General features: G+C 39.0%; 2 protein-coding genes across 10 annotated transcripts in view; both read left to right on the top strand.

The window, feature by feature from the left end:
* The first annotated feature begins 6,642 nt into the window (after positions 1-6,642).
* Positions 6,643-119,697, top strand: ARHGEF10 (Rho guanine nucleotide exchange factor 10). 4 transcript variants are annotated; one of them, XM_027690275.1, is made up of 29 exons: positions 6,643-6,703; positions 20,018-20,093; positions 36,267-36,437; positions 37,751-38,041; positions 38,985-39,045; positions 40,056-40,135; positions 41,237-41,293; positions 43,900-44,063; positions 47,076-47,192; positions 48,430-48,544; positions 50,946-51,058; positions 54,759-54,836; positions 55,057-55,236; positions 56,247-56,363; positions 58,299-58,391; positions 59,763-59,933; positions 61,739-61,884; positions 65,091-65,266; positions 81,064-81,179; positions 82,812-82,939; positions 83,379-83,479; positions 84,833-84,954; positions 88,117-88,203; positions 89,552-89,775; positions 90,999-91,156; positions 100,725-100,867; positions 106,938-107,112; positions 113,755-113,877; positions 115,775-119,697. In XM_027690275.1, exons 2-29 carry the CDS (start codon positions 20,057-20,059, stop codon positions 116,287-116,289), a joined length of 4,059 nt encoding a protein of 1,352 aa, XP_027546076.1. In that variant the 5' UTR covers positions 6,643-6,703; positions 20,018-20,056; the 3' UTR covers positions 116,290-119,697. The 4 variants fall into 4 exon arrangements, with proteins under 4 accessions (XP_027546076.1, XP_027546078.1, XP_027546079.1 ...); XM_027690277.1 differs by having other exon boundaries at positions 58,302-58,391; XM_027690276.1 differs by lacking the exon at positions 6,643-6,703 and adding an exon at positions 15,135-15,197.
* A 6,974-nt stretch (positions 119,698-126,671) lies between these two features.
* KBTBD11 (kelch repeat and BTB domain containing 11) overlaps positions 126,672-144,179 on the top strand; it is a 23,054-nt gene continuing 5,546 nt past the window's right edge. Inside the window, exons 1-3 of one of the 6 annotated variants that reach the window (XM_027690264.1) lie at positions 126,672-127,208; positions 142,909-143,040; positions 143,483-144,179. The exon at positions 143,483-144,179 is cut by the window's right edge and continues 5,546 nt beyond it. In XM_027690264.1, coding sequence (XP_027546065.1) covers positions 143,558-144,179 — 622 coding nt within the window. In that variant the 5' untranslated portion in view covers positions 126,672-127,208; positions 142,909-143,040; positions 143,483-143,557. The other 5 variants (XM_027690265.1, XM_027690262.1, XM_027690261.1 and 2 more) reach the window with 5 other exon arrangements.

The raw sequence follows: 144,179 nt of genomic DNA on the forward strand, positions 1-144,179 counted from the left end.
TCATTTACTGATTAAAAAATGCCTATTATGTTTTACTTGCTATTTGTAGCTTAAACAGTTTTTGCAATGCATGCATTAAAGAAAAATGATTTGTTTGTTTTGAAGTGTTCTGTTAAAGTTGACAAAGGTATATCATACTTTTCAAATACCATATCTGTGGAAATAGCTATAAAACCTAGTAAACTAATGTTCCTTCACCAGCAGTTAACATATTATTCCCATGAGCTTGTTCAGAACACTAGAAGCTGTGGTATATATAAGTATGTATTAAAAAGAGTTAAAAAAACATCCCTTCTGGCTTGTGTATCTGAAGTGTGTGGTCCATTTTTGTATTAGGCTCTAACTGTGAAGACACTTCATTTGGTACCACATGACACACCATGATTTAGTATGAACTACCAACAACAAAAACAACATAAACACAAACAAACACCAAAAACTTGTCTCATTGCGAAAAAATACAATTCTAAGCATTAAAAGTGTGTGTCTTGCATGGTGCTTTGCAGGAATTCCTGATGCTTTTTCAGCATTGGTGAGTTAAAGGAACACAGCATCATTACTGGCATTTTAATTATTCTTATAAGAATGCACTGCGCAAGCAACTGGCTGGCTGCCTCTGCACTGAAGTCCCCCAGATTATTTGAAGCAGAAGCAAGACATTCATGTGTACAGCTCCACTAACTAGAGTGTGTGTGGGTACAGTCTGGGATGAGAAGAACAATGTGTAATAGTGTTTGTATGACTAAAGTCCTTTTTTTTTGGTAAATAATCTGTAAAATGCATTTAAATGTTATTGATGTTTTGCTATTCAGGAGTTTTCAATTAAAAGGTGAAATTTTACTTAGTAGTTGTTACTATATTTCCCAAAAAGTATTGGAGTACACTTAAGCTGACAGTGTTATTCAGCAATTATAATCTTCTGATCTTGTGTCATGGTACTGGTGCTTACGTTGGAACAAAAAAATACAAGCAGTGGTCATTAATTAAGTAAATTATGCCTGTTGCTGTAGTTTTCAGCCCCCAGATGGGTTTCCAGTGTTGGAAGAGATGCTTCATGCTCTGGATCTGATTGACTAATTAGTGTGTTCTGGTAGTGCCACAGAGCAGGAACAAGTGTTTTTTCAGCACATTGTGCCTTCCTGTTTTCCCCAAGCTGAGCAGTTGATGAATGAGGTGGAATGACAAAGATAGAGCAAACCTGCAAGAACATAGCTGTCCTTGTTTATAGCTCAAGATGGCAAACAGGCCAAGCTTGAAAGGAGTGGTGCCTGCTCATGTGTCCACAAATAAGAAGAAAGCATGGAAATTGGCTGTACCATTGCTTACTGCTATTGTGTGTATGTTCTCATGAGTCAGCTAGGGTCACTGCTGAGTCCTTAGGGATATGACCTGAGCAGAGAGTGGAAATTTAATACTAGCTTTATCAGATGCATTACTTCTGGTCTGATATATTTATTTCCTCACATGATTCCAGCTGCCTCTGCTTCCTTGACTGCTTGGCTCACATGAGTATGCTGTAAAAGCTGACAGTGTTTTCACCAATATGTCGCCTGATACTTACTATAAAGACTTGTGAGGTTTTAGTACTGGTAATTGATTGTGGCAGCTCCAGGTACTCACTTGGCCTGACTTCTGTATTGCTCTAGAGATCTGCAACTTCTCTCTCCTGCTTTGCTGCTTTTGCTGCCAAAAGCAGTTTACCATGTGAACACTGCATTTTGTCACCAAAGCTGTGTTCACTGAAATTTAAGCATGGGAATTGGACAAAGCAGGCTACAAAATATACCTGAGAAAGGACTAATTTTGTACAAGGTAGAGGGTTGACTTTCCTACATTTCTGGACCTTGCAGTTCTGTCAGGATCTTCTAAGCATAAATCAAAATTATAACTGCGATACCTTATAAAACAAAGCCATGCAGGCAAACTGTAAAAGTACATAGAGTGCTTTTGCATGGAGGTTTGCATAGAGTAGGCATAGAGCATCTAACGAGTTTGCTTATCTTGTTTTGTGGGTCATATTTACAGGAAGAAAGTGTATCCTGGAAAGCAGCAGTAGCCTTGCTTAGGAGTCATAAGAATTAAATGCAAAAAAATAACCTAGGAGGCTTTGGGATGAGGTAGCTGGGACTGGTTGTTATGTTGTCCAACCAAGTTTCAGTTGGACATTGAATATGTAGTTTGTCCGATGCTTTAACTCTTCCTTTTTTTTTCTCAGGACCATATTGTTTTAAAGTATCGTTGTGACACTGGTTGAGGCTAAGGTTAAGGAATTTGTTTTAGGACATCAAAATTCCCAAGCAATATATTGCCCAAGGCTGAAAGAACCTAAAGTCTGTTCTAATTTAAAGTAATTTATTCTTGTATTATCACTGCCTTTTTATCTTACGTAATTATTTTTTACCCCTGGAGACTCATTTGCATATTAATAATAATAATTATGGCCCATCTTCGCGAACGAAGATTTGGGGAAAGGTCTTTTTACCTTTCCAGCCTGCGCAATGGATTTTTTAGGTGAGACACAGCCTGCGCTGAACTGAGCCCACCCTTTAATCCATATTAATGAGTACAAATCAATCTGCTCTTTTATTTTCCTAGACATCCTAATACTCTTTGCTTGTCATTTTTTCCTCCTTGAATTCCTTTTTATTATATGTTGGCAGCTTAGAGTTGTCCATAGCATTTGATATAAAGTCTCAGTATCTTATATTACACTAGTACCTCCTTTCCACCCCTGGGAACAGCTCTGCTTTGGCCAAAGGCTGCATTTGTCTTTCAGGGTTGCATGACATCAGGGCTTTGTGATTCTCTGGTGAGAGGAAATTCACTTAAGTTTTTCCCTTCCTCAGCTTCAGAATGAAACAGAACCATCAGAGCACAGTGAAATAACTGAAAGTAGGAATTTTGTGTTATAGAAACAACTTGTGCATATGATTGTATGGTGCCCGTGTGTGGGCAGTGGGGGCTGCAGGGGGCTCTATGAGGGGAGGCTGGGGCTGCCCCATGCGGGACACAGATGGTTCCAGCCAGCTCTGACCTACCACAGCTGAGGAGGGACACCCTGGAGGAAACATATGTAAGAAAGGACAAAAATGCTGCACAAAAGTGAAGAGTGAGGGGAAAAAAGTGAGAGAAACAGCCCTGTGAGCACCCAGGTCAGTGAAGAAGGAAGGGGAGAAGCTGCTCCAGGCACCAGAGCAGAGATTCCCCTGCAGCCTGTGGAGAAGCCCTCGAAGGAGCAGGTTTGTCCTGAAGGACTGCAGCCTGTGGGAAGGACCCACAGTGAAGCAGCTGAAAAATGTAAGGAGGAGGAAGAAGTACAGGGAGGAGCTGTTATGGACTGACCCCAGTTCCCATCCCACTATGCCCCTCAGGGTGGTAGGGGCCAAGGACTTGGGAATGAAGGAATGATGTTGAGCCTGGCAAGAAGATGGAGTGGAGGGGGGTGTGTTTTTACTTTTGTCTTTGCTACTCGCTATCCCACTCTAATTTTAATTGGTAATAAATGAAATTTCCCCGAGTTGAGTCTGTTTGGCCCATAACAGTAGTTGCTAAGGAATCATTCTGACCCACACGGTTTCCATCTTATTTTCTCCCCTCATCCTGTTGACAGAGGGGAGTGAGAGAGTGTCTGGGTTGGGGTCTTTCTGCTGGCCAAGGTCAACCCATCACAAGAAGTTAACCTGTACTGGTATGCTCAGAATTGACAAACTGTCTCCCAGTAGTAGAGCTGGTGCTTCAGGGAGACCTGGAAGACAAGTCAGCAGTAGACAGCATATCAGAATGTGAATAAGCAGTGCTTTTATAAAACCAAATGTTATTTTTGATGTAATAGTCTGAATTTAAGAAAATTGTGTGGCTTGCCTTTTAAAAAGTATTGTCACTCGTCTGGTTTGGTAAGGGGAAGTAAAGGGCACCTGTAACTTTACAGGACTCCAGCATGAATTCTGCAGATGCTCAAGTTAAGCAAGGTTGTTGGATGTCCTGGCTTTGAGTGGTTTCTGAGGGATTACAGTAAGCAGATGACATACTGTCTTAATGGGGGACTCCTGAGAACAATAGGAGAAACAATTTCTGAATTTCCAGTGGATAAATACTCCCTAGGAAAAAGTGCCAGCTGCATCAGCTGTTAAACAGAAGGAAGAACCTGAAAAGGTCTGGCTTTGCTGGAGAACGATAACCTAAGTTTTAGTTTCCTTATTCAGATTTCATGCAATGTTTTGGAAAGCAAGCCATAGGAATGATATCATATATCCGTAGGTGTCATAAATTTAGGTTTACATTAAACCGTGCCAATTTCCATGGAGAGAGACAAAAGAGGCCCCATCTTCACAACACTGGGTCACGTGGGGCCAGGACTCTGTCCAGTGTTGATGGTGTCCCTAAGATGCCCAGTACATGTACTGGAGTAGATGTATGGTATAGATGTATGGGGTAGCTGACCTATGTATAGTATCTTGGAGGCTAGAGGTATCTTTGCTGAAGCCCCAGTAATCAGCAACAAGAGTAACTAAATTCTGGTGAGGCCTTGTGCAAGGATCACCAGGAAAACCAATTTAAATATCAGCTTCTTAGAATCTGGTTATAAAAAGCTTCATGTTAACAGTGGAGACAGACATTATCTGCATTCTAATTATCAACAATTAATTATGGGTGAATAAAAATTTAATTTGTGATTGCAATTATTAGGGTGCTAATTATTACTGCTAATAGGATGTTGCCTTAGAAAATAGTAGGAAAGTGCAAGGTATTTTGGAAGTTAGTTGTTTTTTTTTACAAGTTGATCTGCTATTGTTGGATTTGTCGAACAAGGTTTCCACAGTGACCTTTTATTTGAATTAGAGAAGGATATTTACATATGGTCACCAAAATCAAAGAAGTGGTTGTCAAAGATCAAAAAGGTTCATAAAAGAACTCTAGGAAGGATTTGAATTTTGTCTCTCTAACAGTGAAAAGTAATTATGAAAGGGAGAATTTAGTGCACGTAGTGAGCTGGCTGCCAAAAGGAGAAGGATATTGCTTGTGAATGGTGTTTTTAATTACAGAATCAAGCTAGTGGTACTTGGTCTGGATATGTGTCTGTTCTTTAACATGGCCTCTAATGATAAGGACTTATTTAACAGTGTGCTAAAGACTGATTCCCTGTCATTTCAGCTCCTGAAATTATAGCTGGCTGTGAATGAAGTGCAACACATTTAAAAAATTACAGAAACAACAGGATAGAGTGGTGTCTCTACTGGAAGCTGAACTGAATGCCATAATGGTATTCCTGTCCTTAATCTTTACATATGGCTCCATTTTTTTGTTTTCTTTCTTGCATAGAACCTATAGAGCTATGTGAGAACTATTTGGAGTTCATACTGTGATGAACTGCACTAAAAAGAAATAACTTTGTGAAAATGGAAACATTTTTTGAAAGTAATACTTTTAAATACTTAATTTGTAATTCAGATTGAATGAAGCCATACAAACACAAGGATAATTGTGAATGTGTGCTGTTAAACTATAGACAAAGGAAAAATGTAGGAAAAAGGTGGATTCATCAAATGTTGGATGCCATCATTTACTACTAACGTTTTCATATGATGATAATGAATTTACATATTTGGGCGTATTTTAGTACTGGCTGTAGCATTGGTGCACTGAAATAGGCAGGGATCACTGTTGGATGATGTATGGCTCTTTGAACAGCATTTAGCTCAAAGTTTTCATTCTTAAAAGTAGTCCAAAGATTTCAAAGAATATTTAACAATATTAAATAGTTGTAATGACTTATAATGTATTTAAGAATTTATAATGTACTTAAAAGCATTTATTTTCTTCAGTGTGTGGCAGATGTGTAAATGGATACATTTTCAAAATAATTGCATCTTCTAAAGTTTTCTTTTTTATTTTAAGGAAGGGGCACGTTGTCCTGAATGTACAAGTCGTTGGTGTTACTTCCAGGATAAGCATTCCATACTTGTACGGCACACGTGCATTCCATGCGTGGGTGGCTGTGTGGTTGGCTTGGTCAGTGGTCTGCAGCGATGCTCCCTGGGAGGACCATCACACAACGAGGATGGGGAAAGAGCAAAAAGACTCGGTGTGAGGTGCCAGCGCCTCTAGACAGCCTTTAATTCTGAAAACAGAGTTTCAAGTGATAAAGGAGATTAAATTCCAGTACAGCGCTGTGGCCCAGTGTGCACCCTTGCGTGCTCAGGGGTTATTCGTGAGCGTGAGGCTGAGGGAAAAAGCAGTCCCGTCGCTCGTATACCCAGTTCTTCATCTCCGCAGAGCTCTGCTCTCCCCCCGTTACACCTACGCCCCCCCTGCAGCAGGGCCCCGGGATGTGCTCCCGCCCCGGGCGGTGTCACGTGCGGCGGCAGGAATGCGGCGGGGTCCGGGGGGAACACGCTCTGCCCGGCCCGCCCCGCCCCGGCCCGCCCGGCTGCGCCAACCGGGAGCCGGCGGGCCCTGGCGAAGGCGGCGGCCGGGAACGGCGGCGGCCCCGGGCGGGCGGTGACGGCAGCGGAGCCGCGGCGAGGCGGGGCCGGGCGGCTCCCGCCGGGGCTCAGGAGCTCCCCTCGGCGGCCACTGCGAGCTCCGCGGCGGGCGAGTGACGTGTCCGGGCAGCGGGGCAGCTGCCGGAGCTGAGCGGGCCGGGCCGGGCCGGGCGGCGGCCGCCTCCGAGCGCCTGGCGGCGGCTCCGGCTGCGGCGGAGGAGGTGGGTGTTTGCTCCGGGCCGGGGTTAGTCACGGAAAGTTTGGTCCTCGGAGGGTGGGCTCGGTGTTGGGTGCGGAGACGCCCCTCGGGGGGCCGGGGCAGCCTCGCTGGGGCTGCGGGGGGCCCGTGGCGGCGGCTGGGCACGGCCCGGGGGAGGAGAGGGAAACCCGGGGGGTGAGATCTGTCATTAAAGAGGTTTTGCTCGTGCAAGGCGGGTTGCTGAAGCGAGGGGTCCCTAAAACGCATCCGCGCTTTGACCAAACTTCTCGCTCTTGAACTGGGGAAGTTTTTTCCACCAGGTTTTCGCGAGGGGTTTCTCGCGTGTGCGCCGCCGGCTCCAGCTTCCCTCCCCTCTCCATCAGGTACGGACAAGGCTATGAAAAATCCAGCTCCCATGGGGGCTGGAGTTTTTTCTTCCCCGTTTTTCAAAGCCGGTGTCGACCACAGGTTTTTAGTTGGCATGTGCAATTGAATTGGCTGTCTTAAAACAGAGGAAAATGTACTTCACAGTAACAACTGCCCTTTAATGTATTTTTTTTTCCGCGGTTTTAAAATTGTCTTTGGTTTCTTTGTAATTCACGGTGCAACTGTTGAGAGGAGAAGTTATATAGGTGTTTGTGGTGATCCCAGACCCTATAGTTGCATTTGCAAGATGCCCTGTGCTTACAGGGTAAGGCAAGAACAGCTTTCAGAGATTGTCTAGTCATTCACCTGAGCAAGTGAGTGAGCAGGCTGTGTCAGTAGGCAGTACCAGGTGCTTGGAAAAGCAGCTATTAATAATTTGTCCACGGCAAAGGCTTATTTTAAAGACCTTTAGGACGTGCATGTATTTTTGACCAAAACAATTTTATCCATTCTGAATTCTGCCCTCTTTCATTTACATATTTGATCCTTTTTTTTCACTTCTTTCTTTCCCAAAGCTACTAAGATCATGGTTTTTACCTTGTGCTGGGAGGTTTGAAATTGTTCAATTGCAATGTAAAGTGCATCTTTTTTTTCAGTTGTGCAATTTAACTGTTAGTATAAGGTGTAGTTTTTTTTTTCTTGCGTGGGTCAAGAAATAAAAAAAGATTGGTTAAGAACTGTTCATGATAAATAACTACAGTAAGATTATACCACCATGTGTGACTTTGTGGCTATTTTTCTTGTAAAGAAAATAATTGTTTTCCCAAAGCCTTCACTCCACTTGGTGAAGTCCAGTTAGCAATTTGTTCTGCAATAGAAATTAAGTATTACATTTTTAAAAATTTTCTGTTGGTGCTCAGGAGACGCAGATGTATTGCCTGAACATAGGACACGTTGGGTGCCTACAAGTTCAAGCTTATTATTCAGGCAGGGGTTCTGGCTTTTCAAATGTTTTCTTCAATGGGCACTTCATTCTTTTCACTTGGATGATCTGTTTGATCTTGGTAATCTGTCTGACTTGCTTTGTTTAATCCATCTTGTCTTTTTTCTTTCACCCTCTGGCGCAGTAGTCCATGAACTAGTTACATGTGTTTATGTGGTTATGAACAGTAGTTCTTTAGATGTTACCTTGAAATCTGATACCTCTGAAGACTTTACAGTGAGGTTTCAAGGTTTTTATAATATATTCAGTGGATTTCATAGCTTACCTGTGGCACTGTGCATGAGACATGACCTACTGTGTGGGTGACGACAGGTATCTTGTGATGACACTGGGTGTTCAGTGCGTGGGACTTCCGTGGCTGATATGCGCAGATGGATGTGGTGGGAGAAAAGACCATGGAAGCAGACAAATGCTTGAGCAATGTGCTGTCCATCATCTCCTGGATGAGGGCCTGGAACCAGCAGGATCCTATGTATTGGACACTGCAGGATATGGAGAGCAGCCCCAGTGCTGCATGACAGGTGTGCATGCTGGCATCGCAGCTCTGAGACATGGAGGCCAAACGTGCAAGTCTTGTGCTATTGGCTCTGACGGGCCAGTGGTGAGCACACCACAACACTGAAAAGGGGGTTGGCTCCCTCTCTCTGTGCCCAGGAGTTCTCTCTGACCCCGAGCTATGCTTATGCTCAGCAGATAGGCTGTGGTTTCACTCATCAGTAGATTGCAAAAATCCTTTCCCAGCATAGAATACTGTGAAAATGTCTCTGACTCATGCATGGCAGGGGGGTTGGAACTAGATGATCTTTAAGGTCCCTTCCAACCCAAACCATTCTATGATTCTATGAAGAAATCTCAACACCAGAGGAGTTCTTCAGTTGATTCTGAGCTGTTTAGGAGTCCTTGCATAGTTTATAAGCATTTGAAGGAAAATAAACTGGTCTAAAACCTGACAGGCTATTGTCAAACTTCATAATTGTTAATGGAATTTAATGCAACTGGGAATAGCACGTTACTCATTTGTAAAACAGGAAGTCTATTAACTGCTTCTATATAATGTAGAAATTATTTTTAGAATCTGTTGTTGAAAATTTATAAACTTCAGTCTATTTCTGAAGAAGCCAGGAAGCAAAATCTGCAGTCCAGGAGAAGGAAGAGCAGTTTTGATTCAGACTTTCAGATTGAACTTTGTGTACTGTGCAGAGCTGTACCCAGTTTATCTCTAGTACTGCAACTGTGGTACTACACTGCTCTCACTCAAGGATGAAGGACCACCGCCTCCCTAAGATCTTGCTTTATGGTGAACTTGCCACTGGCTGCCGCAAGAGAGAATGCCCGAAGAAAAGATACAAGGACTCCCTGAAACAACATCTCAGCCTTGGCCATATTGATCAGCATAACTGGTGTACTCTGGCCTCCAATCAGGAGGTCTGGAGACACACTATAATGCTGCTGCTTCCTTTGAGAACATACGCAGGATCACTCTTGAGGAGAAAAGACAACACAGAAAGAATTTTGTCTCACAGAATTTACCACCTAAGGAGTCCTTCTGCTGTGCCTTTTGCAGTCAGACTTGTCTATCTTGCATTGGCCTCTTTAGCCACCAACACGCTTGTAACAAACGTGGGTAGAGCCCTCCCCAAGTCTTCGTTCGTGAAGCCTAGCCATGACACTGCTCTCAATTTTGTATGGGATGGAGAAATGAGCAGTGTGTAGTACTTATTTTCTTTGTATTTTCTAGTAATTTTCTTTACGCTTATGTAAAGTGACTTTTCTTTAATTAGATATTTCCATTTTACAATTTTAGTTTAGAATTGGAGAAGGAATCTCATGTGGAGCTGTCTTATGGCCTCTAAATTTAAAGGTATATCTTTAAACAGTCTTTCTGTAAGTTCAGCTTTCTGATGTTTTTTTTAACTGCAAGTGCATTTACGGACTGTCCTTGGATGCTTCTTGTGCGATATCTATTGCAGCAGTTGTACCTCAGAGAAACTTCTTTGGAGTTACAGTGTTAAACACTGTGAATGCAATTGTTGAGTGAGTCCTACTTTTTGAACACTTTGTATCTTATAATGAGGTAATAAACGAGGCTGCACTGATAGTGGTATGAATTAGTTTTTCATTTTGTATATATTCTACAAGGTGTGAGGGAGGCATTTTTTGTATCCAAGACCGTATCTTGTTAAAATCAGCTTTCATGGCAGATATTTTTTCCCACTCCCATTCCTATTCATACAAAGTCATTCTTGTTATTGCATCTGTTAGTGGAAAAATAATATTGGTAAATTAATTTCTGAATCTGGAAGTAGTTTGAACAAATAGAAAAGCTGCAAGCCTGGATGCTTGGAAATTATCAGGAATTCATAAACTGAACCTTGAGAATTACTTAGGGAGACTGCAGGTATGTTAGGCCGGGGTGGTGCTCTTTATAGTAAGGAGAGGAAGCACATGAGCAAGGTAAATGAGAATTTTCATTATGGACCTATACAAGTATTTCTTAATATTCTTTCTGGGTTTTTTTGTTTCAAATCTTTGTCAGTAATGTCATTGTGTGTTTGCGTGTGTGGTTTGCGGAGAGCAGAATCTTGGTGACTCAAGTTCTGTCAAATATGTGTGGAAGGAAACTGCTGCATTATTACCATCTTTTGAGATTTAAATCAGGTGGGCATTTTCTTACAGTACTGAGTTTTACTTGCACCAAAATATTTTGGATTATTTTGAAACCAGGAAGATGTAAAAGTACAACTTGTTTTTAAAGGAGTGATGACAAGTAATGCTAAACAAGATTTGAAAAATATGTTTTCAAACTTGTGTTTTTAGATCAAAAACTTGATTCATGTTTTATTCTGAAATGCCTGAATCAGCAAGGCTGTGGGAAGTGATGCATAACTGCACAACATCGATTCATGTCCTACATGTTCACTGCTCAGTCAGGAAGCCTGAAGCTTAATGTCAAATGCGTGGGTGAAGCAGTTAAGCAGAGCAAAATAAATTGTTCTACTTACGTGCTGCTGAATGGGGGCATTATCTTGGGAAAATCTGTTTCAGTGACTTACTGTACTGTACAATACTTGTTACTTGGGACTGAACCATGAATGTGAACTATTAGGATCCAAGCTCAAGGTCAAACATTCACTCTTGTTTTCATTCTGCAATCTTTTTTTTCCTTGAAATGCATTTAAAAAATTGCAGAAATCATATGAATATTTTTGTCCTTATTGATACAGAAACTTCAAGAAAGAGGGTAAACATTATTTCCTCATCTCTAAACTGGGATGGTAAGTTGTTGGAAAGTAGATGGCAATATTTAGATATCCTGCTAGGATCACTGTGAGTCTTGAGCTTATGTCTCTTGTCTTTATATTTTTCACCTTTTTAAGGCGCTCACTGATTCATCCTCAGTTTTCTTTTAGAATTTTATACATAATATTTAATATTGTCGCAAACCGTGGACTCACTTTTGAACTGTAGAAGGTTGAGAAGAAAAAGGTCCAATAGATCATTTCCAAATCAAGGAAAGAGTGAAGACTGCTGATGTTAGGACTAGATGCAGAACTTACACTTCCATGGGTAACCACATTCTGTTATATATTTTTTGAAGAGAAGGGCTGTTCTTTGCAGGTGCTATTACTATTTTTCTTTCTTACTGTAATTGATTATTTAAAAACTTCATTACCTGATTTCTGATTCATTTGAATAAAATTTTGGTGTTATAAAAAGAAAATCAAAGAAAATTTTGTTCTTTTTCTAGAGCATGCATTATGACTTTATTATTATTAGATATGTATTTCCATATTTTACTCCAAATATTTTTGAAACTCAGAAATAAGACTGTACTTATATTCTTAATAACTTTATTTATCAGGTGAAATAATTGGTTCATTTTGATGCTTTTGTAATGATCAGATGTAATGTGTTGTCCTTGATGAGAAACAGCATAGTTGCTTTTCCAAGGACAGTAATACCCAAAGAGCTGAAAATGTTTAGTAGAAGTGTCTCTGTCAGGACTTAGTTTGCAGGCAGCGTTAGTAACTGAATATTCATTTCAGGGTATCCTTTCACTTGTATCATTGGAAAGACCTTGGTGGAAATTTTCATCAGTTTTCATTAGTATCTTGAAAGGCAACCTACACCTTGTAAAACTAGAATGCAAGTTGGAACAGGACTTTCTGCTTTTTTGGTGAATGTGTGACTGAAGTGCAGTTGGAGGGGAAAAAAATACTTATTGACTGTATCCATAAACAAATAACATTTTCCCCCCTTTTGGTTTACATCACAATTGCAACATGTGAGGATCTTCTCTGACTAAAAAATACAAACACTGCTGAGGATATTTCCAATTAAAGTAATACTTGATATCCAGTATACAAAGGGACTAATCTGAATTAAGTTTAAAAAAGGAAGTTACAGAAGTAAAATTACTTTTCCAGATGAAGTTACTTGATTGCAATCAAATTATAGAGCAAATTAAGAAAAATGCTCTTAGTATTCATACATTTTTATTTTGCTTCCATGTGCGAGACGGAAGATCATTGTCTTGACCCAGTAACGCAGTTCTCTAGTTTGTGTGACACGGAACAAAACAAATCAAATCAGTCTTGACTTAAAGCATATCATGCCATTGTTCGCTTTTAATTCTTCAGATTCTTGCATTTTGTTATGGTGCTCTTAGCCTCCAGGATGGCCTTCAAAACCTGGGGTGATGCCCATCTTCTTCCTTTGGGAATTCCAACAGTTACTAGGACAAAAGATGGGAGCAAGGCTCATTCATTAAAAGTTAGGTGCCCTACATGCATCTGCAGGAACGTCTTCCCTTCCCTGGGGGGAATAAATTTCTATCCGTACTCCTCTCATTCCTTAAAATTTGTAGGCCATGGCTTTCCTATTTGTAAAGTAAGTATATTGCTACCGAGCTTAATAAAACTATATGCTCGTGTTGGGCTCAGCAAGGTCTTTTGCAGAATGTCATTCTAATCTGGGTGGGTGTTCTGATAGATGGGTGGAAACCTGGTGGGATGGTTAGTTTTAGAGATGACTAGTTGGTTATAACTTGAGGCTGGTAACCAGTGGAGTACCCCAGCTGTCTGCCATAGAATGTGTCCTGTTTAATATTATGCATGATGTGGAAGTGAACCAGCCCTTGCTCATGAAGTTTGCAAGTGACACCAAACAGGGAAAAAGAGGTAGTTGGTAGATGTGCTTGAGATCTGGATTGTCATTCAGAAGGACCTGAGCAGGCTGAGGAGCTGGCTGGAAGGAACTCTGTGGAATTCAATGATGATGAGGGCAAGGTTGCGCACCTGGGAAGGAATGTCTTCTCTGAGGGAAGGGTTCCTCTTCACTCAGCACTTGTCAGCCCACACCTTGAGTGTTGCTTCCAGTTTTGTGTCCACACCCCATCCCGCCCAAGTACAAGAGATGTGGATAAAACTGAACAAGTTCAGCGCAAGGCTGCCAAAATGTCAGGGAGTGGTAGCACTGCGCTGGAGGAGAGTCTGACGGAGCTGGAGTTGTTTGGCCTGGATAAGAGATACCTCATGGGGGCCTGATGGCAGTGTGCTCTTGCTTGCTGGCAGGCTGTCAAGGTGACAGGACAGCAGGCTATGCTCCTAACTGAAGTAAGGGTGGTTCTAACTACATATAAGGGCAATTTTTTTTTCTAGGAGGACAACAAAGCAAGGAAACAGGATGCCTGGCAAGGTCATGCAGTCTGTCTTTAGAGATTTTCAGTATCTCAGTAGATAAAGCAGCCTGGTCTCATCTGGTAGCTGACCTGGCTTTGAGTAGCAGGTTGAACTACATGACCTCCTGCCAACCTGAATGAGTCTATCAAGCAGTGATTCTCTATTTTACCTTGCAATAACAACTGTAGAGGGGAAGAACGTAAATATTAAAAATTTAACAGTGCTTTCTGGTTGCACTGTGGTCAGGATCCCTTGGACAAATTTACAGATGCAATCTGTGCTTTCTTCCTCTTTTCCCCTCCTCTAGATGATGCACTGAGCAGGAATACACTCTAGGTGAAGAAATGTTGTAAATAATAGCCTTTAGAAAGAAAGACTAGAAAACCAATCTTCAGCCATGTTTTTAGGGTGTCTCTGTAGATTGCTTCTTTTTCAGGGCTTACGGCTGCTGTGTTGTTCTCTGACTTTGAGCAGGATGCTGCTTGGTGTGAGAAAAAAACCAACTAGCTTTTGGGGAAGTAGATTCTCTATGCATTCTGAAAAACGTGCATCCCTGCGGATCTGACCTTGTTTGGATTGCTGCGGGTAATAGAATTTCCCCCAACTTTAATTGAGCCAGGAACTGGGCTTCATATTCATTTTCTGACTAAACCTCTGTACTTCCTTTATTATTCTATGGCACGTGATTTAGGTAATTTTCTGCGATAAATTTAAGAATAAAATTTGTATAGAACAGGACTGTTAGCTGTTAATAAAACCAAATATACATTAAAAGAAATAATGATCGAGTTTTGATATAGACTTCTTGCATGGCTTACAGCATGTGATGGGAAGCTCTCATAATATGAATGCCTGCTTCATTCATACCCACTGTAGACGCCTCTTAAAAAAAATCTACAGTCTGTGTTTCATAGGCATAACTTGTATGGAAAACAAATTTTACTATATTTTTTTTTTGTTGTTTTTTTTTTCTGTGTAACGGAGCCTTCTTTATATACAGGAGAAAAAAAAGGAAATTAACCTTCTGCATTCTTTTATCTTGTCTTTTCTCTGCACACCTGGAAGAGTCTTTATATCAAATTTCAGCAAGATTTATTTCCCAGTGGGAATTCTGTAATTATAGGTGGAAGAAGACCCAATTGGGTGTTACACAGCAATATTCACTAAGTGATGTGGACACAAGAGCTTTTTAGACGTTCATGGGCTTTGCTTTCACAGTTTTTCTTGTTTTGGTGTTGGTTTTTTTAGTTTAATTTTCAGACTTCAAGGCTTTCTCAGAGACATTGCTGCTTGGACTAAGCTTTCTCCATGAGTCACAGTTCCTTGGAAATCAGTCTCCTTGATTCAGCTTTTGTTTCCTATGATTGTTCAATGATGAGTTCATTGGCTCATTCTCTCTCCAGTGTTAAGAATGAAGAATCCTGATGTTGCTGCAGTTATAGTGCACACACATACCTAAGGAGAAGGTATGTCAATCAGCTTTACAGTTCTTAGGGTGGTGGAGCTGAAAAAACTTGGCAGCCCGTGCTGCCTTGGGAGCTCAGTGTATGGATACTGTGCCCCCAGATCTGAATGCTGCACTGCCCCGTAGTTTTGGCAGAGTTTGTGTCGGTCCCATTTCTGTTACCTACTGACCTCTGCACAAGTAGTGACTTTTGGAAAATAGTTTTATTGAAGTGGAAATGCAGATGTTGATCAGTATTTGTAGTCCTGTAGCTGAGAACTGATGGTCTTTGTTTGTCCCACAATTAGAGGAAATCATTGAATGAACTGTGATGTGCAGATGTGGCTGAGAAGCCTAGTCCTGGAGGCAGAAGGACTTACCAGAGGTTAGGAGAAGGGAAACTGAGTCGCAGAGAGGAATGCTGACGTTCTTCTGTAGTCTTTGGATAAGTATAAAGGTGCCTTTGTTTCCTTTGCTGAAACTGCCATTTGCTGTGGAATCAGAATTTCAGTCTCACAGATTATGCAGATGTTAGCCCTCTGAGGTTGTGAGGTCTGCTGTGGAACATCACAGACTCCCAATTTCCTTCAGTACCAGCTTTCAAAGGTGCCTTCAGTACCATGGTCAAAGGTGAGTGTTCTTGGTGGAAAATTTGAAGTTAGTTGGGGGCTGTCCTTGGGGTTAATTTCACATTTGAACAACTGGCTTCTGGTGTGAGTGCCACTGGAAATTTGACTGCTTTGACTGTGTGGGACTTCTCTGCATCAGAAACACCTGATTTTAAGGTGGTATTTTAATTCCTTTTTTTTCTTATATAGCAATTTAAAATTTAGAAAGTTAATGAGGAACTGAATATATTGCAGTATAATGAGGGATTTGATTTTCTTTTTTGTTCAAAATTCATGCATTTAATATGATTATTCCTGATTTTTAATGCCAAACTTAGGAAGTTACTAGCTAAACACCTGGAATAAAAACATGCTACTGTGCTACAAGTAGGGGTTTTTTAACAGTAGTAGTGGTCTCTTTAGGCTTGGAATAGTTGGGGTTTGCCTAGATTAATTGGTTCGGTTATAACTGGGCAGGTAAACTGGGAACTTAAAAAATTGGTAAACTATCTTTCTTCTTTCAGTCTGTAAATATGAGTAAGGATTACCTGTTCCTACTAACAGTTTGAGAGGAAAGGATCAGATGAAAACATCAGGAAGCAGACATGGGAAGTGTGGGCCAATGTTTTGACCAGAGTGGGTCAGCTGCCTTTAATAAGAGATCCAGGAGATCCTTGGCCTCTCTCCTGCATCTGCTGTACATTCGGCCCACAGGGGAAATGTGGGAGAAGGAAGGGAAAGGAGGCAACCTGTAGATCACCACTGTGGTCCACACCAGTCACTGCTACCTCTACCTGCATCTGAAGCACAGATGAGCACTGAGTCAGCTGAATTGGTCACGCATCTGGATGTCAATGGGAAATCTTAAACTTTGGGTTAGATAGCTTCAAGAGCTTCTTCCTGTCCCAGTGTTTCTTTGACTGCTGTGGAAGGAGCCTGGAAGGGTGTGGTTTGAGTCATTACATAGAGGTTATACCATGTTTGAGAAATCAATTTTGTACGGGGAAAAAAGCTCCATATTTTTATAACCTCTGTGTCATGTCCAGTAGGTCAGGGCAGTTGTTCAGTTACTCAGATTCATAATTTTATAATGGAATACACATGAATGTAATAGCACATGTGTTTCATATTTAGTAGGGAATTTTTTCTATTTACTGTTTTTAAATACCCTTGGAACAAAATTTTAATATTCTGTGTCTTAAAAGCATTTAGCTGTTAAAAATTTCATATAATTTTATGCTAAACCAGGTAACATCTACTCAGTGGTCTTGATGTTGCATCTGGAATTTAGCATTCAGCGTGGGGCCCCAGTACAAGTGAGGGACTGACAAACTGCAGTGAGTCCAGTTAAGGCCACTGATATGGTTAGGGATGGGAACAGGTCAGAAGAGGCTGAGGGAAATGGGTTTGTGTCTTTTTGAGAAAAAAGGACTGAGGGGTATTGAATTGCAGTCTTCTGCTTCCCAAGGTTGGAAATAAGATGGAGCCAGGCTTTTTTCAGAGGTGTGCAGCAGGAGAATGAGAGGCAATGGCTGCAAGCTGCTGCAAGGGTAATTCCAGTTGGGCATACGGGAAAAACTCTTCCTGGAGTGGCTCGTTAAGCACGGGAGCAGGATGCTCTGGGAGGTGGTGAAACCTCCACCTTCATGGGGTTTCAGAACTTGGAGGGACAAAGGCCCTGAGCAATCTCATTTAATTTTGAAAACACCTGTATTTAGTGTATGAGAGAACATTCAGAAGTCCCTTTCAGGTTAATTTGAGCTGTTATTTCCATGATTATTGTCTGAATGCACCTGTACAGCTGTGTGCTGTGTAACTCTGTTAGCAGCAGAATCAGTGGGGAAAACCACATGAGCTATGAATGCCAATGTACCATATGCTGCTAGTCAAATCATCTGCCTTAATCTTGATTTAAACATCTTTAACTTGAGTTAGTTCCCCTGCATCTCGATAGAAGAGTGAAAATCTTCTCTTTGAAATATGGTGCTATTAGAGATTCTTCATAAATGTGCTGTCTGCTACATAACATGACAATTATTTTATTTTTGTGGAGGGTATTAATGGAATGTATAATACACAAGCGTTCTTTGCTGCTGCAGGGCTTTTCATAGCAGCTAAAAAGTAGAGAAAAATATGTGGAACTTCAAGATGAATTAATGCAATGTATAAATCAACCCCTGAGGCATTCTTAAGTGAGACAGTGTATCTTTCTTCTTGTGAATAACTGCACTGTTTAGATAGGAGCAAGCAGGTCAGTGGCTAGGACTCTAACACTGGGTCTGTGTCCTTCCTTGACACAATTCTTGTGTAATTCGAAGCATGTAACTGTGAGCTAGATCAAAATGGAAATAAAGCTCTATAGCTCAGCTCTGTCTTGTTAATATTTACTTGTGAGGAAGAAATTGATTTAAAAAATCATTGTTGAAGTTAACTTTCATAGACGCTTGAAAACTTGTATCATATATTTAAATAAAAAAAAAATACATCCTCAAAGCCTTTTAGTTACTCTCTTAAAGATGCATTTGGAAAAGGTGCTGAGACTCACTTTCAGAGATTTGCTGGTTATTATATGTTTCACACTTGGAAATCTATGCTCTAGTCATGATGCAGCTTTAAGAGAATAAAGGAAAAGCCTTTTCTTTAAACCATAACTATTGCTCATTTTGGCTGACAGTTTTGGTGTGGCAAGATGCATTCCAGACATTTGTAAGCAGGAACACGCCTTGGAGCTCTGCAAATAGAAATTATAGAGAGGCTTTAGAAGGGACACTGTATAGCGAAAGCATGTAATGTAATTTTTTCTGTGTTGTAGATAGATGTTGCATATGTGGGTGAATCCTTTTGGAGCCTTAGCTCTGAAGCTACTTGGTTTTATCGAGGACTGGATTAAGAATTACCAAATCTTAAGACAGTTTAAAAGGCAATTTTGTATGCTTAGTAAATACAAGTTGTTATGAATTGTCTCATAACAATAGGATCTTGCTCTACCAGAGTTGTTACCCTTCCTCATACATCTGTCCTGATGATTTGCCCTTGCATACCTAATGTTAGGGAGGTAAACTTTGTGGTACCTCCTAGGGCTGGGTCCTTTTTTTGAAGCATTTTCTTCCATTCACTGCCACTTCTTCTGTAAGTGACAATTCCTTTGACCTCTGTATCCTGATCCATTTAGTCTATTATTCTTCCACTGTACCTTGAATTTTACTGTCTCCTTCAACTTACTCTTTTAATACTTGGGCTGTGGAGACTTTGCGAGGGCTTAAGCTGTTTTGTGTGCCATAGCCAGCAGAAGTGTTAGCTTCTTCAGGTTAACATCTATGGGCTACTCAAGAGTAGGACATAAAATTCAGCATTAGCTCTTCTACTGTCCTGTGGGGCTTTTTGAAACTTACTTTTCCTCCTCAGCCTTGTTCTGAAATCTGTCTTTTTGACATGTCTTTTGAGTGAAAATGGTTTTGGGGCAGAGTATATGCATTGCTTAGCACAAGAGGTTTTCCTTCTAGATGATACTAGAATGTCACTATTAAGTAGTGTTATGGGGAGGGAATGAAAATGTCTCTCATGGGTTCTGGGCTTTGCTCTCTCCCAGTGTGTATTCAGGACCAAAGTATGGGAACGCTTTGTGAGGTTATTCTTTTCCTTAGAACATGAGATCGATGGCATTTGAGAAGAGAGGAGGAAAGAGAAGGTGCTCAGGAATCTGCTTGCTGGTACTTCATTCTTCTCAGGAAAGGTGAAAGTAAAGGGCCTCAAGCAGAATTTTTTAAGATTGGAAAAAAAAAGAGGAAGGAAGTGGTGTACAAAGTGCATAATTAAAACTTATTTGTGATTGCCAGGTGGAGAAAAGCAACATCAAAACTGAGGAGCTTTCTAGAATTTTTATCCTTGTCCCCTTCATGAAGATTTTGAAACAGAATATGTGCTCCAAACATAGAAATAACATGTTTTAGTAATCTCCTTGTGATTGTCACAATGGGAGCTGCAGAGTACCAAATAGTTTAAAAACTTCATCTTTCTTCAGCTGGCTTACTGAGGTCATTAAAGGAATTGGCTCCAATACTGAGGGCTGTATACATAAAAGTTTGGACTGGATTCATATTGAAGAAGCCAGGCACATTTCCTCTCTTCCATAATGGTATTAGCTAATAGATATGAGCTTAGCCAAATTGAAAAGGAGTGTCTCAGTATTTGGAAATTATGTTCATCTACAAAACATGTTCCTTCATTTTTGCAGGGTTTTACAGTCTGCTGAAGTTGCGGCGGATACATTAGGATGGACACAGAGGATTTCCCTCCCCCACCACCAGAAGGTAATGGAAATAGTTTGGAGTTTAAATCCAATTTTGTTGTAACAATTTCATTATCTTTCCAAAACTGTTCTTCCTTCTCCAACACTCCCTTTCCCCATATCACCCTAAGGCTTGGTCCCAGTGCTATTCCACTGAAATACGAACTCCTGTCATCTACCCAGTCTTGTTCTTGAACTTTGCTTGCTGGTGTAGTTAGAGCACGATGGGAAGAAAGCTGGGAAGCAATTGGTTCTTGCATTCCAAATCTGCAAATATGTGTTTTCTAAAACAAATCTGTGTAGTCAGAGCACAGAGGGTTATGGAAGAGTATTATGGATGCTGGACTATGGGGCTCATTGTGTAAAGTTAACACTCAGTGCCTGTATGCTGGTAGCTGGATGGCCACTGCTGTAGCCCAGGTTTTTGAGGGCACAAAGGTAGGGTCTACAAAGACACCATGTCATTGCCTTCTGTGTTTATGCTCTAAGAGAACATTGCATGTAGCTATTTTTTTCTCCTGTTTGATTTCCTGTAAGCACACCATTGTATAGTGCTTGTTATTATGTATTTTAATTCGTAATAGGATTTGGCTTTTGGTAGTTGGATGCTTCATAAAAGTATCGTGTGTTTGTTCTGATCATCCCAAAGCACCAGTTTATGGCAACGTGGGCTATGGAGACCTGTGGTTGAACACGGTACAGCTGCTCTTATTTTAGTAAAGTTGCAAGTATAGTTTGTATAGATAGTGATTTTTCCATAAAGTTTTCATCTGTTCCTTATATAGGACAATATTACTTACGGACTTGTACTCTATTATATACACTGATATATGTATATGTTAATATATGTATAAATAATATACATTATTGCTTATAGGACATTTCAGTTATTGTTCACACAGAACTTAGATGAAGCCATTTAAGTGTGAAAGAGGATTTAATCTTAGTTTTGTTCAGCTGTAACTCTTTAGGAATTTGGGAATTGCCGTCCTAGATCTTTTGCTTTCTCTCCATCTTAGGCACTGCCACAGATAGAGGTCTGTTACTAGATACTAACTAGGGAATTGGGAATGTGAAAGAAGCAGAAACTTGTGAAATCAGCTTCTAATGGGTTAGACTACTGGTCAGCATTATGGGCAGTTTCATTAATGCTCCGAGATGTTACTGAGGTTATTGTTGGCAAAACCACTTTTGGCTGTCCTTGTCCTAATCCATGTGAATTTAGCTCAATTTTGTTTAGTGGTAGTTACTGTGAAACTGTCTTTACTGGATAATCCATCTCTAAAGCAATGCAGTGCTATGAGGGAAGAGTTATCCCTAAGGAATCAATATTCCCACTTGAGCAGGGGCTGCTGTTTTTCGAAGACAGCCAGTAATTGGGGTAACAGCTCCAACTTTGTGCAGCATGTCAGCTTGTGGGATACTCTGACAAGATTTCAGGGTAATGTAGTTCAGTATGATTCCAGAATTCAGAATTTAATATAAATTTAGGTTCTACTCTACCTGAATTTGTGTCAATTGATGCTTTTTTTTTTCCTTTTTTTTCTTTTTTTTTTTTGGCAACAAACTCCCCAGGGGGCAGCATCGGACCTGACAGAGTTCAGGAAGTGTTTGGTCAACATTCTCAGGCACGTGGTGTGATTCTTGGTGCTGTCCTGTGCAGGGCCATGGGTCGAACTTTGATGGTCCTTGTGGGTCCCTTCCAAAGCAGAATATTCTGTGATATTCCTCTCCTCTCAAAAATCTTGATTGGAAACTAATGGAACTTGTATATTCTTTTAATTTACCATTGCTGATTCTCTTAAAAAAGCATATTTAAGGATTATCAGTGAAGATAAATTTTAATTACACTAAAATACACTTTAGTTCACTTTCTAGATAATTCTCATGACGCATTTTGCAAGTGGAACACAAGTGAGGATTTTAGGGTCAAGTACAAATACAAATACATATAACAACCAGAGGAAAGAAACATACAGTATTTTTTGTAATAATTGAGGGGTTGTTTTGGATGCATATACACTGGCCCACTCATGGCCTGTTCAGGAGGGATGAGCAGCACCTGTCACTGGCTTCAGACAGTGGGCACATGGGTGGGTTATTGTAACTTGTAGTGAGGATGAGGCTGGGTGCAGAACCCTTCGCTACATCATAAAAAAAATATTTTTAGCATGTGCATAATGGTTACAAAATCCTACACTGGGGCCACAGATGAAATCAATTGCTTTTATTTTTTAAAAAAAAGTTCTTATGACATTATGGGAATTTTTTCCTTTACCTATTTGTTGTCCTAACAAAGATAGCTGTAGTGCTGAAAGTCACGTGGGTGCCTTTCTATTTACAAGTGTATACCATGCACTACAAATCTCAATTTTATTCTTGTCAAGTAGGTTTTCTATGGTTTTGACAAGTAAATTCCACAAGTTTATTTGTATCAATCCTAATGTATACGAAGGGGAAAAATAATAGTGAACTTTTATCTTTTTCATAGGGATGTTGTGAGAATGTATATGAAAGCAACGTGATTATTTAAAATTAAATTAATGTCTTTTTGTTAGCCACAGCCATCTGAATCTATACTTTGTTTAAGGTAAGATACAGCTAAGGTCAGTAGTGGAGCTGTGTCTGCCCCTACTTGATAAGGAAAAACTACATGCTATAAAAGAATGGAATATAATATATTTATTTAGTTTATTATGCTTATGTAACGTATCTGTTCATTGGTGTTTGGACATTCCATTCATGCATTGCTAATTAGGCAGTGGCAAGTCTGTGCTAGTTAATTTCCCTACTTCCGAGCAAATTCAAGTACTGAATAACTTGGAAAAATTACTGCCTGTGTTTCTGTTCTCTAGACTGCTTTAAAAAGAGTTTCTTCTTCTAGCCGTTATTAAAAATTTCCCAGTATTTTTCTCTGTATAGGTTGAGTGAATGTATTTGTTAGCAACCAGGGAGCAGTTGGAGTGGGCTAGATGCAAAGGCTTCTTTGGGTAAGAGCAAAATCCAAAAAAATACTTCCAAAATGGACACTTGAGATAATAGGGCTAGCTTGTGTTCCCTTCTTTAGTGTCTCTGCATATGAATTTATGTGTGAAGTGTGAGTATTTAAGATTTCATACATGAAAGATTTCCATGGGTATTTTGTGAGATAAAATAGAGGATGATTCTTGTTCTGTCAAAAAAAAAATCCTTTTTTAAAAAGCTAAATGGAAAAGGCAAATTTTATCATGGCTGTAAGTTATAATTATGCTTTTAATTGGTTGCTGTAATGGAGTGTCCTTAACCAAGCCCATTTAGACAAGAAAAGGGTATACTGCAGACTGTGTGGGAAGGAATTACAAAGCTGGTAGTTCCGAGAATCGGGAATCACATCGTGTCTTTCTTGTAGAGGACTTAACTTCACGCTGACCAGGTAGGACTGGAGATTGGATGTTTAATGCTAGGGTGGTGTTCATGTGCGATAGCCTGTGCTTGTGCTATTACTACTTTATTAGGAGATGTCGTCTCTGGCTGTTTTTCATTCCTCTGCTTGGAAAACATCTGGTGTTCTTTCAAAGTGGAAGTCCTTCTCTTTAAATGAGGACTTGAGGGGTGTTTATCAGGGCCTGTTTTCAAAGGAAAGCCAGCTTTGTTTGCTTGGCAGGATGGATATCTGACAAACAGCTTCTTGCCCAAGGGAAGCTGGGGGCAGGGAGCAGGGTGTACTTTGTTAAGTAGGCTTAGTTTTGCATCTCTGAATATGTCTGTCTCTCACTGTTTCTGGTACATGGCACTATGCCTCATATGATTTCTCTGTGAAAACTATTAGAAAGCATTGGGTGTATTTCCTCATACTTGCCAACAATTCATCCCAGTTGTCGTATATTGAGTTGCCTTTTACAACAGTTGTAAGACCTAAAATAAGTTTTAAGCTCTTTTCCATAATTAGTTGAGTCTATCAAGGTAGGTTAATATATAGTGATGAGATTTGAAGTGTGGCTGCATTGCAGTACAGTTCTTGAATCATGAACAGTGGTGTATTTTTTTTCATATTTACGGAAAATTAACATGATTTATGTTAAAATTTTTAAGTGAAATACTGAAATTTCAGTGTCTGTACAAGGACATTATGAGAATTAGTTTGAATGCATAGTCTTCATATTACTGCCAAATACACTCTTTACCTGAGAGAGAATCAATTTTAACTCTTTATTTTAGAAGGGTGAGGTGCCCTTGAAGACAAAGTGTAGTGGAGAGCTGGATGTTCAGTCACATACACCACTGTCCCCAGTACCTTGGGTAAAGCTAGATGAGAAACCTTGTTATGCCCAAGTTTGGGATTTAAGATGTTCTGCGATGAAATTAAGTTTGTTTTTTTTTAAACTGAAAATAGAATGAGGATATCTCCTAGACACCGAATGTAAAAGCATTTTTTTACACATTTTTATACAATCAGCTCTCTGGAGCTGGGATATTTTTTTGTTCCTGATATGGAAATGCAGAGCAAAGAGGCCAAGGACTTAAATCTGGATATCCTGTATGCAATTGCATGCTGTGATTGTGTCTTTCCGTGGTTATTTTTTGTCATTTGGCTGCCAGTGCTGAAACACTGAAATAGTCCTAGTTCCTCTGTCCATGAGAAGGAAGTCTGGCCTGAGTCTGCAGGTAAGAGTGAAGTAGAAACAACTGTACTCTCATAAAAGTTTCCATTGAGATGACTTCACAAGAAAAAAACCTTATAAAAATTTTTTTATTAACTCTAGTAAGGAGCTGCTGAACTGGTGCTGTGTTTTGCTGTAGAGATGACTGTGTTTCTCTGCTTTGAGAGCTGCTTTTTATTCTGCATTCTATATGTATTTCTTTCAGATGGTTTAGTTAACTTTTGTGCTATTTTTCGAATAATTTTGGAGTTTATTTAAGTTTAAACCGTTTTAAAAAGCTAATTTTGTGACTGAGACAAGTGGTGATTAAATTTGGGCTTTTATAATATTGACAAGATGTTTTATGATTTAATTGATGAAAGTAGAGAACAGCAATGGCCTTATAGTTGTATTTCCTTACTCTAATTGGGGGATTGAAATAAGAACATTGCTTAAATTAAACTGTAGCTATAAAGGGAGTTGGTCTTGTGCTAAACAACATTGTTAGGTATCTATTTTCACCATACAGACAGTTACAAATGATGCTAAAAGGGGAGCCAAGATTTCAGAAGAATGAGAACAGAATATGAATTGTAGTTATGAATGGTTCCTTGTTTTTGAAGCTGGCAATAGCTTGCTGGTGTCCGCCATCCCATCCGTAAAAGAACAATTTATTTATTTCTAAAGGTCACATTTCTCTCAGTAAATGCAGGAAAATGCATTGTTTAAGGTGAGGATCAATTATTCTTTGTGACAGTTCAGACAAGTTGTGTAACAAAGAGTAACAAGAAAATTCCCATTGCAAAAAAAAAGTTATAGTGTCACATGTCACTCCTAATTATGTGTTTTTTTTTCTAGCCAAGTATATTTGAGTGTTAGGAAAAACAAAAAAATATTATTTTGAAGAAAAACAGTAAAAAACTTTGCTAGATGTTTATAATGTATAAAATGATCAAATGTGATTTACCATTATGGGTTTTTTGGAGATTGACTTAATTATTTTATATTATTTGGCATTTTCTTTCTGAATAAGAAGTTATAGTTTGGGGTTTTTTTTCTGTTTACTCAATTGCTCTGTAAGGTGACTTTACTGCTGGCCTCAACTTGCTGACTGTGTGCAGGGACAAGGCCCAGACATGTTGATCAGAAAGAGTAGCTGATGATGAGATAAAGGCCTTTTGAAGGATTGGAGAAGACTTGATCATTGGTCTGGGGTAACTAGTATTGATTGCTTAAAAAACAAAAAAAAAATTGTAAAGAAATTTGTACTGATTTTTGGGTATTTTTTCTATGAATAGTTGTGTAAACTAAGCTCCAAAATTTTAAATTCAAACAGTGAGCCAAGATACAGGGAGAAGGGTGAGATATTTTTGTCTTTGCTTCTTTTGCCTATTTAGGACTTGTAACTATCATTAACTGGCTGGGATAAATTGCTGGCAAAGAACTGAAGGATTTGTTGATTTTTTTTTTAGTTTTTTAATTCTGTTTCACTGATCCCAATAAATATTCACTAACCATGCCTCAAGCCTCTGTAATGATTCTACTCTATAGTTTCCAGAAAGAAAACCTTTTTTTATACATTGTTATAATTCTCTTATCTTGTGCATGAGCATGGATAAAAGCTTGTTTGCATTATGATTAATTAAATAAAGTGTCTGAATTATTGAATGAAACATTTATTAGGTGCTGCTTGCTTTTGCTGCAGAGAGGAAACTATGTCTAGCAATCTGAGGAAAAGATACTTGATAAACATTTTTGGGAGAACTTCTCCCACTCTGTATATAGATTTTCTTTTTTCTTCCTCATTGAAATAATCTTTCCAGGAAATGTGACCTTGTCATAGTTTTGTTAAAATGGATACAGAAGATGACTTAGTCTGACAAAGAAGGATGGTTGTAGGAATATGTGTCATTGTTAAATAGTCTGTTGTTGAGCTCAGTAATGTGGTTTAGGTGAAAGAGTGATAGATTCTGAATAATCTTCTGTTACACAGGTACAAGTTTCTCCAGGGGCAGTGTGGGGAACAAGGCAGAGCTTCCTTCACACTCCATGGCTAAAGTGGAAGGAGGCAGTGAGAAGGGCTCTGGGGCTCATGGACTGAAAGGTCCCAAGCAAACACCATTGTTGCGCAGCTCAAGCCGGTATCCACTGAGAGGAAAGAATTTCCGGTAGAATCTGTGCTGAAAGGGTAAAACAGGATTTTGGAGAGTTCAGTCATATAAGAATTACTGTTTTCACAAGTTTGTTTGAATTCCAGGCATCTTTTTTTGAACCGTAAGAGGATCTTAGTATGTTAGGGCAAAGAAGAGCAAGATGTATTCAAACAATAATTAAAAAAAATACTAAAAAAGTGGATGCTATTAAACTCCTTCCCCATTAGTTGCTGGGATAATGGATTTGTAAAATTTTGCATATATTACACTTTGTTTACAAATCAATGTATCTGAATAGTTCTCCTTAGGCTAGGTGAAGTGGTAACAATAGAAAGGAGTAGGTGAGTAGCCAGCTGAAATCCAAAATATTTCCGGTATTGTCCTGGATTTACTAAAGAAAACCATTCTGTTCTAGTATATACATTTTTGTATAGTAAAAGATACAGTAAGTTTCTGTAAAATTTAATTTCTAACTTGTTTCCTTGTCCAGGATACATCAAGGAGAAAACACAAATAGTTGAATCTAAGTTATTTTTAAGCATGTGAACAGGTTGCATGTGGTGCTTTGGGTGTTAAATGGAGTTATTGTTGGGGGAAAAAGGAATTTTGCCAGTGTGTCCAAAGAGAGAAATGGATTCCCGAAGCCACGTGCATCTTGTGGGCCCCGCCTGGGCCGCTGCTGCAGAAGGAGGCTGAACGTATGAACAGTCCATGTCAGCATCTGTTGGAAATGAAATGCTTTCAGGTGTTCCAAGTTCTGATTTTGGGGAGTACCAGCAAGTGTTTCAGTTCTGACATTGCTAGATAAAGGGTTGTTCAGCCTGGGCCAATGACCCAGAATTTAGGCATCCCTTTGCCTAAATCATCTGAAAGTTGAATCTAGGAAGTATGTACAGTTGCTGTTAAGGTAGAGGAAGAAATGTGATCCAAAAATTAAGTCAAATCCCTTGCTACTTCAGCAAGGTCACAATTTTGTTAGAATTAATACAGAGGATGACTTGGTCTGACAAAGAAGGATTGTTGCAGGAATACGTCTCGTTATATAGTTTGTTGTTGAGCTTAGGTCTTGGATCATGTCTAGTTGCATCTTTCTACCAGGCAGACACCCTGGAGACCTGAAACCGGGAACTACTTCATATCCAGAATGTGTCAGCCTGGTTGGGTTTCAGCTTTTTTTTTTTTTAGTATGATGATCAGTTTGTGTACCTGAACTGTATGTTTTCTTTCTGTAGAAATGGGATCTCCTGCTCCCTGTTTCAGGTCTCTCTGCTTCTTTCTGCTTCATGGGACTCCAAATTACGCTTGAAGAGCTTTGAGACCAAGGTATTATCAGCTGATACAGCAGTTTTATATTGCTAATTAGAATTAATCAGACTGTATTAGAGAAATGTATATGCCTCAAACCATTAAACGGTAATTGCTTCAAAGTAAAAGTAACTATTTGGAAAAGTAGATATTAGTAGATGATATCTGATAGGAAAAAAAGTGCAGAAATAAATAATAAGACAGGCTGCTCTCACTAGTGGAAATTTCCTAAAATTAGTTACTTTTTCACAAATATATCAACTATGTGGTCAAAACTACATTTCCTAGAAAATTTTTCTTTTTTTTCCCTCACATGGTATTTGTATCCTGTGCTTAGCCAACATGCTCTGGCCTTTCACTGCCAGAGCTGGATACTTCATTTTCTCAATGACTTTGTAGTCTTCTGCTGTTTGATTTCTGTTTTATTAAAGCTCTCTGGTTTTCCTGTTCCCTGTGTGGATTGTCCGTTTGGACAGCATGTTATAGGCGAGCTGAGTGGTTCATGTTCACAGGAGCTTAGGCTGAGCTCGGCTGTGCACCCATCATCAGTACCAACCTCACCAACAGACATGTCAGGTGGCAACATGGCTTTTGTGATGTGACTGCTGTGCCTCATGTCAGGTGCCTGGTGGCATTTATAGCAATTCAGGCTTCAGTATTGTTAAGTGTATTAGTATTTCTTTAATACTGATGGGGGACCCCTGGTGGCCTAGTGGTTAGCATGCAGGACTCTCACTGCTGCGACCACGGGTTCGAATCCCAAGTCCCCCGGGCAGATGGTAGCTCGTTAGCCCTGTGAGGCCATCCATCTATGAGAAGGTCACTCTAAACAAACCTACGTCCTGAGGACCTCACTGCCATTGTCCAAGCTTGCTTGGCCCCGGCAGATGAACCTTAGGATTAAAGGGTGGGCTCAGTTCAGCGCAGGCTGTGTCTCACCTAAAAAATCCATTGTGCAGGCTGGAAAGGTAAAAGACCTTTCCCCAAATCTTCGTTCGCGAAGACTGGCCATTATTATAAAACTGATGGAAATCAGTACTTTAATATGGATACTTTAATATGGATAGATGCCTTTCAGCACAGAGACAGGTCTCCCATGTATTCATGCAGATTTCCAAATAGCTTCTGTACATGCTTTCTGTACAGAAGCAGCAAAATTTCATGGTGAAATTTGAATATCAGAATCTACTAATAAGGTGCTGAGGTGGAAGATACCTGCTCGGGATCAGGCTCAGTCTATGGTTCTGACTGTGGCAGACAATACCAGTGTCACCAGTGTACCGAGTGTAGAGGCAGTTAAAGTAAATGGGCAGAAAATGCTGACTTTACATAGTGGCCTTTCTGGTTATAGCATAGACAGCACTGAAAAACATCTTAAGGAGTTATAAAGGAGTACAGGTCTGCTGGTGTTGCTGCCACTACTTTCTGGACAATCTGGTTCATGTCTAGTGTTTTAATTTTAGACTTTTGATTTTTTGCAACTTGGTTCTTTTAAATTTTAGCTAACTAAAGCTTAAATTTTTAACGTGCGAGTAGTTTATAAATTTCAGGGGTTTTTACTATTTATAAATCTTTCCTAACATCCAGAGATCTGGGCTATATTTCAAGGAATGCAATTTTTTAGCATTAGGCATGCTGTTGTGAGCAGTCTCTCTGAAACTTGAGCAGGCAGATTCATTGCTCTTTTGGCTCTGGTTTTGAGTTACTTTCTCCAGAAGAATAATATCTGTTGTGCATGCTTGACAACATAATTAGTATGTAATGTGTGTATTTGCAAAATACTAAAGAGGCACTTTATTTATTTCTTTGTAGTGTATTTGCAGGGAAAGCCTGTTAATTCATGTGGTTTTCTTCTGTTTCCATCACTGGAAACACTTTTTGCATGAATGTGTACTGTTTAATTTGGTTTGGAGTTTTTTTGTAACTCTTTTCCTCAGAGATTTGTAATGCTGACGTTGTGGTCATGCTTTGGATGTGTGTGTGAACTGTGTGTAATTAGCAGCGTGCCTGCACTGCAGGGACCTGGGTTTCCTGCAACAGCAGCTTAGCACAACTGCAAATGAAAGGGGAAAGAAAGTCCTTGGCTCTGATCTGCTTCCCATAGGAAGGAGTGCTCGCTCATGTGTTTTTGCATACACAGTTTTGTTTTAGATATTTCTTTTCCCCCAGCAAAACAGACACTTTCCACCTGCATGGCTGTGTGAGAAGCTGAGTTATGGGTGCCAGTAGTGTGCTTGTGGATGTCACACTTGACTTGGAAGTGTCAGTGAAGGGCAGCGTTTGCAGAAGCACTTGCTCCTAAAAGCCAGCCTTCCTCCTTTGAGGTCTCTCTTGCCCTGCAACTCACCCTTCTCCCTTCCCAGGTGTCAGTAGAGGTGTCCTTTTGGGAAGGGCAGAAGAGCGAAGTGTCAACTGGGTACCAGAGTGAAGGAATATTTAACTTTAGTTTTCTCTCCTGATCCTGAAGAACTAGTGGTCACAAGTGGGAAATGAGAGCAGGTTCAAAATAGCCGTAGGAATGCAGCCTAATCAGTGCTTACAAGCTGGGAGAAACCAGAGGCTGTCCAGTGGTGACTGAAATTCTTAAAATCTGTCTGCAAGTTCCTGCTGAATATGAAGCAACTTTCATTTTCCAAAGGTTTACAAGTTGGCCAAATTGGGAACTGCTGTAGGCATGAGTGTTTCCTAGCACAAGCTTCACCTTCCTGACAAATGCCAAACCTCTGCTACGAAACTTGACCTGAAATAAAAAGTGAACAGTTTGAGATCCTGTTCATCCTGGAGGACAGTCAACATGGTGTATTTGGGCCCAAATGGTTAGTTGTACAAAAGTAACGATAACTTTAAAAATTCAGTCATTTCCTGGTATCTGCATGCTTCCAATTCTTTTTTCTGTCTAGTGCCTTGTACACTTACATAAGAAGCTGGGCAGATTTTAGTTGTCTAGAAATATGGGTAAAGGAAAGTGTATCTCATCAGAGAAATCTCTGGAATGTATCAAGGTTAAATAATAAGTACTCAGATTGCTATACCTGGTAGTTTGTTTTGACTTGATAACTTACACAGGTTACAAATTTTATAATATCAAAAAATATTCTGAGATAACGAACTTTTAAAATATTTTTTTTAACTGAAAAGTTTTGTGTATTTCTAGATGCCCAAGTATTTGTAGGAAGTTGAAACATTTGGGGAATTCAGTTTGAAGGAAGGTGTGTCTTTGCAGTCCTAAGTGTCTTGTTGCAATCCAAAATAACACAAGTAAAAAAGATAAATGTTTTAAAACTGCACATTGGAATAAGAGCGAGCAGCTCTTGCCAGCCTGCTTTAGGTCCATTTGTATTCATATTTTTTCACTAAATAATAGCTAGATATGTTCCATTTGAAGCTTTGTATGCTTATTTCATTCATTGGTCTGTATAAGGTGGTCATATGGTAGAAGTGACTAAAAATGTTTATTGAGTCTTTTAAATATAATGGATGCATTTAATCTTTGTTCCATAGTTCCCTGCTTACTTTAATTAAAAAAAAGAGTACAGCTGATTGTAAGGATGGCATTCCTGATTATACGGAAACCTTACATCTATTTCTAAAAATATTTTTCAAACCTTAAAACATAGGCTAAAGTATTCATATTTCTTGATGGCAGTGTGCCTGTCTATGTCCAGTGTTCCAGGTCTATTGTTACTGGGCTCCAGAATGCTAAACTGTTCATGCTTGGGTTTCTATTTCTTCCTTTGTCATGGTTTTCCATTGAAGTAATCAGTTGACTTCTTCAGGGTCATCTCTGATTTATGCAATTGCAAGGGGGGATAGAGATTTGGGGTGCCTTTTTTTTTCCCCTGTGTGTTCTCATTGTCTTGAAAGTGCACTTGATAGTAAGCGCAGAGCTTTTGTTTTAATTCTGTGTCTCTAAAATAAACCACTTAAGAAAATTGTTAATGAAGCTTCACTAGCTTAGTCTGGGCTTTAAAATTAATGTCACTCTTTTAACTCCTTAGCTATATTACATTGAACTATAAATAATCTAAGGATAATGAATGGGAAAGAAGATGATGCCAAGAATGCTTTGCAATTGGCAGAGTGACCAAAATTTGTTTAAATTTGCTTATGCCCCGGCAGATCTCTGTAAACACAGTCTAAGTGAGCTTGTTTTTGAAGTGACCTTAAGAAAAGTCATTTCACTGAATAACATACCTCAGAAAAAAGTCATAAATCTGTGTGTTGTGCTAACAATTATGAGAGTATATATTCCTTTTTCTAATTTTAAATTAGCCCTTTCGCACTTAATTTAACTTGAAGACAGTTTTTCCATTATGTCAGATTTATTTTTTTCATGCTTTAAAACTCCAAATAGAAATTTTTAGAAATGCAAGAATTTCCCTGAAGCATTTGGAGAGCTTCAGAGTGGTATTGACATAAGATGAAAAATATTAATCAATTATTGTATTCTCATTGCTCTGGTTGGCACGCATAAAATTATGGATGTGAGTAGTGGTGAAAGGGCAAATAAGATTTTTAGTAACTAATTTAATTATTTGAAGTAATTCCAGGCAGACTCCATCACGCTAAGCAGTCTGTGATTATTTCTTTGGGGGGAAAAAAAAAAGCATTTAAAAATTATGTTAAAAAAAAGAAAAGAGAAAAGAAGTAGTTGTCCTCTGTGTTTTTTAGAGGGGAGGGTGCCTTTGAAAATTCCACCCTCACACATCCCCACCCCCACTTTTTTTCTACCACCACCATTGCCTGGAAATGCACTTATTGGCTTGATCCTTTTGACTTGCAGGGTAGGAGGAACTGGGGCTTTCTTCATAAGCATGAATTTGGCAAGATTTGTGGTGGTTTTTAGTAGTCAGGTTCAGCCCGAGTCTAACTCTGCTATGTCTTCCTAATTGTAGGATTTCACAAGTGCTTTTGTCTGTGTGTTGTTGTGACATAACACAAAGAACTGTGGAAAAAGTATATATGTTCAAAAGAGGAGTTTGTCATTTTTTGTATGACATAATCTGTATTTATCTGCAGTGCTGAGCAGCTCTTAAATTGAAGCAAAAAGCCCCCACCCTCTTTTTGTTTTTGTTAAAATACTTTTTCCATCAAATGAAATAGTATACCCTGGAGATGAAAAGCTTAAAGGAGAATATTTTTATTAAGTGTGAGGTGGAAGGGATCTGTAAATTTAGAAGGTTAAAGTTTGTACCTGCAGAATTAAGTAAAAGCAGAAGAGATGTAAAGCTAAAATAAAATTTTAAAACTTTCTGAAGTGAGGATATTTGTCTCAGTCTGCCCTTTCTAAAGGGCATGTAATCTGAGAGTTTCTCTCTTTTTTTCTTTTTTGTCTGTTTTGTAAACTTTAACTGCTGTCCCATCAGTGATGCAATTAGGGGACCTTTCCAGGTGCAGTGCTCAATTGTGGCATTCTGTGCCTTGTTTATTTATGATGCAAAGTAAGTGTTTTGAAATTAACGAAACGGGGCAGTGTTAACAGCCATAACAGAAAAAGATTAGGTGGCACCTCCAATTTTTTTTTTACTCCAGTTGAGAAAATCAATTCCTATGTCAGATTTCTTCCCACTATTATAAATTATGGGTTGGTTGCTTTTTTTAGAGGAAATAGGGGGGCACATTGAAGGGAAATTATGCATCGGTTGAGCAGGTTTTGCTCCTGGGTCCTGAGTCATTCCTTTTGCTTGCAGTGTCTCAAATTACCTTTTTTTGCTAGTGGCAGGTCTTTCTATCTGACAAATGGCACTGCACTGGACTTGGGTGCTTGGGGAATTGCAACAGAGTGAAAGTGTTGGAATAGAGAGTTACCAGGCACCTGATACGTAAGTTACCTGTATGTGCCCAGTGCAAGTATTAGCATCCAGAAGCTCCCTAACCTCACAGCTGCGAAAGTCAGAGGTGCCTGCTGCTCCCGCGGTGTTTCCCTGCATGGTTTGGATGTTTTGTCAGCATACACACTTTTTCTTTTGCCCATGTCTAGAATTCACCTCCACTGAGCAGGTGTGTTCATGTTTCTCAGCTGAGCCTTTCTCCAACAGTGCCCCAGTTTTCTGAGTGGCCTAATCCTGCAGATATGATCAACTCATTCCAGTAACCTCATCTTCCCCCTCCTCCCACCATACAAAGCATAGACAGAGCTACCTTGTATGCTGGAAGTGGTTGTTGCTGTGGTTCACTTACACAGTACAGTGAGAGGAGTGGCAGACAGCAGCATGTGTACCTCTGGAAGGGTTGTCAAGCACTGGAACAGGCTGCTTACGGAAGCGGTTGAATTGCCATCCCTAGAGGTATTTAGTAGGTGTGTAGATGTGGTGCTTAGGGACATGGTTTAGTAGTGGACTTCATAGCGTTAGGTTAATGTTTGGATATGATCTTAAGGGTCTTTTCCAACCTAAATGATTCTATGAAAAACTGTGGTTTTGTGGCTCTTACATGCTTGTATCTGCCATCTGCTTGTTTATGTGCATAGCCTGAGTGAGTAACCAACACTTCACATGCTGGTAATGCCAGAAACCACTCTACTTGGTATTTCACGTGTTTGTGTTTCCCAAATTTGAAGTATGCAGGCATACTGAAAACATAAAAAACTGAAAAAAACCCGCTGGAGATAAAACAATATCTGCCCTCTTTTCTTTCTTTTCTCCATTACAATCAAGTAACAAGTAGTACAATCTAGTCAAATGGATGCTGAATCAGGAAGAATGCTGTGTTTGTCTTTAATCACTTGGAAGAGCTCTGCAGGATTTCTTGCATCTTTCAGGGTAAAATAGAATTGCTAATGAACAAAAGCAAAAAATGAGAACCCTTAATCCAAAGGCTGAGTTCATCCAGAAGGATTTTTAAAAGGCATCAAAATGAAATTAAATGTCTTGCTGCCTCATCCATAAACTGTGACAATAAATGCAGGATAACCCCTTTTTTTGTTCCTTACTATTTTTGCAATTAGTTCACTTTTTCTCCTGCAGAGAGGCTGCATGAAAGATCTTGTTATTTGTGGCTCTGGTAAAATATGCTGGCTCAGCCTGCCTGAAGAAACAGAAGCCTTGGCAGGAATGCTGATTACCATGACAATCGAAGCAGTCTAGAGCTTAGGTGTGTGGGGGTTTTATCATAAAGACAAAAAATGTTTTCTGGATGGTAGAAGAGCTGATAATATCATCATGACTCAGGAGATTCAATTGCCCTTGCAAAACTTTATTTTTCATTTTGTGTGACCTGAAAGAGGAGGCAGGGGGAACCTTATCGACTTCAAGTATATTTTTATAAAATATTGGTGTGTTTACATCTTTGTCTATTTTAGTATATAGTTTTATGCTATAGATACATGAGGAGGCTTAAATCCTTGTGGGTTTTCCACAATGGCATGGAGGGAAACTGCTCTCCACTTTCACCAGTTCCTGCTCCCCAGCCCCATGTGCAGTGCCAAATCTGTGCTACAGTGTCTTCACAAGCAAACACAAAAAAACCCCACATTCACACTTCCTATCCATATTAGGGTGTAATTATTTCAGCCATTACTTCTTGAAAGGTAAGAACTGAAAAGTCAACCCTCCCCACCTCCACCAGAGTGCACCTTGTGTGTGGTAGTAGGGCTAATGATATGTTGCATAAATTTGTTGGTTTAAAACTATCACAGATTGGAGTAGTAAATCCAATCGGCTTCATCTCATTAAATGTGGGAAGAAAGTTACCATGACTGGCATTTGGACACTGTTAAAGAATAGATTTAGGAGTTTGAGTTAGAAAGAAAAAATGAGTTGAAGTTATAAAGTCCCAAAGTCCCTGTACAAATAAATTGACCTGTGAACTTTTCTCATTTAAAGAACTGGCTGTTAAAGGATTTTTCTAAAAATGTTTTGGGTCGTTATGACAAAACCAAAGGTATTTGCATTATCATGTCTTAATTGCTTTCCAGGTAATTTCCTTGTTTACGCTGAAGGATTTATTGAAAACTGCATGGGGTTATCACCATGTCAAGGAGCTTTTGTTCTGTTCCAGTAACCCTAAAATCTAAGGGTTCATTGTATAAGCTTCATTTGTAATGTGGAACACTCACTGGTCCCATGAAATCATTACTTGTTTAATCATAAACAACCAAAGGCATGTCTTTCTGCACAGTTCTAGAGCACGAACCGAAAGCCACGGGTACGAATGATGAGGAAGAGGACGAGGGAGAACAGTTTGACTTTGATAGTGGAGATGAGATACCAGAAGCAGACAGGCAAGCCATTGTGCCACCTCCTGCTGATCCTGGAAATAACATAGAGCACCAAGAGGCTGATGCCACAGGTAAGTCAGCCTGTCGGTCTGTGCCTCCACTAGGCTAAATAATCAAGACTGATCGTAGGATGGCTTTTTTTGACAGTGCAATAAAAATACTGTAAAAAGAGGTTTCCATGGAAATACCATTAAAATGTTCTGGATATTCCTGCCAATTACAGTCATGGTAGATTTGACAAGGCAAATGGCCATCACATGTAATTCCTGTGAGGTTTCCCATCCAAGTGTGACATTCGAACCAATGGATTGGGCACGGTCACAGTGTCATGCTACAGGTAAACATTGTCCTTGCAGATCTTATGGCATGTGAATAGCTTGAGATAAGCTGTCTTGCAGCTGAGCTTGCTGGTTGCTGGTCTTAAGATATGCATAAAACTAAGTGGAGTTTGAATTTATGAATTTTGTTCATAAACAGAAGTCTTACTAAACATTAAAGATTTGTTATAATATTTGTAGATATTCCCAGTGCTGAGGTATAGTCTGGAAATTGCTGTATTCTGCTCAAATTGCTAACAGCTGATTTTGTTTACTTTGATCCAGTTTCCTTTTGTAAGCAGAGTTGTTGTGCTCATGGCAATTAAAGCTAATTAACTTTTCAGATGACTATGCAGTTTGACAACCTGAAACTTAAACACCATCTTTCCCTGAAAATTTGTTGCTTGCTAATCCATCTGTGAAGTTGTGCTTATAGCTCAGAACTATTTGATTGCTTGGGATGCAGTTCTGCAGGTCACTTCAGAGGGACCTTTGGTTCTGCTGTGTCTCAGCTTGTCTCAAAAAATACTGGGAACTTTACACAAATGAAAACAATAAATTTTCAAAGAGAAAAACTTGGAAAGTTATTTTTCCTTTCCTTAACGGAGTGTTTTCAGGACTGTTTGAGGAATGTCCTCCAGTGAACTTTTTCTGTCCTCATGCCTATTCCTAAAATGTTGCTTATATTTGTGTTTATAAGATCCAGATAATCTATAATCCAGATTTTAACCTTCAGGGTTTGAGAGTGTTTTGAGCCATGTACTTATGAGAAGAAAAAGAGGAGCCTAGCTACTTGTCAGATACCCTCCTATTCAAGCTTTGCAACCCAGTTACTGTTTTTCCATAGGCATCCTTGTAACTTGTTTTGCTACTGTTGCATTACTCATCTGTAAAATAGGGAAGATGGCATTACTGTTTGGGAATTTTGAGTCACAGATTGTAACTGTACAACTTTACTATAGAACTTGTATAGTAAGTTTAGGATGCTTGCAAAGAGTGATATTAGAGCAGCTTGAAGAGGTATGAAAAATAAAACATTATATTTTTGTTTAATTTTTCAACTAAAGGAACTGATAATTTGGAAAACAGTGAGAAACTGCAAACATCAGAACCTGCTGTGGAAGGTGCTCCAGCCAAAGTAAATCCCTACTCAGTCATAGATATTTCACCAATCCAAGACAAGGATCCATCCTCATCACCAGAACCAAGTCCTCAAGATGAATGTGCAAGTCCAAACTTGTCTGGTGGATATTCTGTTCCTGTCCCTTGTGGATATGCTGTGCCATCTAACTTACCTTTGATACTGCCAGCATACTCCAGCCCTGTCATAATTCGCAGTGTTTCTGTAGACGAAGAAGGTACTGTATCTATGCACCTTGCTTTTTTTTAGGGGGGATCGTTGTTTAATTTCAGGTGCCTGTGTTCTTTTTTTAATGTCTGTATAGCACTCAGCCTGGACAAGTGTGGGAATGATTAATGCTAATTCCTTTTTAATGTCATGAGATAATTTCCAGAGCCATAGTTCAGTGTCCAAGCCAAATGGCTTCTTCTCATACCTTATATTGCTTTCTCTAGGTTCTGGCAAAGTTCTCTCCCTTTTAACTTTTCTGTGTGCACTTCTCCTTGTTTATTTTCCAATCCTTGTGGATTTAGAGTTGCTGTGGGATTTTCTCCCATGATGATTTGATGAATTCTGTTTGTCTTTTAGTACAATTTTAAGACAGAAGAGGAAACTAGAAAGGGAAATACCTATGAATTATTATAGAAACAGGAGGTCCCCCATTTTGTAGCCAGAGTTGGCCAAGCTGACAGTTTAATGTCGAGAGAGTACTAGGAAGAGAAAACTCCCCATATATTCCTGCCTTTTCCTTTTTCTTGTATTTCGAGTATGTTTTCTCTAGCTAGGCAGCAGTTCTACTATAATTCCAGCCTTTTTACCAGCCTTTGCTTCCTACCATCATAAGGAATACTGTCAAGTAATAGCAAATATTTGTGTGGTTGTTATTATCTATAGAGGAATGTGTTTGAGAGATTAGAATTAAACACATCAGATAATTGTAATTTCCTCTTAACAGCTCTTATAATAAATGACTGTCTTTGAATTATTTAATTTTCAAAAATGGATAGTGTGAAGAAACTTCTAAATATTTTTAGACACATTTAAGAATAAAGATATTGCATAGAAGTGGATTATTCATTAGCAAGGAACTAGTAAAATCAGTTTTTTATGCTAAATGTGCCATTTGAACCAAACTGACATGTTATTCCAAGCATTTTCATTATTTTTTTTCTACTTGGCAGGTACACAGTCAGCAACTGAAGAATGTCATAATTTTGTAAACTCAGAGGAGCCTCAAAATAGGTGATTGCCAGTTTAGCATGTTTTAATGATTTGTAAAACCTTAATTTCTAGGGAAGCTTGCATTTTATTTTTCTTGTTTGATGCTTCCAGGTTTTTTCTTTTTTTTTTTTTTTTCACTTTCCTAACTGTAGCTCTGGTTGTGTAGCAATATCAGGACTGATGGAGGTATTGTATGTGTAACCATGCATGACATTTGCGAAGAAACTGGGTTTAATTTTTATAGAGCGATAGCTATGTCAGCTGCAACAGACCGTTGTAGTCTTCCCTGCTGTACGATATTTTTTCCCCTAATGTCCAAACCACATCTTCCTGTGGGCAGTTTGACTATTCCCTCTTCATCTGGCACTGAGAAAACAATGACCCCCAAAAACCCTGAAGCAAATGCAAACAAAGAAAAAATAACCCTGATTCCACCACCTCTGTAGTTCTCTTTCAGATAGGTGTAGCTGCTGTTGGATCACCCCACAGCATTCTTTTCACCAGACTAAGTAAAGCTCCATGTCTTTCCTCTTCTTCTTTGTAAGCCATGTGGTTTAGTCCCTGACTTCAGTTTCTCCACACCTCTCTAGAAGTAGTTTCAATTTCTCCATAACTCTCTAGAAGGGGAGTGCTGGGAAGCCTAAACTGATCATGCTGCTGCAGGTTCAGCCTCACCAGCACCAACCAGAGGAGGGTAACAAGCCTTGCCAAGCCTGCCACCTCCTGATGTAGTCCACAATGTCTTTAGTCCTATTTACCATGAAAAAAGCATTTGTAAGACAGTTTTCTGTGTTCTGATAGAAGAACTCAAAAGTGAAGTGTTTTTAATTTTCTGACTAAAATTTTCAGACTATTAAATAGAATAGATTACTCATCTCCTAACTACATACTGAAGCAATATTTTTGAGTAATCAGCAGCCTTGTAGCGAGAACTGGAAGGGAAGAAGATATTTATTGTCTTGTCTTCGCAACTGTTTAAAAACATTGTAGTGTGACTTTTAATGCTTTTATTTTATGGCCTTTTTTTCAAGTGAAGATAATCAGCCCAATAGAGAGGACGATGCCCTGGCCAAATGGGTTGCAGATCCTGCAAATACAGCATGGATGGAAAGTAAGTATCAGTGACCATTAAAGTACAAATATAGAAAAAGGTCAGTATTAAGTAGTGATCCACAGATGTGTGTATCTGTACGTACAAGTACGTCCATGTTCACTTTCATGGTGTTTTTTTCAGATATGTTCCAGAACCAAGTTGTACCAGTTAAAACATTCAACAGTGTAATAAAATTGTGTATTTTAGAATAAAGTTGATGTTCACTTTTCCATGGAGCACCTTTTGGAGTCTGTGGAATGATTCATCACTGTCCTATGGAAGTCATTTGACTCCATCAGTGTGTGTATAGAGGAAATATGCTCTAGTTCAGAGTCTGCTCTGTGGCTGTATATGAAATTGCTCTTCTCATGTAGTAGTTGGCAAATAAGTACTTGGAGAATGTGGAAGGGAAGGAATTGCTGCTTTTTTTGGTGTGTGCTGTTGGCTCTTGGCTGTCAGCTGCATTTTAAACCAGAACAGAGACTGTGTAGTTCGAGGAAAGGTAATCCTGCCTGTTCTCAGCTGTTCCTGCTGGGCTGGAGGTTTATCTTACGTGTCACTTGAAGTGACTGAAGAATTTGCATCCTCATTCTGCGTCTTAATGTACTACAATGTATTACAATTACGTTATTTAGTTTTAGTTCTTTTTAAAAAGTTCACTACAGCTTCTCTACAGCCATTTAGTAAGGCAATGAGCAGCCTTTGGCAGGCACAGAAAATACCATACTGCTGTAAAAAGGAGAGAGAAGTGTTGGCTGTGGAAGTGGATTTTTGTTTTCAGGCTACCAAAGGTCATCATAAACAATGCAGATAAAACTGTTTGAAATTTCACAAATACTATGTACTGCGTTGTGCATTATTGTGTTATTTGAATGATTAGATATACAAGCAAAATGCTAGTGGAGAATGAGTCATATCTCCATTGTGTTCATATGTTCCAGTATAACCAAAATTCTTTAGAATAGAATAGAATATTTCAATTGGAGGGGACCTGACAATTTCAGGGCTGACGAAAAGATAAAGCATGTTGAGGACTTTGCCAAATGCCTCTTAAACACTGTTAGTTCAATTCAAATTTAAGGAAGTTTCTAATTTGTTTTTTTTCTGTTTTGATTTTAGACCCGGATGAGGTAATTTACGATGATGTGCCAAGAGAAGATTCAGAGTCTGAACCAGGTTTGAGGTCTTTGTAATGCAGCTCATGTTGAAAGCAATGTAATATAGAATTATGTGAATGTATAATGAACAGATATGTTCATTAAGTACCTAAAATATATATAAATAGAATTAACATTTTGTCAATAATTGGTAGGTCTTACGAAGTTCGGAATTAAATTAACACTTAAAAGATGCTATCTCAGCAGATCTCCTACTCTTCTCTTCTCAGAAGCTGAATTCTGCTTTATTCTATACATACTGTCCCAAATGCTGGACTATTCCGCATATTAGAGAATTATTTTATTGGGTGTTGTAGCTATAGGACCTAAACAAGGCAAGGTAGGTAGGAAAAGGGTGTTTTAAATGCTTAAATGATGTATGATGATGCATCATTTTCATGGCTATAGAAAGGACCGCTTTTTTCTTGGAAGTCTCCTTTAGCATAAAAATGCCTGATAGATGGAAGAGGAGATTCAGAGAGGCTGTTTGCCATCCTGACTGTGACTTTACACAAATGCTTTATTTCAGCCTTGGAATGGTCCACTCCTGTTGGTGTGACCATGTTTGGAGGGGTCAGAATAGATCTCAAAGTAATTACTGGAGCCAAGATTTTACCTTTACTGGGACTGATGGAACTAGGTCTCAAGAAACTTATTTCATTGAGTTCTTACTCAGATTTGTTGTACAGTTTTTGATTATAATGAAGTCTGCTTAAAAATTGGTTGCTACTAACTGATTTTGTGTTTGAGTTGATCGGCTCATTAGGCACTCAGCATCTACTCATCATGGCTCTCTGGGGGTGTAGGTGTTTGATACTGAAGTTGTTAATGACTCAAGAAAACACTTAAGCTTTCTTGTGTGAAAACCACATTAATATTTAAAGCTGTAATATTTTAATTTCTTGTCCTTAGTGGTGTTCAGGCAAGGTGTTTTAAAAATTATTACTGATTTTTTTTCATTTATTATTGGAAAGTTTTGTGTTACATTCATGACTTGAATGCTTATATTACTGGAAAGTCCCTTAGTGGACTGTGCTACTCTTAGCAGGGACATCTTTGCTCTGTTGCTGCTCAGTCAGGAAACACTTGCACCAGGCCCAGGAAGCTGAGCTGGGTGGGATATGGAGCAAAGCTCCCCTGAGCGTCTCAGTCAGAATTTTCAGCTTAATGCAGAAGACATTAATAAAATTTCAGCTTTCATTTTGTCTCCAAAGACATTGGAAGATTCTGAGAAAATAGGTAGTAAGGGAAGTTTCATCTTTGTACGTTCATGATCTTGGTGTTTATTATTTGTATATTTTGTCAGGGAGGCACAACTATTCCAAACAAGTTGCAGTCAGAGCTCAGGCTACATTAGCACATGGACAAGATAAGTTCACCAAATCATTGGGTAAATCCTGCCTCAATACTGACAACACAGAAGTTAGACTTGCATAAGTCTTGACTTATTTTGACTTACTATGGTGATTCTTTTAAATTATTCATTGTGCTAGATTACCACTAAGATATGTTCTTAAGTAAGTATATACCAAGGACAGTCTTGATATGCATGGGGGTTTAAAAAAAATTAAAATCTGAATCTTCCAAATAAGAGTAGAATCCTCTGTATGAAGAATTTAATTAATGTTAATATTAAAATATTGGTCAAAATGTAGTTTGTATCACAGAATCCAGGGTTTAGATGGATGTGTGAAACATGTCAACTTTTCTTTTGAGTACATAATTTTTCTGTATTTAAATGAAAGTTCAATCTTAAAATGAAAGCACAGCTTTTGTTTCCTGAATTTAATGAGACAATTTTAAATGCTGCATCATAACCTCTAACAACAGTGGATCCTGGCAGAAGTGTCCACACTTCTCTACTTGTAATGACAAATGATATTGCATGAGAAGCACTTACCTGCTTGCTGATAAGCAATTGGCACTAATATTTTCCATTTTATTTTGAGCCAGTTTATTGTACTTGACATCTATGCCAGTGAGAAGACCTGTGTCTTTGACAGAAAGTACTTTGGTCAGCCTTTGCAATATAGTTTTCTGTATCTTGAAAAGGTTAAAACTTCAAGTTCTTAGACTAGATTATGAGTGAGGTAACCCACAGATGTGGGTTCTAATGACGGTGGAATTGCAAGAGTCATAAAATATCATAGTGTAATATGTTTCTTGCTAATTTAGTCTGATCTGTTCTGCTTGAAGTTTTTGTTTGATTCTTGCTATGTTTTAGCATTTGCCATTTGAACTGATGATGTTCCAAGGGACAAATGGCAAGATTGCAAATGAAAGATGATGCTTCTTAGTGCAGATGTGTGTTCATAGCTACAGTTCAAACTTCATTTGAAGTTCTTCTAAAACATGTTGTGGGATTTGGACATAACAGTGATGTTTGAATAGTGCATGCTTTTAAAAGGATTGTGGTGTGTACCCTTAGCATTGTCCTCTTTTATTACTCTGTTTCAACAAAGACAACCCACTTTGGCTGTTTGAATATTGGTTTTAATTCAGAATTTTTCATGTGCATACAAAAGTCTGTACAGTTCGTTATGGTACATCCTGAACAAGTGTTTCAGTGTTGAAACAAACATAAATTTCAGTGTAGCATTTTTTACTTTGGTTTAATTCTTGCAGAGGAAATGATTTATGATGATGTTGAAAATGGTGATGATGGTGGAAACAGCTCACTGGAATATGGTTGGAGTTCAAGTGAGTTTGAAAGCTATGAAGAACAGAGTGATTCTGAGTGTAAAAATGGAATTCCCAGCTCGTTTTTGCGAGGCAACCACAAGAGACATGTATGTATCCCACAGTGCTGCTCAATCGTTGAGGTTATCCTGATTTCCAACACTTGTCGTTCTTACCTGTATTTCTCTTTTCCTCAATTCAGTTTCAAATGGCAACAGCATCTTTTGAAAGATGTGAATTAGTGTGGAAGTGACAGTATACAACAAAATGTAACAGGGAAATGAAAAGATGAAAATATTTAACAGAAGCTTCTTACAAAAGAGGAAAAAACTCAAAATAGATAAAAGTGAAACTAAAAATGACATTATTTTTGGTTGTAGATGGTTACTCACTTTTTCTTCTATTCCAGCTGGTGGATTAGTGTAAGTGGTAAATAAGTTTGGAAAATAATGTGAAGGACAAATGGATATAAACCTGACAAGAATTGAAGGTTTGGGATCTTTAGGTGCTCTAATGTCACAGAACTGTTCACCAGTGTTCCCTATCTTTCTGTCTTAGATCTGTATCACTTTGGTTGTTTGAAGGTGACTGAGCTTAAAAAAACTTGAAAATAAAAGATTTTTGTAATCAAAAATAATTCTGTACCATTTATTAACGAGAGAAGAGAGGTGGCATGATTAAAATGATCCATCTATGACAGTTCCCTGGTCTAGTATCTTTGGCTACATCTGTTGTCCAGGAGGCAGGAAGACACAGGGGACATGGGAGTCTGCCCTTGCTGCACCTCTTCTGTTGCACACTGGGAGGACCCCCAGATTCCTGTACTCTTGCTGCCTTGGCTCCTCTCTGCCCTTGTGTGCCCTCTCTGTGAGAGGAAAGTCTTCCCTGGCACCTGGGCAGCCTCCTGCTCCCTGCCCTGAGTGTTTGGAGAATGGAGTGTGGGGCACAGAGGGGACAAGCAGGGCTGGGCTCGGTGCCCAGAGTCCCTGCAAAACCCTCAGGGTTCCCCAGTGTGTGCTGACTAGGGACAGATCCCCAAGAGCCACTCCACAACTGTGCAGTGTGAGCTATGTCGGCATCCCACGGCTGGAAAGTGTAGGGATTGTGGACAGGGTGTTATTTCATGAGACCCTTATTTTTATTTTGCAGACTTCTTATCTTGGTCAGAATAAAAGCCTCGCTGTCTGTATTTCCCTCCAGCACATATTATCTGTACTCCCCCTACCTCTGTCCTTGGTGCCTGCTCTTTGGAAATCAGGGAGTGAGCAATTAACTGTAAGACTTGAGCCCACCCAAATCTTCTCTTTGTAAGCTGAGTGCTCATCCTCTGTTTTTATCTTGGTTTTGTTCTGACTAGAAAAAGATTAAGCTACTGCAGCTCTTTGTTTCTGGGGAGTTTTTTTAAGAAGACTGAAGAAACTGAGTTTGGTAATTTTTTTATTTTAAATACATTGGAAGAGACTAGGAAATCACTTTGCATGTGAGTGTATAAGTCTTAACATGGCTGCTGGTTTGTTCTTTTTTAAAAAATCTTTTCCTGTTATCTGTAGCTTCAGCTTTTGCATCAGTCATAAGAATATATTTACACATGTGTACAAAGCTAGGTTTAAAACCATTTTTTAAACAGTTAAAAGTATACTTGATCTGTCACAGGAAACTGTTGGCAGTGGCTGGGCATGATAGTGCCAGAATCAGGCACAAAGTGTCTGAGCAAGAGACTGAAGAGTGGTGGGAGGACAGAGGTGTGCTCCTGGGTACTGCCCTGCTGCTGGCTTTTTCAGGCCTGTGACAAAAGGTTTTGAGGATTACCTTGTAAGCATGGACATGAGGAGCCTAGGAACACTTTAGTTGGTGGATGGAGAAGTCAGAGAGGCTCCCGGATGGTTTACTGGGAGGTGGAGAAATCAGGAAACTAGAGAAGGTTTTTGACAGAGAATGAAGAAAGACAGAAACTTTAGGATTGATGAAAAAAATTCTAACAACTAAAATAAATCAATATATTCACAGCACATTGCATTCTCTAGCCTTTCAGAACCTGTGAGGGACTTATTATTTTTTAGTGTTGGTTGAAAAATATGGAGGTGGGATTTTTAATTTTAAGTGCTGGTATGACTTCCCTCAAAGTCACTTTTTCATTATGATTCTTATTATTTTATTTGTTTACTAATTTATTTTAAGATGGGAAGGTTTTTGTGCTATTAAATATTTCTAGTCTGTGAACCAGATGCTATTATTCATTATACTGCTGTAATGTCAGAATCTTCACGTGAGATGTAACTGCATCCTGACCCAATCTAGTGGAGCTACGTGCTGGACCCGTTGCTTTGTTTTCAACTCAGTGGCCTTCTCTTTCCTGAGGCTTTGATCTCTTGCCAAATAACTCTGTTGACATCAGGCTGATGGGTTTTCCATTGGACTTCTATTATAGAGCACACCAAATATTTTCCTTTTTTCCTTTCCTGGTTGCATTTTAATCTTTTTTATCTAGCTTTCTCAAAATGATTAACAAATGTTGATTAGTGTTCCAGAGAAGCCAATGGATATATTCATGTACGAGATGGTTACACCCACGGTCATACAATGAGGCTATGGTAGATGCATGTGAAAATTACAAGACCGTGCATCCTGTTAGTGTCTCCTTACCTGACTCAATGCATTGTCAATCTCCATCTCCCCAGGTGCCAGCAGGCTCCACATGTTCTTCAGTCTCTGAGAGTTCTTCCAATTCACTGTTTTGAAGGATAGTCTAAAACACACTGGCTAGGGTTTGTGCTTCAGTGAATAATGCTCGAGATTAAAGATGATGCGTTGTTTCTGTGCAGTTGTTAAGAGATACACACAATATAGTTAATATATGTAACAATATAGTTAGCTTAGTCTGAATGTCTTTGCCCCTGTCTTTACATAGTTGCCGGCATAGCAGAAAAGCACCTGTCTGAGTTCAGCAACGCACAGGAGCGATGGTCCATTTGTCAGACTGGAGCTTCCCTAAGTGATAGATTTCCCTCAGTTGTCTGTGTATCAGTAGGCAGATCGGCAACATGCATGATTTATGTGAGCGCTTTAGTGTGAAGTTTGCACTACAGCTTTTTGAAAAGATTGTGTCTTTTTATACACTGTAGCTTTCTCATGACCTAACGCGTTTAAAGGAGCATTATGAGAAAAAGATGAAAGATTTGATGGCAAACACTGTGGAAGCAGTAGAGATTCAGCAACTAAAGCAAAAACATGAGCTGAAGGTAGTGTAGTTGATTTTTGTAACTAGCTACATTTAAATAATTGCTTTTCCAACACAGACAATGTTGTCTTTTAATAACTTGAAAATGTGGACAATAATTTGTATGAAAGGAATTATAAATGTGCTTAATTGTTAATATGCAGTCTTAAATTAAAGACTATAAAATTGCTATATTCTTAAAAGTACTCGGTCAAGGACCTTTTCTCATGTTTACTTTTAATGTTTACAGAAGATCGCAGAAGATAAGGTAGGGCATTGTCTTTCCCTGCTGACTGGTGCCCTTATCTCAGAGTGTGAGACAGGTGTACAATGCCAGCGCCTCTCTGAGATCCAGATGAACTCCATGGGTCTAGCCTGACCCTGGCTCTCCAGCCACATGGAATCAAATTGTGGGAGTCAGAATCTCCCTGCTCTCCATTCTGAATGGAGCCACTATGAAAAGGCTGTGTTTTTGCTAAAAGCTTCATCTCAAACTGTGAAATTGCCTGATTGCATCAAGACAACTTTGTTTGTGTTCTGACAGTAGTGGTGATTTTTTGCTGTGGTGGCATTTTGGAAAAGCAAAAGTACAAAGCAGATTTTTAACAAACATTTTCTAGCAAAACAACACTTCAGTGGCTTGTTTTTTTGTTTTTGCATGAAATTTAATTAGGTTCTAGTAGTGTACTGTAAGATTACGCAACTCCTAGTTAAATCAACTTATTTCTTCAATGAATGTGATTATTAGTTGTAGCATTTTCTGCATAACAGTGTTTATTTAAGAGTACAGTTAATATAGAACCTAGTATAGGGGATTATCTTTAGGTCAGAAATACCGCGGAAGTGTTATTGGGACATGGGAAGATGGACAAGACCCCTGGGTGTTAATGACTTATGAGTAGTAGGTTTTTGTTACATAACATAAGATGAGCATTTGAGACTATTTTGAGTTCATATGTTTGATGCAGGAGGGTTCTTAAGCATTTCTCCTATTTTACACTTGCATACAGTATTGCCATGAAGTAAGTCCCTGTCTCCAGGTTTTATTTTGTTAAGAAATACAGATGCTCAGACCTGAACTTTGATGGTTCTGTCTACTTATTATATATTCCTTTGAATTTGGACTATATTTATAGTCTAAACTACTTGACAGTGTTCTTCTTAAAGATATTATGATCAAAAATATTCTGCATCGTGTGCAGGCTCAAATGTGTTCCTATTATTCACTGAACATGTAGACTGTATTTTTTATCTTACAGATGCAAAAGCTTATGAGAGCTGCTAGAGAAGGTACAAAAGATGGACTTGAAAAGACAAAAGCAGCTGTGAAGAAGGGTCGTAGCTTCATTAGAACAAAATCTTTCATTTCTCAAGGTATATACCAGTTATAGTGTGTCCCTTTGTTACTCTCTCCAGTAATTTCTGACAAAGAAAATGAATGGCCTAGCAGATTTTTGTACTAGGAGCTGAGAACTAGATGCAAGAAATCAGATTTGTATCAAAAATGTCTGGTATAATATGATGATAGGTAACAATATGGTCAATACATCTTGTGTAGTTTTATATTTGGAGCAAGAACCTGAGTGACTTGAGAAACCTGAGGACCACAGAGAAGAGTCAACTTAAACACAACAAAAAATCCCACCAAACAGTGTCACAGATGCTGTCTAGGTATTGGTAGATGGGAGTATTATGTTGAGGTACTGTCATGATTTAACCTCAGCCATCAGTCAAGCCTCACACAGCCACTCATTTACTCCCCCACCAGTAGGACTGGGGAGAGAACTGGAAGGGTAAAAGCTGGAAAACTTGTGGGTTGAGATTAAGAGAGTTTAATAGGGAAAGCAAAAGCTGTGCACACAAGCAAAGCAAAACAAGGAATTAGTTCATTGCTTCCTGTGTGCAGGCAGGTGTTCAACCATCTCCAGGAGAGCAGGGCCCCATCACGCGTAACTGTTACTTGGGAACACAAACACCATCACTCCAAAGATCTCCTCCTTCTTTCTTCTTCTCCCGGCTTTATGTACTGAACATGATGTCATATGGTCTGGAATATCCCTTTGGTCAGTTTGGGTCACCTGTCCTGGCCATATCTCCTCCCATCCTCCCACGCACCCTTTATGTCTCTTGCCAGCGTGGCAGTACAAAAAGCAGAAAAGGCCTTGACTTGGTGTAAGCCCTGCTCAGCAATAACAAAACCATCTCTATATTATCAACCCTGTGTTCAGCACAAATCCAAAACACAGCCCCATACCAGCCACTGTGAAGACAATTCTACGACAGCCAAAACCAGCCCAGTTACTAAGTCTGTTTGGTTCTCTCCATCAAATAACTCCTAAATGTCAGGAAAATAAGCTGTTAGGACATGGTTTTCAGTGCAGGGATATCTGACTTTTTAAAAACTTCAGCATTGTCAAGGAATAACTCTGTGCTTAAGACTGTTCTTCTTTATAAGTTTGATTTTTGATGAAAGCTGAATTTGGATTGGGAAAACAGGAAGTGGTCTAAAATCAAAGTGAGAAGTATTTATGTCCTTTCTGTAATTAAGAGCAAGTGACAACCCTTTGAGCCTCAGAAGCAGCTGTCCAAAGGTAATTTTTTCAAAAGGCAAGGGGTAGTAAAAGAAACTACTTTCTTCTGCAAGATAAGTCTGAGAGGTAGTATGTCTTTCTGCTCAAGTTTCTGCCCAAATAATTAAATGGTAGTAACATCAGAGCTTATAAAACTACAGTTTTAGGAAGCTAAAACCAGAAGACGAGAACAAGACATTTTTAGTGAGTGAGCTAACATAAAGCCGTGTCCTACCTGTAAGGACCAGCACACACCTTACATCTAACTGCTTCTGAATTTACTTAATTCAGAATTCAGATAGAATATAGACAGATATTTGCACAAACTTTAGTGATCAAAAATATATCCTCAACTTCTTGCGGTTGCACAGACAAAAATGATCTACAGAGCAGTGTTACAGTGGACCTAGCACTCCTTACATTTCTAGAGGTTAGGTGGCAGACACAGTGTATCTGTGAATGGTTTAATCCTATAACCACTTAGCAAATCAGCAGGGAGCTAGGGACTAATTTGTTGAATGAACTGATAAATTTCTCTCAGCCATCAGATCTGCTTCCCTTACTTCCCTTTTTGTTCTATGACACAGTTTCTCGTACTGTCTTTCTCTCTCCTTTCCCTCATGTCTGCTTGTTTGGCTGGCTGTGTACTGCCACCTATCACTGCACTTCGGTGGTGCTTTTTTGGTAAAATTTGTTCCTACAGAGTAATGCAGAATCCCTTACTCTTGTTTCTGATGAAAGCAAACATTGGTAAATCTGGCCACTTACTTTAGTCTGGTTATGAAAGGGTGTATGGAACATTTTTAGCTGGATCATAATATGGGTATGTTTCATTTCTTCCCAAAGTTCACTTGCTTTGAAAGTGCTGGCCCTGGAGCTGCAGTGCTTTAACCCTAGTTGCCATGTTCTGCACTCTGCACAGCCCTGTTCTCCTGGCTGTGAGGAGGGAGTAGAGATCAAGCAAAAGATGCATAGACTTGCTGTGTGGATTTTAAAGATGTTCTGTACTAGAGCACATGGTGGTGGTATTTATATGATTTCACAGATGACACAGAAGTGCTGGGAAATTTATTTGGTAAGCGAACATGTATAACTGCTGCGTTTGGATGATAAGATCTTTGCTTTCTTTGGTTTTGCTTTTTTTTTTCCTTCTTTCAATCCACATGTTGTAGAAGTTGACATTTTGGTTATTTAATTGTTTGTAGATCATAGATCATCATGTCTGGAAGAAGAAGAGCTAAATTTATTTATTGATGTGGACTGTATGCATACAGAAGCAATTATGACTCCTATGCCTGAAGGATTATCACAGCAGCAGGTAATAGGCTTTGGGAAATATGGTACTCTGCCTCTTTTTCCTCCCCTTCTCTCTACATCAATGGCTCTTAGGTGCCTGTGCTCTTCAAACATATTGCCATTTTACTTAAGTGGACATCTAATTCAGAACTGAATAAGTAGTTTTTTGAAAATTGGTATGTGTGCATGTAAGTTGCATCAGTCCTGAATTCAACCATAGATGCAAAATGTTGTTATGCATTCTAAAATTATCTATAATAACTCTGTTTCATGACTTGAACACTTACACTAAATGTGATGGTTTTGAGTGCAAAAGAAGAGAATTAAAGCAGTTTTATTGAGTCAGAAGACATTGCTCTAGGTGCAGTGGGATTTCCATTTTAAAAGTAGAGAATATCCTAAATGCTCTCTGAATCTTAAGGCTTTTCTTAGTTAAAAAAACCTCGTCCCTAGTAAAGTCATGTCTGGAGAATAATATATTTTGCTGTTCTCCACCTCAAACTGTATAGTCACTGTGGAAAGCATTTCAAAAACACTGAAATCAACGTCAGTTAGAAATTTTGGCTGAAAATAAATCCAGTGGATTCATGCTACTGTATTGTTATGACACCTATTAACTATATGAGAGTTTTTAACTTTTTGTGGTGTCGAATCATGAGTTAGTTTGTCAGAACTTTCAGAAAATGAGCAAAAAACCAAACTAAGGGGCAGTTGAGGAGAGTGTTATATGTTTTCTGGTTTGTTCAGTGAGGTTTACTTTTCTTGTACGTTTAACACAGTGAAGTGCTAATCTTGTAACAATGCAACTATCAAATGTGAGATTTCAGCATCAGTCTGAATGCTGTCTTTTCCTTCTTTCCAAATAGGAATTTCAGTTTCACTGGGATTTTTTTGTAGGTAATTAAGAATAAATTTACCCTTCTTTCCAAAAAAACAAAAGTGCTTCTAGTTTGGAACAAACCAGTAATATTTGCGTAAGTCATGATATATGTTGCTTATCTACCCATGAGGAGCTGTCCAAGCGGGCAGGAATGGAGTTAGGCAAGCCAAAGCTCAGCTGAAGCTGGTGAGGTGTGAGACACAACACTGAAGGGTTTCTTATATGTGCATTGTGCAACAAAAGGAAGCTGAGAAAAAGATGAGTAAGCTGCTTAGTGAGGCAGAGACCTAGTGAGAAGGGGTCAAAGACCGAGATACTCTGTACCGCTTCTGCCTCAGCTTTTACTGGCGAGGTTTGTCCTCAGGACTCAGCCCATGAGCCTGGAGGCAGGTCCTGCTGGGGTGAAGCCTAATCTACATTGGGGGGACTGAGGCCAGTTGGATGTAGAGCTGTCTGTGGGATCATGGATTCAAGGGTGCTGAATTCAAGGGTAATGTCTTTCTCAGTCATGTAACATCACAGTGATCAGAAGACTGAGAAAAAGTAAGGGTCACACTCTGATCGACAAGAAGGAAGATCAGGTCTGGCCTCACCTCAGTCCCAGTGAAGGTGATGGAGCAAATGCTCTTGGGAGCTGTGTCTGGGTTTGGTAGGACAGGAGTGTGAGTGGGAACAGTCAGCACAGATAGACCAGACTTGAGCCCCTTTGATGTGACTGGCTTGTGGGCAGAGGGAAGCAGGGAATATCACTTATCTCTGCTTTAGCAGGGCTTTTGGCAGTCTCCTGGAGTACCCTTGTACTCTTAGGTGAGATACAGTTTGTATGGGTGGACTAGAAGGTGGGTGGAAAACAGGTGAGGATGTCATGCTCAAAGGTTGCAGTCCATGCTACCAAGACCAGCGGGTGGTCAGTGTTAGTTGTGTCCCTCAGGAGTGGATGCAGACCTGTGGCGTTTAATGCCTGTGTTAGTGATCCGGATGTCAGCTGTAGTGCACATCTGGATGGACGCCAAACTGGTGAGGTGCAGCAGGCCATGTGTGGGAGGGGGGCTGCTGGTCAGAAGGGCTCTGGTGGGTTGGGATGGACAGAAACACTGGAGCAGCTCAGTGGAGGCCAGCACAAGTCCTGGCTGTGGGAGGGGGTCACAGCCGTAGGCACCCTGGGCAGGGAGGGCCTGTGCCAGGATCCTCTTCCCGCCCGGCTTTGCTGTAGCAGTGGAGCTGCTCTATGGATGTGCTGGCTTCCAACAGCAGGTGGCATGATGGCTTCTGTTTAAATCCTGGTGCCAGTAAATACTGTCTGGAGTTGGGTCTCATGTCTGTTGCAATAATTTAGAGGCAGTATTAAATATCCATTCTGTGTATTATAGAGCCTGAAATTTTTATTTCTACAGATATTTATTCTGTTCAGAAGAATGAACTGTGACTAAAAGTAGAGTTAGTATCTGTCACCAGAGCACCCGAAACATTATATCAAATAAAACAACGCTAAATCCATTCTAAACACAGATTATACACAACTAATTTTACTGTATATAAATTGGGCAAAGCCTCAGATAATTTTGAAGTCTGCCTTTGAAATACCAGTACTTGAAAGAAAATTCTTGTTTAACCTGCACTTAATAAAGCAAAATACAAGTGTGGAGAATTAAAGGCAGCCATGGTGGAGAAGGTGGGAGGCTGTGGGGTTCAGGAGCAGAGAGAGAAGCAAGCCTGAAATTTGAGTTTCATGGTCATTTAGGCTAGCTTAAAATAGTAAAAGAAGTATTTTTGCCTTCTCTTGTAGTTGTGGAAAATGGCTTGATCTTGCCCTTGTGCTGTCTTCTCCCTCAGAGTCCCTCTTTTGAAAGCTCTGGAATGAGCTGGATTAGGAAATGGATTTGGGTGAAACCAAATTCATATAACCAGCAAGAAATCTAATCAATGACAGCCAGTAAGAAGTTTAAATTTTAAACTAGATCAGTTTACTAGTCCTTCCTGTCCTGTCATGTCACCCACACGTGCATACAAAATGCATTTCAGCTGAATTACAGAAGCAGAAAATGGAGAAGGAGGTGTGATAAATAGCCTGTTATTTGTAAACCTAAAATATGGTAGCATTTCCTAAAGCTCTTACAATGTCAGTTAATGTAGATATAGATGAGATGGGGTTATCACACATACATAGTAATGCACAAAAGAGAACGCATGACTTACTTGGATACTTTCTTAATACAGGTACATTTTATATAGCCTTACCTTAAAAAGGCAATTAATATTTGCTTGTTTGTCCTTCATGTTACTCCTAATAAATTTGTAAAACATATTAAAAAATAAAATTGAAGACTGATTTTTGAAAACTGGTTATTATTTTATCACAGCAATTTACTGAAGTAACCAACACCAACCTATGCCTATGATTCTTTTCATTAATGTCTACATTTATACATCTAAAGGTCATAGGATCATAGAATATCCTGGGTTGGAAGGGATGTACAAGGATCATCAAAGTCTAAGTCCCGGCCCTGCACAGGACAGCCCAAAGAATTGCACCATGTGCCTGAGAGCATTGTCTAAATGCTGAAGTTAAAACACAAGTTTCAAAAGTAAAGTTTGGAATTGCAACAGTCAGAAAAAAATTATAGATACAATAATTCTTGTGTTCTTTAAAATAAATAGTTTTAGAATAATACTAAATTTAATTACTTTTGAAGGGTATAGTATTCTTGTATTGCAATTCCAGTATTGAAATTGCTTCGTATTTTTGTGTTTTATTGATGTGAGAATTTCATCATCATCATTTCTAACTGTGATGACAGTGTTACCCGATTAGAGCTTTGACAAAACTTTTTTGTTTTAACAGGTTGTGAGAAGGTATATTTTGGGCTCTGTAGTTGACAGTGAGAAGAATTATGTGGATGCCCTTAAAAGAATCCTGGAGGTACCTCAATATCCTTTGCATTTTTTTAACTTGGAAAATTTGATCAATAATCAGATCCTTAAAGAATCTGTCATATGACTTCCACAGTTTTTGCTACAGATGCTTCATGCCAAATGTTCAGTGATTTTGTGTGTGTACTGTTAAATAAGTTGGTTTTTCTGCTTGTAGAAGTCCATTTTTTTGTTTGTTTAAATCTATTTACTTTTTTTTTCCCCCACAGCAATATGAGAAGCCCCTTTCAGATATGGAACCAAAATTATTGAGCGAAAGAAAACTTAAAATGGTCTTTTATCGAATTAAGGAAATTCTTCAGTGCCATTCAATGTTTCAGATTGCGCTGGCGAGTCGTGTGTCTGAGTGGGACTCTGTTGAAATGATCGGTGATGTCTTTGTTGCTTCAGTAAGCAAATGTGTCAGAACAGATAATCTGTTTTTATTTTAGTCTTTTTATTCCATCTCCTTATCTTTTTTTCTGCTTTGACTGCTTTATTACCGTGTTCACCAATGCCTGTGGCAACTGCCAGAGTATGTATGTACCATCCTGGTAAGGAAACTGACACCAAATGTCTTTGGCTTGGTTGGCAGAGGAGGAAGGATTGTGGGTAAAATTTTCAGGCTTTGATCAAGCTTCCAGACATTTAAGTAAATAGTTAATTTTTCTGAGAAATTAGAGATTCATAAACCCACCAAAATCAAAGTGAAATTGAGTCTCAGCATCTCTTACAAAGTAGATAGTCATACATAGTAGTCTGTGAGTGGAAAAAAACCACAGTAGATGATGTCCTGAATTCCTGAGGTCTAACTGAACCTGGGGCACAGGTAAAGGGTATTTGTAAAACATGCCATTCTGAAGTCCATTCAGTAAAGGACTGAACTACTTACTGTTTTAAGGTAGAGAAAACAAGTAGTGGCCTTGGTTGTAGAAGGACATTATTCGCAGTGTGAAGGTGATGGGCAATGATCTTACCATTCATGTGACTGTTTACAGGCCACACAATTTGTCTGCTTTCTTGGTAAATCCTGACTAGCTGAGGTTAGCACAGGAAGGCCCTGGGACTTCCCTGAGTCACCTAGTCTGGAAGACAGACAACAATGAGATGATCAGGGGATCCCAGCTACCACTTTGAATCTCAGAGGATGCCCTTTGGTTGCCCATAGTCCTCAGGTTGTGCCCTAGTGTTGTGGCCAAGCAATTTCTGTAAATACATATCTTGTAATTCACAGCTCTTACTTTTGTATGTTTCCAACCTGTCTTCTACAGAAAGATTATTTTGCAGTATTTCTGTAGATCCAGCACTAGGAGAAGCAAAGATCTTAGGTCCAATCAAGGTGAATCCTTAATGGTCAGATAGCTGTGCTTTCAGGGGTCTTTTGTATTTATAGTTAAGGCTTACCCTTTTGTATTTCCAGTTTTCTAAATCTATGGTGTTGGATGCATACAGCGAATATGTGAACAACTTCAGTACAGCAGTAGGGATTCTCAAGAAATCATGTGCCACCAAACCTGCCTTTTTAGACTTCTTAAAGGTGAGTTCATTCAATCTTAAAACAGCTGTGCATATGTATAAATAAGAAAGTATAAGTTATAAGTAAGGTATAAGTATACAGTTGAACTTGTGTTTATGTTTTATGGGTTTGGCACAAAAAATCCATTAAATTCACTTCCACTACTGTGTTTTCAGGATAATAACACTAGATCTAGGATGTATTCTGAAGTGCAGAGTAGTTTTGCAGTTGTTCAAATCAGTTTATTGGTGTTTGCATTTCTGTGCTTGGCAAAATATTGGGATTCTTCTATATCAGCTGAGCTTCAAATAATAGTTCAACATATGAAGCCTCTTTTTATTTGGGATTTATTTTATTTCTAATTTCTTTAATTGTGAAGAGTGTAGTGTAACTATATTTCTGTTCCACAACACTTCCCTAGTATTTTGAAAATCACATTTCTGATTTGGGGTTGAAATTGATAATTTTTGTGCAGAATGCATACTACCCTGATGCATATAATGCTTGTAACAATGTGTATAGAGAGCCTGGTACATGCAGTTGAAGTGCTGTGAATCCCTAGGGTTGATACCTTACAGAGAGTACACAGAATCCATTGAAAGGCTTTTAGGTTGTCTGTGACATTGCTGAGAGCCTAAAAGCTGCGTGTCCCATTCCCTGAGAGTCGTGGATTGAGTTGTACCTCTCAAAGCTGTTGCCCTGTTGGTTCCATTGCAATGGTCCACTGAAATTGGGTACCCCAGGCAAACGAGGGCAGCACGTAGGTTGCCTAGAGAAGAGTGGCAGGGGTTTGTCTTCAGATTTTAAAAATAACTAACAACTTTTTGGAGTGTGGCCAACACTATGCAGGATGATACTCTGGCAGCCTTAGGCACAATGAAGTTGAGACTCTCTAGTGCGTGTAGTCACTTCATACTTCTCACATGGTTAAAAGCCTGTTGTTGCAATAGAGACATAACCTGCACCTCTCATCACTGCTTGTCAGTGCCACTCTGGTGCTGCTGGGAGCTGGGGACTCATGGCCAAACTCTGGTGACAGAAGACATTTTCATACCTTCCTTTTTTTGTTTGTGCACCAGCAGTGAAGGCCAGAATCTTCACTACTGTTTGGGCAAAAGAATATGTTTGTGGATATAATTGTGGAAATAAATCCTTGTGAAGCTGATAGTTGTAGCAATAAAGAGAAATTTAAGCACCACACCAGTTTAATATTGTTTAGGTTTGCTTTGTCTTTAATATTGAGTATTTCCTCTACTGTCCTTATTTTGTGTCACCTTTGATTCTGGTCAAAGTATTTCTAAATGTCTTATGCAAACAAGGCTTTTCTACACATGCAAATGAAATTTGTTTGGTTTTATCTACCATTCCTGATAACTAAAGTAATGGATTATTACATTTTTATTTCTAAACATAAATCAATGTTCTTTTCCTTAGTTTCTTTTAATAAAGAAGATGAAAATCTCTGTTTGCATAGCACTGAGATTATGATGTTTTCCTTAGATTTCCTTTTAAAACCCATAGGCAAAAACATATAGGTAGTTAGAGATTTATAGTCTCTTAGCCCCAAGGAAGAGAACAGCAATAGTAAATTAGGAACTATAAATCGCTTAAATTTTTTACATTTAAGTTAGATGTTTCAATGCACTGCTTATGTAAGAAGCATGACTGTGCTCTAACAATACATACATGGGTGCTGCATTGCTGGTGTGTCTGTAGCTTAGCTGTATTTATTTAAGGAGGAGATTTCAGTTCAGTGACAGGCCGTCATTTTAATAGCGATGGGTTTTTTCTAAAGATTTAATATTTTAAAATTAAATCTTTACAGTAAATGGAATTTTTACAGCCCTACTACCTACAATCAATGTAAGTGATGTAGAAAAACCTTTAGGAAATGTTTTCCTTCAACTCTCTAACTGGTGGAAAGGCACTCACAGTTGTGACTTTCTTGCATTGCAGCAGTGCCAGGAGTCAAGCCCTGATCGCATTACACTGTATGGTTTGATGATGAAACCTATCCAACGTTTTCCACAGTTCATTCTACTATTGCAGGTAAATAATGTTTACCAAAAAGATGCTCTCGTCGCGTTCTTGTGGGGTTTATCTTTGGGATTACATGATAGCTATCTTCTGCTGGAGGAGCTTGCTGCAGTGCAAGTGACCACTGAAATTTCAGTGCATTAGATGTGCTGATCTCATAGTCTGATTGCAGTGACAGGCAGTAAGTACACTGCAGAAAAATCTTAGCAAACTAGACTTACTCTAGATTACTTGCCAAGTTAGATGTATCTTATAAGTCACTTTGTAGTAAAGCTGTAGGTCAAATGTACTACCTGTTCATATCAATTTGTTAGCTAATAACACTACAAAATATGACTAAGAACTTGGTGGCATTACTTTCCATTTAAGAGCAATTCAAGAGGATTTAATTCACGCCTTGGAGAGTTCAGAATATATGTGGCATGCGGAACAACTCTCTCTCCCTGACTACTTAGCTCACAGGACCTGCTAGAGTGTGTTGCAGCTTCCTTCTGACCTGCAGCATCTTCTGTTTCTTCCCATGAAAACTAGGGATTTGACAGGGAATCCTTGAGTCTCATCTCAGCAGGCAGTCAAGCTGCAGGAAGAGCACAGTTCCCCACTATAGACGTCCTCCAGACCAATTTACACTGTAACTCCTTCCAGACCACAGCAGATCTACCCCAGTGAGGACTGCATGCTGGTTGTGTTTTGAGGTGCCTCAGAGCAGGGCAGGCTTTGGGATGCAGGTCTGTGAATTATTGTGGGTGAAGGAGCTGGGGTAGTTGTCGGGGAAGCATGTAGGCTGGAAGTTATGGTGAGAGTTTTTTAGGTAGCAGTAGCAATGAAGTTTATTCTGGCAGGAAGATGGAGTGAATATGTAGAGATTTTTAAGTGCTGTCGGAAAGGAGAAAAAATATTAATTCAAACTGTTCACACTGTATGCCTGCAAAAGGAAAAGACTTTGAGAAGCTGTTGTGATCTTCATGAAGTAAGGTCTCCTACTTTAGGATGAGCACACTGTCCATTTAGTGAGGAATAATAATGGTAATAAAAATAATGCAATATTATTACAGCAGGAAGTATCAGAAAAGTTTCATTTTAAATCATTGTTAACAAACACTGACATTGTACTATAAATGATTTTCAAATTGTTTAATATTATGTTCCTTTTCTGTACTTTCGTCCTTTAAATAAGCTGTATTCAGTATCTTTTTTAAGAATTATTAAGATATTCAGGAAGGTAAGGAGCATGCAGTCTGAATATTCATTAGGTATTTATTAGTCTTATTCTTTAATAGTACTCAGGTAAAGAATGTATTTGTAACTTTACCTCATGTAATCTTTTGAACTTGGCTTTGAAATTAAATCTGATTTTTGTTTTGTTTTGTAATTTCCCCCCAGGATATGTTGAAGAACACTAATAAGGGGCATCCTGACAGATTACCTCTACAGATGGCTCTTACAGAACTTGAAACACTGGCGGAGAAGTTAAATGAAAGAAAAAGGGATGCAGATCAGCGCTGTGAAATAAAACAAATAGCAAAAGCAATGAATGAACGTTATCTAAACAAGGTAAGGAGGTAGGAAAGTATGATGGAAGAGTCACTTTCTGGGCCTTGAGCAATCTCTAAAACAGACCAAAGAGACACCTGTGGTTTCTTCTGTAGAGCTCAACCACCTGGGGTCATTCTAGTGGTAGATGCAAGATGTGATCTACCTCTGGGACTGAACAGGCTCGCTGGTTAAACCACGTGCTGGAGTGGTTAACATGCTGAAATAGCAGCAGCAGTATTGGTGTTCTGCGGCAGTGGAGGAAATGATACTATATAGTAAAGTCTCCTGCACATTTTCTGTATGGGAAAATTCAACTTTAAATTAATTCTAGAACTGAGGAATTACTTCTGTATAAAGGAAGGAACCAGGTCCTTTTACTGCAGTACTTCCCACTATGGAGCGGTTCAAGATGCGCTGTTGAATGGGTCCAACATCTTCCTTGTTTTAAGGAGCATCCCACTCTATTTCATTAATGCAATTGCATCATACAATAGAAATGTCTTTAAAGAAGTACAGAAGTACAGAAGACATTTACTAAGAAGGAAGGAACCTTCTTCAAATGAATTTGTTAGTAGTTGTCTGTACTGTGGATATATGCATGCTTGTCTTATTTGTATCATAAATAATTCCTCCTTTCCCATGAAATGGGACATAAATCCTTGAGTTATTGCTTTTGTGAAGTTACATATTTTTATACTTTGGACTCTTTCTGGGATGAAGTAATGAGGACATACTGAAGGGGTGGGTTTTTTTTTTTTGGTGATAAAAGCATAGCTTTTAGGAAAACCAGAATAGTTAATGTGCTTGTTTTAAACTATTTATCTGGAATGGAATACTGAATTTATTTTCATACTGGAGCAGTATTTCCATTCTAAGTGCATTAGAAGATGGATTCAAACATTTTACTTTTTTTCTAGTTCTCCTGCTTCTTGAAGCAACTACGATTCATCTACAGATAGTTAAAGGAGTTCAAGACACAAAATGTGCTTTTGAAGAGGTAGCCCAGGTTTCCTTTTTTCAGCCAATATTGACTGCAAAATTTTGTGTGTTATGCACTGGGGAATAAATTGATATGTATGTGGATAATCACTCCAAACCTCACAGGACTCTCCGTGCTTTGTGGGTTAATGTCTGCCTATACTGTTTTGGAACAGTGCCAGGCAGGGTGAAATAAATGATGAAGGAGGTGGATGGATAGGAAGTGAGTTGTGGACCATTTTATTCTCTTGGACACTACAGAGGTGTGTTTGACCTGTAAGGTATTAGTTCACACTTGCACACGGTGCTGATCCTCAGCCCCTGAAGGCAAATGTCAGGAACAATTTACTTGCCATGTATCTCTTGGACATGCCATCTTGTCTGCAGTCTCTGGCACCCTGCCAGCTGTGCTCCTCAGTTAGCTCTGTGAGCCTGGGGGGACAGCAGGCTGACCACCTTCCTCCTCCAACCCCAACCTCCTGCTTTGGCAGCTGGAACCATGTGTTGCACTTCAGTGGACTCTGAAAGAAACGACGAGGGAAGGAAACCACAGAAATTATGGAAGGTGTTATTTTTTTCCCCAGGGAGCCTTTATCAGTGTGGAAGATTCCCAGAGCAATTATGGTCTGCATTAAGACCCCAAACCCCTACAGGCCATATCAGTGGCAGCAGAAATTACTGTTTCTCTACATGAAAAGCAAATTAAAGAAGAGGGTTAATTCCCTTAGCAAATCTACCTGTGATCACTTGTGCTAGGATGGCAAGTTGTATTTTCTTTTGCTTTTTGCACTGAATGTTAGATGTACCATGTATAATATACAATGCTGATTGTTTTCAAAATCTAGCTACTCAGCAGTGGAAACAGATACCTCATACGGACTGATGATATGGTTGAGACGGTTTACAATGACAAAGGAGAAATTATCAAAACCAAAGAACGACGTCTTTTCATGTTGAATGATGTGCTGATGTGTGCAACAGTAAATATTCGGTAAGACTTGATTTATATTTTTTAGATGATCCTTCAAGCTTCAGTTTGAAAAAAGACAATGAAATTTTTCTTATTCTTCTTTCTACTATGGCTAATGACTTGTAGGAGTAGTCAAAATAAATGGATAACTAGCTTTGTTACAGTCCTCTAAATTGCCAACTGATATTTGGAGGTTCTATAGTACATTTGTAAGGAGACTATATCAGTTGGAGATTACAGATAGAAATGCTCTGTAGTGTCTAATTATTGCTGTGTATTAGTGCTTAGTGAAGTACAGTCAAGCTAAAGTAGGACTTTTTTCTCTTCTTCTTTACATTCATACTGTTGCACACACACAAATCTGTAACTTAAAAGAATTTGCAAATAAAAAAACCAAAATACAAAAAACACAAGGCTAATGCATGCAGCAAGAACAAACCTGGAACTCACTAACAAAGTTCCAGATGGGGAAGGGTTTTTATCTCTTGAGACATTTAAGGATTTAAAGGTGCTTTGAAGAAAGGATTTTTCCTAGTGCTTTCTCTGCTTTTGTTGGCTGTAATTATTCTGTTAGTAAACCTCTGTGTATGCCAAAGTCACCCTCAAATTCAAATGCTACCTGTATTGTAATTTGCTTTATGTGATAGTACATTCTGACAAAGAAAATATGGATCATTAAAATTTTCCAAGAACAGATTTTTTTCATGTTAATGAATGAGAATGCCACGTAATAACTGCACTTCAGAAAATGAACATCTTTTGTCAGTTATCTTGTGATTCTTTTGCTTTAAAAATTCTTAAGTTTCTTAGTAACACCTGGGTATTTTCTCATGTTTTTTTGCAAGAACATTGCTTTTGACCATTCATCTTTTCTCTTGTTCCATACCATCATAGTCTTGGATTTTATGTATTTGTCCTTGAAGTGGCAATGTACAGTCTGTTTTCATTTTCCATGTGAAAAGTTCATGATTATGCCAAGTCTGTATTCCTCATTAAGTCAAGAGTTCTGGTTATCACAGCACTATTCCCACGGGCATTAACTGGTGCTGAGTAACCTCCTTTGGGATGGCATTTGGGCATGCATGTGTCATGGGGGTTTGCTAACACTGAAAAAGTTTAATTAGGGCTTCCTGTAGCAGTTAAGGTTTGCTTTCAAATCTGTTATTTAAATAACAGTGTGTTTTTAGAATAGTTGAATGCACTTCTAGCTTTATTCGCCAGCAGTGGAAAGGTTTTGTGACTTCCTTGGGGTGTTCAGTTGTGGGTTGGTCCACCTGCAAACTGTGTGTGTGAATTTAATATTCCTCCATGATTTTGTGGACTGCTCTTAGTTTTTTACTGCAAAAGGAGCTACCTTTGCATGCAAGATAGATAGGAGCTGAAGAAAATTGTCTGCCAGACTTTACATATGACACCTGTATAGTCCAGAAGTTTTTGTTCAAAACAAGAATATGCTGTAGAATATACCACTTGCCTGTTCTACTCACACAGGATAAGCTTTATTTCTCTTCATTTTAACTGCAGAGATGTTACTCGTCTTACCTAAGCTAGACTTCTGTTACAGCACTGGTTATCAGCGTGTGTGTCCGCAGATTCACCCTGGACATGTACACCACTTCAGAAGGTTTACACGTACACATAGCTGTGCAGTATCTATCAGCTCATTTTTCTCAACCCTCTTTTGTCCAGCCTTTACAGGAACACTCAGACATTCCAGGAGCCTGGGGACCATTAGTTCCAAATGAATTTTTTATGGCTTGCAAAAGATACATATTTTTAGAGAGGACATGACCCTCGGAAGGTCTTTCCTCACATGTAGTCCAGATGACTGGCTTGAGCTGGAGGCCTATCTTTGAAGTAGCAGCAGTTGGACAGGGTGGATGCTATCCTTAGTGACTGAACAACTGTGTACTGCCTAGTTTTGTTTTTCTTCTAAGCTAGATCAAGAATTTATAAATATTTACTTAAGCTGTGGCACTTGTTTTTTTTGTTCATACTTGCTTCTTCATTGAAACAAAAGTATGACTGTGTTGTGAATAGGTAGCTGACTAGCTGAACATAAGCATTTAGATACTGTTCTCCATAAATGCATTTTTCTGATTTCTCCCAAGCATTTAACTTCTTTATTTCAGTCATGCTTTCTCTGAAGTAAACATTTTATGTTCACTTTATCATCTCTTTGGTCCTTTATAATAAATATTTGATACTTGTACTTGAATGTGCATAAGGGAATGAGGGAAATAATGTAAAATTAGTATTAATGTAATTTCTCTTCCTGGGGACCCCTGGTGGCCTAGTGGTTAGCATGCAGGACTCTCACTGCTGCGACCCAGGTTCGAATCCCAAGTCCCCCGGGCAGATGGTAGCGTGTTAGCCCTGTGAGGCCATCCATCTATGAGAAGGTCACTCTAAACAAACCTACGTCCTGAGGACCTCACTGCCATTGTCCAAGCTTGCTTGGCCCCGGCAGATGAACCTTAGGATTAAAGGGTGGGCTCAGTTCAGCGCAGGCTGTGTCTCACCTAAAAAATCCATTGTGCAGGCTGGAAAGGTAAAAGACCTTTCCCCAAATCTTCGTTCGCGAAGACTGGCCATTATTAATTTCTCTTCCTAGTGAGCTTCCTCAGTGTGCTCTTTCCTCATAGATGTGTGTTGATACACACTTCCTTTAGCAGCAGCTCATGTGGGATTACTCTTGGAAACCACAGCAGTTGCAGAGGTCTCCTGCACAGAACATTCTGGGCTGCGTGGCTTGCCAGAAATGTTAACCTTTCAGCCCGTGGGAGGTTACATTGTCCTTCCTGTTGCCAGTAGTGAATCAAAGATCCCATCATCCATACTTCCCTAAATATAACAGTTACTTTTTTTGAGCACTGTTTCAAAAGAGTCAGGAAAATACAGAACCAAAGTGTAGTCCCAAACACTTGTGTTAGGATGTCAAAGTGCACATTAATCTTAAAAGATGGTCATTTATACAAATGTATATATGCTATAGAAATGTAAGCACCGCTGTTGGTGGTCCTATGGTGTTTGTAAACAAGATTATCTGCACCTGCTCTTTGCACCCCAGAAAAGGTATGTCACAAAAGTCAGCCTGATGCATGTATTTTTTTCAAGTTGTGCACTGTACTCAAGCTGACAAACAGCAGATTTTAGAAGCTGGAATGTTAAATGGGATACCATGAAACATAGTTGCTTGTCACAGCAATAATTTGTACATCTTCTAGGTCTTCCTATGAAAGCAGTGGCACCATGACAAGTGGCCAGAGATATTTATTGAAGTGGAGTGTACCGCTGGGACAAGTGGAAGTCATAGAGTACGGCAGCAGTGAGAGCCAAGGAGAAAACTGCAGGTTTCCACCCCAGCACTCTGCTGAAAACATCATCATTAACTCTAAGCCAAGTAAGTGACAGGAGTTACTGACTTTTAAAGACTACTTTGTTAAAATCCATATTTGAAATCCAATGGGCTACTGCAAACAAAGGAAAGTATTTTGTGCATGAAGATTTCTGTAACATGAAGAGAATAGAACTTCTTTCTTTGGAAACTGAGTGATAAAGTGATAGCCAGGCTCTTGCCTTGCAACATGAATTACTTGTGTTTGTCCTAGTTTAGAATTTTCTGCATGAATGCATAAAGAGTTTTAAAGCATGAGGGTGTGTGGACATGCAAAAAGGTTGTTTTGGTGTGGAATGCCAGTGGTCCCGTGGTAGCTGGTTCTGTGTATGTTCTTTATGCCATAGTTAAAGCAAATAAGTTTCTCTCAATAAAAATGACTAGCCACTCTGTTGCTGTGGAGTAAGAGTCTGAACACAAGTGGTTATTGCAGGGTAGAAGTTACTCACTTATTTCAAGCCTATAGTATCTTGCCCTTTAAACTAGTGCTTCATAAAATCTTTAATGAATAATTTTGAAAAAACACACTAATAAGTAATTTCCTCCTATCCTTTCTCCAAAAATGACCTCAAGCTCTTAAGTTTGCAAGTTCTTTCCATGCTTGTTAATCCCTCCTACAAGTCTGCCAACTGCCCTCAAGAGATGTATGAATTTTAAGAGTTTACTCAGTAGCTAGACTTTCGTACATGAGGAGTTTTTTTATATCCTGTGTTTTGCCTATATATTTTAATATGAAATGCATTTAATAAATCTAGATTGTGATCTGTATTAATGGACTATAATTTACATGTATTTCAGTGCTAGTTGTAGGCACTACTTCATACTACATTTATTTAATATTGCACCCTTGGCTTCATGAATTTTCCCAAATTTGTGCTGTAAGGAGGCATAAATGCTACACATCAGAGTGATCTGAGGTGCAGCTGCAATATTTAATACCCCCTGTATTCTCCATGGTGGTTATTGTCAGGTCTTCTTGCTCCTTTCTTTGTAAATAGCCACAGAAAATGTTATAGGTACTTATGTCTCAATTTCAAGAGTGACTTCATTCTTGTAGCTCCTTTTAAGCGTTACTGGGCTGCTTAGACAATGAGATTGAAGCCTTTTTATTATAATTTACAAGCTACTGTATGCATAACCCTTGGGAGGAATGTATATAAAAAAGTGCATTACTTAGAGTTGGGGGTCCCTTTTGTAGGTGAGTGTGGTAGGAACACCTTGTTAAATGTTCCAGCTATGACTTTGTTCAGTAGCCTCACAGATGATTAGACCGAATCCTTGCATAGCAGCAAGGTCAGATGGGGAAGAGAAATGCGAGGGGAGAAACAAAAACTCTTGACTAAACAGTCCTGTAGAACCTTCTGAACCCCTCTTGGCTTTGAGGTTTCTCAGCTTCATCATGTTTGATGACAGTAACAACACACAAAAAAGAAATTACTATTTACACATTTGTAGCTCGACCTTCAGCTTAAATGGTACTCAGTAGGTAAAAGATGAGCTGAACTAATTTTTCTTTTGGTAAGCTCTGTTGTATTAATTCAGTCTTCTAATAAAAAAGATCAAAAGATAAGAAATAAAAAGGATGTGAAGGATGCTGGCTATACTGAAAAAATCCTCCCTCAGCTTTAATCAAACATTTCTGCCAAATTATCCAACTAAATTGAATATAATGAACCAAAAAAGAGGAAGAGCATAGCCTTGCTATTTGCACGTAGTGCTGTGTCTGCCCCAGTGCTACTCTGAATGCAGACTTGTTCAAACTGGCCAGTACAGGCAAGTTTGAATACACACTTAATCCTGTTAGTTATTCTGTAGAGTTGCTCCCTTAGTTCTAGTTTTGGCTGCTAAAGATTACCGAAGCTCAGATACAGAAGCTCTGCCTTCCTGCAGAGGGAAAGGACTGGTAAGACTTTGTGCAATGTTTCACGGTTGCTTTTTCATTTGCACTCACCAAGTTGCTGCATTTTATAGTTGATGATGACACAATCTTTGTTATTGTAGTAGCACATCATTGGTGAGACTGCTAGTTTTTACTACAAGTTGCAAGGTACTAACAGAGAAGTATTGTCATTCTTTGCTTGAAACTTCATATCTTTGCAGTCATCATAAAGTTATGTTTCCCTCTGTTTCCAAAGTATACCAAGGAAGTCCTCTTGTGAAATCCCAGTGGCCTTATAGTATGTGGTTTTAATAATATCTAATGGTCAAGAAAAATTTGGGATGCTGTAGGCAAAATCCTGAGACATATAAACCCATGTCTCAGACCCGATTTTCAGCCTGCATTTCTAGTTTGCGGGTACTGGAGAGATACAGAATAACGGTGATTCTGTGTAAAAGCATTAAGTAGTAGAGGGGTCACCTCTTCCATTTCTGGAGGACTGAGAGAAGTTGGTTTCTATCTGCCACATACCAGGTTAAGTATTTGCCCCCTGTAAGTTTAGTATTCTCACGTTACTGCTGTGATTAGCAAGGATTCTTGATGGATTCAGGTTGTGTTTTGGTGAGGATTATGGGTTATTAGTCACATTTCTCTTATCATGGCACTTTTTTCTCTACCAAAATCTTCTTTATGAGAAGGCAGTTCTCATATCTTACTTTTTTTTTAATTGGCTAAATGCCATTAGTGCTTTCTGTTTTCTGATGTTGCAAGAAAGGACAGTACAGTTTAAAGATGCAAACTTTACGTTTGGTGCTACAAAGAAATTAATGGCTGAATTTGAATTAATCTTGTACAGGCTGTACTCTGCAACTGCTGAAAGGTTGAAAGGTTTTATGTGTACATATAAATTAAAAGCATGCTTTAGTACTGTTCTAAGGTGGAAAGCAAGGGCTGTGTGAACTTGGTTTTCACTTGGCAAAATCATCAATGTGCAGTTTTCTACCCCACTGAGCTTTGCATAGCAGTCTTTTGTCTCTGAATTGTAGAGGAGAACACATTTAGAGGCTGTTATTTTTGTGTCTTTGATTTAAATCCTTTGTATTTTGGCAGGAGAAACTGTGTGGCCTGAGGGAGTGTGGGGAGAAGCAAGAAAACTTTCCTAGAGTGCATTCTGCTATGCTGCCCCGTCCTTGATGTGCTCTTACCTTGTTCCTGTTGTTCTCGCCTAGTACCAACAGTAGACTGAATTCTTTTAGTTGTGAATGTGGAGGATTGAAGTCTAGCTGTTTGGCAGAGTCCTGTATCTGTATGATTCTGATATTGTTTCCTAGTGGAGTGCGATTATAACTTATGTTTGCTTCCTGCAATAATATTTAAACCAGAAAACATTTGACATTCTCAGTCTTCAGGAAAAAACAGTGTGTTTATCAGATCACGTTTCTCTCAACAAATTAGTAAAAGTCCTTGACTAATTCATGTTTTGGAGTTAGTCTTGCTTGAAAGTCTGTGAGTATGAGTCTCTGGTATCCCAACTGGACAGTTCCTGTGGAAGTAGTTATCTTAATCGTGTGCCAAAAACTTAATGTTTTCATTTCCTTTCCAAATGTAGAACAGTTTGCAGAAAGATGCAAGATAGACATTTTTCACTAGTAAATCCATGTACTGTTTCTGCTAGGCTATTGGTGTTCTCTTCTTCCAATTAGTCCATCTACAGAAGCACAGACACATTCATAGTATGGAAAAGTGAAATTAATATAGGAACAGAGGAATATTTTCAGTGTGAACAGGAAGTAGTCTATTGTTTGTTTTTATTTACTTGTGTTGGTAGGAAGTTCGCCTTTCTTGACTGGCTGACGATGCTTTGCCTGATGCCCCACAGGATATGGTTGACCCTCCTGGCTGCCAGGGCACTGCTGACTCATTCAACTTGCCATTTACCAGGACCCCCAGACCTCTTTCCTTTTCATTGTCTCCTTCCCCAATCTGTACATACATCTGGAGTTGCCCCATCCCAGGTGCAGAATCCGACACTTCCCCTTTTTAAACTTCCTACTGTTGGCAATTGCCCAGTCCTCTGATTTCTTGAGGTCTCCCTGCAGGGCCTTTCTGCCTTTGAGGGAGTCAACAGCTCCTCCCAGTTTAGTATCATTGGTAAACTTACTTAGTATACCTTGGAGTCGTCTGTGAAGACATTGAAGAGAACTGTCCGTAAGATAGAGCCCTGCAGAACCCCACTAGTGGCTGGATACCAGTCTGATGTTACCTCATTCACTATAACTCTTTGTGCTTAACCCATAAGTCAGTTGCTCACCCACCACATGATGTGTTTACCCAGCTGTGTGCTGGACATTTTGTTCAGAAGGATAATGTAAGAGACAGTATCAAAAGCTTTACTGAAATCCAAAAAGTTTATATCAACTGGCTTTCCTTGATCAACCTGATCCCTTGTCATAAAAGGAAATTAAGTTTGTTAAGCAGGACTTTTCCCTCATAAACCTGTTCTGGTTGGGACTGATGATTGTGTTGTCTGTCATGCATTTTTCACTAGCTCCCAGAATAACCTTCATAATTTTACCAGGCACTGAAGTGAGACTGACAGGCCTGTACTTAGCATGGCCATCCATCTTGCCATTCTTGAAAACTGGGACAGTGTTTGCCAGTTGACTGGGACCTCTTCAGATTCACAGTTGGATTGAATATATGAAAAGAGAGCATCAAGAAAGTTAAATGCTACCCATACTCTTCTGATAAAAAAAGAGGATGGGTGAAAACACAATGGATACAACTTGGTTTTTAATATGTCATATTGATTTATTTTAAATATACCTTCCAAAATTATAAAAAATACAGTCAAAGGCAAATTTGTAACTTCTTCCCAAAATGTTCAGTATTTCCCCTTAGAAGAATAAGAAGTCAACCTTCTGTTGCAAGTCATCCATGTTTACATAAAATCACTGCAAATACATGTATTTCTCTGCCCTTTAAATGAGAATATAGGAGCAAAAGTCAAATATACTGGCCAGAGTTTCAGTTTCTCAGACTCCTGGCACATGTTATGAGTTTGCAGCACTGATGCAAACTGTTGGTGGCTTGTGAAATGTAATTTGTGCCAAGACAAATGCCAGTTTGGTGTTGCAGTGACAATGTCCACCCCCAGTTGCCTGTTCTCAGGTTCGTAAGAATGAAAAGGGTGAGCTGTAGAAGTTTTACACAGCACTTTTATTTAAGACCAGACTATAGAGACTTTGTAGAATCAAAGGGAGAGAGCTAAGCATCCTGGCATTTCTGGGTGGGAAATCAGTGCCTGTCAGCAATGTTCTGATGCTGATCATGTTGATTAAGAGACATAGACAACATGTATTATTCATTAAGCAAAGACACATTTAATTTGAGCCATGTGTCTTAAGGCTGGAAGAGAAAATGAGCCAGCCCCATCTGTACTATATATATCTATGCAGTGATGAGCGCAGAAGATAACAGTAAAGTGAAAAAACAGGTTAGCACATTTATGACTGCATTTTAGTGTTATTTTTTTCTTTCACAGGTTTACAGTTTGTAACTGAGATTGAGTCTGAGCACTGCTAAACCATGACTCCTCCCCTTTCCGGCTCAGACTTCCAGGGATACATTTGTACTCTGTTTTCACTCAGTTGTGGTTTTGATCTCTGTGACGTTTGTTTATTGTCAAATGTAGCAGTGACACGATGCTGGAGTGCAGAAATGATTCTTCTGAGTTTCCTTCTGCTTGATGCAGTCACTTTGTGTAGGCCTCTGAGTGTTGCCAGGGAAACAGAGAGGGATGTTTGATGGGCTACAGTATGCACTTGTGTTTCTCTCAATGTCTTGCTCGTTAAAGGGCAGCTCTTTTCAAGAGCTGCTGTGATAGCCATTGCTGCTTTTTTGGTGGTTTGTCTAATGAGAAATACAGAATTGGGGAAGGCAAAAAAAGTCAGCTTTATCATCACTCTAAGGCTCAATAATGGTAATCCAATGTCCAGAATAAGCAAGTGGCATATCAACTCTAGCACGGGTGATAAAATTTTAGAAAGAATGATGTGGCATGAATAGAAGATTAATAACATAAATATCTATTTTAAAGCTATTGAAAACAATACTGTACACTAAAGGAGATGTAATATGTTCATAAACTGTCACTGATATATGCAAACAAAAGACTGGAGATTTTAAATAAATCTAGTGCCAAACAGCTTGTTCATCTGAGCAAACTTGGTGACATTAAATAGTTCATTTGTTAAGTGGATATAAGTTTCTAGCTGATAGATTAGGCAAGGAATAAATTAGGTGTTACATGTTTGTCTCACTGTCTTAGGATGAGATTCTTCTCTTTGCCTTTCATATTTGTTATGGTGGTTATAGGACTTATCATCCACCTCTGGCAAATCATGTTCTGTGTTGCCAGGGTTCTCATCCACATCATGACGCAGAGTAGTAAAATGAATAGAAACCTAGCTATAAGCAAGTGAGTATGAAAGAGGGAAGTGAGCTCCTCAGAGTACAATTTCTGCGAGTTGTTGTAGTCTCGTGGGAGCTCCAGTGTAAACCTCTGGCAGTTTACAATTGCCTCCAAGCCTGTCTTGACATCCCTGCAGTACTCTCATTGTTTGAGTGTCTTCACAGATGTACTTTCATTGTCTGTTTATGTCAGTGTGGTGGGTTGACCTTGGCTGGGTGCCAGGTGCCCACCCCTTCCCAGCCGGACAGGGGAGAGAGTAAGGTGGAAAACAGCTCGTGGGTTGGGATAAGGCAGTTTATTTAAAGCAAAAGCAAAGTGGAAGCTTGTGCACGCAAAAAGTGAAGCAAAGTGGAAGGTAGCAGGGTTTGTTCTCTACTTCCCATGAGCAGCAATGGTCGACCATGCCCAAGAAGCAGGGCTTCAGTATGCATGACGGCTCCTCAGCAGGCAGCCATTGGAGACAATGAATGCCTGCCTTCCTGCTCCTTAGCTTTTATATCTGAGCTGATATCATATGGTATGGAACATGCCTTTGATCAGTTTGGGTCAGCTGGCCTACTTGTGTCCCCTCCCAGGATCTTGCCCTCCACTAGGGGAGGAATGTTACAGTGCTGATACTGTGCTCAGCAGTAGCCAAAACACCAGTGTGTTATCAACACCCTTCTAGCTACCAATGCAAAGCACAGCACTGTGAGGGCTGCTATGGGGAAATGAACTCCAGCTCAGCCAGACCCAATACAGTCAGCGTTTACCCTCTTGCACCCAGTTCTTCTCTTGCCTTTTGTGCCCATGCAGGTGCATCCAAGAGGTCCTGTATGATTCCTACCCCTCCTTAGGAGGGCAGGGGCTTCCAGGTCCATGCTGCCCTCAGCTTTCCCCTTCAGGCCTTGTGGGAGAAAGGGACATGGCACTTCTTTTCTTTCACTCTAAAGTCTTCACTTCCAGCATTTTTCTTCTTCATGGGAACAGAGCCAGAAACTGCAGTCAGTACATTGTTCAGGAAGACACCTGACCATTGTCCAGGCTAGTTTGACGTTGAGGAAGTGGGCTATGGGGTACTCTCTTGTCAGCATATCAGGGCTCCAGTGTTTCTTCCTCATGTTCCCTTCTGCTTTAATCTCTGACACAGTACAGCTGCTTCTGTCAGCAGGAAAAATATTTATGGCCTTTTATCTCTGAAATTCCCTGTGTGGTCAGGATTAGCTGGAGTTTAATATAATCCTGAAGCCATGCTCTCAGTGTATGAACTACTTCTCATAATCTCCGAGGCTTTGTGTTTCCTTGGTGGTTTTGCATAATTTTATTCACCAGTGGTATAGGACTATGAATTTAATACCTTACTCAGTATTTGCAATTGCAAGCTGTTGATTTTATCTCCCCATTGCTCAAGCTGTGTGAATAAGCAGTTTTGTGACTGCACAGTAGTTTTTGTGCAACCTGTTTCTTTCAGGTTCAGATCTGCTACAATTAGCTGACAGGTCTCAGCATTCATACAATTACCAGTTGAGAGCAAGGTATTAACAGCTGACAGGGGTGTGAAGCATATTAAAAATACTTCTGTCAGAATTGAAACTTGTGAGGTTTTCCCCCAGCTCTGCTCTATGTGTACTGGGTGGCATGTAGTGTTTGGTTCTTTGTCTGTGATTAGGAGTTGAAGAACTCCCCTGTCTGGCATGGCAGTGAGAATAAATACATTAAAGAGTTTCAGAGGCTCGGATTAGCAGTTTCAATAATCAAGCTCATAAAATTATGTTTAGGTGCTTACATGATTAAAGTATGATTAGACTACTGAATGATGTCATTTCTTGTTTTTGATAATGTTCTTCATGTTGGTTGATGATGATGATGGGTCCTGTATTGTTAGTTAGGCTTGTTTTTACCCCATGTCTGAATTGAATAGTTTGCATTCTAGTAATCTCAGGGGGTTTATTGCTTATCAATTAATACTATGTATGTGCTTGCACTAGGTTAGTAAGCCTAAGTTAGGGTTATACTGTAAAGCTGTGTGCAAGTAGTGTTTCTTTGGTGGCTACCAAATAAACTCTTGTTTTCTGAGATCATTCCTGATTTCCAAACCCTGGAGACTGATATCACTGTAAATACTTGTGTAATTTGGATCTGAGAATGTGATGTAATCTGACAAGACCTACAGTTGAGTTAAGGTGGCTCAGATTTTTCAGGTACCTACAACTGTGGAGATGAGTTGGATTTAGTATGAAAGAGCAAACTGGGGGAAGGCAGAAAGTTTCCTTTTCTGTTATGAACTTTAAATTGAGCCATGGACTTGTTTAGATCATAAACCAGGATTTTGGAGTCACAAGACTACCTTTTTTTTTATTACTATTTTAGTGAAATTCCAATTGGCTGTTAAAATACTCTCATAAAGGAGAAACAAGAAAGCTGAATTTACCCACATCCTTCTCTGATGCGTCTGTGGAAACAGGAGCAGCATGAGTGAGCAAGTGAAAAAACACAAATGGGGGGGGTGTCTGTCAGGGACTTTGCTCACATAACACAATGTGCATGAAGTTTGTAGTTCAATATCATTTGCTTTGTCGCTAGCTTTAACACTCCTAACAGAATTTCTAGGGAGAAAGGATCAGAGGTATGGATGTGCCTCCTGTATGTATAACTGGTGCTTGGATTTGTCAAGTTCTGTGCAAGAAATCTTTTAGAGCAGAAGGGGACCCTCATCACTGGCCTTCCAGCAAAAGCTAAGTGTTCTGGGACAAGAGATTTTGTAAAGGGAAAGGGAATAATACTTAACGAATACTTGGCATCAGTATCAACTGCTAAATGAATTACACTGTTTCTGGTGTTCCCAATATTCAGAGTCTTTTTGCTAACTCTATTGCTGAAATAGCTTGGTATGATAATGCCACATAAAGGTCTCCTTTTCTATTTGCACTGAGAAAAGTAGTTCCACTCGACCTGCCAAAGGAGAGTGTTTTTCCTCTATTTTACAAGTTTTCTTCCCAGAGCAGCCATAAGGCATTCATCCTGTGTGTTTTGCATTCCAGTGTATCTGTAGGAGCAGGATTCAGTACCCAAGTATAGGGGAAGAATTCCTCAATTGAAGTAATTGAATCTTGGGCCTTCTTAATGGCTTCTGGTTTTCCTTTGCAATTGTCAAGGTCTTCAGTGAACAGGAAACTATTTTGCTTCAGGTATAACACTGTCTCTCACAGTCTCCATTCTTGTCCTTCCTAAAGTTGGGCATCATAAACTAAGCAGCGGGATGCTATCTGCCTATCATTACTTAATGAAAAAAAAAATCAGTGAAACTTTTCTAGGACAATCAGTGTCACATTTAAATTAAAACAACTGCACAGTTCTGACTGCAGTAAAGTAGTTTTAAATGTATTACTGCTATGTCATCATAGTTTAACCTAAATAAGTTAACAATCTTATGAAATCTGTCCAGTTTATTATGAACTGATGAATTCATCTAGTATCATGGTGCTTTCATTTCCAGAATACTGTACAAGCTTCCCAGGTTTAAAATGTAGATTTAAATGTTGCAGAAGAGGCCTGTGTGTTTTTATTTGTTCCAAGTGTGTAATTCTATACAAGTACCAGTTTGTTACACCTTCTATGGACACAGCAACTTTTAAAGTTACCTCCCACATATGTAACTTCTTCCCCAATCCCAGGTGATTTTTGTGCTCAAGATGAGGATTGAATCTTTTCCAAATCTCTTCCTTTCAAAACACTTGATGTTTCAGTATGCTGCCTGGATGCACACAGATGGCTCAGTGGGAGGAAGCAATACAAATGTTCTCAGCCTCGAAGTCAGATTGCAAATGGCAAGTCAAATTTAGGATCTACCAGCCTTACAGAGTGGTCTTCAAATCTGGCATGTTCTTCAAATGTATCAGTAGGTTTGTGTTACCCCTCAGAAACGTTGGAACTATAGTCAGGAAAAGAGCCTTTCTCTGTTTTGATTGTGGTTTTTGCATGGGAGCATTTGTGACCTTCCATTTCATGTAACACCTAGTCTGACTTTGGGGCTCTGTGTCTCTCAGAAGCAAAGTAAAAAAAGGACCTTGAATTTTCATGATACGTAAGTTCTCACTTCATATTGATATGGTTTTTCTCAAAGCAATTTATATTGACGTATTGCGGGTTTGAACTATGTGGGCAAAAAGACCGTTACTATGATTATACTCAAGGCAGATGTTGTCAATATTAGTTACTTTACAGTAAAAGAGATACCCAGCAGCACATCTATTAATAGTCTTTGGTTTCAACATGATAGACAATACAGAAATGTTTGCAAAAGTAGTTGCAATATTGAACGTATACTGACTGAGGCTTTTAATTTATTTGCATGACATTTGGATTTATATGTAATAGTATTACTTGGCAAAAATCCTCCTAATTGGGAATAAACAGGAGTTTAGTATGGGAATGGACCACCTGAGCCGTCATGTTTGCTTACCCAGGAATAGATGTTTAAATTATGAGTGACTGCATCTACTCTGAGCATTGCAACCCTTTCTTCTTGTTTAGTAGCATAAATATGTGCTAAAATAGCGATTCACAAATGAGAATCAGAGCACACAGCAAGAAGTAGTAGAATACGTCTACTGGTAATAAATCACCATGGTAAACAAATGTGCCCCTTAGAAGAATGGGGCGTGATCAGTTCAGTATTATAATGTCCAATATGCTTGATGTGCCCATGAAAATTTAGAGGAACCGTATGGACAAGAATCCCAAGGGAGCAGCTTCTGTGCCAATGCCTATTAAAGTAGCTGCTGCTGTGCTGGCTGTGCAGGGAGAGAGCTGTGGCTGCTGGCTGTGCTCCTTAGCAATGCAGCTTTCTGCCGGAGGTGGGAATCCTCCCTCTCTGCCCACACACAGGCACTAGCACACAAACACTTCTCTTACATGTATATATTTATACACAACCTTCCAAATTCTACTTTTGCCTGAGCCAAGTTAAACTGACTTTAACCACACCCAGGGAGTTTCCTGCAGGCCTTGAAAATGCCTGGATGTAAATGTGGTAAAATTACTTCTATTTCAATTACAAAAATTACTTCAAACCAGGCAAAATTGATTAATTTAAAGCTGTGGTGCTGAGAGTAATTCTGGGAAACATGTAAGGTAAAATAAATGTTTAGTATTATATTCAAATGTATCTCAGCTAAGATTGATTTTACAAAAAGCAGAATCTTCCCGCCCCAATTTTACATAGCAGCAAAAATCAATTTAAACTTTAACCTCCTTTCTTCCCTCTAAAGCAAGTGGCAATTTTTTTCTTTTTTAACCTTGGGTATATTTCATTTAAATGCTGAGCAAGGAATTAGGTGTTTTGCATGAATTACTGGTTGTTGGCAGTAAACTTGCCTGTTGCAGGGAGGCATGAATTCCTTTGGTAAAATCTTAGCAACAAAGGAGTTGATGAAACAAATTCTTGCCAAATTACATGTGACCAAGATTTCACCCTTGATCTGTAGGTGGAACGCAAAAAACGTTGCCTTCAAAGCCACACATGTGGTTCTTGGTTACAGCATGCTGCCTTCTCTCCTGCCCAGACACACTGTCCTCTGTAACACATAGAATGCACAGAGTTGGGAAGAACATGCTCTAAACTCATGAAGGGTTTTTTCACATTGGAAAAATAAGTTGTTTTGGAGTTTGATAATTAGCAAGAGTGACTTAGAAATGAGAAGGAAATGGCTTTATCATTTGTGAAACGTTTCATAGTACAAAAGAAATCAACTATGTATCTACTTTGGAGTGAAGCCAAGAGTTTTTCAGTGCTCTCTATGGATAAAAGAAAGAGTGAACACCCACCCAGCAATAGCCAGCAATTGAACGGTCAGGGAACATGCGTGGGCTGTAACAGCCAGTCTTTGGCTGTGAGCTGAGAAACACATCTGATGAACAGAGTAGTGTGCTCCCCCACCACCCCACACTAGAAAAACCCTCCGTCAGACAATTTTCAGCTAGATCAACTGGTAGGCAACGTTTTGTTAACCACTGAGAAACTAATTTTATTTTAAAAGACGTTGTGAGTAAGTCTTACAGGACCCAGTACAGAGATGAAGTTGCTATAACTTGTAACTCATTATCCAGATACAATCCAAGTGGTCAGTTCTCAGAGAACTCTCTTCTGATGAGTCCGTCATTGTCGATGTCTGAAGGCCACTTACTTTTCTATATTTCAGTTTGTGCCCACTAATGACCTTCATGAAGGACTGATATTAGTTGTGACTATTGATCTTGTCCGTGATTGACTATTAAATTGGCTGTTTGCCTTTTCTAGAACATCAGAGGATGGAAGCAGTCTCTCATTAATTATTTATTGTTTTGCTTTTTGGCTTCCTTTCCTAAGAATGTGGTCTTTAATAAATGAGCCTTAAATTACTTTCATTTGTTTTTTCTGTGTGACAGACTTTCAGATGCCAGGTTAGTTTATTTGTTTTGACGTTCTTATTGCATCCTTTTTATCTTGATTTCTTAATAGCTTATAAAATATGCATGATGCAGAAAAAATAGACACGGGTGACAATTGCTGAATGAAATTCAAGATTTATGCCTTATTCCCAAGGCTGGAACAAGGATATTTGTAAGACTACTTGAAGTTCCAGGAAGAGGATTACAGAGGACAGCTCTTTTCAGGCACAGTAGATGTATATACTGCACAGGGCAAGTTCATCTTTGCAAGCAGTTAAAGCTTGCTTTATGACCTCAGTTGAAGACTCTGGCATAAAGTCCTCCAACATCTAAGAGTTGCCTGAGTGCTGCGGGTTTATGTTGCACTAATGTCTATTCTTCAGACAATAATAAACAAAATAGCTGGTAACTGTCTTTATCAAGCATCAAAGAGTGACCCTGGCTTTTAAAACTTAAGAATAATGTAATTCATTTGAGTGAAAATATCCATCCTATACAAGTGAAGCCTCATAAACTTTCAGCTTTTCACAGCCTGATAGTTGTAAATTTTCTCTTGGTTCAAACACACAAGGCGAAATTTCAGAAATATTTGTACTACGTTTTTTTCAGTGCAGCTGTTTGTTTTGTTTGGTAGTGGAGTTTATAAATTACAGGTAAGTGACTGGACTTCTGTCAAAAACTTAATAAACTGAAATTTATTTCTATCAGTATAAATTTTGTTTTGCAGAAGTTATCTTTTTGTTACAGAAATTTGAAGCAAGAATGATTTCACTTGTATTCTTTGCAGTGCCAGACACATTATGATGACTTCTGTCTAGGTTTCACCAGATTTCTGTTAACACTGACCTGCTCCTTTCTTTGCAAGTAGCCCCATCAAAATCAACAATTTGGTGTGTCTAGGAACTAGCAATTCTGGTGCATAACAGTTGTTGTAGACATTAGTTTACAGTTATTGTAGACATTACTAAGAAAAAATTAAGCTAGCAGAAGAGGGATGCAAAGAGAGAAGTGTTTACATCTTTCAGTTGCTGATATTTCAAGTGTTTGGATTGAAGAAAGTGAAAATGCAGCTTAATGAAAATAAGCTGCAGTTCCAGAAAAGCGTTTGTACTCTACTGAGCATAATCTCAAAATTCTTCCTCTTAGATCTACTTTGCAGTAATTTCTTTTCATTGTGTACAATAAATGTAATTATCTTTTCTTATGGACTGATTTGGTTTTAAGGGTAAGAAAGGCTAGATTGTTCTTTTAATTAACATTCAGAACAGGCAAGGAAGGGTGGATGAAAGTTGCATCTTATTGTTTGGATGGGTAAACAACAGTAAGTGCACCCTGTTTGGTGCTCAAGTGCAATGCACAGAAATCCTTTCATTGATTCAATTTACCAGCAGATTTAAAGGCAAGACAGTAATTTGAAATTTTATGGGAATGTATAATATCTCAGGTTTATGTTGCATTTTCCTGCAGTGAAGTGCAGAATTCAGAAATAAAGTAGACATTAATATTTTCTTTGAGCCTGGAAATTTTATGCTTTTCAAGATTAAAGGCAGACTCCCAGCTTAATGTAGCGAATTGTGTTAAAGCAAAACATCCAGTCATGGCCTCTGCCAGTATGATGTCTCCACATACAAAATAGTTATTTTGATACCTACCTGAAAATATACTAATGATTTAAGTAGAATTGTTTCATATATGTTTATTTTTCATGTTTATTCTGACTTATGCTATTTTGACAGCTTTGTGCTTGGTTTGACACATTTTGGTTTGTACACTGGTCCCTGTAGCAGACTGAGGGAAGGGAGGTGCCAGTGGTGCGTGGGTTGGCAGCCAGGCCAGGTGGCATAGCTCGCGCCCGTGCTCCTGATCCGTGTGCAGAGCCAGTAGCCGGCCCTGTGTTTAGGTTGTGTTCTTGCCAACATACAGTTGAAATCCTTCTGCTCCAGGGGCATTTGCTGCCCACAGACTAGCTTCCAAAGCTTTGGTAAGGATGAAGGATCCATAGTTTGGATACTACACTGCATGAGCTAAATAATCTGCAGGAGTTTCCTGTAAAGATAATTCAGCCGTTTTCCTGTCATTCAGCCAAGGGGAAACATGCTGACTCTGTATGGGACAGGGTGGGTTTTTTTAATGGGAGAGTGAGTGTTGTTTCCATAAGAATTACACAGCCATTCTGCTCCTAATATCATGTCTGGGAATCAGAGTATATTATCAGGGTTCTGCAAGCTTTGTGCATTTAGATAGACACCTTATCCTACTAATCAGTGTATTTTTCTGAGTTAGTGTGACCTTATGAACTTATGTTCTTATTGATGATTAGAGCAAAATATTTCTGCTGCTGATCTCAGTGCAGATCCTTTTTTGACTTAACTGTAATCGTAATAAAATTTCAAGTGGTTCAGTGAAATTGCATGCTTGTGTTAGAGTTAGGATATGGATATATGATTCAGAACTGTCTCATGATTGATTAAGCAAATTTTGAGCTTTAAACTAGCATAGGGATAACTACAAATATATTTTTTGTGTTGTCATGTAACAAAAAAACAACCTTCAGGAAAGATGTTTAAATTAGTGTGTTACAGCAAGTCTGTTGTTTGCTGCTAAGCAAAACTTCCATGTCAGTGAGAAATTTTGGGGCCAGTGAAGCTTTGATATTTGTTACAGATCTAGTGTGTGGTATTAAAACTGCACAAAATGCTCCCTGTCATACTAGATAAACAAGCTTGAGTCTTAATTGTAGCTAAAAAGGCAATGATAAGGTGAGCTAAGAGGAAATGCCAATGGTAAGGCCTGTATGTGCAAAGCTAATATGTGATGCTAACTACTGCCTATAATTTCCTGGGATGCATTTCACAATTATCTGTCTGCAGGAATATTAGAAGTAGCTGGAGCAGCAAAGTGTAATAACGATGATATATGTACAAATAAGCCACTGATTTTCAGACATAATATATGTCACTATTATCTTTGTCATGCCTTCCTCCTTCAACTGAAAATTGCATCTTTTTATTATGTATAACCTTATGTTTTTATTCATTTTAGACAAGCTCTATATGGGACCAGGGCAACTGTACCATGATCTGCAGAACCTTTTACATGACTTGAATGTACTTGGTCAAATTAGTCAGTTAATAAGCAGCCTTAAAGGAAACTATCAGGTAATAAACAAAGCTGGATTTATTTTTCAAGTCTGTTCCTGTTGTAAAGTAGCGTAATTGTCTCTCTCCAGGGTCTGTGCGAGACATTCTTTAGTTCTCTCTGCAAAGAGTGGAATAATTTTTACCTCCAGTAATGCATTTACTGTTAACAGTTTAGTATTATAAATAGATTACAGCTGTCCTTCTAATCTTGTTTTTCTTTATTGTCTTTAAGTGTAGGTGGATAATACAAGTGTTTGCATTTGTTCAGTAGCTGATAAGCTTATATGGAAACAAAATTCCATTTTTATGTTAAGAAATTGTATTCTTGCTGTTAGACAAGGCAGTAGGATGATGGTTGTTTAGAGGAAGCTCTTGATGCCCATCCAAGCTCGTAATCCTGGCTTTCGGGGGAAATTGCTTAAAACTGAGTGTAAATCACAAAAAGGATTTTTAGGGGAATTTTGAAAGTGTTTTACTTTGGCTTTGTTCACAACCCTTTGATTTAGCTTGTATTCTGGCAAACAAATATAGTACTTAACACCAAATTTCATAATGAGTTGTCCACAGTCTTGAGACTTACAAAAATTGCTTTTTTGTCTGTTTTGGATATTTTATGTATGCTTACACACAATTTTTAACTCCTACCTGCTACTACAGGTTGTAAATATGTATATGTGTGTATGAATATGCGAAAGCTGAGTTTCTCTTGGAATATCTTGGCTTCAGAGTCAAGGCATTAAATAAAACATAGCATTTTGTGAAAATATGTAGTCTGAAGGAAGTTTATGGAGACACTGTTTTTGGACAAAGCTTCAGAAGTATTTGAAGGTGAATTTTATCTCCATAATTGGGAATATGTATAGCACAGGTACCATAAGACATTCACCTATTAAGATATACAAAACCTTTCTGCCTGTACTGCCAGTCAGAGCCAACTACATTTTGAAAACTTAAAATTAAGTCAGTGTTTTCAGGTAGAGGTGTGTAAGATAATTACGAGGACAAGTTGAGGAATGAGGTCAGCTTCTCTATTTTTGAAAAGCATTTACATTTTCATATAATTCTGCCTTTGGAACATATGTGTACTTTTGTGTACTTGTTAGTCTTGATGCTTAAAGTGTCACTCAGGTGTGCTTTTACCCTCTGTGACAGAACACTCAGCTTGCAGTAGGGCATTGTTTAAGCAGCTTAAACAGATATTTAGACCACACAGACAGCTTTCATGATGGCTCTGTAAGCATTTTGGCTCAAAGATATGAACAAAAACATATTGTCAGTATGATTTGTCATGTTTTCATGAGATTTTCTTTAGAAGCAGAATTATGGGATTCTGGAATAAGTAAAAGGCTTGTGGGTACACCTGATGCAAATTTACATTTTTTAATCTGGTGAATGCTTGGGAATGTCATTTGTGTATCATCAGACTCTGAGCATTGTGAGATTAAGTCATCAGATAAAATATGTTAGCGAAAGATTTACGGATATTTTTGAAATGTGTTTACAAATATGGCTAAATTATCCTTGATTAGAATGTGGACTCATTGAAGCCCAGGTGCCAGGAATTTTGTTATATGCAGAGATCACCTTAACTAGCCTGTTGGAAATAGACTAGTAGGCTGGTGTTGAATCTTAACTTTTTTAATTTTGCAGAACTTAAACCAATCTGTAGCCCATGACTGGACCTCAGGTTTACAAAAACTGATTTTGAAAAAAGAAGATGAAATCAGAGCAGCAGATCGCTGTAGAATTCAGCTGCAACTCCCAGGAAAACAGGACAAGTCAGTAGAAATCATGATTATGCAATTTTCTAAATGGGCTTATGTATTAGGCATAGATGTACTAGCTCTTCCCTCTCTTTTGTCTCTGTAGTTAGCCCCTGACTTTTGCTCTTATGCCATGATATTGGGAGCTTGAACGTTCCAGAGCAGTTTTTCTCCTGTTCCTCAACCCAGCATTCCAGATGCAAGAAGCAAAAGAGGAACCGTGGCAGTGGCAGCTGCCTCTCTTCCTTTGCCAGAGAGGATGTTCCTCTCATACTGTTTCATGTAAAGAGTAGGAAAATGGATATATAGTGTATCAAAGCCTATATGCTTATATCAGAACCATGTCTTTGTCTAAGTATTAGAAAATAGTGAAATTTCATCATGCTCAACATTTCTAGACTTGGCTGTATCTCACGATAAATGCATTTGGTGGTTTGTTTTTTTTTAATTGCAGGTCTGGGAGGCCAACTTTCTTTACAGCTGTGTTCAATACATTTACACCTGCCATCAAACAGTCTTGGATCAACAATTTACAAATGGCTAAACTGGCCCTTGGTAATTCTTAGTTACTCATATTTCCTATCAAGTTAAAATAGCTCTAAATGTACAGTCTAATTTTTTTTATTTTTAAAAGATTATTTATTTTTGGTGAAAATTTGTCTGCAGATATTTTAAAATGCAGTACAGTAAACAGTAGTGATTGTGTATCACTATAAAATAATAACATTATAGATAAGATGGGGCCTTCATTATGAAGCAATGTATTTCAGTCAGGTCTGGTGATCATTACTAATTGTTACATTTAAGTCAAAAAGAAAGAGATATACTACAGGACAGACAGGTGAGGAAGGTTTTTTATTATAAACATATTTCTTAGGATCTTATGAACTTTTTATACTTTGAACTTCAGGTTCAAATTTCTCAGTTTTAGCTCAGAATTATTCTAGCTAGGAATTGTCAGTTAAGGCTGTTGGGTTCATTTGTTTAGCTTTTTAAGTGCGTTATAAACTTATGGGTGTAGTTTTATTAATGCAAAATTTCTATAGCTGGATATGTAAAGCTCAACTTTTTGTGAGGGAATTGTTTTTTTGTTCAGTTTTTTCTTTTTTTTTTTTTTTAACATAACACTGTAGTTTTCACACCAACAGACCTGATCTTAGTGGGAGCAGTAAAAAATGTGCTGTCCTGTGATGTTATTTATCTCCTCTGTTTGCACAGGGCTGTAGGTTTTCAAAGATACCTGGCATTTTGAATGTCGAAGTTCAGAAACATTAACTTGCTACAAAGCAAGTTTCACCAGCGTATTACTAAAATAGAGTGCTTTTATGGTGTCTCGCTGAAGGCAGGTAAAATAACAAAAAAGAAGAGAGAATGGATGTCTCCATCATTCCAGGAGGAGGATCCTTACAATTATGATAAATAGTAGAGAGGAGTTACAGAATACTCTGAGTTGGAAGGGAGCCACAGGGATCATCAAGTCCAACTTTTAAGTGAATGGCTCATACAGAGATCAAACCCACAACCTTGGTGTTCTTAGCACCATGCTGGTTGGTAGTGTTACTTACACAGGCAGAGAAATGCTGTTTACCAAACAAATTTTCTACAGTCTAAGAAGAAGTTTGATGTGTGTTTTCCTCTTTCAATAACCAATTGACAAGATCATTAAGAAACTACCATTTTGCTAATGTAAGTTGTTCTTTTTTTTTTTTTTTTGCATAATCAGTATGTATGTAATCTACTCAATGGAATTTTTGGTCACAGTTTTATGTTGTCATTTAAGCATATATAGCATAAAAACAGTCTGATCAGTATTGACGAGTCCTAAGAGAGTTCTTTTCCATTCCTGTGGAAAGTTGTAAATGATTATTCAGTGAAAATATTGCAGGATGTTTGTTCTTCCCATTGCAGTGGAAGATAACCTATTAGGTTGGTTCTGCGTAGAAGATGATGGGAATCAAATTAAAAAAGAGAAACATCCTCTCCTTGTTAGACATATGCCAGTGATGATGGCCAAGCAACAGGAGTTTAAGGTGAACAGTACTTTATATGAGATTACAAATGCTTTTTTGTGTGATATAACTGCTAAAGAATACCATATTGTAAATACAGCTACTAGTTCTCTTGAGTTACTACCTTGGTGTAAGACCAGTAGCAGTGAAAGGTCCAAGAGGGTCAGAGGAATACTGCAATCTTTGAGGCACTGAGGAACATTGTGTTTACTTTTATATAGTGTGACATTGACTTTCAGATGTAAGCTCATCACTCAGTGTAAACAAAACTGCTGGGAATTTTTAATTCGTCTTGAGTTTTCCAAGTGTGTGTTGGGGGCTTGGAAGTAACCTAAAGTTTATAAAGTGCGGGAATCTGATCTCCATGATAGCTGTCCTTTACTGGTATAACTGTGTTGAATCCTCCTCAAATTTCTGATTTTCATTAGTGCACAGAGAACAATAGTTTAAAAATAATTTTAAAAATTATTTTTTATGGGATCATATAAAAAATGTAGTTCTGTTCTGAACAATGATACAGAAATTGTCTTAATAGTTGACTTCCTAAAGTAACACGTCAGTTTGCAATCATACTGACCGCTGGCTTTAATGAGAAAATAAGTACAGCATGTCCAGACCAATAGATGGAAGGGAAGGGTGCTAGATACTGGTTTTTTTCCTGTGTATCAACAGGATTTCTTGTTGACCATCAGTCAGTTAGGCTTGTGCAAAGACACTAATGGAAATAAAATTGGGTATGTATGGCCAGAATCCCAATATTAAATTAACGTCATTGCATGGACACTGCTTAAAGAGGTAAGTCTGCATGCCCTCCCTGTAGGACAGCCTACACAAGAGGGAAGTGCAGCTGGCAGCTTCACTCCAACTGTGAGTATACAGGCCTGGATGTCGGGGGAGATTAATTCCTAGTTAGAAATGCAGCTGAAATGTGTAATAGTGTTAAGCCATTCCTATGATACTGGTTTTCAGAGCAGAGCTGTGGTTTAGACTACTGAAACTCTCTAATTTCCCACACAACCATAGTCATTCTTGTCTTATTAAACAGTTAGCTTTTTCTGTATTGAATACTTTATAAAGTCATCATTGGTGAAACAGTCAGCTAATTTTTTTGCAGAAACCTAAAATGCATGTGTTTCCTTAGAGCTTAAGCATTTGTAAGTCCTGAAGATCCATGCCAGAAACCATGAAGGCCCATGCTCAACTTCTGTAATCAAGTTAGAACAGGATCTTTGTTTTGAAAGGAAGGAGATGTCTGTTGCCTGTACAGTTGGGTGATGGTCTTTGCCTTGGTACCTCAGGAGAGTGTGACAGCATTTGCCCAAGCTCTGGGTCAACTTTGCCAGTTTTGCAGCTCCTAAAGATAATGTGGGTGTGAGCCCAGCTGGTCATGTCTGGTTCTTCCAAGTCCTTGATATTACTAGAAAATATGATTTAAGTATTACTGGTGGTTTGTTAGGGTGTCAGGCCAGGTCTTGGACTTGGAAGAGACCCTTTGCTTGGCTAATCCTCCTTGATAGCTTTCTCTATGCTGCTCAGGCTGCCCTGTGGTGTAAGGAGCTTGTAAGAACTTCTCCCATCAGAGCATGTTTACACCCCAGGCTTCTGTTAAGATCGAGAGCTAAACTAGCAGGGTTTAACTATGAAAAAATATCATCAGTTTTGCCTAAGATGCAAAGAGACAGAGAGATGTAACACGCAGCCTGGAAATACACAGCATGCAGGCTGTCTTGTTTTTCACTAAGGATGTATTTAATTGTCACAGCTACTGTAAGTCACCACTATGAGTAGATAGCTTCAGCTATCTTTTTTTTTTTTTTAATTATTCACTGTTGAGCGGTGATGTTGCAGGTTATGGTGAAGTTGTCTTAAGTTCATACTAACCAAGTTGTTTCTAGTACTGCAATATAATCACAATGATGTCCGAGGTGAGAACATTAGTGGGAATTAAAGAGAACCTTGTGTAAAAATGTTGTATCCCACCTCATTAGAAACCTTTTGATTACATAAATAATTACAAATTTATATATTTTGAATTGTTTCACTAAGCGTTAGGGAATTCTGCCATGGATATTAGGGAAATTAGAAATTCATAACTGGTCATAAAAATGTCTTCTTCAGATCCTTGATGCTTGAATAATCTGCAGAGTTGGGATGGACTAAATATAGATCTTGAGTCTGGTGTAGCTTTCAGGTTTTTCTTAAATGGTCTGCATGATAAAATCATGAGTATGGTTATTAATTTACTGACAGTAATATGATGACTTGAGGTTGGGATGGAATAAGGGTATTATGGAAGATAGTATTAGCATTCAAAATGAGTAAAGCACCTGGAGAAATAATTTGAGAGAAAAAAAAGGTAAAAGGGCTGACAGTCAGCAGGACAGACACATGGAATACTCAGGGAGAAATTAAGAGCTTCACAAGTACAGGTTGAAGAGGTGGTTGAGTGGAAGGGTCTGTTAAAGTCATTTTAATAGACCAGCAAGCTAAGGATTGGTTAGGAATGTAATACTATTACAAAGCACAATCAATCAATGAGATGTGTAGAAACAGGCTTCAGAAGAGGTAGCCATGGTGTAGTGCTGCTCACAGCTCTGCTAGAATGGCATGTTCAGATGAGAAAGTTTTGTGCTCTCAGATATACGAGGCTGATACATCTACTGGAGAGATGCCAGGTCAAGAAGTGATGATAATAATATTAAAAACAAGAATATAAAAAATCAATTATTTGTAAAAAAATAATTAATTGATTAATGTCAATTTATCCTAATGAAGAAGAATCTCAGACAAAATCATGACATATAAAAGCCTTATGTGTAAAAGGACACTGCAGAAAAATAAGTACCTGGTGGCTGAGATGAGAGGTAACAGGCTAATGATTATAACAAGAATGGCGTTGAGTCGGGTATTTAGAAGAACTTAATAAAAATCATGAAGCATTTGAGCAGATCAGCTGTAGAGTTTGTAGTCTTTGGCTTTGAATGTTTTTAAGAGTAGATAAGGAATATGTTGGGAACAATAGTGATGCAGCTGACCCTGCCCATGGGAAGCTGGATGGACTAAAGTGACGCCTTTTGGGATTTTTTGATATCTTTAAACATTTTAGTTAATTGTAACCTAAAATAGACAGAAACAGGCATATCTTTCTAATGTGGTAACAGCTCTCTTTTCCTCTCTTTGAAGGTTGAATGTGCAGCTTATAATCCGGAGCCATACCTCTCTGGAGAAACAGAGTCAGATTCCTGTACCATGGAACATGGTTTTCTTTGGGTAAGCATAATCTTTAAAAGCTGAAAGGTTGTGTCCTGTTTTTCTCTATTGCTTTTTGTGACTCTTGGCAACATAGAGATCTGAAAAAAACTAGGTTTTTTTTTCTTTGTTTTCTATAAAGGATAGCTAGTAATTTGTCCATGTGATCTTGCTGTTCTCTGTAGGCAGTCAGTTACGTGTGTGTGATTTGTTAGTGCAGCACAGAACAAATTCCAGACAGCTGAGCACATTCAGGAGGGAGTTATGTGCTAATTTATAATGAGGGCTGCTAAAACCCATATGAGCTCACGCTGTCCTACTGTCTGTTTTCATATTTTAAGAATGTTTTAGCCATTGATAATCTGTTTAAATCTGTACATAGGAAAAAAATTACTCTAGCAGATTGTTATGACCCCAAATATACAGATATTCCAGCAGACAAAGTGAGGTAGTCAATATGGTTTTGGGTTTTTTTTTTAAAAAGCGGGCTCATGATTTCAGGAACTTTTCTTATTACTATAGTACTGAAATTTTAGGGTAGTCTTGTGAATTAAAAGTTAGAAATAGCTTTTGTCAGTGATCTTTTTCAAGTGACCCATATAATTTCTTTGTCTTTGCTATTTGTAAATATATGCCAATTAAAACTTTCTACTGCCACAAAATATCCTTCCTTTCTGTTTCCTGTGTTTTTTTCATTTTATACAAACATAAAGTGTTACTACATAGAAACATTTACTTCTGTTTGGGTAGGGTTTCTTTGTTTTGTTTTGGTTTTTTACTTCTCTCTGATCTCTAAAATATACAAATTTGTGTGCATATTAATGATATTATTTCTGGATCAGATTGAAATTTAGGATCCTGTATCAGCAAGTTTGCAAAAGGGATTATATTATATAATCCCTCTTTCTGTTGGCACAGAGCATTTCTTTGTAGATCTGTTATGGTGCAAAGGACAAGCCTCAGGTGCATTACCTGAGGTAATGCATTTAAGAGAACCTGAAATAACTTAGAACATCTGTTATTAAAATAATATATTACACAGATACTTATTGTAATTGCATTACATAAAGTATGTACTTTTGAGTCAGACATCAGAATAGGCCATAATATTATTTCTACTTTCAAAAAATAAAAAACTGGTTTTGTGAGTGTATAAGGCAATTTTGCTTATGTAATGTTTTGACCTCTCTTGTATTTGTGCTGAATTATTTTCTTACGTCTTAATGCATGAAAATTCATATTCACACATATAACTTGAGATACACTCTTCAGTTAACATTCCATTCATTTCTGCTTGTAAATGCTGATCTTCCCGGAGACAGCTATCAGTCTTGGTATATTTCTTTTTATTTTCCTTTTTCCAATTCAGATTGGCAGTTGTACTAATCAGATGGGCCAGATTGCAATAGTCTCATTTCAAAGCTCCAGCCCCAAGGTTATTGAGTGCTTCAATGTGGAATCACGGATTCTCTGCATGGTCTACATACCAGAGGAGGAGAAGCTGAAAGAGCAAAACAAAGCTTTAGACTCTGAAAATGTTCTTGCAAAAGCTTCTAATGTGCCTACTATTTGCCTTGGCATGGAAGAAGGAAGGTGATTCTTGTTTTTGGTGTAATGCGTATGGTTTATTCATTAGGTTTACTATTCTATAGCAAAAGTGTGTGATACATTTCACAGACAGTGAACATTCTGAGTTGGAAGGGACCCACGAGGATCATCGAGTGCAACTCTTATGTGAATGGCTAGTGTGGGGATTGAACCTGCAACCTTGGTGTTATCAACACCATGCTCTAACCAACTGAGCTAATCTCAGGGTCAATTCCAAGAAAATATTTACTTTTTTAAGAAGTATCCTTGTGTTATTCCAGTGACCTCAACGTAACCTTTCCATTTAAATCAAGGAAAAAATACACTCTGCATTATTTTAAAATATACTGTGTAGTATTTAAAATTAAAACAATGCATCTCTCTGATGAAAGAGGATTAATTAATTGTGCATCATATCTGAAAAATATAAATATTACTTTTGTAATGTTACAACATAATCTTCAGGTATTGGAAAACTTTCAGAATGGCAAAGAGGAATCCATTAACCTTCTACGCTGTGATATTATGCAGGATTTGCCATGTGAATGGATAATATTACTGTTTAGTATTGACATGAATTATTTTACTCTATTTGAACTGATGGCCTACTGACTCATCACTTGATTTATGCCGAAGAACAAGGCTACATTTTCTAAACTTTTAGGTCTGTAACCAAAGAGATCTGGTTATAGCTGGTGAGGGCATAAGTGCATAACTACATGTTATTTTGGAAGATATTTCTAACCAGTCTAAGAGAAGAACAAAATTCTCCAAGGAAAATGCCATGTTTCCAAAAAGTAGTGCAATTAATTCCAGATTTAACAATATTCCTAACATACCCATGGTAATAATCAGTAGGAATGGTGTAAATTTTAAGTGTAATTGACATCTGGTAGCGAGTTTTTCTTGTCCCTAGTTCTTCAGGTAATACCTTTTTTTTTTTAATTAATAAAAGTTTTGGATAGACTCATAATGAGGACTTTGAGCAGAATTTCTATTATGCCTCTTCGTTGAATAAATGTTTCTTCAGACAAGATAATATGAAAGTGTTGTCATGTGTCAATGTTAAGTAATTGCAAATTGTCTACGTAGACATTCTGGAGTGTCAAGAATAAAGGAGAAAATCTTCCCCCCCCATTATTTTATTCTAACCTCTCATTTGCATATTCTAATAAGAACTACATAAAGCATAATATCACAGGTCTGTTTTTTCTTGCTTCTTTTTATAGCATTTCTATTTACAAAAGTTGCCAAGGCTCAAAGAAAATTCGACTTCAGCACTTCTTCACTCCTGAAAAATCAACTGTTATGAGCTTAACATATAGGTCTCAATACTTGTTTGCTGGCTTAGTAAATGGAAACATCTCAATCTACACAAAAGCAGAAGGTAATGTAGTGATATGATTTAATGGCATCCTGAGGAACTCACATGTCAGTGTATTTTGGCAGAAGTAGTTTTCCACTGCTATATTTTCCGAAAATTCTTTGTAAAACTGTGGAACTGAGGTTACTGGACTTTCCGGTACATCTGAAGAGACTTGTTTTCTCTTTTGAAGGATGGTACAGATTTTGATACTGTTCCCACTTTCACCATATGTGCATGTGAAAACTAATTTTTTTCCCTTAGCTTAAACCCTGAGGTCTTCAGTGTTGCAACAGTCCAGAAGTTTATGCACTAGCAAGCAGTATACTGTACACAGCACAATGCTAATTCCACTCAATTACCCAGTATTGGTGTTTATGAAAGACAAAAATTCCCTATTGATAGAGATTTCTGTATATCTCATTTAAAAGGACAACCGCAATCTTTCTGTACAGATAGGATAAGTCTTTCCTATGTGTGCAGTTCATGTATTTCACGGTAGGACTCCTTTTTCTATTGGCATCACAGTTGGTTGTTTTGTATTTAGCTGAATAATTGGCTAAAATAATTTGAATAAAGGAGAATCCCAGGTAATTCTTCTAAACCAGAACAGTCTTCTCCAGAAGCAGTTCAGGTGCTTGTCTGTATACTCCAGTATATCTCACTAACTCTCCTGCAGTACTGCATATATATCTAGTTAATTCAGTTCAAAGACAGCAAGACTCAAGGTTTGAAACCTGAAATTTTAATTGAGATGTTAGCAGAGACTCCTAACCTTGCAAAGCGCAGAGCCAGCAGAGATCTGGTCTGCCTTATTTGTGTGAGCTGCATAACAGTGGTTGTCATGCTTCTCTAATGAGGTGGGCCCTGTAAACAGTTCAGCTGTGTTTGTGTGGCACTGTACCTTGGCTACGAAATCCTACCAGTCTCTAACTGAGGAACCAAGCTCAGTATCTGGAATCTGGGAACAAATTACATGTCCACTGTTAGATCATATAAAGACTTTGCTTGGGAAAGGTACAAGATGCTTTTTTTTCCCCCAAGCAACAAAGAATCAGGAAAAAAGTGTTGGGAAAGAGACTTCCTTTGTCCAGTTGTCATCTTCAAGCCAGTAGTTTTCCTGTTGTGCTTTTGTCTCTGATCAGAAGCCAGACATTAGATTTCAGTTCCCTTTAAAAAAGTTTTTTTTTACCACTGAGTAGCAATTTTTTTTTTGGTGGCACAGGAGTGAGGTCTTGATCCTAGTCTCATAACATTTTTGGTGTTTCTGTATATACCTGGGAGGGGTCTTAAAGTTAATCTGTCGTCTTCTCTGAAAGGGATTCATGAGTTTAAGCTGTTTTAAGACTGCAATTGCTGTCATTCAACTTCTTCCAGAAAAGAAAATTGACATCTTTGTCAGTGTAGCTAAGGAAAGATACATGAGTTGCACATCTACTACAGAAAATGTTAAGGATGGGGCAGAGCTGTTAACCAGACTGAATTACATTACGAGCTGGAGGTTCTTGTATCGACTAGGATCACAGCATTCCCTTTTTATTTTATGTCTTTTGAAGACAGGTTTTGTGCAGCTCAATACTAACAGAACCTGTCAGAGTCTAAGTCAGGATCGCTGAAGCTTTGGGATGGGAAATAATCATATTTTTCTGACTCATCTTGTGGTCCCTTTTCTTACATCTTGGTCAGTGTGTGTTGTTTCAGTTCTCCATACCCCATGGAACTTGTGAGATTCAACTGCTCCCATCTTCCTTATAGTTGACTGCTGTGGTTATGTGAGACAGTCAGCCCTGGAGGGGTGTTTTTATGAGCGCTGACCTATTTTACCAAACAAAGGAATCCAAGCAGTGGAATGGGAGGGAGGGGGAATGCAGCCTCTGAGGAGCTTTGTGCAATTCATTAGGGTCGCCTTCTGTTCTGCAGAGGGGGTTACTTTCCAGCCATGCACTTCACCTTGGGTTTTGGTTTGTCATCATTAAGGAGATTAAGAAAAGATTTAAAGCAAATGTGAAATATGTCAGTGCATTACAATACATCTTAATTTGAAGCCTGAGGACAAATGCTATGAGATGCACAGATAAAGTGGTTGTGCAGCCTGTTGTGCAACTCCATGAATGAAAAAGGATAATCTTTCTTCTAGGATAAAAATCTACCTCACAATTTCTGATAGAGTTGTGATCCTTTTCTTTTCCTCCCTGGGCAGAAAGTGTGGCGGATCGGTTCAGTCACTGAAACCTGATGCCTTACTGTAGGTAGTCAAAGACCCATGACTTGTGTAATTTGGTTTTCAGTACCCAAACAGCTCTAATTTCTCCTGTTGTTTTCAGGTGGCTCAATGCATGTAAATATCCAGCTTGTTTACAAACAGCAAGTGCTCTCTTCTGGCTTTCTTCACTAGAGAGCTTTGTCAGATCAACAAAATCCAGAACGCTCTCTGGCTGCAGAAAATATTGCCTTGAAGTAATATAAAAGGGAAACTGAGAAGTATGTACAGTAAACTGAGGAACAAGTGCCATTAGTGAGAGGTTGGAGGTGTGCAGTTAGATTTCTTCCTTTCTAGAGGGTAGTCATGTTTTTCTGAGACATCTCTGTATCCATGTATTTTCACATATGAGGTAAAAAGTACTTAAGCCTCACCGTATTTGAACATAAACTAAAAGCAGAGTCAATGAGGCGCTGGTATCATAAAATCTACTCAGCTCTTAAATATGAACTAATATAGTGATCTGTGAAAATGTCACAGAAAAGTAGGATATAGGTCAGCTAATATGTTAATTCTAAAAAATAATCATTAATTATTATCAATAATCCTTAATTTCATGTGGGTGAGAAGACTACTTTGGGGAACTGTAAAATAGCTAATGCATTAAATGCTGTTGTATATAGGAATGGGAGTGATGCAGATTGCAAAATTTCTGACACCTCGTCTGTCGGGAATTGTTTTACAGGGCAATTAACTTTTGCGTAGTTATCAGTCTGAAAAATTCTGCATTTAGTGTTTACCTCAGGTTGAATTATTAGGAATATTTCCCGACAAAGCACTTCTAGAGGAGGTTAAGGGAAAAGTACATTGTATTGTCTTTGTTAAAAAAAAAACAAACAAAACCCCTTTGTGATGATTGCAGACAGCCCAGCAGATGTGTTTTCTGAGTGATGTAATAGCAAAAAAGGTCAATGCCTGTTTGACTTCCATTCACAAAAGTATCTTAGGAAAGGGAAATCGCAATCTTTATTTAATATAGGTGTATTGTTTCTGATATACTGTACTCAGTTCCAGCTACTTCCTTTCTGCTAGGCATTGATACACATTTCCTTTCCATAAAGTCCTGTAAAGAATATGGAGAGAAACAGGAAAAAGAAAATAAAAACTCAGAGTGATTGTGGCAGAGAGTAGAAGAATTAATATATTAGTAGTTTCAGAAAGAGTTTGGTTAGGATGAGAGAGCAGATGCATAAAACAGCTGTGCTGCTTTGATTGCAATGATTGGTATGTGTAGCCTTTCACTGGTGTGTACAGCACACACAGTGAGTTCTTGCATGCTCACTTCCAGAATTAAATTCATAGCATTAGGCATGTTTGGTGATCCACCTCTCTGCAGGTGCCATCTGAACATCAGGGAACACAGGTTGTGGAGTCTCCATCCTTGGAGATATTCAAAGCCATATGGACACAGTTCTGGGCAGCCAGCATGAGGTGACTCAGCTTGAGCAGGCAGGTTGGAACAAGTAACCTCCAGAAGTCTCTTCTAAGCTCAGCCATTCTGTGACACTGAGTAGAGAGATGTCCAAAGAAAGCTTTAAGGAATTGAAACTAGGCATTTCTAAACTTCGTCCTACTTCCAGGTGCTGCTGAGCTATAGAAGTGCTACTTGTGTTTCACAGAGGAGAGCTCGCAGCTATGGTGAGTTTCTCAAGCTGAGGATGAGTCATGCTGCTTTGTTTTTAAAAGAGGCTAGGAGAAAAAGGACATAGTATCCTCATGGGTAAGGCACTAGGTTTTCAGTTGAAGAGACCTCTATTTTATCAAATGTTTCTTTAATATATAAACTTTTGCACTGTTGCCTCTCACCCAGTCTGTAATTCTTTTTTTTCCAAGAGCATGAGAAGGGATGCCAATGCTGCCATTGCTGCTCCAAGTATCTGTCACCTGGGTGGCTAGAGGTCTCTTCTGGAAGGCTGAAGATACTGATGAGAGTCATCTTTTGCCATAGAGAGAACTGAACCCACACACCCATAAGAGAAAACTCTTGCATGTTTTAACAAAAGCTGTATTTTCTAACAGGTTTTTGTGGAGCCTTTTCCTGTAGGTGTATGCTGCTAGACTCTGGCCCTGAGATTTATGAAAAGAAGAAAGGCTCAGCTTTGAGGATTGCAATTGAATGTGAAACAATCAACAGCTGAGGCAGTTCTGGCCATGCACAGAACAGAAGTCTATATTCTTCAAAGAGACTTCACCAGTAAAAACTTAGGGATCTCTGAAGATGACTTACTTGTCGAAAGAGGCCTCATGACACTAATCAGTGAGCATTTTCAGAGGATTAGTATCAAGGAAAATGATCAAAACTGAAAGGAAATACAAGAGTAAGGGGAAACAGTTACAACAGTGAAGGAGTAGCAAGTCAGTTTATTGGCAAGATTCCTTGATTCGTTTGGTAAGACACTTTTGTCCTTTGTTGGAGGACAAAAATTGACGAAAGGAGGAATATGTGGAATGTAAAGCACTGATGTCAAAATGTAAAGCACTCATTTCAGAGCTTGGGTGGATTGATGTACTGCTCCAGCTTTTCTGAAGAGTGCATTTCTGGCATGGGATTGCCACTTAGAGTAGACGTGGTGAGAGGTATTGCTGTGAAAACTAAGAAGTGGTATTAAGCTGTTAGGGAGAGGACTAGAGCAGTGATATTGAAATAAATACTGTTGTCTTGATTGCATTGTCACTGTTAGCAGTATCATATAATAATTGTTACCAGGAATACACTGACATTGCTGTCGCTCTTACTTGTATATCTCCTGCCAGGACCTCCAGCACCACTCCCTCTATAACTTTAGATAGAGCTCTGTCAGCTATTTAGCATGAAGAATTTGATACATATGTGGAAAAAATGATTATGCCTGTATAGCATAGGACACTCCTAGTTATATGTTATTTAGAAGAGCAGACCTGACTCTCTCATCTTATTTCCAACTGGTAAGAAATGTGCTGAACTTTTTACTTCTGTAGCTACCATTTTACTCCTCCACAGTGCTGGTTTATGTACCATGTGATGGAAAAAATGTTTGTGCTCCACTGCACTAATTAACCAAGAACTGCTGTTCCCAGGGCTGTGTTGGCAGCTCTGTTGAAATCATCAATAGTGCTGCTAAGCAAGAGAGGAAGCTGTCAACAAAAAAGCACGTTTGGTTCAGCTCCACTGAGAGTATGAAAGAAGAGAAAACTGCTACAAACTTTGAGAAGACTTTCTGAGGAAATAAACTATATGTTAACGTTAATAAGTTATCTCATATGAAGACTTGAGCTTGCCAACTAATTATAATTATTGAAAATACTAAATATTAAGAAATTATTTATAAATTAAATAATAAGAGACTTGTAAATTACTGTAAAATAATATTACTTTCCTTCACTGAGTTTCATGGAAACAAACCACAGGAAGATAAAATAGCCAACATTCTGTTCTATAAAATGAACATTGCTTTAAACCTTCCTATCTGATTAAATGTGAATAGAAAGATAACTAATTTTCCAAAATTCATAAAAATCACAAGATTCACAACAAAATTAACTAGCAGAAATGTCCTTATACATTAAAATCTTAGAAATATTTTATAAGCATGAGATATCTTACTTTGATGCAGCTAAACTGTCTGATAAAAGCACTGCAATGTACTGTTCAACATTGGGATATAAACTATGGCACATAACTACTTGAGAAATATAACTTACAGAGAGTATTAAAATAATGGCAAAACACAGATCTATTAGTATAAAAACTGTCTTCTATTTTTTAAAATATTCATCTAATATGTAAATATCAGACTGTTTATATATAACATAAATATTCAACATCTAATTTCCAGAAGCCCCTAGATTAATTTCTGTATTTGGCCCTGTTCTCAAATTTTGTAGATGCCTCTCATTCCTGCAAATAGCTGTACCTGCAGTTCATATAGATGCTTATATTCTATTTACAATAATGTTATTGAAACTAACAGAGGCTGTCATATCCTGGGTATCAAGCATTTGGTGTACTTATATTAAGAGTCTACACCTGCTTTGATAAGGCCAGTTTAAGATCCAAGTCAAATAAAACTTGCAAATCATACAGTAATCTTTGTGTTGTTAGTACTTGTCTGGACTTTTCTCACAAAGCAGAAGGAAAATCACTCTCTCTTCTTCCACAGTTTCCTTCATGTTACCACAGGTGTCAGGCTTTGGTCTTGTATTTGCTCAGGGTGCAGGTATCTGGTTTACACAGAAGACTGACCTCTGTTTATAGGATATATGTACCGCATATCACATCTCATTTGGTTCCATATATTTACCTCATAGGTAGAAGAAAAATTTATTTTATTTTGTGTGGCTTTTCATCATTCTAGAGACAATAGTGACCAAAAAATCTTCCTGAAACTAAAATTATGCTTATTTAGAGAACAGAAGCAAGGCATTGATTGAGCAGAATTCTAAGACAAGTCACACTTCTGTGAGCACTCCTGCAGGTAATCTCCAGCCGGGTCTCCAGGAGCCACGCTGTATACATCTCCACTGTTTGTTTTTCTGTTGTTCAATTCCTACTTTTCAGAAAATACATTGCTGGGGTCCTTGCACTGGTGTTGTCCTGTTGTATGCCTTGAGATTTTGTTGGCAAAAGTTTTATCTCGGCTACTATTTCTTACTTCTTTTCTTTTTTGTTAGCAAAAAAAAAAATTTATTCAGTCAGTAACTAACCAAGGATTTTACAGCATCAAACAAAGCTGTTCCTTATCTTTTTGAGAGTGCTGGGCCTAATTTTAAGTACATGGATAGTTCCAGTTTTTGGAACTACTTATGTAAGTCTGTCTTGAATCTGCAGGTGTTTATACAAATAGAATAGAAATAATGCTTCTTTTCACTTAGATTTAAGAAGCAATGAACATTGGATCAGACAGATAAGATGAAACAGCCAGCATCAAACATGAAGTCTGTGCAGGCAGGTGTTGAATAGGGTCTGCTGAAATCTGGAGAGAGAGGCAGGGGAGAGTATTATATTTTCCGAAAGTGTGATTTTGATAGTCTTAAAACAACTTGTGAACTAGACACAGACTTGCTGAGTAATTTTGCAGATGGGTGATAAAATTCTTGGTCAGCAAAGTGACGTTGTGATCTTTCTTTTAGCCAGTAGCCTGTGGGTAAAGCATTTACACAAGTGTGTTGGATTACCAGACTTAATCCCTTGCCTTGCTTGAGAGGATTTTTACCCATGCTTCCCACTCTCAACAGATTTCCCTGGCTGCCACCAAATAAGAGGAGAGAGATGCAGAGTGCTTAATTTCTCCTTCTGGTGTCGTTCCAACTTGTATAATTATTTAATCATTCACTGAGGCAGGGAGCAGAACACAGATGACCCATCCTTTAAATACTGCCTAATTACCAGACTAGAGTCTCCCCTTACCCTTTTTTCCCCTCATCTGCCTCAGATGCTGTCTGATCTGGAAGTTCCATTAATTTTTTTCTATATGTTGTGTTGTTCAGTGTGAAAATATAACTACAAAAGAAAAGATAGCTTTTTGCTCTGCATATCTGCACTTTTCCCAAATTCACAGTCTTTATCGTTCAGAAAAGGTAGCAAGAATGTACTAGAATTATGTTGGGCTTATCCCAAAAAAGGGTGCTACGTACAGGATGCTGTTACAACTTCTGCAGTCAGCATCCCTTACACAATGAAAGTTGGACCACACACATATGCAGTTTCACACTCTGAAGGCTTTGCACTGCCTACAGTGGTTACATCATTAATAGAGTATGGGCAGCCTCCACTTTAGAATTTAATTTGAGGATAATGTGGTTGCTAGCAAATGAAAACTTTTCAAGAAGTTTGTTTATTACTAATGGTTCATATGAGTCACGAAGAACACAGAAAGACTTTGACATTGCTGGGAGAGTTTGCACGCTAATAACTGGAGGCACTCTTCTCAATGCAAACTAAAATAATGAAAATTGTTTTGACAGTCTGAAACTAAATGTCACTTTTACAAAGATGCTTTCAGATGAGGGCCACATCCTGAATATGACTCAGCAAAGGTTGTATCATGCAGATGACAGAAGTATTGAGAAGTACTCCAGAAATGAGGCTTCTCATTGTTGTTACTGCTGTTATTGGTGAAGAAGGAAATGTTGTACCCCCTTTACCTAAGAAAATAATAAAAGATACACTTGTTTTCAGGAGGCGAAAGAAAAAATTAAATGCTTCTCTAAAGATGTGTTTACCTTGGTCTCATCAATCAAAATTGAAGTGGTTACTGAGTTGAAACCAGTGTGAATAGACAACTTTTCTGCATCTTGTACAGAAAGAAATCTTTAAAATGACGAAATGGTGCTTTTAAATATATATTTTATCTTAGTGTAAAAAACCCAATACTTTAACAGATTTTTATATTATTAATAAATCATAATGTATAGAACTGTGATCTTTGAGACTATGTTCAGTAAGCACTTACAATATATAAACTAACATGAAAGCATTAAAATTATTATTGTCATATTTGGTATGTCAATTTGTATGGATAAAAGATAGAGCTACAATTATTTCAAGAAGCATATGTTTCTGGCTTTTAATTAGGGGATAAATAATCTCCTAATCCTTGTTTCAAAGAGATGGCAAGTGAGAGTGACCAGAGCAGGAAGCAGTGACATGGATTTCTTATCAGAAGCTCTCTGAATAACTGATTGTGCCACATACACATGCAAAATGTAATTTCGATCTGATAAATGCAGTCCAAAGAAAACACTTTGAATTTTATAGTTAGAGGAAAAAGTAAGAAAAGTGAAGATATGGCAGAAGACTAGGTTTTAATTTCTTTTTTTTTTTTTAATTTTCTTCCTAAATGAAGCATCTAGTGGCAGGAAGGTCCATTCTGTCAAGATGCTCTTAGAGAGTCATCTGAACTCATTAGAGCCTACCATAAAATTCTGGATGGCAACTTTTCACATGAAAGATGAATCTGTCCTAGTAGGAAATTGATTCATCTTGAAATAAGTTGGTTGTGAGCTCCTCCTGAGTTGAAGACAATTATGTCAGCCATGGCTTTCTGACTGTATTTCTTCTGGAAAGGAAAGCAGTTGTATCAGAACAGCAATTTGAGATTCTTGGATTATCATTTAATCTAGATAAAATTTATTCAGTTGACAGATATATGAGTGCTTGGTTTTGGGTTTTCCCTGTAATGTTGTATTATCCTTACAAACCTACGCTGGAAGCTAAAATTAACCATACATAAATTGCAGCGTAGCTTGAAGTGACAACTCCCAGGAATTCAAACAGTAGGCTTTTCAGAACCGTTTTAAAGCAAAGCTCACCATTTGGTTGTGTATAACCTTTCTTCTTCTTTTTTATTGAAGATGGGACATGGAACACGGAACCTCAGAAGATAGTTAAATTGGGGGTTCTGCCTGTTAGAAGTCTGCTTGTGATGGAGGAGACCATTTGGGCTGCATGTGGTGGACAAATTTTTGTAATCAGCACTGTGACGCATTCCATAGAGGTAAACACTTTTAAAAGCATTGCTCAAGTATTATGCTACAGGCTATAAGAGGTTAAACTTTAAAGATACAAATCTGTTTAGGAAACTTCATGATTTAAGAAGCGTTTTATTAAACATGGTCTCAGTTCTCTGCCGATGTCTCGTTATACCTTGCTTCCTTTTGCCCGCTGGTTTCCATAAGGTGCTTGAACTCATAGAATATTTGGGGCAAGAGATTTTCTTAAAAACCAAATCTGAGGAAAGGCAGCAAAGGAATGAGTATCTATAGGAATTTCTTTTTAATTACAGAAGAGAGTTTAATTAAAGGGACTGCCTCTATATAGTTAGATGTTACTTTTACATTGTGGTGATATCATAATACAGTAATACAGTACAATATAATAAAACTCTGAAAACATTCAGAGTTTTGCTTCTCAGTGGCCTACAAAAATTTGATTTGCATAAGAGCACTTTCCAATGAATAGTCATACAAAAGCCATCTTTTCTGGAATGAGAGAAGAGTGTTAAGGATTCAAACTCATATTTCTGACCACATTTGCCAGACAGTGTTAAGTTGTAGAAGTGTTAAGCTCTTATTTTTATCAAAATTGCAGCTTCCACCAAAAGAATGTCTTAGCAGTCCAAAGTTAAGAGTTGATAAAACATTAGCAATTAAACTTCTCCTTCAATTTACAATACAGTGTCACTGAATTGCATGATGTTTACAGCCATAAAGTTCTTTCAAACAGGAGTTGTGATGAGCTCACAGCCTCCTTCTTTGTGTGCTTTGTTGCTGCTTTTTTGTTTCATTGATGATCGTGTTTTCTCCCAACAATTGTCTATTTGGTACAATTGATTCTGTGAGTCACTGTCATGGGTTTTCAGGGAAATAGCTAACATCCTAATTTCCTCTGTTTTTTTCTGTGGGTTTTGGGTGATTTTTTTCATCCAAGAAGATGCTTGGATCACATATTTTTCTACTTTGTTTTTCTTTAAGGCTTGTTTGGTTGATGGTTTGAATGGTATGATTAGGGAAAGATTTCTGAAGAGTGATTTGGAGAGGTGCTTGGAATGGACTTTATTTAGTTTTACAGCCTCTCGGACACATGGTTACTGTTCGAGAGACTTTGATGACAAATCTCTCTGATTCCCACCAGGAAATGCATAGCAACGGTAAGAGATCACTGATGGATTGTTCCTGTGTGGGGCTGAATATTCACAGCCAGATCTTGGTAAATGTTTGGCAATCCTGGCTTAATTCTGTCACAAAGTTCTCCCTAGATCAGATGGTATGGCTGCAGTCTGGGCTATTCTGGGCTGTTTTGGCAGAGGAGAACAAACCCAGAATTAAACGAACTTCGAGGATTAAAGAATGTTTAAAGCTTCCTCTGTCATAGTGCAGTACAGCACCATGGATTGCAGTGTTGAAAACAGAAGCTCGGAAAGATAAAATTACAAATATTCTATCAATCTGTCTTAGACATGGCAGTTTCATTTTTCAGCTGTTACTATAGGTTTTCCTACAAAAGCATCACAGGAGGTTTTTTCTCATTTCTGGGGTGCTTTGTAAACTAACCCATCCATTGTATTCAGAGCTCACGTTATTACAGGTCTACTGATTCTTATAGCTATAATTAATATAAACACAATGAATCCTGCAACAAACAACATATAAGAAATGGTGCAACTGGAAATGGTGTGTATGGGTTGAGTAATGTTTTTTCAACACAAATAATTTTGTTCAAGAACATGATAGTTGTTTGTGTGTCTGGCTGACGATCAATCGCACAAATACCCATGCCATAGCATGTGATCTTCCTCATAGAACTGTGAGCAAATGATGATTTTTTGTTGCTTCTTTATGGGTCTTAGGACATGTGCAAGTGCTGATCTTATTCTCGTCAACTTGCCAGACTGAACAGCTCACTGTTTTCATTATTGCTGCCTGCTCAGTTGCCTGACTTGTTTTGATAACTTCCTGGGTTTATAGTTCCAAAAGTGATCTGCTACGATGTCTTTACCATGTTTATTGGCAATATTGTTTCAATATTTTATGATACAAGGCAATTTAAACTCTGTCTATATTGAATATTTATTATTAAATATTTAATAATATTAAAATATTATATTAAAATGTTTATAGAATATAATAATTATATGTATATTCTATATCGAATATACATCTGAGCTGCCTCTTCCTTACTGTGAAGAGCAGAAGCTTTGCTCTATGAAGGGAAGCAGCAACAAGGAAATGTTTGTTCTCCCTCTGTGCTCTCTCTTGTTGACAGTTAGTAGTAATGATTTGACTCAAGATCTTTTGCATAAACTTAATCTTTGCTCTATCAGCAGGAATGCAGGGCTCAACTGTTATTCTTCCCTCTTTACTGAACTTCTTTATATCTCCATTTACTTAATGTGGAGATACTCCATAAATACTCCAATACAGATGCTTGTTAGTTCATTGCTTCCTGCTATCATGCATACATACTGTGTGCTCTGTGTCATGTACATTACCTATAAAGGCCCCTGACTGGTTTTTAAGGCTGTATTTGTGCAAGCCCATATTTGAGACCGTTTTGTAAACTTTGTCCTTGTGAGGCACTCTTTACTTCATAGGTATCTTTTGTTTAACTGTGCACTCACCAAGTGCGAAGCACATTATCCTTGAAAACAATCTCATTCCATGTCTCCTTTCTTTTCTAAGATTTTTATTTAAGATTTTTTCTTTATTTAATGATTGTTAATAAATGAACAGGTTTGGCATCCTGTATATTAGGTTTGAATATTATTCTCTTTTCCTGCCTTCCCCTCCCCACTGTCCCCACACCTCTGATATGGATAAGACTCAATTCACTTGTGCTAATGATATGTTATTGTCTAATGATATGTTACTGTAATAAAATGTTTTAGGTATTGTATTTTATTGGCACAGTGCCCCAAACTGGCACAATGCCTCAAGATCCTTGGCAAGGCACATGTGAGAAATGCATCAATTGCTATTATATATTAATTACATACTCTGTTACTCTATCTATGAGAAAGAACTTTGTTACTTAGTTTTGACCCTAAATCTGACAGTTGTATTGCTGTTGGGTATAGACCTACATCCCTTATTTTTCACTGTGCCTGTAGCCCCTTGCACTCTGAAAAGGCAGTTTGTGTTTGTTTAAAAGCTTCAAAAAATGTGAGAGTATTTAATAGAATAAAGTCACCAGTTGAAGTCATTCCATCCTGGTCTATTTTGTCTTGTTTTTAAAACTTGGCTGACTATACAGGAGTTACACTGAAATGTTCAGCTGAATAAAACCAAATTAAGATCCCTATACATGTATCTTGCCTGAATACTATAACTTCTTTAAAGTAGTGAAAGTCATTTGTTTCACATTGAAGATGAAGCCCATTATGCATTTCTCATGAAGCTTGAGAAGTTGTGGTTCAGCTCTTGGTGCAGCTGTTTGGTCTAAGTGAGCACCCCTCAAAGAAATGCTCCAGCTATGCCCCACACTGCTGGAACACAGTGAGCTGCATCAAGCTCAGGCAGCCACTATGTCTTCTGCAGCTCCTGTGTTGCTATAGAGTTAGAACAAGAGAGCCTGAGGGGGAAAAAGCCAGGCTTTGAATAGAGAGGAATGTAGGTATGAAAACTAAGAGAAAAAAAAAATTAAGTTCAATTTTTTTTTTATAACACAGAGAATAAGACATCTTCGTTCTTTTGTATCTGTATTTCTTGTTATAAAAAGAAAAAAAATAGAAGAAAAAGACCAGCTATTAGTTTTCAGATAGACATGTTATTGAAACAGATGTCAAAGCTATCCTTTATACAAAAATTTATGCATAAGAAGGTACAGGTTTGGGCTATGTTCCTTCTCTCTGTTTGAAGACCCTTTCAATGAGAAGAATAGTTCTTTTTACAGGTTTCTTGTGGTGTTTGCATTATTATGGTTTTACTTTAAATATGTCTGTGTTCAGCAGACAGCTGCACAAATGGCAGGGTAGACTAAGTGGGAGTATAATGAATTGACTGGTAAAATGGAATGTGACAAAAATGCACGTGTAAGTTGTTTTCAGTGGCACCAACAGAGTTTTCAGCTGTGGTCAGACCACTCCAGAGACAATTAATTTTTTACAATCCGCTTTATTTTTCTTCTGATTTCAAACAGTGCAAGTTGCTGGTCAGGTTCACTTCAGTGGCCTTGGATCTGTCCCTGAGAAGTTCTCAAAAGCCAATCAGTGTAGGGATGTATGAGTCTATAAAGAGAAGTTAATATTTTAAAATCCTATTTGCAGTGAAACATGCATGATGAGTATATGAGAAAATCTAGTCATAAGAGCTGTTTCTGACTTTGAAAGGTGGGGGTTATTTTATAAATTCTTCTGTTGAATAAATTGTATGATTTTGAAATTGTATTTATCATCTGGTAAAGAATGAGTGGAGATTACTTGAGGAAAACAGTGAATATAAAAGTGTCTGCCAGAGTTGCTTACCTTGCGTTCTGTAGTGTTGTTATTCAAAGAGTCAAAAGGTAATACAGTAACACTCAAAATTGAGCCACTGTCTAGCTGAAGAAAAACTTCTCTTTTCATTTACTAAAACCTGAACATTTGAAGAATAGTGTTAACAAATGAAAACACTCAAAAGATTATTCCCATTATTTTTAAATGGCAAATTTCTCAGTGAAAATACTAATTTATGCAGCAATAAAGTATGAAAAGAAAATTGAGTGCTTACTAAGCATAATACCAAGTTATGCTCTGTGAAAGCCTAAACTTTTATCCTTTGTCTCTGATCTTAGCCTGTTTGTTGAATTTGGATGGAAAATTTGGATCTATAACCCTGCTATATTTAGATTTTGATGAAAAATTACCAAAATGTAAGTCTTAATTGTAATGCTTGGAAAATTAGTGTACTTTACAAGGAGGAACAGACTACTTCTGCATTTTATCTGCAAATATGATGAAGAGTATATAATATGTCAAGTGACTATTAGAGCAGTTACTTACTTCCATATTCCTCAGAGAGAGATTTTTATCCAAAGAACAGTTTGTCATTTATTTAGCCAAGTAAGTTTTATGTTTATCAGACTAGCTTTGTGATAATAGCTGGCACAACAATAAAAGGCTGTGTTTAACTTCAGAGGCAGTCTTACTTAGAAAACAAAACTGGGAGGAAAAAAAAAATCTTTCCTTCTTGTTAATGATTAAAAAACTTCACTACAGCTTTATCTTGCATGTTAACAGGGACATGTAGAGAGGTTTTGGCCTTCCAGAGCCATGTAGAAGTTGTAACTATGAAGGCTCTAGATCAAGGAAAATGATCTGTCTTCAAACTGCTGTGTTACTTATCTTTAGAAAGAGGATTTTGGCTTTTATAATAAAAAGCATTGATATTTTGAAATATGGGAAAACAAATACTTATGCAATAGCTAATACTTGTGAAATTCAGAATCATCAAAAAACAAGCCACAATATTAAGGCATACATTGTTATGTGTGGAACAAATAATTGTGTATTTGTATTCTTAAACACTCTACTTTCTAAAGATGACTTCTTATTTGATTCTATTTTTTTTGTTCTGAAAAGACCCCTAACAGAACAGAAGAAAAGTATTTTTTTGTTGTTGAAAGAGAAGTTCTGCTGTACATAAAAGTACATCTGTGGTAGTTTTCCCAAAGGAGTATTGATAAAGAAATACAAAATCCTTTTACGTCTGAGCTCTTTTGGGCTTGCTAGAGCCTATCATATGATATTTCTAATAAATAGAAAATCAGAGTTACTCTGTCATTAGGTGGAATTTTGGCTCAAGAGCTGAGAATCCTTCCATACTAATGATGATGTATTTTCAAAAAAAATCTCCCAGGAAAATTAATGTCATATGCAGTTGTCAGAACATATGCTGAGCGAGGCAGAAGAAGCTAGCTTTGTCCTTGTCAGAGGATGAAGATACAGTGCCTGTATCTGTATGCTGAATAGCATTTGAACATTCTTCAACATTTGAACATTCTTCAAATGTTCAGTTCTTAGTAAATTATAAGAAAGGTTGAATGTTGTCTTTGAGTTGCATCTCCCCAAAGAGTACTTGTTTTTCTTGCAGAACCATTTTGAAGCCCACCAAGAGGAAGGGATGGTAATCTCTCACATGGCTGTTGCTGGAGTGGGAGTCTGGATTGCCTTCACATCTGGATCTACGCTTCGCCTGTTCCACACTGAGACACTGAAACATCTCCAGGACGTTAACATTGCCACACCTGTTCACAATATGTTGCCAGGTAGTTGAATTGCATTGTATGATAACATTTTTGTTTTGTCTTTATCACTGTTGTTCTCCAGTGTTGTAGATTAGGCCAGAATCAGAAGGTTCATCTCGGACTTTGAGTCTGATAATGGTTTAGTGACTATTTGGTTTAGTAAGTCACAGTCAATCTCCTGCCCAGGCAACCAATGTGTGCAGTGAGCTGGTTGAGTCACAGCTCTCCTCCTTACAGGTTATAAATGTAATTATATAGATAAGCAGTTAGATTCTTCTGTTGAGTCACATTTTTTGTGTGACTGTAAAGCAGTTGGACAATGTAATCTGCCATGAAAACGTGTTTACTTTGCAGAGATTAGCATTTGCTTCTGGGACTTAGTATCAAGTACATGATGGTGTCAATTTGCCTAGGGGTCAGACCAAAAAAACCACTTGCTTAATTTTAGTTACCTCAGTAGTCCCAGTGAACTCAGCTGAACCACTCACAAGCCGCCATTTCAAAGTGTGTTCAGTGTTTTGCTGGATGGAGCTTTAATTTGTTGAATAAATAATAAGTCTTATAAGTTAAGATGAAACCTGTGGTTGTTAGGATAAAGTTTTACAGCTCTTTAACTGTTTTAAGACAGAGGATTTTCAATCACCCCCCAGTGTCACAGGCAGTTGCACTGGCCTGTAAAAGTTTAACAAGTGAGGGACCTCAGCATCAGCAAGCATGTCAGGTGGGAGCTGCAGCAGTGCTGGGAGAAGAGATGGGCAGTAAAGTGATACTGGCAGGGCTAAGTATGAGGTATCCAACAGGCAACCGTTCTTTCTGTCTTTTTCTGTTTGTAGACTGGAATAGACCAAGCTTCTGCAGTTTTTATGGGCAACGTGGGTGCCAGCTTTATTGCTTAGTTTTTCTAGCAGAAGCCAGTTCTTCCCACGCTGAGATTATATTTGTATTCTCACAGGAGTTAGGTATAAATCTTACATGAAAAATGTTTCACTTCTTCAGACTCTGTCTTCTTACCATATTTTCTTTCAGATGACATTAGCTTTGCAATAAAGCTCTATTATAAATTGTGTCTATTTATATCATGTTCTGGACAGGGTGTTTTTTGCATGTGGTATTTGACTGTGGATCCAACACTGAACAGCAGCAAATAACCTGCCTCTAAATAGATCATTTGATTGAATTTATCACAGTTACATAAAGAAATCAGGATCAGTTGTAAAAAGATTAACTTTTAACATGTTCTGCTGTTTATAGCGGGAGAAAAAAGGGAAGTACAGCCTATCTTATATGTATTTTCTGCATATAAAACTCTTCAAAAATTTGTGTTCATTGCCATGGTAATAAAACTGCTGATGTAACATACCATTATTTTTGGAAAAGAGTTTTAGCTAATTATATCTCTTTGGTGTCATTGTTACCCATTTTAGTTCCTCTTTTTTTTTTTTTTCCCAGTGTCTTCACAAAAAGCACACCAGTGAATGTAAATGGAAATTTATTTTGGGAGTAGAATATTATTACGGCAAATGTTCCAAGGGAGAATCCATTCTAAAAATGAAATGAATTTCAATTATTTAGCAGTAGCTCTTGGGCCTGTTTATATGATCTCAAAAATACTGCAACAACAAAAGCTGAAAGACAGAGTAGTAGGAGGTTTACATAATAAAGCAGCAGAAGGACCTTTTGGAACTAAAAGCACCTAAAGAATAAATCAAGTTCTGTGTAGTATATACAGAGATTAAAAACCAAAAAAAACCCCAAAATGAAACAGTGAAATACAATATGGTGAAATAGCTGTGTATTTACAATATATGTATTTGCCTTCACTGGGGATTTTTAGGACTTCTAGTTTTAAAGGAAACAGCTCTGTTAGTTTTCTGAAATACAAAAGGAGTTCCTTAATATGCAAAAATAAGAGATAAGTAATAATTCAAGATATTGAAATGAGAGAGAAGAAGTTGGTGTAAAAATATTGCTAAGAATAGAGATTAAAAAGGCAAGATCTCTGTATAACTCTGAAGAAGCTGAACTTCTTTTCCTAGGATTTTAGTAGGAACAATATGTACTATTTGCCCAATAGACTCCCTGGAGATATCATCTGCATCTTCACTTCAAGTAAGGTAAATGTGATGAATGTCTCTCCATGAAATTAATGAAATTATTTTGTTGTTATACAGTAGAAGTTAAAGAAAAGCTTAGTCAGGAATGGTTACTGTGAGTTACAGTGCTGTAGTAAAAGACTTAAAGACAGCTGTAGTAACTAATTAAGACAGAGGAGTAGGAGGGTCTCATAACCTCGGTAATGAGTTCTCATAGCATTAGATTTTCCCAATTTTGTTCTTAGGAAGAGATGGCTTTAAATATCACTGCCTGCTCTCCTTGTTGTAAAGGATGTGCCTTCTGTGTTTTGGGGAAGACAACGCTGCAGCACAGTTGGCAGGACAGAATCACAGAGGATTGAAATGGCACAGGAGGTGATTGTCCCTATGATATGGCAAAGTTTAGTAATGTAAAAAAGCAGACTGTGTCTGGCAGAATCTTTTATTTGCTGCATGTAATTTTAAATCTGTGGCAGTCTACTTATGAGGAGTGTAGCTGAGAGGGCTCTCACTTTCTGGAGTTATGGGAAATTTGTGTCTAGGAGCGCAGGACTGGCAATTAAACCAGAGGCACAGAGGCAACCGTAGGATAGACATTTAGTCCAGACTGATCTGCAGTACCTGTACTTCACATATCATCAGAAATACTTCTTAATAAGGTATAACAAGATTGTGTTCTACAACAAAAGATCAAGTGCCATGTGAGAAAGGTAGAGAATGGCTGAGGAAAAGAACATCTTCATTGTTTTACCTACTTGGACCTATTTATTTCACTGTCTTGTAATCCACAGTACAGCTGAATTGCTTTTAGGGGGCCAAAGCCCAGCTCTGTTAGCTGAACAAAGGGCATACTGAGCAGCAGAAAAAAATAATCTATTAACATTTAAAGACAAATATACACACTTCACTAGTGCAATACACTTCATTTGTAGAGCAAATTTATGCTTAATGTTTATGATCTGTAGTTGAAATATCAACAAAGGCAGTTTTTCACCAGCCTTTATCACAACTCGCACCAAAAAAAATCATACTGTATGTGAGCAGACAGTCCACTTGTTTTTTCATAGTCACAGTCAGTATTTTCATTACTCAAGAACATCCTTAAACATGTTTTTGCTTTCAGCTCTCTAAGAGTTTGTCCTTTTAAAGAGATTACTGTAACCTTGATACTTCATTGCTCATATGGACAATGACAGGCTATCTGTTCAACAAAGAGATGAGTTTTGCTTAAGTTGCTATATTCTGTTTATATCCATATATCCTCTAATGGCATGTGTATTTCCTGGAAACAGATGAGAAAAGCAAAAGAAAAAAAAAGTATCACTTCCTCCCTGCAGAAAACAAGCTCTACGTTGAGGCTTTAGAGCTTTCTTTCGTCCCCACCCCACCAGGTGACAGACCATTAAATGCAGATACCTTATGATCGTACTGCTGGGAAATGATAAAGAGATTGGGGAAAACTTCAGGTTGGCCCAACAGATCTGTACAGTGGACTAGTTTTTTACACAGTAAGAGCAGCATGGCCAAGTAAGAGGATATGCAGCAATGTCCTTACACCTACCTGGGATTGACTTCAGAAGATCTAAGAGGATTTACCCAGGTCTAGTGGTTGTTGGAATGGAGACCTGAGAAGGGAGACCACAGCAGAACAAAGGCAATAAAATAATTTGTCCATGTATAAGCTTAATTGTTGACTTCAGTTCCTTTTAAAGTCAAGACCTTGGTCAGATTATTTTACAGGTTTCAACAGTTTTATCTGCATTGGTACAGTGTGATCTAAATGTTGGCATTTAAAGATGAGTATTTTATTAGTTTTGGCATTTATGTTTATAATTTTCCCTTTTTAATTTGTTAATTTCTGTGCTTACTGCATAATGCGTTCTGGAGAATTGGTTTGACTTTTTTTTTCCCCTCTAAATTTGAAATACATCAAAACAAAAAGTCAGAAAATAACAAAGAAAAGTATGATTTCAAACCGTAAGAAGATAAATTAATATTTTAAATTACAATTTTTTTAATCTATATGTAATTTTTTTAGTTGATTCTTGTTATTTCAAAGTATCTTTTCAGTTGCCGATGTTTCCTGCTTTTCCGATATTTCACAGCAAGGGATTTTCCTTTTGGCCTCCCTGTAGTGGTTCATGCTTTAGGTTATGCTCAGTGTTTAAGATTCTAAATTGCTGGGTGATAATTTGCTGCTCCCATCTATGGAAACAGTAACGTGTATTGCCAGTTTTCCCAGGTAAAAATTACTGTTTAAATTTTGCTTCAGGTTTGAAGTATGAAATTAGTCATATAATTTTACATTTTAAATGCTTAAAAAAAGCATTAAAGATCTGTTGTTTAAAACTATGAGCATCTTGCTTCTGCAAGGGGTTTGAGAGACAACTGTGCACTTAAGAGTTTTTGATAATTTTAAAAATTAAAAAATTGTATTTAAGTATTTCTTAGATAGTTGATAAAACAAGCTCTAAGGGAAATGGAGTGAGGTTAAGAGAACCTGTTATTACCTTGCACTTGCTGTGGCACGAGTTATGGGAGAGGGCTCATGTTATGTATAATTTGAACGAGCCTGAGCTCTAAGTCACGGAATTCAAATATGCATTTTTGAAAACTCTAAAGCACAGAGGTGTTTGGGCATTACTGTTTGAACTGCATTTGTGCTCAAGTGCCTTTGTGTGCTTTGTTTTGGAAACTAAATTAATCCCATTAATATCTAAAAAAAAAGCCAAAACAAACAAAAAATAATCCTAACACCAAATCAACTGAACAAGAAACCCATAAAAAATGCAAACACCAAGCTTCAAAAGACTTGTAATTTGTCTACAACATAGACCATCCATGCTTATTTAGCTGAGGAGGGATGATGCAGTCCTACCACCATAAACACCTATAGTTTATGGAAAACACCATAGGAGTCTCTAAAGGTCTGCACAAGCAGATGGAGTCTTTTAAACATACTTATCCTTGTTACACTTCCCGAGGATGACCTAGTCATTGTGCCTTTAGAGTGTTTTAGAACGTGCTTTTAGGTGGACAGGGCTTGGATGCCAGATCTGACCCCCTCTGTGTGCCTCTCAAAACTCACCATTGCTTGGTTAATACTTTGTTTCTCCAAAGTTCTGTGAGGACGGACTTGTACTGTGTTCACCTCCTACTTTCCAGTCGAGTGGTTTGGGCTACAGTCTAGCTGCTCCTTCCCTGCTTTCCCAGTGATTCTGCAATTTATATATTCTTGGATGCAAGCTTCAGGGGACTAAACAGAAAACACATTCATTTGTGATATGCTGTAATTAAGGTCCTTTTCCAAAGTGTGGAACATGTGGGTTCATTCAAGTTACATTAGATGTGAAATCCAAATTCCTGGCTTACTAATGAATTGAGAGCTTGAACTTGAGAGCTATGATGAAGGTGGAATGACTTCTCTACATATAAAGTTAATAATAAATTGAAGAATGTGTATGTTTTGAACCTAAAGGCTTTGAGCAGAGTTTAAATGCTCCTCCTCATAAACTTTGGCAAAATTTTGGGCAGGCCATAGTTTCCATTTCTGAAACTTGTCAAGGCCATTTTGAAAATCCATCTAAACTGAACCAAAAATATTTAGTAAGCATTACAAGCAAAAATTACTTTGTTTTCATTAGAAAAATAGCAGTCTCATAAATAATATTGTGGAAAATCGTAGAATCACAGAGTCAATTTGGTTGGAAGTTACCCTGGAGGTCATCTTGTCCATCATTCTTGACGCAGGCCTAATTAGACCTGGTTGTTCAAGGTCTTGTCCAGCCAAATTTTTAATATTTTTTGATAGGATGAAGATTTCACAACCTGTCTGAGCAACCCATTGGAGTTTTTTACCACCTTAATGATGAAGCAGTTTTTCCCTACTTAGAATACAATTTCACCACACACCAAATTTGAATTTCCCCATGCTCCAAATTTGATCCATTGTGTATTATCATATCACTGTGCACATCTGAATGGAGTCTGACTCTGTCTTCTGTGCATCCTTTCATCGGATACATGTAGACAGCACTTATTTTAATCTCTCCAGTCTCCTGATCATCTTGGTCTCCTTCTGGACTTCTTCCAATATGCCAATGCCATTCTTGTATGGAGGGGACCAAAACTCAAACAGGGGGACATAGCACTTCTAATACAGTTTCACAGAATAAAAACTAGGAGAAAAAAGTAATGTGAACAGGTTCGAGTCCTGAGTATATTGTGTTACGGCAATATAATTGCAAGTATTGTGAAGTGAAATGCCTTTCAGTTTTATTATTGGGAATATACTAACATAGCCTATTCATAAAAGCATGTTTGTAAAGACAGTCTCTGTCTACCTTTACATACTATGATTTAGAGATTCAAGGCAGAATGTTTCAGAAGTTTAATAGTATTTAAATTGTCATGTATGTAAAGTGTAATCCATAATCCAGCAGAATATTTGCCTTTGTGCTGAGTGCTTTGCTGAATGAGACAGTACAGCTGATTGTGTTTGCCTGAAGTTACTCTGATCTAGGCAAAGGTCATCACTCTTCAGTAATGGAGCACTTCCTAAACTTCACAGGGCAGCAGCGTGTCTCTGTGACCAGCCTCCTGGTGTGCCATGGTTTATTGCTGGTGGGAACAAACCTGGGTATAATAGTAGCGTTACCAGTGCCTCGCTTGCAGGGGATTCCCAAAGTAACTGGTGAGTGAAATTTCTCAAACATATCATGTACTGAAGAAGCCATTTCTCTGCTGTCAGTAACTTCAGTGAACCTGGCAAATGATATGTATTGTTTAGATAAATGACAGAGCTTTGTGATGAAATTACATTTGCTGTTCTTCATAAGCTTTACAGTATATCCAAGTACTTGACTAGTTGTGTCTCAGTTGTTTGAGCTGGGACAAAGTTTTTTCTTTAAGGCATAAGAACAGGATAGGCATTAATCCTGTCAAAGTACAGTCAAATACATGGAGATGAGAAGATAATGGAGTTTTTCTTTCAGATTTGGGGAAAATACATGCATTAGGTATATAGACATAGATACTGAAAATTCAGCATGTTGTCTGACTGATTTCCCCCAAACAGGAGACTTGGAATACGTGAGAGTAAAAACATTTCATTGTTTTTGACCATGATCAAGGTTTATACATTTTGGAGAGGTATATTTATTGAGTTACTTTCATATTACCCCATTTGAAATACAAATGCATGAATGCTGCTGTATCACTTTACTAATGTTTAAGCTACTAGCAGAAGCAAGATTTTAAAAGTCTGTTTAAAAGGGGCTTTTCCTCAATGTTTTGGGTTCAGAATTCTGTTCGAGCTTCTGTGCTGTGGAGGGAAGCTGGCAGATTTTATGAGGCAAGCTGTTTGCAGCTTCCTTCAGGGAAAAAAAAAAGCTTATGTAACTTTGCAAAATGAAAATGAAATCCTCTGTGTTCAGCAAAATACGCAGCAATAATGTGGTATGACATGGGATAAATGCTCCGTAAAAATCTGGAACCTATGTTAGATGAAAATAAATGCAATACAACAAAATGCATGGTTTCAGAATCAAATCTCTCATTCTTCCATTTCCTGTTTTTATTATTGTGGTTTATGTCATGTATTCTTACATTTATTTCAGGTCAAGATTTTTCAGATTTCACAGATCTAGTAACATTACATTTAGAAACCTGCTTTTTAGTCTTTGATAACTGTATTTTGAACTCAAAAATTGTGGCTTTTGGTGTTGTGCTTCCAATATTGATAATTCATCTTTTTATGATTGTGCTTTCTGTAAAAGAATGTGTTTTCTTATAACCTGGAATGCATCAGGGAATTAGGGATTGACATAGTGATTTATAGGGTTTGTGGGCTTTTCCCTTTGATAGCCTAGCTCTTTTTCATATTGTAGATTATTCTGTAGGATCCTACTTTTTTTTCTTCCTTTCTTACTGTAAAAGCTACATATAATATTACAGCTTCTGAATTTGGCCATATGCAATTTGTTTTTCATACATTATAATGATTTGCACAGCCTAAATCTTCCTTGTACTCCCAGTATCCCACAATTAAATACTTAAAAAAAAAAAAGGAGCAAAAAATAATAATTGTTCAGTCATTTCCTTATGAATCCATCATGGTAACCAGACAACCATCCAGAAGGATGAGTTTTAGTTCCTGTTGTATAGTGTGGAAGGGTCTGTTCTAATGCTATTCTGAAGATGTACAGGGGTAGAACAGGATTGTTTGTGGATTACTGGAGAAAACTGAGTATTAAATTTGTGTCGATGCCAACAAAGAGAAGTTGGCAGTGTTTCTGTGCTTACAGTGTTGCAAGGATAAAACACAAAAGTATGTCAACTAAAATTCATAATGCCATGTTTCAACTGATTTATTAGTACAGTTCTAAAACACTTGTGGTACAACACATTACTTCTATGTACTTCTTTTTTTCCTGTAAATAGTGTACCCACGAGGCAAAAGACAGACTGGATACATATAATAGGGTTTTAAGAGTTATGCTTTTCTGAGCAAATTTCATGAACTAATTATGGTGGAACACTGTGGCCAAATAAATAATGTTCTTTAATTGCATCTTTTCTTTTGGCTCCAGGAAGAGGAATGGTGTCATACCATGCACACAATAGCCCAGTCAAGTTTCTTGTAACTGCTACATCTATAAACAAGAAGAACAGAAACAAATTGAGGAACAGCCTGCCTCCTGGCTCAGAACCTAAGGACGAGGACCAGAAGAACATTCTGCTCACTGAAAGACCAGGCTCTTCCCTTAGTAACACCCATGACACTGCAATTTGGCTGGGGGGTTCAGCAGGGTCCATTGCACAAAGAAGTGACTTGTCATCATCTTCTGGATCCCTTACTTTGTCTCATGGATCAAGTTCCCTAGAACACAGACCAGAGGACAGTAACATTTATGAGCTTTTGAAGGATCAAAATATCTCATTTAAAAGTAAAAGACAGAAATCTAAGAAAATGAAAGCGAGTTCAGTATTAGTGATTTCGGGTGGCCAGGGACACAGAAGAGTGAACAAGAAGACCAAACAGCAGCGACAAGATGAACTAGTGTCTTCAGTGATGGTTTGGCAAATCCCACTATTAAATATATAACTGAACTAAATCCAGGATCCTTTCTGCTATTAAAAAAGTCTGTTATCCTTTTCCAGCAGCTTAGGACCCAAACAGAATTTATACACCTGGGAGCAATTTCAGTAGGCTTGGATCACAGGATTAAGCGTGCAAGACAGTCTTCATATACTTAGAACATTCTGCAGTGTTAGAGTACTGGAAAATGTTTAGCCACTGGTGCTGTCCTGTATACTTAGAACAAAAATCAACTGTTAGCCACCTTTAAATGGTTTTAGAATCTCTTACCTTATTTATATTGACATTTATAAATATCATAATTATGTTCTGTAGCACTTAGGGAAGGCAAGTAAGACATGCCAAGTCTCATGCTGATTTCTGCTTATGTAAATCAGCTATTCTTTCTTTTTCCAAAGTAACATATTGCATGGACTGTAGATTTTAACTAATTAGCAAATAGTTTTAAACAATTAGTAGTCTAATGCAAGCTAATATTAATTTGGAAATAACTATAATAAGTTTCTAATATCCTTCTGCAAACACGAGTTTGGCTGGAACAAAACCATCTACATTAATTGATTGGTATTTGTTTATTTCAACATATAACATAGATTTTTAAAATATTAATTTCTAAAGCTCAGTTTTATTAAAAATGTTGCAGTACAAAAAGCACATTAATTTTTTTGGTAGGTGCAATGTGTCTGCGACTTGCCTTTGTTATACAGAGAAAGTTGCAAGGATTCAGTGGCCTTGGGCAAATAGAAAACACGGATACAGGACAGCTGTGCATTGTAGAGCTCCTAACACATTCTCCCCCTGGCAACTCACTATCAAAGCTAAACATGGACTGTACCATTTTTAAGGAGGCATGCACATCCAGTACATTAATAATGAAGTTATTAATTAAGTCATTAATTGGGAAGAAATAGACTAATATTGGAATATCTATAGGAAGTGCAAGTAATCACTATAGGTCCTACATCGGTTGAGTTGTGCTGTGCCCTCAGGCAAACATCAATCAAGTAATGTCAGAGAGCAACAGCAACAGCAGAGATATAGTCATGTCTGAGTGGTGGGGACCTCTTTTCACCCAGTTTCAGCAAAGCATGGTCATGTAAATGGGTGTTGGGAAAACAGCATGCGCAGCTTCGTTCACTGAGACAGGCAGGCGGTGGCTTTGACAGTGTTAGAGGGCTGTAAGTAGAGATCTAATTGATGTTTTATTAATGAATTGATGTATTTACAAAGGAATCTTTGTATTTGGGGTTCCTACTGAAATTGCCTTTTGCACTAGTCTCTGCACATCTGAAATATAAGACGAAGGCTTCAGCTCATAAAGACATTGCCAAAAATGGTGATGAGGCACATCCTTAAGTCAAAATCTGTTTAGTACAGATAACATGTTGAATGGAGTCTATGGGAACATCCTTTTCCCTCATCAATAGACTGAAATACAGAGAAATTAGGATGATTAAATTTCAGTTGAGTATGTTAAGAACTCTAATACTACCCATCTGTTCAGTGAAATGCAAATTAAGTATATCTGAAGTCAAATATTTGTCAGATGTATGCATTGACTAGAATCAAATAAAACTTCTGGCTACTTTGGTACCATTCTTATCCCAATAAGGGTGTGGTTTGCCCTGAAATTACTTCTGCAACATCTGATACAAACTGCTTGATTCCATCATGTTTTGTTTCAATCTGCTTGGTTTAAATCAATATCAACCATAATGACAGTGTTTCCTAGCACATACCATTTCAAGGTCAACAGTACTAGAGACTGAAGTATTTTGTTTGATATAGCAGTATATCAAGGTTGGGGTTTGTAAAATGTTGCTGAAAATTATTTTCTTAATTTTGCAGCAGATTTGTATATGTCTTAAATTTTCAGTCTGCCTTCTTTAAAAAGCAAACCTCTCTCAAGGCAACCCCAGATTCGGTGGGTAGGCTGACTTACCAAATTTGACAGAACACTGGAATAACATCAGGTCTTCCCTGCTGCCTGACCACCAGTGTATGGGGCAGAGAGAATGCCCATGCAGTCAGTCTTTGCCTGCTAGGTGGCACTAAAATAGGCACTTGAAAATCAGGTACACATCCTGATTTCTTTTCAGAGGCTTTGCCCACATCCTACATTCCTGATTAGAACAAGATTCTTGAGCCATAATAGCATGGACTTCCATGAGTCACAAAGGACCCTTTTTACAGATGGGATTGTAGGCTTGGGATCTTCATTACTGTTTTGTGCTTTTGTTCTGTGTCTTTTGCTGTGTATCTTGCAGTTTCAGTTGGGTATTGTCAGTGTTGGCATGGGCTTAGTGTTGGCATGACTCCTGGTAGGGAAAAAAAAGAAAAAAAAAATCAATGCCTCTAAGCCAGGCAGCTGGTAACATTTTCCCAAACTTTTCCTCTTCTGCCTGGCCTACTGGCTAGGCTCACCTGGCTTGAGAGATCAAGGCCAGTTGCATTTTCTATGCTCTTCCATAGCTATGGCCCTGGGAGCTGCTCTTTTCCCACTGTGTGGAAGTACTACATTGTACAGTTTACTGTAAGTATATTGAAAAAAAAGTTAAAAGATTCCTCTGTGTATTAAGCATATGTAATCTAGCATCCCTTTGCTAGACTGCAGTAAAAAGACCACAGGTTTTATTCTGTGTTCTCCTTGAACGTAGGATTCCATGTCCGTGCCTTTGGGACTGGAGGATTACGTCTGCTCTCTCATGGGTCTTTATCAGTAGGAGCAGTAAGCAGAGTCCACCAATTCAATTGGAAATCCATGCATAGTGTTATTACAGGATCTGCTATCTGTAAAGAATGAGAGTTTTAAAGTGAAATTCATCCTATCTTTTAGCCGAAATGTAATTTTCTTCAGTTATATCAATAAAACAGTAGAAACAAAGTACCACTCTGCTCTTCTGAAAGTACACTGGGGTTTTGCCAGTGACTTCCATTAGAACAGAACTGAGTCCCTCATTTACATTCTTCTATTTTGAAAATACCTATCTATTTATCTTACTGAGCTGTAAAGAAAAAGAGAAGCTGTATGTCTGTCTTGAAAAATACATATTGTCATAAACTAGATTTTTAGTAACTAACTGAGCACAAGGTGCAATGTTTCTTCCTGACATACAACTTACTGGTGTTACCTTACTATGAAAACAGGCGGGAACCAAAGTTTCTCTCACAAATAGTCTTTATAGATGTTGTAGACTGTGCTGCTAGGAGGTTGGATTTTGCTTTCTGATACTGCTTGTCTAAATTAATAGAAGTTATGAAAATTTAAAGGAAAAGAGGGGAGCAAGTGTAACCACTACAATATATTCTATATATGTTTTCTAACACATAGTAGTGTCTTTTGTAACATGAGCCATAAAATTTGTGTATTTATGTTCAAACTATAAATTGAGAAAAATGTTTAATAAAAAATATGGTAAAAATTAACTTCAGAAGAACATCTCGGGCTGTCATTTTAACTAGAAAGCTAGAATTTGGGGCATGCATTAATGAATAATATATATATTCATGGACTCATGAAAGGGAAAATAGGATATGTGATTAGGATGACAGAGATGTATATTTTTTTTAGTTTTATAATTTCTACAATTTAAACACCAGCAAATACAGTTTCTGAAAATGAGACAGTCATTTATTATAAAGTTTGACTCCTGTATCAATGGACCCAAACAGTGTCTAAGCAATAGAATTTCTACTATGCTGTCTATGTGGAGCATGCGTCAGCACTTGCGCAGCATGCATGCTGCATAAAACCGAGAAGCATTAATATTCAAAGTACTGCAGAGCAAAGCATTAACAGAGGAAATTAATTTTCAGTTGCTAATGGGCAATTCTTTCTAATTAATCTGCCCTAAAGGATATATACATAATCCCATGATTGTGTTTAAATACTGAGACTTGTATTCATCAGACTCAGCAATAGCCTTTTTGGGTGTACCTGCGCTATTATAAACAAACAGGAAGAGTTATTGAGAACTGTTTGGTTGCTAGGAAAGTCTGCCTTTTTGCTCCTGGCTTTATACCACATCTCTTTCATATGTGGTTCTGAAAAACATCAAATTGCATGTGTGCAGCATGCCATATATGTGCACACCTGAAGGCAGATTCTGCTGTCCCAATGGGAATTTACAGCTCATTATTTATGAGTGGCAGTCTGAAGGCTAAAAATTGCTTACTGTTCCTTTGAGAGAGGCCTGAATATTGGGAAGGGTGTCCTGAAGTGTGGTTCAGTGCTTAAACTTCACTGTTCCTCTGTCTTCTGTCCTATTTAATTTTGTAACTGCATAAAGACAAATTAGTTTTTGTAAAATGCATTTGGAGGTGAGAAATATCAGTCATTTGAAAGGTGTAGCTGTAATGGAGGGTTCTGTATGAGTAAATTGGTATTGCAATGAGTGATACCATGGAGCTGATGATAGTATTTTTAGATGGCTTTACCTATCTTCATAGTAATAATACTTCACATAATAATAGTCCTGTTAAGAAGGCAGATTAATATCATCTATAGCTAGGAAGAAAATGAGTTGAAAAGCATTTGCCTGACTTGAAGCTACATGATGAGTCTGTAAAAGCATACAGATTAAAGCCACTGCTGCTTTCTAAGCCCATGATTAGCCCTTTAAACTGCCTCCTCCTTGCAGGCATCCTGTACGTGTGGTTGTGGAAAATGTCTGTGCTAGTAAACTGGCCAGGACTAGGGTGACAGCTTGAGCACTGAAATGGGATCACATTTAGGAGGTGGCTGGCTGGGGCTGAGCCTGGCCTGGGCTGCTGCTGTCAGACAGCACTGATAAAGCCACTTACCTGGGATATTTTAGGGACTGATTAAGTACATGGATGTAAACTGTGCAGTGCCACTTGCAGAATAGTCTTTCTGCCTCCGGTTTTATGATATTGATGCAGCCTAGCCTGTATCTGTACAACCTTCGTCCTATGGGATAGTTGCCTAGCAGTCTGGAACTTGAGACTAGTCTCTTACAGTCAGGAGATAAAAATACCTACTAGCATAGACTTGATGTGTACCATACAGGTACCAGGTTGGTACAAAGAGTTAATCTGGGATGGTTCATCAGCTGCTTGCACCACCCCACAGCTCAAAATTCTAGTCTACTTCTTTCACCTTTAAGATTTAGGGTACATGTAAAGTCTACATCCTGTTTGCTCACAAATGTAGCATGCATGCCACCAGATCTATCTGCTATTCAACTTCAGAAATCTAGCTCAAGATTTCTGAGAATTAGTTTCTTTGCTGCTGCCTTGTACTTGTCCTTATTTGATCATAGCATTTGCTTTAAAGACATGCCCAACTACCAAACTGCCAGAAACACTCTTTGCCTTCTAAAACAAAGAATCAACAAAGCAACACTGAAACAGCTTCAGATGAAAGGATCTGAAAATTTCCTAAGCAAATGAAGATTTACTGTGTGACTCTATTTGAAATGCAACAATGCCAGCGTATGACCAAAAGCACTTCGAGTGCTTTGGCCAAGCTCCATAAACCACAATATAAAGGCAGTTAGTCTTTCACTGCACGACCTTCAAAGGTGTTCAAAGGGGTGTATTTTTTTCCTCTAGCAAAACAGGCCTTGACAGCAGAACTGCAAGTTCTACTGTTGTACATATCGTTATACTCCAGTGATAATCACAGTTATCATTAATGTGTGTCCCAACCAAGAAGATGAGCCAGAACACCTAGGATTACAATGACACACCTTGGGGGAGATGAAATCATTGTAAGAATTCACTGGAAGTTAAATAATTTCAAGAATTCACTAGAAATATGTCTTAAGGAGTATTTTGACATCAAAGGATTCAGGTGAGCCTCCAGCAGAGTTTTCTCAAAGCACTGAAATTCCTAATTTCCACTGAAATCTATGTATTTTACATGCCCAACTGCAGATAATGAAAAAGGTTTTAAATTTAAGAAACTAGATACAGCTTAGCTACAGAGTTACAGAATTTTCGTTTTTCCTTTCTCTTATTCCACACTGGAGAGAAATTTGATGGGTTTCAACTTGAGCATCAGGATCACCTTGAATGTGGGCACAAAAAATGCATTCACTCATGACTTCCAAATCAAATTGTATAAATTGTTTCCTGTGGGCTTTTCTGGTTTGCTCTGTGCGCATTTGAAGTTGCAGAACATGCCTGCTAGATTACACCTAATGCCTTTTCAGTGTTCCCTTTCTAAAGAGATTTTTTTCTGTAGGGTTGGGTAGCATAGAGCGTATGTATTAACAAAGAGGATTACCCCTAGTTCAGTTAAGATCTGTAAGTGCAACCACTTTTCTGCAGTGTTGCTCAGAGCAGCTTGTGATGCTCTTAATCCCAATCACACGCAACTGGCATCATCAGTTAACTTAAGCTGCGTCTACACTGCTGAACTCAAGAGCACTTCAGAGGTTACTGACACACACCCACTGTATCAGGTGGGATCCATGTGCCAGTCCCTTTCCTGCTGTATGGGTGAGCAAAGCTAGTTATAGTCTACACTGATACATGATGATGTTTCGTAGAGTATTTGGGGAGAAATGTATTTTGTTCACAAGCCATAGTCATAGAGCATGTAGATGAGGCAGGTGATGGGACAGTACATAGCTAATTATGGATGGGGAGAAATGTTGATTGGACAATCTCACTGCACTGTAAAGAGTGAGGGTAGGCTTTCATTCTCTTCTCCAAATTCTTTTGGGTTTTATTTTTAGCAAATTAGATGATGTGCATGTTTTCTCAGTTGTTCATCTAAGTAAATGCTGTGTGTTCCCCATATTTTAACCTTATCAGGTGCTTTCAACCTCATTAAAAGCTGCTCTACATATTCAGAACACTTTTACGTGACAAAAGTCTGTAGCAGTACAGCCTTTTTTGCTATGCTGGTTGTTTTTTTTTTCAATTAAAACCAATATTGATCTGTCTCTGGTTCATAGAAGTATGCAACTCAACGCCAAAGAAATCTTTATGATCTGTTTTTCCTTATGACTCCTACGGCCCTATTTGCTACAAGCTGCTAACCCTCATGGTGCAACCAGCCCTTTTCTTCCAATTCTACTATCTGGGTGTATTACAGGGATGTGGGAAAAGTGATACACACAGGCAGATCAGCTTGGCTCAGCATCAGATGTATACATTGTGTCATATGTAACATGTATACAGCATGCATGGGTTTTGTATTACAAGCATAAAAAAATATTTTGTTCAGGAGAAATACAATAAGCATTTTGTCTGTTCCAGCAATAGCATCCAGCCAGTCCTTGAGTCTGTTGTTTTACAACACCAAGAAGCATTTCACACAGGAGCGTTCAGTTGTCAAACACAGGATGAGCAAAAGCAGTCAGGTTTTCTTTCTCTTTGTTTTGGTTTTACATTTTGGCTTTTAGCCATGAACCAGATTTCTGGGTACTATAGGGACCACTGACATCAGCTACTACCACTATGTATCTGATACTCCAGTATTCACAGAAGGAATGCCAGCAAGTTTCAACTATGTCTATTCCGGAATTTTGATGCTGTAACATTTATTTTTCCAATACATCCTTGTACCAATCTAAATAAAAACAAAAACACAAACAAATGAACAAAACACAAACAAAACTAAAAGTAGCCTATCAACAGCTCTGCATGTTCACAGACACTGGGAGCAAGTCTAGTCTATGTAGGCTTACCAGTCCTGCCCAGTGTACTGGACATGTGCCCACAATGTGATGGCCTCAGCAAGCAAAGGCTGCAAAGCCCACCTAATTAGTTGGGTAAATAATTGAGCATGGACCCATGCTCAGCTCCATGCTGCCATGGGTACACTACCTGCAGGATTCTACTTGCTTACTTATAAAAGCTAGCCTGCATATGCTGTGAGCTACACTCTGAGCTTGTCATCTAGAAAGGCTTCAGGCCTCTTGCTTCATAGAATGTGGACTGAATGTTTCATCTGGATAAAATAACGATTTTGTTAAATGATTCCTTACGTCCTTAAATGAGAAGTTCTGTAGCTTCACTGGCCAAGAATCAACCCCTCGAGACTGGGCTAGTTAATTTTTGATGTGACCTGCTGGCTAATTTTGGCTGAGGAACTGTGCATTTGCTCCAGCTACCACAATAGCCCAATTCTGCATGACAGCCTCCAAGCTTGGAACGGCAGCAATGCAGCTGCTGCTGCAGTCAGTGGGAGAAAGAAAAATGCAGTACCTCTCCCTGTAAGAGCAGGGCCCTGATAAGCTCTGAGCAGATGTGCTCTGGATTGGGATGCTATTCAGTGACCCTATCATGAGAGTGGCATTCAGCTCTATTGCCCATTTCTGCACTGGAGACATCACAGTCTGATGCCTTCTAGAAAGAAGAAATTGAAAATACTTTGTTTTGGCTGATATGGATTAAACAGACAGAAAGTTGTGTAAGATGAAGAAAACTTCCTATTCTTGTTTCTTCTTCTGGTTTGTTTTATGGGGCTTTTGGGGTTTTTTGTGGGGGTTTTTTGTTTGTTTGGTTTTTGTTTTGTTGCAGGTTTTTTGTTCGTTTTTTTTTTGACTAGAAAAACACCTGATAAAAGTCTTTTGTTCCAAACTGTATTCCCTTTTTATTACTGAACACCATTGCTGGTATGTGAGAAACAGACAAGATGGGCTGCATGTCCAGAAGGAAGTCTGCTGTATGTCACTGGGCAGGGGCTAACTAAAGTTCCTGGGACAGAGCAGAGCAAAGGCTTCCCTTCCTGCCCTTATTCTCCATGCTACTGTTGTTGCCCCAGGCTAATTGCTCCTTGCAAACACAGGATCTCAGCAAGTCCTGATGACCAGTAGCAGCATTACAAACTGTTAGTCCCTCTGGATATTTGTCACATTGGTTGGGCTACAGAAATGCATGTCAGGCACCAAATTATATATCACGTAAGCTGTGTGATACCTGTTTTCTTTAGGACAGGGTCTTTTCTATGCTGGGACAATGATTAATCTCATGTAATTTAAGTGTTTAAAATTAGTTGTCTGCAGCTGTACCAGTATGACTTTACAGCTAATGGAGAGAAATAAGAAATACCAAAGGATGATTCACTTCATCCTACAATATCAAAGATAGGCGAGAAAAATTGTCCTTCAGACATGGTTATTCCTATACATCAATTGTAAATGGAGCCTCGGGAACTCAGGTTAAGTAGGGAAATCAAACAACTAGAACTGAGATGATTTCTACAATAGGTGTCCCAGTTTTTAGCATCATCTCCAATTCTACTAAAAACTGAAAGGCAATAAGCAGCCTTAATGTCCATGGCAAGTGTCCCAGCCTATGATCCACAGAAGCAGCAGTATTTTGCAAAACTTGTGCTAAGAGGTCAGGAACTCTCCTTTGTATTTGTTTTCATTAATAGGTTTAATGAAAGAGGGGCACGGGGGACTGGAAAGAAACTTGGAGGGAAGACAGTAGACTGAGGCTTACGACACTAGGGAATTCCTGCCCAAAGCTAAGCTTCCATAAAGCAGAACTGAGGTTATTTTACCTGATCTGCTTCTGGCATGTTCAGTGGGAGCAAAGGATAAAGCCTGCAGCAGCTAAGGGCTACCTGACTTCTCAGACTAGAAACTCCGTGGAGCTTGGATTTTGCATGGGTCTTCCACTGGCTCCATCCACAGGGGCAAATATGGCCCATAAAAACACAGTATGCTACTTCCTACCCACCACTGTTTTTCAAATTGTCTCCAGAAGCCATAACTCAGACACCTCTGTTTACACCCAGACTGGAATATGATGTGGCAGTTAAACCTGAAAAGGAGTTAAAAAAATCCAGTTGTGGTTCAAACTGTCATGTATTCAGAAAGCATGAGTCAGAATGATCTCAAATGATCTCAGATATTATACTGCTACCACGGTCACATAATTCTCATCAGAGTGAACAGAAGTTAGGCACCTTAAGGAGAGGCAATCCTCCACATAAGAATAGAACAACAGAGATTTTAAAAGTGAAAATGATTTCCCATATCACTATCAGTTGTCTAATTTCAGTGTAATCTTGAAATATATAGTATTTAAAGTAATATGAAACAGCAGGAAGATTAATTCCTGATGTCAGGAGAGAGGAGTTATTTCTGGCAGGCTTTAATGGATCTGCTGCATCACAGGGAAACTTCTTCCAGCTAGCCAGGAATAAAACCACGTACAGATACTTACAGTCTAACCTTGTGAAGGACCCAAATCAAGGCACAGCAGGAAAACTGCAATTAGGTTAAAGCCACATGTTGTGGTTACTGACTACTCTAAGACCCCTGTGACACTGTGTGATTATTACTTATCTATTTTATGGCAACTAGAAGCAGGTTGGCCTCTCTCAGTAGAGATCAGACATGACCTCAGCTTGAAAACCAGTCTTTGAGTTAAGCGCTGTTCTTAAGTGCACAACGTGAGTGGAGCCAAGGGTTTCAAGTGGTTACAGTTACCCAGCACTGCATGCAAGCACTTGAGTTTATTAAGTGCTAAGTCAACACATGAGTTTCAGCAAAACCAATGTCAAAAAGTAGGAGCAATGGGACAAAATGAAGGAGAAGACACCCAACCACGCTTAGCCATCACCACCACAAAGCTGAAAGAACATACCGCTGCAATGGCTATACTGCCAGCACAGCAATTAATTGTCAGGTTGATTTGAGAGAGGAGAAGGAGCAGTAGCTTTTCCAGTCTGCTCAGCAGTGTCTCCCAGGGCCAGGAGCCACTCGCTGGGCAGCTGCACGGGAACCAGTCTGACGGGACCCTGGAGTCAGTGGAGAGGAGAAAAAAAATGCAGATGAGTAGTGTTTGGAGGCAGCAGTATCATAGGAAATCTATACGTTACAATGGCAGTACGACACATCCCGGCACTAGGAATGGTTCCGAAAGGCCGGGATAGAGCGACACGTCTGCTGTCTTCGCAGAAATCAAACTGCAGCCCGCGGTGCGGCGTGAGCTGGGTGAGTACCATTGCCTGCGTCGGGAGCAGACCCAGGGTATAACTAACGTAACGTGAAGGGGGTTTAGAGAAACTGAAAAGCGGGTCTATTTCTGCGAATCCCGATGAGAGTCTCATCTTTGAAGCGCAGAGGAAAATGGGACCCTGGCGCAAACTGCACCCAAACAGAAGCCACCTGGTCTCCTCCGCGTTGTTCCTCAGAAGCAGAGACCTGAACAAGCCAGAGGCTCCGCCTGGGAACCCTCCCCGTCGCTCCCCGCAGGGAGCACGGCGGTGCCGGGCCGGGCTGGGCTGGGCTGTCCTAGGGGGCCGCGGTCACCCAGGGCTCCGGCAGCAAAGCACCCGGCCCTGCCTCAGGCAGGGAAGCGCCGCCGCCACGGGTATTCCAGGGACGGCCCCACCCGGAGGTGGGGGAGGACCCGTCACTCCCTCCCGGCGCCGCACGGAGGGAGTTTCTCCTCAGCAGGTGGGGCCGCTCCGCCGCCCGCCCCTCCTCACCGCCGGCACCCCGCGGCTTCCCGGCCCAGAGGCTGCCGCTCGCCGGGAGCCGCCGGCGGCAGTAGCAACAGGTCCGTGCCCGCTCCTCCCTCCCCTCCGCCTGCCAGGCGAACAAAGGGGCTGAGCGCGGCCCCGCGCCCGCCCGGCCCCTCCGCCAGCTCGGCCCCTGCGCTTCAGCCATTTGCCTGGCCTGGCATCGCCCCGCCGCTCCCTCCCCGCCGCCCCGGCCTCCCCGCCGGCTCCCGCGCCGTGGGCGAGGCGGCGGGGCCGCTGCGCTGCAGGAGCTGCCCCGAGCGGAGCGGGGCTCGGCGGCCGCGGGAGGAAGGTAAGCGGGGAGGCAGCGCGGCCGCGGGACGGGAGCGGGGTCGGGCATGTTCCGAGGCCGGGGCTGTGCCCGACCACCCTCCCCAGCCGCCGCCGCGGAGCCTCCGGGGAGCCCGTGGGGAGGATCGGTGCCGGTATCTGCCGATATCTGCGGTACAAACCGCGACGCGGAACCATGGTAGCCGTGTGTGTGTGTGTGTGTGTGTGTGTGTGTGTGTGTGTGTGTGTGTGTGTGAGCGTGAGGGGGGATGCTGGAGCACTGTCAGGTTTAATCGTGCTATTCTCTTCCCTCTGTCCCCCTTAATCCCCCTCCTCTGGGCAGCAGGGAGGCCGGGCATATCCCCACATCCCTTCTCCATATGTCGCAGAGAGAGCCAACCGTAGTGCTTGCGTATTTCTTTTTTTTTTATCCTGCTGACCTATTAAAAATCTAAATGACTCTTTACACTAACGTTTAGGGATGTGTAAGAGCAGCAGATTGCTTCCCGCTATAAATTCTTCATGGCGTGCTTCCCCATCCTACTAAAAGCACACGCAAGCCCTGGGTGAACACATGCGTGCAGGATTTTGCAGGGTGGAAGATGCCCGAAGAAAAGTCCTACTGAATTTCAGTTGTCTGAAGCTGGTAGGTTTTTATGTCTGGTTCTTTAAAGCAACAAAAAGCTGACTCCTGAACCCAAACCTACACATAGCACAGAGAATGATAGTATTAAATGGTATAGCCAACTTTTTTCACCTATCAAGAAAAAATAAAGCTCTCTAGAAGTGACATTCTGTAAAGCTTTTCCACAGCAATTAAATTGAACAATAGAAAACTAGAACAAAAAGCTAGGAAAAAAGTAGGGCAATAAAAAATAGAATACCAATAAAATAGAACAATCATTCTGTATGATCTGAGAAGCAAAATAGCTCCTCCATTTTTCACAGACTTAACCATCTGTCTCCCAAAAAGGAATTAAGTGGAATGTTTGTGGAAAATAATAATTAAATTGTCACTAATATTGGCAAAACAATATTTGCTCCCCTGTTTAACTCTCTGGCCCATCGTGCTTGTTCTGCATTCTCCTCTGCCCAGGGCACATCACACAGCATTTATTCACTCTTTAATTAGGACATCCAGTGCATGCCAATGGGATCCTCTGGTCATTCACTGTTAATGGCACTGTCTGAGGAGAACCTGCCAAGGAGCCAAGGACTGTTCCCTTGTCTGCTCCAGCTCCTCTCTGCTCTCCAGGACTCACTCTTGGCAATGGTGGCACTGAGTCAGTGGTGACAGTCTTAGGAGCTGGAGTTTGCAGGACTGTGCCTTAGTATCTAAAGACTGAAATCCTTAATAGGTTTTTTTCTTCTACGAATGCTGTGCTTTCATCACTTTCGTATGACAAATAGTCCAAAGAGGTGGACAGACTTCAAATGTCAATAAATATTACGGCGTCATTATTTGGCAGGAGCATTCAATGAAAGCCATTAACTGGCTTTACTATAGTAAAGCAGGATTATAGTATTTAGGGCTGGCCTAGGTTACCATAAAGACAGTGATGTGGTTAGATGACTGGATCCAGATCCTACTTACCGGGGTTTCGGCATCCTGTTGCAAGAGGATATTAGGGGCTGCTGAATGCTAAAGAAGGGTATAATAAAACATGAAAGGAAATCCTGCAATTTCTTTTAACATAGAATTAAGTTCTTTTTTTTAATACTTTTTTTTTCTTGGCAAGGTCCTGTATGGATTTTGCAGGCATTTTTCTATTTATGCCTACTGACATTGTGCAGCGTTGCAGTTGGAAGCCTGTTTCTTTCTTGCGAACAGAAGGGGATAAGTCATTTTATACCTCTTCACATCCTTGAAAATACCCATTTTAAAAATGAGCTCATTTCCATTAGCCTTCTCTGGACATGACATTTTTATGTCTGCTGTTTTATTTTTCAATGGAATTGTCATCATTCTTTTTGCTTCTTTTTTGGTCTCGGTGTTGTTTTGTCAGAGAACAGACATGATTAGTTCCTTTCACTGAAGAATTACTTTATAGCAGTTCAGGATTTGACAACCAGTTTAACCTGATCCATGAATGAGCTGTCCCTGAGCAGGAAGGGACCCTGCTCCTTCTCTAGCCTGGGCCATACATTACTACTCAATTCCCTTTGCCAGCACTCATAACCATGTGACAATACAGTGAATGGACAGAGATTTTCCTTTCCTCCTGCAGTTAATTAAGCAAACACCCAGTTTACACATGCAGAAGTTGGCATTAGGAGTGGGGCTGGTACTGGGATCAGACCATTTAAATCTGCCTGACCATTTAAATCTACCATTTAAATCTTTGCGGGATCAGGACCTGTGTTTTCCTTAGACAGTGTTGGGAATGCTGCAGCCTTTTTTTTGGCCTCATCCTAAAATACTCCTTGGATGCTAACTGGCAGTTTTGGCATTGAAAGGATTACAAGACTGGGTCAGTATTGTATAAGGGTCCAGAAAGCTAAGACAATCCCAGATATGGAGGTAGAAACTGGAATACTTTATTGAACACACGAGTGCAATTTAAGGGTCTTGGGGGCTGGACATGTTAATAAGGAGGACAAGTTATGTAAATGAGGGGATGGTTTTATGTTAACTAGAGGATTACACAGGTTTCTGCTACAGTTACACAATTGATTAATATTTCCCTTAACCAGGATTAAATGGGGGGGAAGAAAACAAAGGGGTTTCAACATGGTTTGATAACTTCATCTCAAAGTCCTTCCTTATCCTGCTGCAGGAGTCAGGTTAATCCACATGGTTGTACATCAACAGGTCTTGTGAGGAAGGTCCAGTCCTTGAGATTAAGGGATTTCTCTCAGCCTATGTTGCCCAAGGTATCCTGTTTAATCCTAGCATTTATTTTTCTGCGGGTATCCAAATTTTGGGCTGCAACAGTATTGTATATGGGGATTGAGTGTTATTGCAAAAAAGATTTGTCTGGGTCCTTTGTTCTGCACTGCACATTTGGTACTTTCCAGTTCCTTATACCCCATCAGCAAGGATGTCAGGAATTCATGATTGGTTAAGTCAGTTTATTTAATGCAAAACAAGCTGGAGAAAAAAATCCAGTGGTTCTACAGATTTTGCGCTGTGTGTCAGAGGGAGAAGAAAGATGTGTCACATAAATGCTTTTCAGGTGTGATGTTTCACGAGCTGCCATTGCTGTGCCTCTGGCTAAAACAGACGGATTGACAGCCTTTTTTAACTCACTCGGAAACACTCCAGAAACCACAGCCTTTCTATACACATTGCATAAGTTGGTCAGGCAGGTTCCATGCTGTTATGTTGTCTGTCACAACATGATTTGCATTAATTGAAGTTATTTTGCATGTACACATTTATAGATTAGCACAAGCTGCTTGTTGTTTTTCTGGACACTGATTGCTTCAGGAGTACTTAAGGAGCAGAATAAGCTTTTGCATGTGGATCTCTAACTGCTGGAAGGCTCCTGGACTTCTGAATAATTTCAGACTATCAACCTGTCAGAGTTAAACAATAGTGCGTTGGTTTTTTTTTGTTGGAAGCAGATCTGCTTTTCTCTCTCTCCCTCTCTTGTAAGTAGATTGGAAGAACAGGCCTTAAGATGTGGAGATAAACTATTAGTTCTGCAACCCATATTTCAGAGTGTTAGACAGTGAGAACTAAAAGCCAACCCTTTGCTATGGGAATGGCATGTGAACAACAAATGTTCTGATTCATCAAAGACAAATCTGTTCATGGGAGACTTCTCCTCTAATTCTGTAGCTTTCTTTATTTCTCCTTTACTGCAACTCCCTGCATTGCTTCACTTCAAAAAAAGCTGCTGTGTACATTTCTATGTACAGTTGTGTTAGATTAACCCTGGCTGGATGAACATACCCACCAAAGCCTCTCTATCACTGCCCTCCTCAGATGGACAGGGGAGAGAAAATGAAATGAAAGTCTCGTGGGTTGAGATCAAGACAGTGAGAGATCTCTCATCAGCTACTGTTACAAGCAACACAGGCTCAACATGGGGAAATCAGAGTAGGACAATGAGAAGTAAAAATGAAATCTTGAAAACATCTTCCTACCACCCCTCTCTTCTTTACAGGGCTTAACTTTACTCCTGAATTCTTTATCTTCTCCCTCCTTCAGAGAAACAGGGAATGGGCATTTTGGTCAATTCATCACATGTTTTATATGCTGCTCCTTCCTCACAGTCTTCTCCTGCTCCAGCAAGAGATCTCTCCCATGGGAGGTGGTTTTCCATGAACTTCTCCAATGTGAGTCCTTCCCACAGGCTTCTGTTCTTCATAAACTGCTCCAGTGTGAGTCCCTCCTACTGGTTGCAGTTCTTGAGGAAGAGGCTGCTTCAGCGTGGCTCCCCTGTGGGGTCAGAAGTCCTGCCTGCAAACCTGCTCCACTGTAGGCTTCCCACAGGGTCATGGCACCCACAGCAGCTACCTGTTGCAGCATGAAATCCTCCACAGGCTGCAGGTGGATCTCTGCTCCACCATTAACCTCCATGAGCTGCAGGGGCACAACTGCCTCATCATGGTCTGCACCACAGGCTGCAGGGGAATCTCTGTTCCAGTGCCTGGAGTACCTCCTCACTCTCCTTCTGCACTGACCTTGATGTCTGCAGAGTTGTTTCTCTCACATATTCTCGCTCCTGTCTTCTCTGGCTGCCATTTGCTCCTGCGCCATAACTTTCTCCCCTTCTTTACTATGTTACCCCGGAGGTTCTGCCACCATCACTGACCGGCCTTGGCCAGTGGGTCTGTCTTGGAGCCGGCTGGCATTGGCCCCATCAGACATGGGGAAGCTTCTGGCAGTTTCTCACAGAAGCCATCCCTGGAGCTCTTCCGCTGCCAAAACATCGCCATGCAAACCCAATACAATAGTGTAAGAAATCCAGATGCTCCTGAAGTTAATGGGAGTTTTCCCTTGGCTACAATGGGGTTAGGATTTAAAGTGATGTCAGACTCTGGCTTTATCGAAATGCTCTGAAAGTTACGTGGAGGTTTCTGGCTGCAAGCTACTAGCACAAGCTTCATTCTCTCCAAAGCAGTACACAGATATATTTCTTGTTTAATAACAACTGATAGTAGGGTCCTGAAGTTTGGTTTCCACAGCAGATGGAAAAACAGTAAGAGTAAATGTTGTTTAAGTGTATTGCTTTGTGAGCTTTGGAGTTAGTCAGTGTCATGTGTCCCAAGATGTTTTACACCTAGGAAAAGGGTAGCAAAGACTTCATGTGCATTCACATGATAAAATTCACTGGTGCTGCTTCTTGTTGTTCAGGATGAGGTCTATACCACTCATTCACTGTGACAGAAGATGTTTAAGACAGGGAGCAGAGTTGCAAGAATCTATTAGTTAGCTCAGTGCCTGGACAGTATTCCTGGCAAGATATTTTGCAGCCTTACAGGAAACAAATACTTGTATTGCACCCCCAAAATCAGGCAGCTGTTCAGAGTGGTAGTTGAAAAGCCTCAGTATTTGCTTTGAGGAGATGTTGATGTGTATCTAAAATCTCCCTCTAGTCAGAAGTAACCAAACTTTAGACTTAGGAGTGAAACATCAAAATCTTTAAATGGCCAAGAACCACAAATGAGGACCCCTGAATCTGTGCTTCTTCTCCCACCATCTAAATCATAAGCATGAAACCAAGCACCTCTCTGCCTCTTATTCTAATTTGAAGGTCTGTCTTCTTACTCCAGGTCCTGACTGTATAGCTCTGTCCAGATTGCTAACTAATAAATGCACTGTGACTATTGAACATGATACAAATTTAACGGCATGCATTAACAACCCTTTATTCTGTGGCACTTTAAAAAGATAAGTTTGAATCATAGATTAGTCAGACATACTATAGACTTTACATCTCCTCTGTGTCAGGAAGTCCAAATGCAGCTAGGACAGTCCTGAGGTAGCTGTGGTCATCATCACCCTTCATGATTGTGTTGCCAGTCTGTATGTCTCTCCATAAAGAGTATGGATCATTTTGGGAAAACAGGATGCTGCCAAGTCAGCAGATATGAAAGTGCAAAAGGCAAAAAAAAGTGAATTCTGAGGTGAAAAGCATCATGTACATTTCCAAGGTATTCAGGATGATCCATTTGACACCTGAATATCCATCAAGGCCATTGGCCAAAACAGAGAAACCATATAGATGTGAGATGGATTATTTGAGCAGAACAATGCTTTAACCTAATTCAGCCAGAAGTTATTGGCATGGTACAGGAATAAAATTCTTTGGCCTGTTCTTGCAGGAATAAGATTAAATAACCAGGCAATCTTTTCTGTTCCTTAAATGTAGGCATCTTAACTATTACCTATCTGCCCTGTTAAATGGAAAAAAAAATAATTGTTTTTTTGAGCATAGTCAGAGAAATCAGTGCAGCCAGAAAATATTAGACTTTACACCCAGGCTCAGCATATGAAATTCACATTATAGTAAAAAATATTATGCATCTAATGCAGAAAGTCTCAGGCCATGAAAATATGAGTGTTTGATTAGAAACCTATTTTATTTTTGTCTCGGAATGGCCAGTAAGTGTTAACTTCTACTAATATAAACAGCACGCATTGCAGTCGGTTTTCTCTTCTTTCCCTGTTCATTTCCAGTGATCAGATGGAGTAGCCTCATATTTTGTTGAGCCTTCAGTTACATCATTGCTGCTAAAAGCATTCCCACTGCTTGGTGAAATCTGTGCTGACAGCCTGCAAGTACTTCTGATAGTAAAGGCTTGCCACAAAAGTACCTATGACTCCAGCATATGTTTATGCTTTGAGATCAGCAAAAGTGTTTTTCAATCCTAGCACAACTCAGTATGGCTTGGATCTCCCGGCAATACAACTGAGCCCTGACCCACCAAAGGCAATGGAAAGAACAGAAACTTCCCTTTTGTCAGGGAACAGAACCAAGGATTCTTCTTCCTCACCCTCAGAAATGTTTTTATTGTTTCTGTAAAAAGTAATACAGCTTCAGTCTGAAGGAGAGTAACCTTTCATAGACCTGATAGTTTGGGCACTCTGTTGACATTCGGGGGTTTTACTCTTGTCAGGCAAAGGAAGGGCAGTGGCAAGTTTTCCATGTAGCTTGGTTAGAACTTTAACTGTTGTACAGAAAATCAAAGTAGCAGCAAGAGTCAGTACTGCTGTCTTTTAAAGCAAGAACTAATGTCTCCTGATTGTACAAACTAAGCACTTTGTCACCATGGTCTTTGGTATTTTTCCACTGGCTAGCCCTTGGTACCTCTCATATGCTGGTATTTGAGGATCTGAATCAATTGGCATCTAACTGTACCCATACAATGCCTATGTGTACAGAACCCATCTGTGTGTTCCAGACTACACTCCAGGAGCTTGTTACAGGTAGATCAGCAGTGCTGTACAGCTCAGATACGCGGCATCGGTCTCTGCCCTTGCAGGAGAACTGGGAGGTGCATCCCACTCACAGGTCAATTCTGTGTAGGAATATGGTCCCACATCTCTCCACCTTGGCTTGATTTTTATGAAATGATAAATAAAAGAAGCCAGACTCCTATGAGTCACCTAATAGTTCACTGTTACAGGCCCTACAGCAAACTCTACCAGCAGCATTTCTGCCATGGCAGAGAGGTCTGTGCAAGCTGATTGCTTTCCTCTTTTTGGATTAGGGCTGTCGTGCTGGAGGTTTTGCTTGGCTATCTGATCTGGCTTTCTTGGGTCTTACATTTCTGCTGCATTGCCATCTACCAGCTAAAACTGCCCTTAAAGTCAGCCTTTGCCATGTTAAGCATGGTCTCTCCACCTTTGAATCTAGTCCAAAATCTGTGTAGAGACTGTCTGCAGAAACCTGGAAATATTCTGTAAATTGAACTACATGTGGTATAATTTTTAGTTGCAGCTAGAATGATTGTAAACCTTAGGTTTGAAGAAGTATCTGGGCAAAGAAACAATATATGCTCTTCAAAAATGAGAAGGGTGCTATTCACAATGTATCTGAAGGGCCTTTGCCTTTCTAAGCATCGCTTACCTAATTTGTCAATAAATCAGTGAGCCTGTTCAGTCTCTAAAAGGAGGACTTTTTTTCTCTTAAGTATCATATTTAGAGTTTGTCTGGAAAAATAAGTGTTTTCATTAATTGCCTCTTCTAGAAGTTTTTCTTTTACTTTCTTTTCCTAGGCATAAGTCTCAGAAAAATGGGGCTGTTTGCTTCCCTTTGAAGTCAGTTGTTATCTTTCACATTCTGTCTTTCTCAAGCACAATGGTGGCATATTTTGGCAAATTTGTGTTGCTTTAGGCTCTTCAATCTGTATGTACTTTCCATAATGATATTAAAAGCAAAACCCAGTTTTCTTAAAACAGGAATTTAATTTCCTCCAAATACCTTGCCCCATCTTCTGTATTAAATGCAATACATAGAAGGTGCACTGAAAGAGTACAGTCCATTCATGGAGATCAAGTGCTCTTCTGGAATGCAAAACCAAGCCTGACTACTTTGATTTTCAAAATTCTGTCTGAACTAGTTTGCTGTTTTGCTTGACTTCGCTTCTGAGTGGATATTCTCCTTCTTTTTTATTCGTACCAACATTGCCAAAGTGTTTGTAGAGATTTTGAACGTTTGCAATTTGTTGACCATACAGTTTAATGCTGAAAAGCATTTCTGCAATCAACATTACCACATTGCACTCCAACATTACACACTAATGCTTAAATAAGGCTTTTAATCATCGCAAGCTGATGCTTTGCTTCAAGTCAGTGCTCCTGGTGTATGGCAATTTCTAGAACATAAGGTCAGAAAGGATTACTAGATCAACTAGCCTTCTCCTGTAAAAATTCTGTCACCTTGGACTCCCCAAGGCACACAGTCATGGACCCTTTCATGACATCAGAATAAGGATCTTCCCATATCAGATCAAATGTCCACCTAGACCATCATCCTGCCTCCCACGTGGACCATAATCCAGTATTCAAAGAAGCATGCAGCAGAATAAAAATGTGTATTTCTCCATGGGATACTACTTTACTACTTTATCTTTGAATATTAATACCCTGACCATTTTCCCACGCAGGATCCTCCTAAGCTGGATGTACCTTTTGTGTTTATTGTGTATTTGGTCACCTTCTATGAATTTCTTTTCCTTGAGCCCATTCTTCACTTTCCCCATCAATTAATGTAAACTTTCAGTATCCAAAATACTCTAGTTGTCTTTTTTTTTCCCTCAGTAGTGTAAATATATTGCTTTGTTTACACTTACCTTGGTTTGTTTAAGGTTTCTTGATCAGCCTAAGAAAGCCATCAGGATGCAGAATTTTCATGTGCCTACACTTGTGCACAGTCATCAAGTCACAGAGCAAACATACCAAGCCCTGAAGAAGTGTCAGCACTGCATTTCTCGAGCTGCCTAAGGCTTGCTCTACTAGTTCTTCAAGAAACTAGCACAAGCCACCTTTTCTCCAAAGCCATGGAAGTGTGGCTGTTAGGGGGTGCCTAAGCTAGTTATCCCCTTTTTGCTTGGGAGTTGGCTTGAGACTGGTGTACGCTGTGTGGAGACAGAGTAAGCTTGTGTCTAGTTGCAAAGTGTTGTTGTGAGTCTCTCACTGAAGTGTTTTTTTTTTTTTTATATCTGTGAAATAATTTAGTACTTTTCTCTGTCATCACAGCTTTTTAAATGCTACTTCCAAAATGTAAAGCCTGGAACATACATGCTTCCATCCATTCATCCACCATGTTACATTGCAAACCTACTAATGCTATAGATGAAAGGTAATGTTTTCCCTACTGTTACTCCTTATTTCCCAGAATACACATTCAAGGACTGTGTTTATTCTTTCAGCTATAGCTTGGCACCACTGTTCACTAAATGTAGCGTTAACTGTGTCCAGATACGATGAAAGCAACTAAATTTCAGTTTATCACAGACATGACCACATGCTGTCACCTTATATCTAGAACTAGATAGTTGCCAGCCCATGTCTAGAATTAGCAGCAATGGTGCCTAAAGAGTTTTGCATTCAGTGTAGTATTGCCATGCCATTATCTCCTGATCTGTAGTGCATTAGTGAGAAAGACATCACATCAGCCGTAGAGTTTTTCTCAGAGGTATTGTAATCACTCAAAACTCGTTTCTGACTCATCTTTTTTTGTTAGACTTTCTTTTATCTAAGACATATTGGAGAGGACTTGCACTTAATTTTTGCTAGATTTTGCCTTTGTGGGAGTGTTATTTCCTTTTTGCTGTAGAACTGCTGAGAGACCCTGCTCCTCCCTAACTATTTCTGAGGAGTCTAAACTGTGGTAGGAACTCAAAAAGATAGTTTCCTTTTTAGAGCATGTTTGCCTCTATGGATATTACTGTAAGGAAACCTTTTCTCTGGTCACAATGACTGTTTAGAACTTGTATATTTTTAGTTTGGATTTCCTAGCTGTAATATCGATTTAATCAGGCTTTTGATAATATTTTTATTATAACTTACTTCCTGTCTCTCTTCCTCCCTGCCCAGACACACACAGCCTTTTCTTCCTCAGAGTTTCTCATGAGGAGCTGCTGCCCACATGTGTCTTGTGTGGTCTATAATCATAAGCTGCATTTCTTAATTTGTTTTTCTTTATGATTTTATGAAAACTTTGTAATTATGAGATAGAAACATGTACCTCTGTTACATGTTGTGAGAAAATTACAGGACCCTGAAGGGTCATAAGGAAGCTGCATAGGCAACTTGAGTGTGAATGCAATACTACAAAAGCCATACATCCGGCAGTCAGGGCAAGACACTAGGATTGTATTGTAATCCCGGTTTTGAGCACTCCTAATTTTAAAAAAGGGAAAGAAAAAGAATTATTCTTCCTGCTGTATTTCTTCAGGTGGCACATTGAAAGACAATTGTTTTTTTCTTACAAGCAGGAGGCTAATCAAGTGGTTAAGATTTAGAGTTAAAATTTGTAATAGGATCCAAGAATTCAATTGGTGCAAGCCCTTTCAGAAAAATGGCATCTTTATGCTCCAGATGTTTTCCCCATTTACAAAGAAAACATTTTTTCCTCCAGATTTCACAGATCTACTCAGTGAGCAGGAGTGTTACAGACTATTTTTATAAACATGCAAAGCACTCTACACTTGACTCTGCCTCCTAGAAGATTTTGCCTTCTGGTCTGAGCTGGATGTCTTCACACTGGCCAGTGTGAAGTCATCGTTTAGTTTTTAAAATAAATAAAGGGATGTTTTTTCTCTTTTGATGATCCTGCCTCTTTGGATGCCCTAATCATCTCAGTCAGATGACGCCCATGTCCAAAGGGAATTCTCTACTGAAGTAAAATTTGGCAGTACAAATTTTTACAAAAGCATTTCCTGGACTAAGGTGGAGCAGAATGGCATTCTGTCATTTCTGAACTGGTGTGTCTTTTGGGGGGACAGCCTGCATATGTAAATTAGAGTTGCTTATGATAGGGAAAGCACTGCTTTTATTTACCCTGAGACTTAGTCAGAGCAGTTTTCATTTGTGAACTGCAGAGCAGTAACCCAATTCCTCCCACATGCGCATATTCCCCAGAGAAAGTAGGTCTTGCTAGAGCACAGGGTTTGGGTCAAAGGCTATTGGCACTGCACAAAAAAAAGTAAAGAGAGAACAATGCAATACAAGCATTTAATTGGATTTTATCAGAAGGACTGCCAAGTGAATGCAGGAAACTTTACCTGCAGCTCTTCATTACAGTTTCTCTGTCAGAAAAACTACGCCTTCTTATCTGTGCTGTTACTTGAGCAATGTCTCACAGCATCTGAGGTTGGGGCCACACATCCAGGATATTGTAATTGTGTCATTGCCAAGTCTGTAAATACAGTTCATGTTTGTTGGCAGCTCCTCTGTCCATTAACATTACATCATCCCTAGACCAAGCCCATGATAATGAAAACAGTTTCAGTCCAAGTAATTCAGCTTCTGACTTAAAAGTCCCCAGTATAAAAAGTGACATTAGTCCACAGATACCGTGTCCTGTAAACAACTTGCTTCCTTTTCCACTACCTATCCTGTTTCTGAGTTTTGAAAAAAGTGCTGAAACTAAGTTTGTTTTAAGCTGAATGAGTTCGTTAGGGGGTCAGATTCTTCTGAATCAGCACAGCTATCAAGTATCTTCTGCAATTCTGTAACTTTTGAATGTTCTGTATTGTTAGAACAGCAATACAACTCTTTGATCATTGTAGATAAAAAGAATGGAGAAGTAGTTTAGTATTGTATTTCCACCAGCCCCTTTCAGCATCTTCCTGTTTTATACTAAATCTATGACCTTTTAACTCAGATCAGGCAATGTCGCTCAATAATGAGAAGGTTCCACAACTTCTCTGAATTGTTTTTTCAGCTTCATCTTTGTGCAATGCCTATATTTTGTTTTCAGATAGACAAAGGTGCTGAGATTGCTGGAGTGGTCATTGCTGTTGTTGACTAAAGTCCTTCAAACCCTCTTTCAGCTTTTCTAAATCTTCAGCTTCCCTGTAGAGTTCCTTGTTGCCTTAATTGCATGTGATACTTTGACTGAAGTCCTGTTCATGCTCAGCATAAAATTCAACATATTCTTGGTGGTTAGCTTTAGATATACCAGCAGGTAATTTTCTTCAGAATTCTGCTGCTTGCCATTAGGAAGCCATACCATCAGTCCTTGTTTCTCCTTGTGATTCCTCAGGAGAATGCTAATACACGGCGTTTGTTACGACTGCGGTGGCTGGCAGCTTCTATCTCAATAACATTTCAGTGTCAAGTCAGACTTCTAAACCAAGCAGATATCTAAATATGAGGAAAGGTATGATAACTCTGTTTAGGAGGATGTCACCCTTTTTTTTTTTTCATTAGCTGAGAAAATTAAAAAGATCACTTTTTTCTGGTTCCTGTTTTAACGACTTTGACTATTCTAAATGGCGATTTTCTTTTGAGACATAATGCAGGAAATACATCTCACCATAAGAGATATTATTAGTATTACAGTTACTGGTTTTGACTTCTCACATTTAGTCACCCACACTTTTAATTTTTGGTGGCACTCTCCTTCATTCTTCCTTTATAATTTCACTTGCAAAATCAAGCTGTAGACTGAGAGCTTGAAACTATCTGAAGCTACTCATTCCTTCTTGTAGCGGGGGAACATAAGTAAAAGTGGTGTCAAAAGTGAGGTGTTTCAGGAAAGGCCATAATATTGAGAGCAATGGGGGAAGGTATATTAGAATGCACTGAATGTTCATGATTGTGGAGTTCAAGCTATCCAGAACTGTATCAAAATAAGGATTAAATATTGGGGAACTAAGCCCAAGAAAGAGCAGAGGAGACACAAAATGTTTCAATTACTTACTTGTGTCACAAATTATATACTTGTAGCAACTTTCTTAATGTAACTGTACATCTGAGCTTGGCATTCCAGGTGTTTTCCTAGCCACCTCCACTGGACCTTTGTCATTTCACCAGTGTCAGTTACAGTCGTTGCTCTTGAAGAAGGCTGATTATTAGGGCTCTGGAAGGCCTGGAGCAAAAAGAAGATTAATCTCAGTGTCTACAGCATAATAAAATAGCATAAAAAATGGTTACATAGTGAATTCAGAACTGTGAAGGCTCAGTGACAAACATAATCACATCAACAGGGATGCTGCCCAGTTTAAGTTAATAATGAATCTATACATCTTCCACAGACACACCAAGTGTACACACAGATCACTGCATTTCTCCTTGTCATTTTAAAGCTGCAGAAAACTCAGTAAAACCTGACCTACAGAGTTTGGGTCTGGACCGCAGGAAATTTGCCAGTAAGACTATCCAAAGTTCATACAATGTCATAAAAAGTTCCTAAGTGCCAGATTTTTTAACACCAAGATGAGGAATACAAAGTTTGTGAAATCTGCTCATTCTAGTAAGGAATATTCAAATGCTACTGAAACCTTGTTATGGTCTCAAAGTCTCAAGTGCCCAGAAATCAAACATCATCATTGATTCAGTCTAACTGAATGTGATCAAATGTAGAAAGCACTTCACAGGGAAAGTCCCCAAAATAAAAACCCATGAGAGAAGACTGATACTACCATTTAAGTATAGTTTACATGTGCAAGTATGGGCTTCTGGGTTTCGTGTACATGTCAGGGGTTTCCAGACAATGTCACTTACGAATTATGCTTTCGGTAATTAAAAAAAAAATCAAAGTTAGATTTTCCTAATATTAATTTAATAAGGTAAACGAATCATCTTTGCTGAAAGGAAGTCACAATGCATATTTTACATAGAAATTAGTGTTCCTTCAGAACTGTGAAAAAACTGCTAGTGGGGATTTGAATGGAAATTATAACCTCCTTAAACATAGAATCAGAGCTGCAGATACTTATTAAATGAAATTAAGTACATTTGGACAATTTTCATGTGTCATTCATCAAAACCTAAACCGAGCCTGGGAAATTCATAAACAAACATGAGGCAAACAAATGGCACTTTTTTAAATTCTAAAAACTACATTTGTGAAATGAAGGTACAACTGGGTGGTGATTGTGCTGACGGGGACTAACCTACTTACAGCCATGCCCTGTAGCCTGCCGTTTCCCAGAGGAGACTTCACGTTCTAATTATCTATAGTGATTTTTTTGCTTGTTTCTGCTTTTTATTAACAGAAGCTATAAATCTTTCAGACTTAGGAAATCCTATTTACATCTTGCTAATGCATTACAGCTACATATGCTGCTACATACGTGTGAAATTGCTTGTCTTAACAACAGAAAAAATCCTTTGCTTTGTAAGCAGAATTATTAGCATACTTATAGTCCCTTTGAGATACTCTAGATATCCTATTAAAGGTAACATAACTCTAGTAGTCCCAAACTCCTGAGTGAACAGAGAATGTATCGATTTTAGAACTAATCAGCTTTTTACACTTTCTTTTAAACAGGAGGAATGCATATAAGGAGCAGTGATATGAAGAATACTTCACAAAGGTCATGCGAAGACAAACTTGACTAGTGGGGAATCACCTTCCAGAATCAATTGCAGCCTCAGCCTTCCGCTGTAATAGTTTCACAAGGTGAATACATTGTGATAGTACTCCTGAGTATCTGCTTTTTAAGGACATCTTTGCTCATCACCCAGCACAGAGTAGGGACCAGTTGTCAAGAAAAGGATACAGTGCCTGCAAACTGCTTAAAGTTTTTGCACAGCTACAGGAAAAACAGAATTGTTTTTCAGGTTGTTGTGGTGTTCATCGGGGCGACCCCCCGTCCCACCAAGAGAGCTCAGGTTTTCGGGGGCTGAGCTACCGCAGTTAGCCCCGGGCAGCGGGAGGCGACAGAGCCGCAGGGTGGATCACTCGGGGAAAGCAGAAGCAGAGGTTTAGCCCCGGAAACCAGAGACGGCCACGCCTGCGAGAGCAGCAGCTCCCAATATTAAGCCGGAGAAGTGGGGGGAAAGGGGAGGAGGATGAGCGGAGGCAAGCGCGGATGCTGAGTGCTGTTGTGTGTCCCCCGCAGGTGATGGCCGCCCCGCCGCGGCCGGCAGCGCTCCGCACAGGCTCTGCACGTCGCCGCCAAAGGTAGCGCGGCTCCATGGAGGGCTCCCTGGAGGGCAGCGCGGCCCCGGAGGAGGAGGAGAGCGGGGCCGCGAACGGCGCCCCCCCGCCGCCGCCGCCGCCCACCCCGGCCGCCCCCTGCGGCTTCAGCTCCTCCCTCTGCTTCAGCGCTGCCGCCGCCGAGCCGCAGCCGCCCGCGGCCGGCGGCCGGGTGGTACAGAGCCAGTGGGAGATCAACAACGCCGCCTGCCAGCCGGAGGAGGACGATGAGGAGGTGGTGGGGCCGCGGGACCGGCCGGCGGAGGAGCCCGACCTTGTGATCGAGGTGTCGGGGCGTCGCATTCGGGCGCACAAGGCGGTGCTGGCGGCCAAGAGTGACTACTTTCGTGCCCGCGCCTCCCGGGACGTCCTGCGGGTGAAGGGGGTGAGCTACGGGGCGCTGCGGCTTCTTATCGACTACGTGTACACGGCGCGCATGGGAGAGGTGCGGCACGACAACCTGGCGGAGGTGGTGAGCGGCGCCCGCGTCCTGCAGATGCCGTGTGCCCTGCACTGTGCCGCCGAGGCCATGCGCGCCCAGCTCTGCCTTGGCAACTGCTACCAGCTCCTCTGCCTGGCCAAGAAGCAGCGGCTGGCGGAGCTGCGGGAGGCTGCCTACC

The sequence above is a fragment of the Neopelma chrysocephalum genome, unplaced genomic scaffold (genome assembly GCF_003984885.1).
Source record: "Neopelma chrysocephalum unplaced genomic scaffold, ASM398488v2 Primary Assembly neopelma1_80b, whole genome shotgun sequence".
NCBI lineage: Eukaryota > Metazoa > Chordata > Aves > Passeriformes > Pipridae > Neopelma > Neopelma chrysocephalum.

Bases quoted from the DNA above. Each gene is read 5' to 3' on its own strand.
- ARHGEF10 (XM_027690275.1), top strand. From the start codon at position 20,057: ATGGACACAGAGGATTTCCCTCCCCCACCACCAGAAG. The intron at 55,237-56,246 runs GTAAGCAAATGT...TTGTATTTCCAG, and splicing joins GTGATGTCTTTGTTGCTTCA to TTTTCTAAATCTATGGTGTT. The intron at 61,885-65,090 runs GTAAGACTTGAT...TACATCTTCTAG, and splicing joins TGTGCAACAGTAAATATTCG to GTCTTCCTATGAAAGCAGTG.